The 122,155-nt window shown below is 32.5% G+C and overlaps 12 protein-coding genes, 1 long non-coding RNA gene, 2 other non-coding genes and 2 pseudogenes across 27 annotated transcripts in view; 7 read left to right on the top strand and 10 right to left on the bottom strand.

Annotated features, from left to right (window-relative positions):
- Positions 1 to 2,544: 2,544 nt before the first annotated feature.
- On the top strand, positions 2,545 to 3,194 carry LOC105796010 (probable CCR4-associated factor 1 homolog 11). The gene is made up of 2 exons (XM_012625658.1): positions 2,545 to 2,639; positions 2,720 to 3,194. Exons 1-2 carry the CDS (start codon positions 2,545 to 2,547, stop codon positions 3,192 to 3,194), a joined length of 570 nt encoding a protein of 189 aa, XP_012481112.1.
- A 4,727-nt stretch (positions 3,195 to 7,921) lies between these two features.
- On the top strand, positions 7,922 to 11,117 carry LOC105795075 (tobamovirus multiplication protein 1-like; annotated as a pseudogene).
- Positions 9,276 to 11,047, bottom strand: LOC128039867 (uncharacterized). Its single transcript, XR_008194605.1, has 3 exons — positions 10,917 to 11,047; positions 10,745 to 10,782; positions 9,276 to 9,777 (listed from the first exon to the last, which is right to left on the bottom strand). It is a non-coding gene; the product is annotated as an uncharacterized LOC128039867 (long non-coding RNA).
- Positions 11,118 to 12,022: 905 nt separating the features above from the next.
- Positions 12,023 to 20,167, bottom strand: LOC105795074 (calmodulin-binding transcription activator 2). 4 transcript variants are annotated; one of them, XM_012624540.2, is made up of 13 exons: positions 19,925 to 20,167; positions 18,956 to 19,075; positions 18,519 to 18,634; positions 18,291 to 18,379; positions 17,630 to 17,672; positions 16,822 to 16,981; positions 16,568 to 16,684; positions 16,134 to 16,450; positions 15,165 to 15,653; positions 13,979 to 14,667; positions 13,257 to 13,800; positions 12,644 to 12,964; positions 12,023 to 12,478 (listed from the first exon to the last, which is right to left on the bottom strand). In XM_012624540.2, exons 1-13 carry the CDS (start codon positions 19,962 to 19,964, stop codon positions 12,365 to 12,367), a joined length of 3,159 nt encoding a protein of 1,052 aa, XP_012479994.1. In that variant the 5' UTR covers positions 19,965 to 20,167; the 3' UTR covers positions 12,023 to 12,364. The 4 variants fall into 4 exon arrangements, with proteins under 4 accessions (XP_012479994.1, XP_052484601.1, XP_052484600.1 ...); XM_052628641.1 differs by having other exon boundaries at positions 16,134 to 16,441; XM_052628640.1 differs by having other exon boundaries at positions 16,568 to 16,681.
- An 8,227-nt stretch (positions 20,168 to 28,394) lies between these two features.
- On the top strand, positions 28,395 to 35,711 carry LOC105795072 (ubiquinol oxidase, mitochondrial). Of its 4 annotated transcripts, XM_052628639.1 has the most exons (5): positions 28,395 to 28,909; positions 33,570 to 33,698; positions 33,823 to 34,311; positions 34,442 to 34,537; positions 34,630 to 35,711. In XM_052628639.1, the coding sequence occupies exons 1-4, from the start codon at positions 28,556 to 28,558 to the stop codon at positions 34,499 to 34,501; spliced, it is 1,032 nt and encodes a 343-aa protein (XP_052484599.1). In that variant the 5' UTR covers positions 28,395 to 28,555; the 3' UTR covers positions 34,502 to 34,537; positions 34,630 to 35,711. The 4 variants fall into 4 exon arrangements, with proteins under 4 accessions (XP_052484599.1, XP_052484598.1, XP_012479989.1 ...); XM_052628638.1 differs by having other exon boundaries at positions 34,442 to 35,711; XM_012624535.2 differs by lacking the exons at positions 33,570 to 33,698; positions 33,823 to 34,311; positions 34,442 to 34,537; positions 34,630 to 35,711 and adding exons at positions 29,460 to 29,588; positions 29,778 to 30,266; positions 30,376 to 30,558 and having other exon boundaries at positions 28,437 to 28,909.
- Positions 30,690 to 30,763, bottom strand: TRNAV-CAC (transfer RNA valine (anticodon CAC)). The gene has a single exon. It is a non-coding gene; the product is annotated as a tRNA-Val (tRNA).
- On the bottom strand, positions 34,733 to 34,806 carry TRNAV-CAC (transfer RNA valine (anticodon CAC)). Its single transcript has one exon. It is a non-coding gene; the product is annotated as a tRNA-Val (tRNA).
- Positions 35,712 to 35,995: 284 nt separating the features above from the next.
- On the bottom strand, positions 35,996 to 48,070 carry LOC105795070 (copper-transporting ATPase PAA1, chloroplastic). Its single transcript, XM_012624529.2, has 17 exons — positions 47,539 to 48,070; positions 47,379 to 47,432; positions 47,141 to 47,294; positions 45,525 to 45,599; positions 45,098 to 45,375; positions 43,492 to 43,707; positions 43,068 to 43,166; positions 42,649 to 42,798; positions 41,728 to 41,874; positions 41,399 to 41,449; positions 41,130 to 41,302; positions 40,184 to 40,316; positions 39,752 to 39,849; positions 39,318 to 39,561; positions 37,217 to 37,420; positions 36,769 to 36,849; positions 35,996 to 36,461 (listed from the first exon to the last, which is right to left on the bottom strand). Exons 1-17 carry the CDS (start codon positions 47,968 to 47,970, stop codon positions 36,198 to 36,200), a joined length of 2,853 nt encoding a protein of 950 aa, XP_012479983.1. The 5' UTR covers positions 47,971 to 48,070; the 3' UTR covers positions 35,996 to 36,197.
- Positions 48,071 to 57,721: 9,651 nt separating this feature from the next.
- LOC105795068 (serine/arginine-rich splicing factor SC35) lies at positions 57,722 to 61,542 on the top strand. 7 transcript variants are annotated; one of them, XR_001134192.2, is made up of 11 exons: positions 57,722 to 57,906; positions 58,023 to 58,101; positions 58,180 to 58,259; positions 58,393 to 58,459; positions 58,879 to 58,938; positions 59,400 to 59,606; positions 59,694 to 59,880; positions 60,028 to 60,138; positions 60,435 to 60,603; positions 60,741 to 60,827; positions 60,957 to 61,542. XR_001134192.2 is itself a non-coding variant. In XM_012624527.2 (8 exons), the coding sequence occupies exons 1-7, from the start codon at positions 57,831 to 57,833 to the stop codon at positions 59,863 to 59,865; spliced, it is 741 nt and encodes a 246-aa protein (XP_012479981.1). In that variant the 5' UTR covers positions 57,722 to 57,830; the 3' UTR covers positions 59,866 to 59,880; positions 60,028 to 60,314. The 7 variants fall into 7 exon arrangements, 1 of the variants encoding a protein (XP_012479981.1); XR_001134191.2 differs by having other exon boundaries at positions 60,721 to 60,827; XR_001134190.2 differs by having other exon boundaries at positions 60,741 to 61,542.
- A 1,593-nt stretch (positions 61,543 to 63,135) lies between these two features.
- Positions 63,136 to 69,024, top strand: LOC105795066 (SUPPRESSOR OF ABI3-5). Its single transcript, XM_012624525.2, has 10 exons — positions 63,136 to 63,381; positions 63,715 to 63,931; positions 64,669 to 64,794; positions 64,872 to 65,033; positions 65,942 to 66,071; positions 66,516 to 66,557; positions 67,035 to 67,349; positions 67,461 to 67,503; positions 68,196 to 68,273; positions 68,805 to 69,024. The coding sequence occupies exons 1-10, from the start codon at positions 63,308 to 63,310 to the stop codon at positions 68,869 to 68,871; spliced, it is 1,254 nt and encodes a 417-aa protein (XP_012479979.1). The 5' UTR covers positions 63,136 to 63,307; the 3' UTR covers positions 68,872 to 69,024.
- A 4,300-nt stretch (positions 69,025 to 73,324) lies between these two features.
- Positions 73,325 to 76,305, top strand: LOC105795069 (uncharacterized). The gene is made up of 7 exons (XM_012624528.2): positions 73,325 to 73,486; positions 74,344 to 74,458; positions 74,556 to 74,618; positions 74,683 to 74,730; positions 74,871 to 74,924; positions 75,822 to 75,879; positions 76,010 to 76,305. Exons 2-7 carry the CDS (start codon positions 74,384 to 74,386, stop codon positions 76,051 to 76,053), a joined length of 342 nt encoding a protein of 113 aa, XP_012479982.1. The 5' UTR covers positions 73,325 to 73,486; positions 74,344 to 74,383; the 3' UTR covers positions 76,054 to 76,305.
- A 246-nt stretch (positions 76,306 to 76,551) lies between these two features.
- On the bottom strand, positions 76,552 to 78,004 carry LOC105795067 (annexin Gh1). Its single transcript, XM_012624526.2, has 4 exons — positions 77,872 to 78,004; positions 77,646 to 77,800; positions 77,342 to 77,560; positions 76,552 to 77,254 (listed from the first exon to the last, which is right to left on the bottom strand). The coding sequence occupies exons 1-4, from the start codon at positions 77,942 to 77,944 to the stop codon at positions 76,736 to 76,738; spliced, it is 966 nt and encodes a 321-aa protein (XP_012479980.2). The 5' UTR covers positions 77,945 to 78,004; the 3' UTR covers positions 76,552 to 76,735.
- A 17,134-nt stretch (positions 78,005 to 95,138) lies between these two features.
- LOC105796223 (probable inactive receptor kinase RLK902) lies at positions 95,139 to 97,439 on the bottom strand. Its single transcript, XM_012625797.2, has 2 exons — positions 96,111 to 97,439; positions 95,139 to 96,033 (listed from the first exon to the last, which is right to left on the bottom strand). Exons 1-2 carry the CDS (start codon positions 97,357 to 97,359, stop codon positions 95,387 to 95,389), a joined length of 1,896 nt encoding a protein of 631 aa, XP_012481251.1. The 5' UTR covers positions 97,360 to 97,439; the 3' UTR covers positions 95,139 to 95,386.
- A 3,330-nt stretch (positions 97,440 to 100,769) lies between these two features.
- On the bottom strand, positions 100,770 to 102,929 carry LOC105795064 (peroxidase N1). Its single transcript, XM_012624523.2, has 3 exons — positions 102,404 to 102,929; positions 102,170 to 102,332; positions 100,770 to 101,322 (listed from the first exon to the last, which is right to left on the bottom strand). Exons 1-3 carry the CDS (start codon positions 102,803 to 102,805, stop codon positions 100,895 to 100,897), a joined length of 993 nt encoding a protein of 330 aa, XP_012479977.1. The 5' UTR covers positions 102,806 to 102,929; the 3' UTR covers positions 100,770 to 100,894.
- Positions 102,930 to 103,565: 636 nt separating this feature from the next.
- On the top strand, positions 103,566 to 105,400 carry LOC105795063 (ATP synthase subunit d, mitochondrial). The gene is made up of 5 exons (XM_052628955.1): positions 103,566 to 103,755; positions 104,031 to 104,112; positions 105,044 to 105,108; positions 105,193 to 105,279; positions 105,368 to 105,400. Exons 1-5 carry the CDS (start codon positions 103,585 to 103,587, stop codon positions 105,398 to 105,400), a joined length of 438 nt encoding a protein of 145 aa, XP_052484915.1. The 5' UTR covers positions 103,566 to 103,584.
- A 9,046-nt stretch (positions 105,401 to 114,446) lies between these two features.
- On the bottom strand, positions 114,447 to 119,931 carry LOC105796008 (peroxidase N1-like; annotated as a pseudogene).
- A 921-nt stretch (positions 119,932 to 120,852) lies between these two features.
- Positions 120,853 to 122,155, bottom strand: part of LOC105795062 (peroxidase N1) — a 1,601-nt gene continuing 298 nt past the window's right edge. Inside the window, exons 1-3 of the mRNA XM_012624520.2 lie at positions 121,816 to 122,155; positions 121,562 to 121,724; positions 120,853 to 121,468 (exon numbers count right to left, since the gene is read on the bottom strand). The exon at positions 121,816 to 122,155 is cut by the window's right edge and continues 298 nt beyond it. Of these exons, the coding sequence (XP_012479974.2) occupies positions 121,053 to 121,468; positions 121,562 to 121,724; positions 121,816 to 122,155 (919 nt within the window). The 3' untranslated portion in view covers positions 120,853 to 121,052. The remainder of the gene's footprint in view (positions 121,469 to 121,561; positions 121,725 to 121,815) is intronic.

The following is a 122,155-nucleotide window of genomic DNA, read 5'->3' as shown; positions in this document are numbered from 1 at the left end:
AAAAAGGGTTTTACAAGAGATGATAAGTACAATTATAATAATTAATATATTTAAATAATAACAATCAAAATCAATATTACAAAATACGATCAGATCAAATAATTAAAAAAATAAAAAATTAAATCTAAATTGAAATCTTATCCAACTTACACAAAATGAGATGCTAATATAGAGAAATAAACTTTCTTTTATTATTTCATTTATTGTATAATGTTAAATTTGTTGTTGATTGAATCATTGTTCGATTGGTATAAGCATTATTGACAATGTAAGAGTACGTGTGTTCGAATGCGATAAAGCGCATTATCCTCGAATGCGATAAAGCGCATTATCCTCTTATTAATGAGTTAGGGAAGGGTTATGAGTAGTTATACACATTATGTCAAAAAGATTAGATATGATATTGATCAAAAATGTCATTTTAATTTTTTTTCTATATGCTATTACAACATCATTTCATTTAACTAAACAATTGAATTCTTGATTAATTACGATCTATTCCATTACAATGAACCAAACATAGAGTTAATTTTTTTACTATAAACAGGAATTTTCTTATCTACTTCTCATGTGTGTATATTATAATATTCAAGATTCCAATAAAAGTAGAATATGAAAATATATTAAAATGATTATATAATATATGCATGTTGAAATATGTTGGTTATGAATATTTGGAAAGGAAAAGAAGATAACTTAGGATAATATAGCATTTTGTGCCACTTTTCTAATTTAGAAAAGAAGAAGAAGAAGATTGTTTTTGGCCTTAGATTCCAGGTTGAATTTAATGGTCAAATTATGTATCCAACATGTTTAAATTATACAATTAAATTATTAATGATGTGTAATTCATACTTACATAATAACGGTAAGTGCACAATATTATCGTCAAGTAATAATTACAACAAAGTAAATTCATTAAGAAGTATTTTGAGAATTAAATCTATAGAAAAGTGAGCAGTTGACTTGAACTAATTAACTCAACTCACTAACTAATTTATTAATACAATGTAAAAAACAATAAAACACACTCTATGAATGTAGTAGTTAATTAAGGATCTATGTTGAATTAATCTTAATTTAGAATGCATCTCCGGATTTAAGCCAAGTGCTTAAAAATCACAAATATATCTACCGCGCACCTTCTTAATCACCCCCAAGTGGTAATCTACAATTATCAACTTTAAATTCAACTATCGTGATTGTCCAATCTTGGTTAACTTTTGATTTGAAAACTCACTTTTCCCTGAACTTCTATTAACCTATCTGTCATTTAAAATTAACAATATTTTCATAAATTAAGAAAACTAACCGTAATCATATTTTCTAAATCAGATTTTAATCGTATTTCAATTATTAAACTATTGATCTATGAACCTCTCAACCATATATATATATAAACAATTTAGCTTAGTGTAGAATTGCAAGCAACATAAAATATACGAGAATAAGCATAATGAGAGAGGAATAAATAAAACTAAATCAAGTTAATATTAACTAAAAATGACTCTGAAACATTAAAAAATAGCAAAGATTCATTTTACAACAATTTAAGAGATTCAAAACTAATTAAAAATTACTCATAACAATGCAAATACGAGTGATCAATAAGAGCCTAAAATATTTGTTTATCAAAGCAACATGTGAGCAAGTGCTAACGGATGCATTCTCCCCTAGTGGGAGATCCTTTGCCAGTCCCTTTTCCTCCCTTCACTAACATATCCATGAACTCTTCTTCCGCCCCCAACAGAATTCGATCGGGAAACTAACTATCATTTATGACATCCATATTTGAAAATATTTTCTCTTAAATTGTGAATATTTTTATTCTTTATATATTTAGAATTTAGTCCCCTTTATTTTTATTTTAAAAAATTTAGTCCTACATTTTAAGTCTAATCATCAACACAGTTAAATTTATATTAAATTCAAGTTAATTACAATATTATTTTTTATCTTAAAATGTTACACCGACATGTAATATTTTACGGAAAATATTTAAATTATAGAGTAATTCAGGGTTATAAATATGATGAGAGGTGTAATTTCTAACCCTCAATTGCAAGTATCTCTTTGAAGCTCATCACAAAAGAATGTTTGAAAGGAAGAAAAAAAAAAAGGAAAAGGAGAAAAGACATCACATTTGACATTCCTTGCAACTATGGCCACTAATGAATTAATAATTAGACACCTGGGAGCCCTTGCCTCCGGCTACCAACATCTGAGTTGCAACAAAAACTGTAAATGGCATTAATTATTGAGATACTAAATCTTGAGGTGGGAGATAAATCAACATAAATCCTAATTGAGGTGGGATTAAATGAAATATTAAAAAGAAAAACTTATATAAATACTAATTGAAGTCGGATTAACTCTCAGCTTATATACAATCTTAACTCAATTGAGTGAAATTATACATATTCAATAAACAAGCTTTAGAACAATTCTTAAAGTCAGCACAAAAAAGTTTTTAAAGTCTGCACTCAGCAGAGACAATAACGAAACACTACAAAACAGAGAAAGAAGAGATTATTGTGACCAACGATGTCGATTTCTGGCAATAAGTCAATCGTTGTGAGATGGGCTTTTGCTGAAGATTTGAACAGTGAACTTTCATTGATTAAGGCAGCAATTTTGAGGTATTCTTTTGTATCTATATATACTGAATTTCTGGGGATGATATTATTAAACTTAATAAACAAGTGATCCGTGAAGGCAGTCTGGTGACCAATTGTCACCATATGAAGTCAAATGTTGACGCGCTTCAAATTATTCAGCTTAGCTTGAGTCTTTCGGATGCTCAGGGTAATTTACTGGACTTTGATTCTCCCTTTTCTTACATTTGGGAATTTAATTTTCGAGATTTCGATATTAATCAAGACTGCTATGCTAGCGATACGGTTGAGCTGCTCAAACGTCAAGGGATAGATTTTGAGAAGAATAAAGAGAAGGGGATTGATTCTAAAGATTTTGCAAAGAAGCTTTGGGATTACGGCTTAGTTTTCAATTGCTATGATCTAAAAAGTATTACTTGGATTACTTTTCATCAGATTTATGCTAAAGATTCTTACTCAAAGTTGATTGCCTTTGCATCTTCACTCATTCGTGGATCAATTAGCTTATTTCTTCAGCTACAACATTTTCAGCCTCAAGCACACCTTCAAGTTCTTGGGGCTGTTAGGCGGTTTAGATAAAATAGCTCAAACATTAAACGTGGCTCATATTACCGGATCAAGTTATCAAGCCGGATTGAACAGTCTACTCACGCTTCAATATTTTATGAAGCTCAAGAGTGAGAATATTTTTGAATCTAAGTGGAACAAGATGAACTAAATGTTGCTGCCTCCCCTAACATTATACGACTAGTTCAAACCATAGGATGAAACATTTTGCTCTCATTAGTCTCTTTTGTTTAGAGACATAAAAGCAATGTCATCGAAAATATTATTATAATGAATGAATTATATATTAGTAGTTAATAAGAAAATGATACATTACATGCATAATCAAATGCACATATGGCTACTTCTCTATTAGGGGATTTGCTTAATAATATGTTATATAGAACCGAGACTTATTACTGTTTGAAATTATGAAATAACATAAAATGTAGTTTATACTTTCACCTGTTCCAACTGGAGTTTGTTCATTCAACCATCGTATATAGGGGTGTTCATTCGGTTAACCGACCGGTTAACCGACCCGAAATAGTATTAACCGAATTAACCGACCTTTTAAAATTTTTAACCGTTAACCGAACCGAATTTTTTTTAAAAAAATTAACCGAACCAAAATTTTTTCGGTTAATTCGGTCGGTTAACCGAATTAACCGAAAATTATATGTTTTTTATTTTTGGTTAAAAATTAACCGAATTAACCAAATTAACCGAATTACCCGAATTAACCAAATTACCCGAATTAATTGAATTAACCGAATTACCCGAATTACCCGAATTAACCTAATTAACCTAATTGAATCATACATAATTAAATTATTTTTAGACTTTTATACTTTAGTTTTAGTTTTAGTTTTAGTTTTAGTTTTAGAATTTTATTTTTATTTGTTAAATTATTTGTAATTTTTATGATTAGGTTGGGTTGGGTAATTAGATTGGGTAATTGGATTGAATTGAATACTTGGGTTTGGATTGGGTTTAGGTGAATAGTGGGCCTATTTATATATTATAATTTTATTTATTAATTTTTTCGGTTAAACCGAAAAAATTCGGTTAACCGATCGGTTTTGAACCGAATTAACCGTTAACCGAAAAATCAAAAAATAATTAACCGACCCCCAACCGTCGGTTAACCGACCGATTAACCGAATTCGGTCAGTTAACCAAATTTTTTCGGTTTTACCCGAATTTTGCACACCCCTAATCGTATAGCTGTAGGTTTTTTTTTTCATAATTCAAAGGTTCAACCATCGTATAGCTGTAGGGGTTTTTTTTCCATAATTCAAAGGTCAAATTTTACTATTAATCTTTAATGAGAAATGCGCTGATGTGTACTTGGAGACGTAATAGGATTATGAAGAAATTTCATGCAAATCCGAGTGTACAAATTGAGTCGAAAGATCTGCCAGATATTGAAGTTGGCGACTTGGACGCAAGGCAGGAAGTATTGGATCGTGAATTGTGACTTGACTAATAAGTCTTAACCTCAAAATATTGAGTGCACTATGAAAGAGAATAGCTGCACCAATTATATCTGTTGGGGTGGAATTGATATATGTATTCTGTATCTACGTATGCACGTTATATTCAGTTTTATGTTCCTAAGAGAGCAAGAGGGAATTCTACCTTTAAAAAATGAATTTATATGGCATCTTCTGCTTAGGCCAAGTAGTAACGAAAATTCCACAAGCCTTTCCGCTTCTCATCCGACTGTGTTTTCAGCGCAGACTTCACTGAAAGGTAGTTCTCCCAACATTCAACTGGCTGCAAGGAACTGCTTTATTTTGGAAGATCCACCGGATGACAAGAAGGAGCAAACTACTGGTTCTGAGAGGTATGTAAACCTTTTTTCAAGCTTATATCTCCTTGCCACTTTGTGGCTCTTATATCTGATGTGAGTTAAAGAGTTTGGCAGTGTTGTCAATGATGCCGGTCATCAGGATGCTAGAATGTCGAAAATTCAGAAAACAAAAGCCTCAAGGAGGACAAGTCCACCCCAGTTTTGGATCAGACAACTTCATCCAGCAACCATGCTGACCAAAATGCTGAAACTTCTCTTCCTGAAGAAAAGGTGACATCAGCTTCACCTAATTGCCTATCCACTGATAAACAGAGTACTATAAAAAGCGCATTTTGGAAAACGGGTACCTTTTATCTTCTCATTTTTCTTATTATTCTCGGCAGATGTGATTAAAGAAGGTAAAAGTGAGAGCCACATACCTCTACGGAAACAAAAGATGATAGTAGACTTTATAGGAGTGAAACATTGATGATTTATATTTTTATGCATCGTCCATGAATAAGTTGATGACACAACTTTAAAAATAAAATTAGAAAATTTAGTTTTAAAAATTTACGATAATGTATCTTCATTTGATTTATTGATAGTGTACATTGTCCATGCATCAAAATTTTTAGACTTTGTTTGTTTTTTGGGTTAATTTCACTATCCAAGTTTGAAATCGATCCCTGTACTTCGAAAAGTTCTAATCAAATTCCTCAAAGTATCGATATCCTATAATCAAATCCTTATATCAACATCTCCACTAGCTTTATCGTTGAATATGATCATTTCAAATTTGGTGTGAAATATATTTAAAATATATGGGTCAAATTATAAATACGTGTATATCTATTATTTGAATTGCTTAAAATTTGACGTGTTAAATAAATCCTCATAAATTTTAATGACATTGTGCTTTTTTAACATATCAAAGCCAAATTCTTCATACAATAGGTACAAAAGTGTTTACAGTTTGATCCTAATTTTTAAAAATACTCAAATAATTCATATTAACTTTTTAATCGAGCTATGATTCCATTATTGTGAATGAAGTTATGCCATGCATGAGCCTTAAACTCAACATATCAATTTCGACCCATTACCATGAGAGTAAATGTTTTCAAAATATCAAAATATCAAAATATGTAAGTTATACACATGATATTTACTTACTCATGATTTAGGTAAGTTACACCATAAACAATACAAGTATTGTCTTATAGTAATGTATTACTAGTTTAGACAATCACATCTATATATCTATTTTGGGAGTCAATCCAACTCGATAGTCAAGACAAGTTATCTCCTTAATCGACTTATAGATAACATAATAGTCTTAACATGAATCGTTTGCTCAATTTAATTCCATAGACTATGAATAGTTTAGATTGCAGATTAATATAAGTTGTCTTATAGCATTATAACTCAACCATATAATACAACTTATCATTAGTTAAACCTAAATCACGGAGTTAATATTTGTTTTTACAATTTGCCTTTCATGCAAAAATCATTGATGACGGTCATAAAAGGAATATTAAAGAAACACGTAGTAATTTTCTTTATCCAGTTACATATAGGCATATTTATGGGTTGAGCTACCAGTCCAAGCTTAAAGGTTGGCTTGAAATTTGGAATGATTTGAACAAAAATATTAAACTTGAAAAATGAGTTTAGGTTAAAAAATAAGCCCGATTAAAATATGGGTTGGGCTGAGGCTTAACTCAACCTAGCCCACTTTCTAAGTTTGTATTTTATATATATATTAAAAAATGTTAAATTATATTTATATAAAATATTAGTAAATGAAAATGCATATAAATTTAATAAACATTAAATTAAAAGTAATATAAATATATATTTTTTAAATAATATAGAAGGGTTGAAAATTATTTTAGATTAATTATTTACAAATATAAATAAATTTAAAAAACATTTTTAATTTATAATTCGGAATTACTAAATTTAAATAAATATAAAATATATTAATATTAGGGTTAAACACGAACTAAACAGACTTGACCCGACAATGAAAAGACATTTACTCATTCATTCCATATTCATATACTCTTTCCCCTACAGAAATCTCGGATCACACAAACATCACCTACAAACAAAAAAAAAAAAAGCACTGCTCATGAAGTGGCCTACGTATCAGTCCTAACCAATTAAATTAGCCTGCAACATACCAACGAAGTAATTAAACAAAATACAAGTACAACAAAACAAAAGGATATTATTATTACAAATGCTTGGGTTTGATCTCACATTCCCCTCTCCAATATTATTCCCTTCCTAAAACAACATCGATTTGATGTATAAAATCCTGAGGCACAACTTAAAAAGATTCCCATGTCGCCTTTTACTTCTTTGTTAGTACCATAAAACCTGTCTCATCCCTGCACGATCCACCATTTTTACATGTTTTTTTTTAATATTTTTATATTGTTTTATTGTTTTTCTAATCATAGTGTACTATTCCTTATCACTACCCCAACAACAAATTCAATTTAAACGAACTTAATCACAGACTTTCTTCATGTTTGCAGCTAAGAAAGAAAAACCCAAAGGTTTTCATGAAAGAAACTCCATTTTTATATGAAAAGAAAAAAACTCTATAAAGGGGTAAGGTTATGGCCATGGCTGCCATCTTAAGTTTGAAGTAAAAAGGGATTGTATAAAAAGTAAAGTCAAGCAGAAAAACAACGATATCTGGTTAGCTTTAGCTTTAGCATCGATTTAATCACAGTTTATAGGTTTTTGTAGCCATTACCAAAGCAAAAGCAAAGCATTGTCTGTTGCGAAATCAACGAATATGCCACCAACTATGTTTCGGCCGTTGTCCTTTTTTTTTCCACACGTTGCCCATCTTCCATTATTTCTCTGTGTTTTCTTTTCCTTCATTTCTCTCCACGTGTCCCCCCCAATTTTCTCATTGATCTTTCTCTCCCTTTCTATAAACTTTTTTCTCTTGGGTTCTTTTCTCTCTTTTTGATCCTTTTTTTTTCTTTTTGTTGTTTTTTGTGTCCATTGATCTGTCGTTGTTTTGCAGAGTTCAAATGGTGAGAGTAAAGGGTTTTGTTTTAACTGACAAACTCTTGTTTAAAGATGGAAGAATAATGTTTGATTGGTGGGATGAGATTGATGAATCTAAGGAATGGCAGAGATTCATTTTCTATTTATTATCTGCTTCCTATGCTGTGGTTTCCATTGTTGCCCTGGTAATATTCTGTTTTTACTTAGCTTCATTTTCATGTCTATTTTGCAGATAAAGAACTGGAATTGGAAGGAAAAATAATGTGATTTAAAATGGAACTTTAAAAAGCCATTATTGTGGGTGTATTTCTTTTATCATGCATGCATGCATGTAATGTTTTTTGTAATCTTGAATCTTCAATCAAATCAAATCAAATATATAATTGTTGAAATTATAATTATATTGATTGGTAATTCTGGGATCACATTAAGGTACCTATTTGTATGTTAGCTCATTGCATTACCCTGAAAATTTAACTTTTTTTGCCATCGTTTCCTATAGGCAACAAGTGCTTAGGTGCTCTTCTTTAGCCTTGTAGGGGGAAGTTATGTTACATGGATTTGAGATGAATGCTTGGTATGGATATGTGTTTGATTCGTCTTACTCGCAATTTTATTAAGGTTTTTTCATATATTTGGAGTGTCGTAAAGTGTCGGATACTTTAGTGAAAATGAAGAATTTGAGTAACATCGGAGAATTAATTCAAAAAATGAAGAGGGATTCAATAACTCCTAGGACTGTAGTGTTAGTCTTTATGTTGTTTGCAATTATAATCTTATGGATTGTTGTCGTGTTCGGATCTATAATATGCTAGTGAGATTCATGTGAATCCCGACACTGCTATTTTCGCTCCACTTTCATGTTTCTTGCCCTATGTAATGAGTGCGCAATACGGATTAATGCTTAATGCTTCAATTTATAGGTACAACTATGTCGCATTCAATTGAGAGTGCCAGAGTATGGGTGGACAACACAAAAGGTTTTCCACTTGATGAACTTTATTGTGAATGGATGTAAGGGTTGTGTTTTTTTTCTGCCATAGTTGTGCCAGCAGCTGTTTTATCACTTTGCTAATAACTTTCTGCTGCATTTTAACAGTGAGGGCTGTTCTATTCTGTTTCTACAAGAGCGTGTTTCTCGTTAAATCTAAGGTATACATCACTGTTTACAGTCAATGTACCTGTGCTCCGGTTTTTATTCCGGGACTCATTTCTGATTTCTGGTACATTGATATAAGAAAACACGCGAATAGCCTGTCATATTATACGTAAATAAAAAATGCATATATCCGTACATACATACATACATACATACACAGATACATGCATGCACGCATACGTACATATATGATGTCTAAGAGTTCATATTGTTTAAGTCCACTATCAATAATAGGAAACTAGACTAGTTGATCATTGAAGTATATTAGAGACAATAGATAACGCCGTACCTATTAGTTTGCGGTACGTTGGAACCGTATTATGATTTTGCTCCATCTTTTAAGCATGTGTTACCTCTTCGGAATTAGACCCCTGCTTATAATTTGCTCCATTGTACAGGCACTTGAAATGGTGCTTCTGGATCTTCCCGGTCTTTTATTTTTCTCAACATAACATTGCTTGTCCTTTTCTGGGCCGAGATATATCACCAGGTAGACAACCATATCCCTTTCTACAAAGTAATTCGACATAAGTAATCACTATCACTTTACGGATGGATGCTCAGGGATTCTTCTTTTCTTTTTATTGTTTAGGCAAGAAGTCTTCCCATTAATAAACTTCGGCCTGCATACCATAGCATCAACGGATTTATATACTTTGCTCAGGTAAAAGTAAAAATGTAATCACTTATTAGAGCTATTAACTAGAAAATCCATCTTAGGTTGCCTATTTTGTTTCCTATGCTACCAGGCATGCCTATGGATATCAGTAAGATTAAGTCAAAGCAATCTTGCAGTGGAACTTAGTAGACTCTTCATTTCAGGTAAGTTCTTTATATTTTATCAGCTATTGGACTCAATAAACCCATTAATTTGCATTAAACTGACAAGAACCGAACCGAACCGAAGTAATGGACATGTCTGGTCATTTCATTTTTGTTTTTGCAGTAATATCATTCTGTGCTGCATTGGGGTTCATGATATATGGTGGGAGGTAAGAATCGATATCAACCCTCTGACGGGTTTTAGTTTCTGTCCCTTACCTATTCACTTTTCATTCGTTGGTAGGTTGTTCTTCATGTTGAGACGGTTCCCTATCGAATCAAGAGGTCGTCAAAGAAAGCTGTTCGAGGTATGTTAATTTGTATCGTTAAAGAATTTATCATTTGTTTAAAGATGACTTGTGCATTGAAAGTTAGCAATAACAATGCCCTATTTCTATGACAGGTCGGCTTTGTAACAGGAATCTGCTGTACTTGTTTCTTGATAAGATGCATTGTGGTGAGCCCTATTCGATTTAGAAGTAAATACTACATTCAACTTACATATATGTAACAAAAATGGCTTCTCTTGGTTTTATTTTGCAGTCCACACTCTCGGCCGACATGAATGCTGGTCTTGATGTTCTAGATCATCCAATCCTAAATCTTATCTATTACATGGTACATTTTATTTCTATAGTGTGCTACTCATTTATTCATGCAACAATTAGAAGGATTTCTAATCATCTTAGACCAGTTTATTTGCTTAAAGACTCATTTATTCATTAACATCATCTTAAACAACCAAGAAGAAGAAATATAACATCTAACCTTTATTTTGGAGCTGAGATTTCGGTGTCTTTTCTCTTCTGTAACAAGCACGTTAGGTCCATAGAAGCACAGGTTAGGATCATAGTAAATCTAGATATGAACAAACTAGAAAGCTTATAGCATATTGTGAAGTTTTTATGAATATTTTCCAGTTTATTCAAGGAATACTTACCCTATTTTCCCATTCTTTTTCTTTTTCTAATTTTCCTTCTTGTGGGTGTGACAGTTCGTAGAAATTCTTCCATCAGCTTTGGTGCTGTTCATTCTTCGAAAATTGCCTCCGAAGCGGGTCTCTGAACAGTACCACCCAATAAGATGAAGAGCTGAAAGCATTTGTATTATACCTGCAACTCCAAAGATTATGTTCTCCGGGAAAATATTAGCATCCGGCTCAAATCTTACTCATGATCATTTATTTAGTTCGATGAATGAACAATAACAAACAAAAATCATTTATTTCGTCCGGTGAATGAACAAAAACAAAAGTAGAACCATTCATTAGCACTCTGTATGCTTAATCCATAGTCTAAAATTTCCTGTCACAGGGACTTGATTCATATGTATATTCATTCACTAATTTGTTTTTACTTCCTTTTCTCAATATAAATCCATTTCATGAACTTCTTTGCTACTAAAATTTCGGAAGTGGCAAAGAGAATTTAGCAATGCGGGGGAACTTTGTTTCTTTCTACAGTAAATGGGGCAAAAAGTGTTATTTTTCTCTTCCAAATTTATTCAATTAAGGCTGATGTTCAAAATTAGATCTATGAACCGATTAGATAATCATTTGATCAATCCAATTAATTTATACAATTTAAGTGAATAAATCATTTAAAAATTATAAAAATAAAAAAATATATATTAAAAATAGAGAATTGATTCAATTAATTTTTTAATCTGGTTCAATCGATTTGTACATGTTCATGAGTCCATCGATCTAATTTCTTACTCCGAACCAATACAGTTCCAACACATTTTTGAAAATGGTGAAAAAACTTGAAATCTATTTGAACAGGTAAGATTCAGTAGATTTAACAATGCAGATATGGTAACAGTATAATTCAGAATGGTAAATTTTAAAAACCAATGAACAAATCCAAGCCGGTAAAAATCAATTTAGTTAGGTAACTTATGATATCTGGTTTGCTTTTAAAAAAATCAAAATACTAATATTTTTCCAAAATTGATTAAAATTGAACCGTTACGAAATCTCTGACCGGAATTTTCTAAGCCTCCTCTTTATATAGGTTGAGTGTATGAAGTCACATCTGGACGAAGTAAAACACACAAGGAATCAGTATATGTCCGTATTACATGAAATACCAGAACTCCACGATAATTAGCCAACCCCATTAACAAAGCAAAGCCCATCATTCCTCTCAACAGATTTTACAAAATACTCGCAACCAATAAATACTACTCTACCCCTTGAACTGAGAATTTATGATATTAAAACTATATATTAACCTGAATAATAGAAATGGGCTGCTCTTTTACGCTACCTAGAAACAAGGAGATAGTGCTGAGTACATTAGAACCTAAAAGTGTTAGATATATTGTATTTACAGACAGAATGAAGTTAAACACCTGTCTATGTACAACGTTCGACATCCAGCCAGGTTATTCAAATGCAATAGACATGAAAGTGTCATCATCCAAAAGAGAGTCGACGTCGAGAAAGTCTTCATCAGCAACAGCCACTTCTTCTGTACTGTTTAAAACCATGTTGCAAGCCTGTAGAAGGATTATCTCGAAACAATTCAGTTCTTTATACATGTTTTCACAATCAAAACAAAGTATCCTCGATTGTTTGAATGATCATGGATATCTAAACATCATTGAAGCCTTCTGAATTGGAACTTTTACTAAAAGAGAAATTTATATCAAAACAACACATACCTTATTTTCTTGAATCCCTTGAACCAATGTCAGCAATCTACGATATTGACCTCGTCCTTCAGGATTCTGAGCCATGGACTTTACCCTAGTAAGTGCCTTCTGAAACCTTTCTTCAGTTTGTTTTCTTCCCTCCTTGAGAAAATCATATTCGTCCTCTTCTGGAAGTGTGCACTGTGGGTCAGGTTTGATAATTGCATCCCGACGAAATCCTCGCAAACCACTCCCTTTACGTCTCCACCGTAAAATAACTTTCTCCAGAATTCCCACCGACCAGACAAAAGTTTTATACTGTTTCCGCACCTGGTGTCCTCTGACATGGGCCTTCACACCATAAAATTAGAAATCAATAAATTCAAATTTTCTTGAGGTAAATAATAGATCAACAGATCCTGAAACTAAAAGTGTTAAATTTTACATTTAAGATAAAAACAATCAATGAGAAAAATTGCCTATGAAAACATCACTATATCAAAAAGCCACCACTCAAGGTTTCCATGACAGGATGAAGTATTCTTCGCCGTAAGGCAGGGACATAGAGACAACCGGATTATGACATAACCCCTTGCCAAGGAAAAGATGGAAAAGAAAGAAAAAGAAAAGAGCAGCAATGAACCTGAATTTTTACAATTCTTTTCCGGATCAATAAGAATTCTTTTCTTTTCTTCCAACCACGAAATTTTTTCTGGATTTGTGTTGCAGCAGCATGGGCTACCCCGTCACTTTGAAATGGCCTGCGTGTCTTAGTAGTTAGAAGTGAAATAACATGTTCGCCAGACACACCATCACTGGACTCTCTCAACTGTTTCCGCTGGAAGGATTGCATCCTGAACATTTGATGTATTCGATCAGCAGCTTGTGTAGCATTACATACAGCAGTAATTGAGTCCTTCAGTGACAGTATGTCTTGCGCATCACTATAATTGACAGAAGTTGCTATTCGATCAGAAACTGTTTGTACAGCTTCCTTCTGATCATCCATCGTGAGTGAAGAAAGGTAACTGGTCAAGGAAGATTCTGCAAGGAAACCAGAGATTCCTTTGTGTCCATTAGCAGAAGCCAAGTCAGCAGGAGTTCTGCCCAAAGGAAATTCTGGAGATGGGTCTGTAAGAGCTCCAGGAGCTGCTCCCACAGAGACTAGAATTGCAACGGTTCGCTCTCTGAATTTCAAGGGAAAAAAAAGAACACAAATCTGAGATGTCATCAATGATTCATAACCAAAGAGTACATAATGAGATTACTGCAAAAACAGTGTAATATCAGTCAGAATATAAACTGAAGGCCCAAGGTGCAAAGTGTGCACACAACACAAACAAGAGTAAGTTTGGAGGTCCTTGCCTGCCACAAAAAGCAGCCCAGTGAAGTGCAGTCCATCCATTCACATCACGAAAGTTTATGCTCACTCCAGCAGAAACAGTAGGATTTATTGCCCAATCATAACCAAGTGCAGCTGCTAAGTGTAGCACACCTTGCCCCTTCTCATCTACTATATTCGGCCCTTTACCATCTTCCACTATTTTGTGAAGAAGCCATGAGTATAGCTTCTCTTTCATCAATCTCTGAAGTAGGCGCTCCTTTTCTTCATATTCAGACAAATCCTGGTCAGATGAGGGGTCTACAAACTGGTGACATTCCTCTTCCTCTTTCATTGATATAATTTTAGCAATTAATTCTCGTTTCTCCACAACACCTTGACAATGATGATTACAAGGACTGAAAGATTTCAGAGAAAGTAGTGTTTTAAGTCGCAGCAGCATTTCTCTTGAAGTAAGACCATATATATCAAAAACATTTATGTCTTTAGTGACCCCAGCTCGATAGTCAAATTCTCGGACTTCACTACAAGCTACCCTGTTGGAACATGTGACATAAAATGGGACTTGCCCAACATTGTGAGGTGGAGCATAACAGGAAAGAATGCCATCAGCAATAACCTCAGCCGGAACCTCCACTTCACCAAACATGCATGACCAGTTATATTTTGCTACTTCCTCTTGACTCTTCAAAAATGTTCCAATTATCAACACCTGTTTCATGAAACAGAAAATGAGAAGGGGGAAACCCACTTTTACTAACTTGGCATCTATCAAATAAGAAGACATCACAAGAAAGTGAAAACCAGATAGACATCTAAAGGGGGGAGGAGTGGTTACATGAACTTGAGCAACACATACAGCAGGGGGGAGAGGAAAATGTGCAGTGACACATATAACATCAATAAGATAAAAGCAAAAAAGGAACAATAAAGCATGACAGTTATCTCTTTTCCACAAGAAAGCTGGAGATAGAAAAGGCTATGGCTTTGCTTGGCAAGGAGGATGGAAATGAGCAAAGATGAAGAATTGGTTAATCTAATGGTTAACATTCATATCCACGTTCCTACTTTCTAGCTTAACCATTGGATTAACAAATTTTCCATCCTTCATACCAAGCAGAGTTAAGTGAATAAGCAAGTATATAATTAAATCTTCATCCTTCTAGTTGCTGCAGAAACTTAACTTCAGAAGCACAAAAACTTTAATACCTCAGTTTCTAGGTCTATGTAAGCCCACTTTGGTGAAAAATCAACTATGCTGAAAAGTTGGTCTTGGGAGAGAGAGGGGCTCAAAGAGGCATCATCCGATACATTTCCACACTCAACAGTGCTCCAGGCAAGACCAGATGAGGACTGCATCTGCAGATCATCTACTTCTCCAAGTTCTTTAGTAATCCATCGTGAAAAACTGTCAACTTTCTTCAAGTTTTCTTCTCCATTAAGTAATGATTTTTTCAGAGAGAAAGCATAGTTGACGTTTCCGTCCAAATATATATCATTCTCAGGATATGTTTTCGTGACAGAATCAGAATCATCATCTTTTAGAACATCATGACTAGTAATTTCCTCAAGAGCATTCGGTAACTGAAAATCATGAGTCTTTTGCTCAAAAAACCTAGTATCATATGGCAATTCGAAATTTGATGATGAATCCATCAACCATTTGGGCAACTCCAATGCATTGTCAGCTGAAGGAATCTGAAATAAGCACTGGAGTTAGAAGATCTATATATGAGAATGGATTTGAGAAAAGATTCAGATAGATTTGAAGATAAAAAGTACAAATCCTTTGGGCATTACATAAGCCACTGAAAAAAACTGAAACCTGACAGTTCACCTTAACCGTCTTTTGATCAACTTATGACACCATTCCATACTGTATGCAAGGATGGACAGTATGGAAAGCAAAAATAATACTACCTTCTAGCATTAAAGCACTATATAAAATATTTTGCATTACTAATGAGGTCAAGAAACCACACTAAAACATTAAAAGATTCACAAAATTCTACATTATATGATACGTCATAAAAATTTAAATAAAAAAAACTCAATTACAGACAAGACAATTGTATAAGTGTAAATATCAGTTTTCATGTCTCAATCTCAGAAGCTTGACCATGAGATGCAAACTAAATGATTTATAACTAAGCCACAAAATGCAGTGACCATGAATACCTGCCAATTTGATTCTGTTGACAGAGGATTCCCAAACTCTGCGCTAGCACTCTTGACAGTTAATAACTTTCCTTTCATCATGTTTTGTTGTTGCAGGCTGATACTCATAGTATCAGGTTGAGTGGAAGTCGCTGAAGTATGAGAAGATGCAGCAGCACATACAGGCAAATATTGCCCCAAGTCTTGTTCCCAAGATGGCAAATCAGGTGTTTTTCGAGCTTCAGTCATGCAAGTTCCATAATCAATATCCCTAGGTCTATCTCCATGAAGATGTGAAACTTCATTTACTCCAGGAATTGACGACCAACCTTTATGATCTTATTGTAACAGTTTCAGGTTTCCATATGGTTCAAATGCAAAATCATGCAAAGCATAAAGCAAAAAGATATTAACAGAAGCTGTTGATGAAAACAAAATCGTAAGATAATGCTTACCTGGATACTGATGCGGAGAAAAATGGTTCAAGAAACCAGAATCTATCTTGTCCATCACAGAAGCATTTCCTTGTTGGGGCAATGTACAGAATCTAGAACTTGCTTGGTGACTATCTTCTGTATTGAATCTCATATAAGTTACATTCAAAAGTTGTATGCACAATGAAGGAGAAGAAAAAAGTAACTTGACCACAATTACACTATAATGGCATTTGTATATGAATTTGAACAAAAAACAAAGGGAAAAAAAATACCAGAATCAGCATCTTCACATAAGGATGTTAAAGTGCTGGTAGGGCTTGCCGAATCCGCATTTCCAGAAGGTGCTTTCGTATGACTATCAGGGTAGCTAGAAGTTGAAGGACTGCTTGTTTGTGAATTTGATACATGACTTATGCCTCCAATTGTCCTACCCTGAAAGGAAAAGAAAACAACATGGTCTGAAATAAGAAAAAATTTAACATGTGGAGTAATTAACAATTCAAAAAACCTAAATGGTGGCCTAGTCAAAGTCGAACTGTCAAATAATCAATAACCTAGGCAGGAAATAGAATAGTTTAAAAATTAAAATTAAATTTAAAATCATTAGTTTCTGAATATTCAATCGATTAACATGGATACTTATGACAGCAATAGTAAATTGAAAATTTTAGTCTTGAGCACAATAAAACAAGGAACAACGCAATATCTATCGAGTTCAACCGTAACTGCCCTCCCCTCACAAATATCCCCCACAATCCCTGCCCTCCCCTTAAACCAGTCAAGCAATAGTTCTTAATTTATTAATGAACTACCAGACATGGATTTAGGGTGCCAAAGAAACTAGTCCACCCGAGTCCTTATCCGTGCTGATTGCATCTCTTAAATTTCTTAAAGTTCCAACAAAAAAACAAAGGACGTACCAACCAATGTTCTTTGTTCATTTCTTATATAAAGTTGTTGGGTAAGAATACTGCATATTAGAGACCGTATGTTACAGTACAATAATTCTTCCAAACAATCAATCGTCAAGCCTTTCTTAAAATAAAATAAAAATTAGGGATTTAAAGAAGTGAGCAGTACCTTGACTTCCAAGTAGTGCACAAAAACTATATGCGTCAAATCCCTACAATATTAACAAAATCATTCAAACCAAAATTAACAAAGCTTATAAACAAGAAATTAAGTATATAATTACAAAATACTTCACAAAACCAGAAACATGAAATTTTCAACAAAGCAGATCTCAAATGATGTCATAGACCCATGAAGCTTACAGAACACATAGTATTGTTACATTATTTGCAAATTACTGGATATAAACTTTTCAGCCCTAAAAATGCTCAACGTGCAACCCTAAAAGTTCTCAACTTGCTTTACAAGTCTATGTAAGAGAAGATGATGTACTCTCGTAACTGAAACTCTAAAGAAAATGGATCATGCCATAACTATACTTCACAAGCTCCTACTGTTACCAACCAGTAGAGGCCTCTTAAGAAGCACACATGTATTATATGGTCCATGAGGCAAAACCATAAACAAATATTTGAACACTGTTATCTGAAACACTACTTTACACCCTCATTGCTGGAATGCATAAAGGTACCTTACTAAGCATTCCGGCATTAGCAAACAGTTTCAGAGTAAAATATAAAAGTAATTAATTTTAGGTAAGCATGACGTCCTGGAATGCCTATAACTAATTGCAAAAGCAAAAAAGATACGTATACATATCAATCCATACTGTTCAAGCATCCAATAGCTGCGCCTTTGAAAGTTTTCATTCTCTTCTCCATGGGCGTAGTAGCAGTGCAACACATCAATGCTTCCAACCTAAAAATTGCTTAAAGGAAGTTACTCTTAGGCAAATTTTCCAATCTAGGAGTATGAGTCACTAAATAAAGACTTCTGAATTGGTAAAATTATATTACAAGAAGATAAAAACTTCATCTTCTATAGATGCATTGCTTACCTTCAGCTTCTCATGAGCTTCCTTCACAGTCTTTCCATCCTTCTTCTTCCTCCAATTATGCCCATCCTTCCTAAAGTATCTTAAAACCTTCCGATCAAAAAGAAAAAGTGAACCACCTGGCAGGTTTAAAGTTCACATCAATCCACTTGGTTTTCTAACCATAAAATCAACAATAACTTAATAAAATAATCTTTCACAACCATAAGACCAATTTGCATGTTTTACTTAAAGCACTCGTTCAACTTAATGATTAAATTAAGCAATTTTTTAGGAATGTAATATATAACAACAGAACGAGATTAATCTACTTCCAAAAGAATTATATCTACATGCTTTTTATCAAGTGCTTGGTGATCATGATAACTATGTCTGTCCACATTAAAGAAAACACTGTCATAAATTTTATCCAACTCTGAAATGTTTTTCAACAATCATACTTGGGGGTCCGGTAGGAGGCTCTGATGAAATATGAAACTTTTGATAATTACGAAGAATTTCACAGATCTCAGCAGGTCGCAACCATCTATGCTGGGCTTCCAGTAATATATGGTCAATATCTGCAATCAGGAAAAAGATATAATTAATAGAATACATATTGCCACAAGCAAACATGTGAAAATGGAGTAATAAAACCCTGAATCTAGAAAACATAAAAAGCAAAATCAATTCATTAGTCCAGAGTTCACACGTGTCTGGAAGAGAGGGGGGGCTATTTTAGCAAAAAGCTTCATTGATGCCATCATTCATTTTGTGACCCATATTTCGCTTAAAAAACTTGAGGTCTGATAATGAATGAAAAGAATTATCCAACTCAAATCATGCACCTACGACGCAAACTTAATTTTCTGCTTTTATAGCAGATTATCAAGCATCAAATTGCACTTCCAATTGATATATATCAGAAATGATTACCGCTGCCACATTATCGTATTCATTATGCCTATTTGAAAGAACTGTTTAGTATTATTTATCTCTTCAATGTCTTTAAAGTTTATACAAAGTGATCTTACTTCAAAACAACTTTATAGCTACTTTCCAGTCCACTAAGCAGGCAAAAGAAAGCTAAAATCACTGTTCATTAAATCATTGGACAATCAAACCCTAATTAATGGAATTTTAGCAAACAATTTGAGTTCTTAAATTCTATCAATTCATCAATTCCTCCCACAGAGTCTCACTTATAGAATCAATCCATATACCTTGGACCTAACTCTATTTTCTCAAGAAAAATCCCCGTAAATTCCCACTAAAACAAACACAATTATCCCAGGTATCAATATAAAAATAATAATCAATAGTAGACACGCAAATTCAGATTAAAAACGCGTTAAAAGTGTAAGCAAATCTAAATAAGAATATATCAAATTAAAAAAAATTTTGATGAAAAAGACCGACAGAAAGCTGACCTAATCTGGGAGCCAAACTATACGAGGCTTGATCCGCCATGAGAAGACGAAAAGATTGATGGATTTGAATTATTTGAATTTATTGTTTGATTTTGGAGATAAGCAAAGGATACACGAAAGCTGAGATGAGATAATTTCTTCTATTTTGACTGTTAATATTTTTCTTTTCCCTTTTTATTCCTGGGAGCTGAGAAGACTTTTCTGAATAAGGAAAATGTGAAAAGGATTTTCCTGTGTGAAAGTCGAAAGACCAAGGAAGGTTCAGGTTGTTGAATAGTAGGAAGTTAATGTTTACCAATTAATGGGCGACATGTGGCGGTGTTCAAATTCTTAGCGGCGGATCTGAAACTACTCTTTTTAGTACCGCTTTTACTTCACTTCTTTTTCGGTTTTACTCCTTTTTTTTTCTAAAAGCATGTTATGATTGGTTCAAAAGGAAGGAAAGTTAGGCGAAGTAAAACAAATGGGTTAGTCCTTGAAACTTATTTTTCCCAATTATTCCTTCTTCTTCTTTTTTGACAAAAAAAACTTGGACAAAAATATTTCAAGCCTCAATACGGAATAATTGTTAAGTTTAAAAATTAACATGGATAGAAAAAAGTTCATGTCCAAGGGTGAAGCTAGAAATTTTTATTAGTTGAGGTCAAAATTAAATTGTATATGTTTATGATAGTAAAAATGTAATTTCACCATTTTAATATTTATATCTTTATAATTTTAAAGGATTAAATTGATTTTTTATCATTTTTAAGAGGGCCAAAATATAATTTTATCCTTACTAATTTAGATTTTTATAAATTTTAAAAGGACCTAAATGAAAAAAAATTCATTTTAGGGGAGACCAAGGCCCCTCTTCATGTCCTAATAATTGTCAAGTTCAATGACTAGCTTAATCTGGAAAAAGAGTTCAAACTCTATCGTGAGAACACTTGTCAAATTCAATGCCCAAATAGTGCAATAATCCAAAGGGAATAATTTTTCTTCGATAATGTATTTTTGTTAGAGAAAAGTTAATATATATAAAGGTACCTGAACTTGACAACTTATACTTACTTGACACCTAAACTTTTTTTTTTTTACCCAATTGGTATTTAAACTTGAAAATCGTAAGTATGATACTTTTTGTAGATACCTGACTAACACTATTAAAATACGCTGACATGGCACTAACGACTAATAACATGGTTTCATGTGACAACCTCATATTTTGACATATGTCAAATAAATAATAAATTATAATTTTTTATTTTTTACCATATGTCAAAATGTGAAGCTACCACGTACCTCATGCTATTGGTCATCATTGTCATGTTATCGTATTTTAATTTTGGTAGTCAACTACCTGAAAAAGTACCAATTTGGGTTAAAAATCCCTCTCTTAAATGTTTTAAAATATAGGAAAGCCATAAATAATGTGATTTTTAAAATAAAAAGACTTTTTTTTTTGTTATTCTCAATTTCGATGTTGAGTAAATTAGTCACTCTCAAATAAATTAGAGTAATTTAATCATTATCAATTTCAAAAGTGATCAACTATGACAATCAATCATAACATTAATATTTTTCGACAATTTATACATGTTTTTTATTGATACAATAACAAATTTAGTTTTCAAAGTTTACTCATTTTGTCAAATTGGTCTTGATTTATAAATTTAGCCCATAAAATTTCTGATTCTATTAATTTAATATTGATTTAACAAATTTAATTGAAATATTTACACATCCTGTCAACATGTACACAAAATATATAAACATCAATGGTTAAATTTGTTATTATACTAATAAAAATATGTTCAATTGATGAAAAATATTAACATTGTGATTAATTGTTCTTAGTTGCTAACTTTCAAATTTTATAAAGATTAAAAATATTATTTAAAATTAATAAAATTTGTTATTTCACATAGCGTTATATTATTCACGTAGACTTGATGATTTGGAAAAGAACATTCACAAACTATATAACACCATTACCATAATAAAATACATATTGATAGTTCGTATCACATTGAACATTTTATGAAAGTACAAACACCATAATAAAACTCATATTAACAATTCAATTTTCATATTAGACATTTGCAAAATACAAGTACCACATTAAACATTTAAAAAATACAAGTACAAAATGTGATATTATATTTTTTAATATTATTCAAATTTTGAAAAATTAATTACTATTTTTACTCTCCTATCTTTTATTGAATATAAATAAAAGACAGTGATTCTATTGTCATTCAAGCACCGATTTTAATTTTAATCACTTAAATTATATATATATAAAAGATAAAATGATGACTCGCATTTTCAAGTTTGTCTTTTATCCATTTTTGTTAAGTTGGTATAGGAAAAAATGTTTGGTAATCTTTTATTTGGTATAATAATATATTATGTTAATTTAGTCTTTAATTAATTTGTATTCTCACATGATACCTTAGTTGATTGTGTATATTAAATTTATAGTTTTTTTATAGTTTTTGTTTAAAATTTCAATGAATTTCTTAAAAGATCATCAACAAATTACAAAATTAATATAATTAAAAAATATTTTTGAAATATTTGGCTAAAAATAGGTTATATTAATGTTATTTAATTTTAAAATTATTACTATTTGATTTTTTTGTAATTTTATATTTTCTTTACCCTACTTTGATTAATAAATGTAATTAACTCTTATTATGTTTAAAAATATAATTTTAATTTAAAAATGTTATTAATATGCATCTTTTTTAAAATATATATTTTAAACTTGAAAATTTAATATTTATTAATTTTAATATCGTAAAGTTAATTCAATTATGTAAAATCTTAAAACAAAGAGATAATTTATTTAAAATCGACTTTATATTTAACACATAAAATTATAAAGAAAATTTTAAACACAAGGCATGAAAATTTAATTAAAGTAAATATGAAACTGAATTAAAAGTGAGTATATATATCAAATAATTAAAATTGTAAATTTGATTGATTTAATTAAAGTAAATATAAAAATTAAAAGTGAAGTATACTAAACATTTATTGATTAATTTTTGCCTTTGGCCCACCTCAATTTCAATTAAATAAATTTTAAGATATTTTTATTATATTAATTTTTAATATTATTAAAATGAAATAAAGGTATAATAAATTATTTTTGACCAGAAATTACACCATTATTTTATTCCTAGATAAAATATGGTAAATAATATATTTGGTTGTTAACAAAACAAATATAAATTAATAATATTTACTTTATTGTATTTATTAATTAAAATCATTTGTTGTTTAAACTTAATTTAAAAATGAAACCTACTTTAAATACAACTTAAAAAATATCATTTATTTGTAATAAATTGATTCAGAGACATGTGGGGTTGAAAAAGACGAAAGAGTACATAGTAGTAGTATTTCTGATGAATTTCATCTATTAAAATATTAAAATAAAAGGAGGAATTCACTTACACGATGTAAAAATTAAAGTAGTTTTATACATTTCTATAATTTTATATGATTAATATTTTAAGAATCCAATCATTACATTTTATGCTCTATTCATATAAATCATACACATCAAATTTAATAAATTTAAAACTTCTAACTAGTTGTTTTATGTAAAAGAAATTTCAATAATTGAATATATATTGATATATAGAGTATTTTAGATCAAAATGATAGAGATATCGGATCGATTTTAAATTTTATATGAATAACAAGTATAATTATATTAATAAATTTAAATATTTAATTATTAAAATATTGAAATCATGATTTTCAACCTCAATAATAAACATACCCTTATTCTTCGAAATGTAGTGATTTTTCATTCCCGATATCCACGACCAATGGAAAAAAATTGAAACTACACCTACATTTTTATAAAATGAATGCAATTTTGCCAAATTAACATAAAGCCTGAACAACTATACCAGGATGATTGTTTGAGGCTAATTTTATGTTACTCAAAATTAAGTGATTCATGTATTATATATTTTGATTATATTTATTTTTATAGATAATGCTTAGAACTATTCATAATACCTCCTCAACCCATAAATAGAAAGGTAATGCATTTCAATGCACTTAAACAGTCGTACTCTTGCATTGACAATAATACTCATACCGATAGAGCTAAGACTCAATCGACTGTTTTAGTTTAATTCATTCAATTGTAAATACGAATGTTTGTCTGGTTCAAAAAACTTAAAACAGAATTGAATGAGATGTAGTGTAATTTACCCTAAATACAATTGTGTTGAATTCTAATTTTATTTAGTTGGTGGATTGATAATAAATTTTAATAAAGTTTTAATTTTGACTAATGACATACAATTGTGTTGACTTTTAATTTTTATTTAGTTGGTCGGTTAATAATAATATTTAATAAATTTTTATTTTTGACTAATGACACCAAATGGTCCAAAATCCTTTAAAATGAAAAATGCCCTAAAAATTTTCAAATTAGAAAAAAAGTGCAATTTGAAACTGTCATTAGTCAATCATCGCAAAAGTTCTTTTCTCTAAAAAATCATTAATAAAGTTAATTTATAGAATACCCTAATGAGTAATTTATGAAAAATTTCATGATTTTAGTTTTAAATATTTATATTTTTCAACAATTTGGTCCTTAGTTTTTGGGTTAAATTTATTTATTAATCTTTTAGAAGGAGTCAATTTATTTTTAACGGGACTAAATTATTAATTTTTTAATGATATTGGGTTGACAACCTGTATGATAATCCATGTGTAATTCATGCTGACATGATATTATTTATCTTATATATCAACAAATAATTTAATAATTGTAAAAATATTCAAAAAATATAAAAATTCATAAAAACTAAAAAGATAGTATGAAATACTCATAGACTGCATTATAAGTTGTCATGTTTGAAAATTTAGCATTTTAATCAATATTTCTATTAAAACACAACAATTCAACTCTTTATGAAAAATTGATAGTGAAATTGACTCTTTTTAAGAGGTAGAGAGTATAATTTAACTTAAAAAGAATAAAGATCAAATTAATAAAAAATATAAATATTAAAGGTTATTATGCCCATAGTTAAGGCTAAATTAGGCCTAAAGATAGTTTTTTTAATTAATTAGGCCTTTAGGCCGATTTTAAAATTAATTAAAGAAATATGTCGATTTTAGGAGAGAGAAATGAAAAGCGCGTCCAGTTGAGCGAGTTTTCTACATAGGTGCCAAGAAAGCGTGCCTAACTGGATGTCTTTTCTAAAAAGCTCGTCCAATTAGACGCGCTTTTACTTTCTATCTTCTAATAATGACCTATTTCACTAATTAAATTTAAAACCAGCCTAAAAGTGTTGTTAATAATGAAAATGACTTTATTTATATATTTGCACGCGCTATCAACCAATTGTGTTTGAATTAAATGGATTTGGAAAAACTGAAAGCTTAGTTTGTGAAAAATTTGTAAAAAAAAAAACATTTCTAGAAGACCTTTTCATATTTTCTTCACAATAGATTAATAATAACATTTTACTTTTAAATTCCAACAACATTTCAAATAAATTATTAACAAATTCAAATTTTCAAAAAGAATTTCTAATTTTGGAAATAGTATGACTCCCATGTTTCGTGATGGGTTATATAGATTTTTTCTTAAAAGATTCATTCGAACTTGTCTTGATAAAATATATTTTAATGGAATATATTCCTAAGGAAAACTCACGTCAACATTTTGATTGAAATAGTTAACAATATTAAATATTCAAACTAACTAATGACATTATAAAATTAGAAAGATCAATTTATGTAAAAAAAGTATATAGAATAAATACCAAGTTTCAACATAGTATAAGGGCTAAAACTGAAGTTTGATCATTGTTTTATACAAAAAAAAAAGCAAGGAAAATCTAAAAGAAACAAAAGCCATGTATCCGTCACTAAAACCCTTGTGGTATTCAAATTATTAAAATCATGTCATTTTAATTAAAAATTAATGATATTAATTATTTGGAGTACTTAATAATAACATTATAAAATTATAAAGACTAAGTTACTTTATGAATTAAAATGAGGTGATTAAATACCAAATTTAAGCATAATCTATTTTCAATCATCTAAAGCCCTGGTAATCGGAAATCAGTAGCAGTAAACGTAAAATTCCAAAGATATTCTTAGTCGCTTGAAACTCTAGTAATTGAAAAAAAAATAGTAGTAAATCCCTAAAACAATTTCATATATGAATGACCCAAATCGAAATCCAATAGTAAGATTGTAACCCAAAACAGTTCTTTCCTTTTTTTTTCAAAGCCCCAAAGGCCCAAATCGATCCAAATATACTTATTTGCACCCAATTTGGATAATAATTTAACTAAAAAACTAGGGATTATAAACCCTAATTTAGGTTTTGGAACTCCAATTAGCATATTTTATTCCCAAATCAAATTATGTTTTTGGAACCTGAATTCCTAAATCACAATAGATTTTTGATGTTCAAATCCCAAATCAAACTTGTTTTTTCTAGCAATATGCCAAAACTTTAAAAAGCCATGTTTTCAATATGGAAAAATATGCTCTAGATCCCTTTTTTTGTAAATTTAAAATTTAATCCTCCTTATCACTAACATTCTTTTAGTAAATTTAGGTTCATTACAGTACTCATTTTTATTATATGACTACCAAATGAGTATTTTTTTTAAAATTTCAAAATATCACACTAGTGAATTTAACAAAAAAGTTAGTCGAAGTTAACAATTAAACTTGAGATTTGAAATTTGAAAGGCAATGACTAAATTCTTGTTAATAAAAGTAGAAAAATCTAAATTTCAAATGTACGAAGAGTATAGACACTTAAAAGCCTAATTTAAAATTTCAAAATCAAGACCGTGAATAGAGTACTTATATTTGGATGTACTTAAAAGAGAAGTGAGAATAAAGATTCATATGCGAGTAGACTAGCAACGAGATTAGCCAAGGTTCTACCCTACAAGTACTTTGATGTTATATTGGGGTGGTATGATATCTAGATTGATGAGTAAAATCCAACACTAACAATAAACAATTATAACCATAAGATGTGATGGGTTGGTTAGACTCATTCTTTAATCATGTGATTGAGGGTTCAATCATTATTCATAGGAATGAAACACATTTTATAACCGGTTGTTTACCTATTCAAAAAGTAGCTGTGATGAAAGAATCGTATTTTGCTCAGTGATAATCAGTAGCGGAATTAAATTGTATATTTTTACGACAGTAAAAATACAATTTCACTATTTTAATAGTCTATATCTTTATAATTTTTAAAGGATTAAATTAAATTTTGATCATTTTTGGGAGGCCAAAGTATAATTTTATCATCACTAATTTAAAATTTTATAAATTATAAAAAAATTTAAATGAAAAATTTTCTATTTTAAGTGACATGCCACTCTCGCTTCACAGTCGGTGATAATGATTGTACGTAGTTTAGTCACATTGAATATTCTTTCTTGTGTTTTACTTGGTTGGGGTGGAATAGGAATAATTTTTTAGTTGAATAATTTATGTCTATTAAAGATGAAATTATTTGTTGTAATATGTGAATTATAATTACATTATTCTTTGTTTATTTTGTTCTTACTTTTCCTCATTATTCGTGAATTATAAAAACGTTCATTTTGTCCTTACTTTCTATCATTATTTGTGCTTTAATGTCTGCGAATTAAAATAATATATTTTTAGAATATTATTACTTTTTAAAAAATCATTTAGCCTCATTATGCAATTATAAACATATATATATATATATAATTACAAAGTTTCTTTTTTATATGCAATGTATAGCCGCCACACTCCAGCGATATTGAACAAAATGCATCATGCGTGAAAATAACTTTGTCGTTATAGTGCAGGCACTAAATTGCAATTTGTAAGTATCATATTACACATTTCAATAAGATTCAGGGGTTAACCATGATATTAACCCATAAAAGTTATGAAGCTTTTTTTAACAATTATTTTTCTGGACAGCAAACGTCAGGTCGGGTTGACATAATTTTCAAATATCTGCTTATTAATCTGACACGTTTCACTAAAATGCTGAGCCGCGACGTCAACAGTACAAGCGGCTAGAGACTCGTGGCCGTAATAATTGTACTAAATTAAATTCCCATAAGATAGGAAAATCTAGTGGCAGGGACGTAAATTTTGAGAAAAATCAAGGGTATAATAAACGTGAGCTACTATGAAGCATTTAATAAATTAAATAAAGAATACAAATTTGATTAGATCTCATCCTTCGGATTTGTAGGATTCCAATTATAGCCGTTGATTATTAATAATAAAATATCTTCAATAAATAACTATGTTTTCACCCGTAGAGAATTAAGATCCTAATGTAGCCGCCACACTCCAGCGATATTCGCGGGGTAACAATTTGGTAGTGCAAAAGTCACATCATATTTGAACCTCTTCAAATCTGAGCTTATCATAAAATTTCTTGCTCCCCAAGGAACGGCAGATTAAGACGCCAGTAAATCAATAAAGATACACCGCGAAACAGCGAATCATAAACTGTTTTCCTCCTTCTCCAGCCCTTCTTGACCCTTCTCTAGCTTCTTTCCTGTATTATATATAACCGCTACCCCTCCATGCTTTTGTTGCATTTTAACAGTAAGAGCGCAAAAGAAGAAGAAAATGAATCGTTTTGTAGTAAGGTCGGTGATGCGGGGCCTGATCAATGGCCGAAGCTATTGCAGTTGCAGCAGCATCGGCAACGGGCAAGTCTACAGGTCCGCTATAGTTGGAAGAAGCTTGGAGTTGAGCGGACAACGTAACGGTGTGGCGTTTGGAGGATTTGAATGGAGGAGGATGATGAGCTCTTCTCCTGCTTCTGTGGAAAAAGCGACATCTGAGAAGGAAGACAAAACGGAGAACTCGGTGATGGAAGAGACGAAGGGAAAGGAGGTTATGGCGGCAAGTTATTGGGGAATTTCAAGGCCTAAGATCACCAGAGAGGATGGCACCGACTGGCCTTGGAATTGTTTCATGGTACCATATTATCATCCTCTTTAGTTTGAACTTTAAACTTCAAAATTCATTTTATTTTTACAAGATATGAGCGTTTAATTATGATCCGTTCCTTTTTTATGCCTTTTCCATTTCGTTAAATTTGACTTTTATTTGGTTGTTCTTAATAATTTTCTGAAAGGTTTAATGCTCTTATTTATTTAGCCTTTTTTTGCATTTTTTTTCTTCCTTCTTGGGTCTAATTGACTTGTAACTGTAGAACAAAATCTAAGGTCGTGTTTGGATGTTATAGAAAAACGAAGTACGATTCCTCTGTTCTTTGGTTTTTTTTTTAGCGGATAAAATTAAAGATTAAAGATGAATAAATTCGTTAAATCGAAGAGTCAACTTGAAAGAAACGTCTACATGTAGCGGAAATAAACTCATTATTTATTTTTTTTGAAGGATTTTGAACTTATTATTATTCTTTTCATATAAAACTGATCTGAAAGAGTTCTAAGGATTTGAGAAATTTCCATTACTCTGTAGCTTGACTGATGATAATTTGTTCTGTTTGTTTGTATTCGTGTAGCCATGGGAAACTTACAAAGCAGACCTGTCAATTGATTTGAACAAGCACCATAAGCCAAAGAATTTCACGGATAAATTCGCTTACCGGACGGTCAAACTCCTCCGCGTTCCTACAGATATCTTCTTCCAGGTTTTTCTTCTACCTTTTCTGTTTCATGATTACATTGTTCTGTAATTGGTTCAATTCAACTTTCATGTGTTCTTCTCGCATTTGACATTTACATGTGTATAAGCTGACACTTGCTTAGAGATCCGTAGTTGTCTTGACATGATTTTGAAAGCTTTCGTGTATTTGATGTATGATTTTCTTGAAATGCAGAGACGATATGGCTGTAGAGCTATGATGCTGGAAACAGTGGCGGCCGTCCCTGGTATGGTTGGGGGCATGCTTCTGCACCTGAAATCTCTCCGTAAATTCCAGCAAAGTGGTGGTTGGATCAAAGCCTTGCTTGAAGAAGCAGAGAACGAGAGGATGCATTTAATGACAATGGTGGAGCTTGTTAAACCCAAGTGGTACGAAAGGCTCCTTGTTCTAACCGTGCAGGGAGTCTTCTTTAATGCCTTCTTTGTTCTGTATATGCTTTCACCCAAATTGGCGCATAGAATTGTTGGGTATCTGGAGGAGGAAGCCATTCACTCATATACAGAGTATTTGAAGGACATTGATAGTGGTGCGATTGAGAATGTACCAGCCCCAGCCATTGCAATAGATTACTGGAGGTTACCTAAAGATGCCACGTTGAAGGATGTCATAACTGTGATTCGTGCTGATGAAGCACATCATAGGGATGTAAACCATTTTGCTTCTGTACGTATTATTTTCCCTCTTTCTCCTTATCTGTTATTTAATAATATTTTTTGGATTGGATTATGATGTTAATGCTTATTTACGTTGGGTTCAATGTTGTTGTGTGCAGGATATTCATTTTCAGGGAAAGGAATTGAGAGAGGCGCCTGCTCCTCTTGGTTATCATTGAGATTGATATTGGATCGTGTGGAATCTGTCTGAGATTCTTGCTTGATGCATACTTGGATTACGTTACATTTTGTATATTGATGTATGGACGATTGGACCACGATTAATATGATAATTTTTCCAATATTGAGTGACCATTATAATTGAAGAGTATTTGACATTATCTTAACATCGTATCTTCAATGAAAATAAAGCCCACCGTATCTTTCCTGCCCTTCTTTGATGTTCCTTATGAAAATTGAAAAAAAATGCCATTGTCTGAGCCCGGGTTCGAACCGGGGACCTCTAGTGTGTGAGACTAGCGTGATAACCAACTACACCACCCAGACGGATATTATTAAAAAGGTATATATTGTTTGACATTTGTAAAGCTAACCAAGGCAGAGATGTTATGGACGGTAAGAAAGAGATTCAGCGTTGATGAAGCAGAGCCTTTGCACCGGTACCAGTAGTGGTAACAGGCGATTCATTAGACGTGCAATGTACAATGAAGGCGTAAATGGAATTATGTTAAAAACAGACAATAGCGCCGTCGTGCAATTTGAACCCATTTTGGTTTAGCAGATTCAGACTGAAGATTTAAACGAAATTAGTCTTGATACTAAAACATCAGGGCCGACATATTATTACCCCACCAGTAACTCGCAACAGTTCCGATGATGACGAATGAAGCATTCAATTTGTTTCTTCAAATTTATATCCCAACTGTCCATTGGTAGGTCAATCAGAAAAGTGAGAGTGTTTAAGTAAAAATATAGGCTCGAAAAATAGATTTGGGCAAAAAAAATAAGTTCTGTTTAGAAAATAAATTGGGACTCATGTAAGGCTTTTTTGAGTCGACCTAACCCGAACTTGAAAGGAAAAAAAAGCTATTATTATTTTTTTGTTATTTTCTCACTATTTACTATCATTTAATTATTATGTTGCTATTATTTTGTTGTTATTGTTTGGATATTGTATAACTCTTGTTTTATTGTTAATTTTATCACTATTTTAGAGGTATTTCTTTGTTAAGTTGCACCTATCTTAGTGTTATTTAAGTATACATATTTTTTAATTTATTTTCAATTTGTTGGGAAACATTTATTTTAATATTTTAGTATTTTTTATGCATTATTTTTTTTAATATATATAATTTAATACGACTGGACCGGGTCAAGTTTTAATATTTTTATTTGAGTTGGATTTGGACAAAATTTTAGGTCTATTTTTCGGGCCAGGTCCAAGCCCAAACCTAAGATTTTAGTTGGACTCGACCTAAACCTGACCCAATCCATGAACACTTCTAATCCTGAGTAAATTAGTTGTAATTTTCTCTCCTTTTATTGCATAAATTAGGTTCTAAACATGGTATATTATTTATTTTTACTTTTAATAGTAAAAAAATATTAATTAGAATTAAGAAAAACCTAAGGTGTTAAAAGATCGAATAGAAGAATAATAAAAGAAAATATAAATCTAGATGAATTGGAATGGTTCATTTATAAAATATAAATAAGGGTAAATTATAAAAATAGTCACTTTTTTTTGTCTTATATTACATTTTAGTCACTTATGTTTGAAATGTTACGTTTTAGTCACTTATGTTATCGTTTTGTTACAAAGTGGTCACTCTATCGTTAAACTTCTTTACCTCCCTAACGGTAGTCTTACGTGGTACTCCAAATGGGTTTTAAATGCCAACTTGAATGTCCAGTTGCAGGGATGAAAATAGGTTTTTAATTAAATAAATTTAATTTGAATTGCCATGTAGTATATCTAAGTTGGCATTTAAAACCCATTTGGACTGTCACGTAGGATCGTCATTAGGGAGGTAACGGAGTTTAACGGTAGAGTGGCCACTTTGTAATAAAATGATAACGTAAGTGACTAAAACGTAACATTTCAAACATAAGTGACTAAAATGTAATATGAGACAAACAAAAGTGATTGTTTTTGTAATTTACCCTATAAATAATAATTTAAATCAAGTAATGTGAAAGTATGTATCACACTCAACTTTGCTGGAATTTGGCATGTGATGAATACTTTGTTTAATATTTCTTTTTTTTTGTCAAATTTTGTGCATATTTATTAATTAAATTATGCTTATTTTATGTAATTTCATATCGGTGCCTGGTAGTAGCAGCTCCGCTTAAAATTTAATTGAGGCTTATTTGGCGGCAATTATTGTTTCTCGACAACAATTTGGCAGCTCGCTAAAAATGTGGTGTACATGAACGTCATAATAGGTTGACGCTTTTTCAAATATCTGATCTGCGTATGAGGCTCACTAACATCAACTATTTCCCCTTCTTCGCTCCATATTATATAACCTCCACGCTTTTATTCGATTTCCACAAATTCATCATCATAATAAAACGAAACGAAAAAAGAGAGAAGAAAATGAATCGTTTTATAGTAAGGTCGGTGATGCAAAGCCACCTGAGCAATGGCCGAAGCATCAGCAACGGTCACGTTTGCAGCTCCGCCATAGTTGGGAGAAGCTTGGAGTTGAGCGGACAACATAACGTTGTGATGCTTGTAAGATTTGAATGGAGAAGGATGATGAGCTCTACTCCTGCTTCTGTGGAAAAGGCGTCGTCTGGAAGGGAAGAGAAAATGGAGAACTCGGTGACGGAAGAGACGAAGGGAAAGGATTCGTCGGCGTTAAGTTATTGGGGGATTTCTAGACCTAAGATCACCAGAGCGGACGGCACCGACTGGCCCTGGAATTGTTTCATGGTACCATTTTATCTTTTTTCCATAGTTTAAACTTCAAATCTCGTTTCATGATAATTAGCGGTTTATTATCTTCTTCTGTTCTATTTTACCGTCTTCTCCATTTACGTTAAACTTGATTTATTCTTGTTGTGTAACAATGTATAGTTACTCTGTTCTTTGCATTTTTTAAAAATTATTAGCGGATAATTTAAAGATTTAAAATGAATAACTTCGTGTTAGTCAAAGAGTAATTCAGCTTTACTTAAACATTTACTTGTTGCAGAATTGAGAAATGAACTCATTATGTTCTGTTAAAGCATTTTAAATTATTATTATTTCATATAATGCTGATCTGAAAGATTTAGAGATTCGTTTGAGTAATTTCCATTACTCCTTAACTTTAACGTCTGTTTGTTTGCACTCCTAATGTAGCCATGGGAAACTTACAGCGCAGAGCTGTCAATTGACTTGAAAAAGCGTCATGTCCCAAAGAACTTCGTTGATAAATTCGCTTTCAGGATTGTCAAACTCCTTCGCCTTCCTACAGATATCTTCTTCCAGGTTTTCCTTCTCTCTTTTTTTGACCTTTTTCTAATTATTTTGATATTTTCTTATATAAATCCTGAACTATTCGTAGTGGCATGCTCGAACTCACGACTTACATATTTGCTTTCTTGAAACGCAGAGACGATACGGCTCTCGAGCTATGATGCTGGAAACAGTAGCGGCCGTCCCTGGCATGGTTGGAGGGATGCTTCTGCATTTGAAATCTCTCCGTAAGTTCCAACAAAGTGGTGGTTGGATCAAAGCGTTGCTTGAAGAAGCAGAGAACGAGAGGATGCATTTAATGACAATGGTGGAGCTTGTGAAACCCAAGTGGTATGAAAGGCTCCTTGTTCTAACTGTGCAGGGAGTCTTCTTCAATGCTTTCTTTGTTCTGTATATGCTTTCGCCCAAATTGGCACATAGAATTGTTGGGTATTTGGAGGAGGAAGCCATTCACTCGTATACAGAGTACTTGAAGGACATTGAAAGTGGTGCAATAGAAAATGTTGCAGCCCCTGCCATTGCAATAGATTATTGGAGATTGCCTAAAGATGCTAGGTTGAAGGAGGTTATAACTGTAATTCGTGCTGATGAAGCTCACCATAGGGACGTAAACCATTTCGCTTCTGTACGTATTACTTTCCCTCACTATATATCAATGCTTCTTGCCATCATATTTGCCTCTAACAGTTTCATACATTGTTTTTGGGGACTTGATTGTGATATATGTGGGGTGGTTTCAATGTTGTTATAAGCAGGATATTCATTTTGCGGGAAAGGAATTGAAAGACGCGCCTGCTCCTCTTGGTTATCATTAAGACTTCATGTTGTGGATCGTGAAGATTCTTTAAAAGGTTCGTGCTTGATGCAAACTTGAATTATATTTATCTATGTTTTTGTATAATTTGAGGACCACGATGAATTGTATTAACGATAATAATTGCAGAGTATGGCTTACACTGTTGGCATTTTCTCAGCTACCATATATCTTTCGTCTCTTTGGTTTCATAAGTTGCAAAACCGAGAAAATGGTTGAAAAATGTAAGTTCTGACTGAGCCCGGGTTCGAACCGGGGACCTCTAGTGTGTGAGACTAGCGTGATAACCAACTACACCACCCAGACCCATTCAATTAGCTGATGTTACTGTCACCGGATACCTATGTATTATTTTAGCAATATCGTACCGCCATGTGCGTAATTGGCAGCATTGTCTTGATCTGGTATAATCCTCCAGCCAACTTTTGTACCCTTTGTGATTGTCTATCCGCAAAGATCGCCTTTGGCTTCGGTAGATTGTCTGCTTTATTTTGGGTAGGCACATATGATGGCCAGTTGCTCCTATGTGGGGAACCCTTACTAAAACGAAAACAAAGGAAAAGAAAGCAAACAATTGTGATTAGTTACACCTGTCAGCTGTAGATATTAACTTGTATTGGATTAGCACTAACAGGGATAAGAAGCAAGGAGAAATGGGTTCTTCTTCAGTGAAAGCATTAGGCCTTGCTGTAACTTGGTGTAGCAATCAAGTGACTTCCTCTTCTCTTTCCCTGCATGTTTTGTCTTTACCTTTTCTACTTTCCAGGCCATACATGGACTGCAAAAACCTCTTAACCTCAGTCTGGATATATGAAATATATTATGGCTAGAGAGTATTATGAGAATGAAGTGAAATACCCGATGAAACCTAGCATGTTCTATCTCCCCTTGTCATCATTGAACTCGAAGGGCTGTGGTGCGTACCTAAGTAGATGGATGCGAAATTTTTTTTGAGAGTAGAGTTTAGACCCTTACCTCTTGGTACAAGTAGAGCATGGAGCCTGCCAATACATACAATCAAAATACCACTCATATGCCTATTACGTACTAGTAGTAGCTTCCACGCACACCGGCTTACAACCCACCCAACCAATGTATTGATCACAGCAGAATTCACAATTTTCTATTATTTATTGTAGTGCCATTAACAGTTTACGGTACAGGAACATAGAATGAAAGGAAGGAGCATGATTCTAAGATTGATCCCATCATTTTTTTTTCTTTTTTTGTTAATTTTAGAATTCTCTACTGATTGAAAATATACTATTTAAACAAAATTTACAGTTATCGGTTCATTACAATAACGGTCTAATCTATCATTCATACTTTTTTCGAAAGATTAGTATCCCTACATATCCGGATTCAATATGTAAAAACTACTTTCTACTAGGTTTTTAACCAAATCTTTACTATTAAAATTTGAATAATTACCAAATTAGAATAATGTTACATTTGATTTTAAACAGTGATATTCAAATTATAAACAAAAATTAAATTAAAAAATTCAATCACCAGCAAGATGAAATACACTATAAGAAAAAAGAAATCAAGGGATCATTGAGTTGTTTACAGATTATCAGCCGAAAAGGTTTTAACTTATTTGAATGTAAGGAAGGAAAAAGGGTTGGGTCCCTTAATTTCTAACATTTCTACAGTTGTAGCTCATTCCATCTATAAGAGCCAGAATATATTCTTAGCTATGTTATAGAATCAGGCTTCTTCAATTTTGCTCTTGAATGATCCTTCGCAAGATCATTGTTGATATCCATGGCAGCATGGGGTGGCGGTTGCAGTGATGATCTGTAAGCTTGCTGCTGTTGTAAGGAAAATCTGAATCTTAAGAGCAGTGAATTTGTTACCACCCCAATTGAACTCAGACCCATAAGGGCTCCGGCAATTGATGGCGTTAGCATTGTCCCCGTAAGGGGCAGTAATGTTCCAGCGGCAATTGGAATTCCAACCTATATTAGTAAAAACCAAAGCACTATCAGATGTTCACATAAAGAAGTAAAATCAAAGTGAATTTTTAGAAGGAACAAACTGGATTTTGCCTTTCGGTCAGGCTCAGGCACACCCAATATTTACAGATAACTTCTACAGAAAAGAAGTCGCAAGATATAAAGGGTTGGTATGAAATTGTTTCTGGTAACAACAATGCTACAAGAAGCGGCAAACACTTGTTATCGAAGTTTATTACTTGCTTGCTTTGCAAGAAAGAGAGCCATAAGCAAATTGAAAAGAGAAAAAAAAAAACAGATGAAAACTTACAATGTTGTATGCAAAAGCCCACCAAAGATTTTGCTTCACAGTTTTCATTGTTAGCTGGCTTAGCGCCAAGGCATCAAGCAACTGCATGAAGATAAATCGAGTCAATTTACATTATACATTTGGCAATGTGGAATATGGAGTTGATAGGAGAAAAGGCAACTGAATTCAGAAAATATATTTCATCATATACTACTGCATTCATTCCCGATTTTTAAGGCCTGCCAGAATTGTGATAGACATAGCCAATATGCTTGAAATGCTTGCACCAAGTTGCATATAGAAAGAATATGTTTGACAGAATAAAACAGACCTTTTGTACGCTTATGTGTTCACCCTAAATAAAAATTTAATTCATTAACTGAAAAGGAATTCAACGGTTTTAACTATTAAAATAAGAAAAAAAATTATTTCGACCATTTGGTACACAAAATTTAGTTTAAGACGATACCTGTGACAGTCGATTGCCCATCAATACAATAGAAGATACTTCACTTGCAGCACCAACACCACCACCCATGGCAACTCCAATATGTGCTGAAGCCAAGGCAGCAGCATCATTGATTCCATCGCCAACCATAGCTACCACATTTTGATTCTCCTGAAGTTCACTTACAAACTTCCTCTTTTCATCTGGTTTAACTTGAGAGAGCACCTGGAAACCATATAGCACCATCTTTAATATCTAATCAAGCTCGATTTAGTGTCTGAATGCTCTAGATGGTCACTATAAATTTTGTAAAAAGGGAAAGTAAGGAAATGTTCATATAACATATTGCCTCTTTTTTCTTGTAGGCTAGGAACAAAATATTGCAGATTGAGAAAGTTTTCTAATCCTTCACCGAGCATGGATTCTTAAGTTGCATCTGCTTTTTATCTTGTTATTATTCTATAAATTTCTGTCAACTAATGCTACCAACATAAAACCCAACCACCTCCCATCTCTTTTCTTGATTCTTTCTCTTCCTGGACTAAACAAAGCAAATTTCTTCTGATAGTAAATATTGTCCATAAATCTAAAGCTTTAGCTCGTTTACAGAGTGTTGGACCTATGATAGATTGATTTAACATTCATAATGGCTAGTAGTTTACATATATGTTAACAGTAATTCTTAATACCAGTCAGGATACGTTTAACTTCAACAATGATTTGTTAAAGCTGATACAACCCAAGTAGCTCTAACCATCTCTTTCTCATGCAGAGCTCAAAAACTAACATCTACAACTATATATAAAAAGAAGAAACATTGGAGTACTGTAGAAGTGTAGGTTCCAAATGATGACACATTAGGACCTTTTTTTTGTTGGTTTTGGTTGGAGTTGGGAGGGAAAGAAAGAGAGAAAAAAGGTATAATTACCTGTCAATCCTTACACTTTTCAAACTTTTAAAATTTAGTCTCTTTACTTTTAATTTTAAGAATTTAGTTTTTTTACTTGCTTCTAATTTCAAGAATGTAATCCATCTACTTTTTTTACTTAAAAAATAAAGTTATTGACAACATTGTTAATTGATATCTATTAAATTTGAATATCTTTATGATCACTTAAGCTTTATTTTTAAAACAAACTTTTGAATATTAAAATGTCACATATTCAAAATTAATAGAAGTCGAATAAAACTGTTGTCAATTTGATTTTAATTTTAAATCAGTCAAGTAGAGGGCTAAATTCCTAAAATTAAAGTAGAAGACTAAATTTCAAAATTTTGAAAGAGTACTGAGATAGGGACATAATTAAACTAAATATTATATATTTATTATTATGAATTTATATGAAAACGACATCTTTATTTTATTGTGAAATAATGCATTAAAAACTATTAGTTTAGATGTTGAACCGCGGATTGATTTAATATTAGCATATGTCTCAAGTAAACAAATATTTAACTACTTATTTTTATTTTAATTTTGAATAAATTATAGAAATGTTTTTCTTCATGCATCTACTTCCAAGTTGATTTAAATCCATATTTGATTTGCTTGCAAATTGTTTTATTTATGTTTCTAGGATTATTATCCTATCAATTTCCACTTAAACTTTTTAATTCTACAGGCAAAATTAAAAAAAACTGAAATAAATCCTTACAAAATAGAATTTAAATAATGTATTTAAAGTTATTAGCATTTGACCATTACTCAATCCAAAAAAGTTTAAAATTAAAATAAATATTCAAAACAAATATCTTTATAAATTATCATAAATTTAATTTTAGCAATAATATATTTAATCTATACATAATTTGTTGGTAATTTTTCTAAAACTTTTAAAAAAATTAAAATAGTTATTTTGTAAGTTTATCTAGAGTTTCATTTAATATCCAAATTTAACCCATATTTGAAATGATTATCCCAAACATGATTCAGAAATAAGTTTAAAAAAAATTAATCAACCTTAAATTATTATCATAAATTTAATTTTCATAATTAAAAAAATTAGAATATATTAAAAATTATAAATCCCCATGCGTAAGCAGGGACGTAAAGGCAAGTAATATTTCACACCAAATGCTAACCTATATGGATAGTGTGTTCAATCATCGGGAAAAAACTTACCTTATCCTTTGGGATTCCAACAATTGATGCAACATACTCAGCAGTGCTCCTTTTGTCCCCAGAAAGCATGTACACACTGATTCCTTGCCTATGCAAAGAATCAACAACGTGCCTGGCATCTTCTCTGATCTGATCCTCAAAATAAATAAGACCAGCGAGCTTATTATTCACTCCAACATAAACCACAGATTTATTCCTAAGCTCCTCATCTGTTTCCAAAAGCAAACTATCGCCAACACCATGCCTGCAGAAAATAAACCCCTATGTCAGACAGAAATTACCTGATGATCCCTATGTTAGAAATTACCTAATCATTCCCTCAATTTTTTTAAAAATAAAAAGATGAATTTCTGCTAAATGAAATTGCTCTTAAAGATCACGTTTACTAGTATACTATATAATAACTGAAAACACACACACGGAGAATACACTACCTCTGAACCCACTCTAATGTCCCAACTGACACTGTTTTATCATCAATGACAGCTACAGCGCCGGATCCAGGTTCCTCAACAAATGTTCCATCCACCACCTACAAGAAAGCCCTTTGCATGAAAATCACAGCCAATAGATAAATGGAAAGGACATCATCACTGTCCAAACAGATGTAATGAACATGGATGTTTCCGGAAAACTGAAGAACTGTCACTGTAAGTTGAGCTTGAAAGCTCAAAAAGAGGAAAAGGAAATTTCATTGCTGATTGAAAATGACAGGAAAGAGCAGTAAAATTGAAAGCTAAGTCACAGTTATTTGTTCTTTAGTATAAACTTTTGTGTTTCTTATTGCATATTTGTGTATTAAAGGATTAAATTTATACCTAAACAGAAGCCTATATCAAAGATAGGGGAAAAAAAAAGTTAAGCACCTTTATGTTTGGACTTTTCACAGCCTGTGCAGCTTCCACGATTGCTTTACCAACTGGGTGAATGGTATTTGATTCTACAGCGGCAGCTAACTTAAGAACATCATCTTCAGACCAACTACCATCGAAATGTTGTCTGCACCAAAGCACACATTTATTCATCATAAAAAATGTATAACCTGGCAAAAGCTGCACACATTTTTGTTAGCATAATACTTGGCAACTTTAAACTGGGACTTGCACCAAGGATATCTTCTATCCAGCCATAGTGTAGATGAACCATCAAAATTATCCATTCTCAATTAATTTCATATCATGGATTCATAAACTGGTCTTTTAGCAAATATTACACTTCCAGACTGAATAACTTATAAACAGTATAGAGCCAGGACGGCACATATGCATAAATTTTATGAGCTAGGACTGTAACATCATATTTAGGCTACATATCCTTCACACGTTTTTTTTTATTGTTTCTCATATTTTGCTATAAGGCAAGAGCAAATAGAAAAATCATAATATAAAGAATAGTTAAAAAGCGAAAAATAAACCAATATAAATAAAATAGTTCCACATAGAAGTAAAACCAAGCCTTTTCTCATCATAAAAGTCAGTTTTAAATTTTAAACTCCCTAAAATTTATCTTTTGCTTTAATATGTTTTGTTTTTCCTTTTGCAAAAAAACAGCAAAACTGACGGTTGAATGAAGACTCAAGTTTTATTGATCTCCTAAATTGTTCATCATCAAAAATGAAAAACATGGACAGAATAAGAAACAGTCCACAAGAAAATATATCTTTGGACAGCAACATAGGCAGTTCATGAAGAAAAAAGAGACAAAAATTTACGTAAAGATAATTTTAGATTAAATACACTAGATCACTGATAATTCCATTCCAGAAAGTTCAATATGAGCCATTTAATGTTAAAGTTTCAGAAGCCACTCAACCTGGAATCACTATGATCCATGCGACTTGGAGTTACAACCTTTGTCACAACAGGTCTGCCAATAGTAAGGGTTCCCGTTTTGTCAAATATAATTACATTCACCATAGAAAATTTCTCTAAAATATTTCCACCACGCAAAAGCAATCCTCTTGTTGCCCCTAATGAAGTTCCCACCTGAAAATACCAAATATAGGCCATAAAACAATATTAACTTTAACTTCAACTATGTCACTAGTCTAACATGGTGTAAAATGGTGAAACAAGAATTACCAGCATAGCTGTAGGGGTGGCTAAACCCAGGGCACATGGACATGCAACAACCTATGTCAACAGATAAAGGTTCAATGAAACTGACTAAAAAGTTAAGAAAGAAAACAAAATGGATGCCAAAACATCCACATTTACATCAGATTATGAAGTAAAGCAACAACTAGAAGGCACTTTGAAGAAGCAATATCAACAAATTCATCATATTTTTTTCTCAATCAGATAATATGTGAACTGTTCTTTATTTCTTTTTCTTTTTCTTTTCACTTTCTAGTTATATAATGCACACACAAAGATCGTTCAAGATGGATGTAGATTTCCATGTATCATACCAGAACACTACAGGAAAGCTGCAGGGCAAGTGAAACTGCACTTCCTTGATAAATAGAAGCTGGAATAATTCGTGCACCAAACAGATTCCAGAACATAAAAGTAGCAGCAGAGAGAGCCATAACTCCATAAGTGAAATGTCCAGCCACCTGGAATTCCAATTTTTTTTTTGAAGAAAGTTAAATTGCCTTTCCACCGAAAGTAAACAACAAATGCCATGGTTCTTTTTCTTTCTCGTTACAGCCATTAATTAAGAACATGATACAAGGATACAACTCTATTATGTTGATTGATTATTTCATTTCTTTGTATTGAGCTAGGAAAAGGAAAAAAGAAAAGGGGGGGGGGGGAGGAATTAAGCCACCTTTCACATCAACAGCTCCTCACTTCAACAGAGTTTTTTAACTTTTAAACCATGGAGATCAGAATCAACCAGAATTTTTCAACCATGTATAAAGCTTCATGCATGCAAGAATAAAGGTCATGTGAAACTGATGCAGGAAAATAAATATTTTACTGTTCCATTATAAACTTCAAATATGCATCATTCAAAATTTTATCCAGACATGATATGCTTTCTGGAATTACTTCTTTAGTTTGGAGCTGAAAGGCTGAAGAAAATCATGTTGAATAGAAGAAAGATTGCCATGTGTGTAAGTAAAAAGTAGCCTAACAGAGTTATTCAACCTGGGGGGAGGTGGTGTTCTAAAACCATTTAGTATCTGAGGAGGCACTGGAGAGCAGATAAGACTAGTGCCCTATTTTCCACCACTAAGCAATCCGTGTTAACCATGTGAACAGTGATTCCAAACAAGTTCTCTGATAATATTCCTTGTATTTTTAATGTATCTACCAAAAGATCCCTTTATCCCACTGAAGATGAAATAAGTTCTGCAAAAAATATAGGGAACAAATTGAAGAACCTTGTCGGCCAACCTCTGCACTGGAGCTTCCCTGCTCTGTGCTTCTTCCACCAAACGAACAATGTCTCCCATTGCAGTCTCACCACCAGGTCTCCGTACTTCAATTGTAAGAGTTCCATTAAGGTTGATGCTTCCAGCTGCAACTTGACTCTAGCACAAACATAAGTTTCAATTTGGTATAATATGATGAAAGGAGGCCAGTATTAATACTAGGGACTGAGTGGTTGACATTAGATGACGCAATTCAAAGATGAAAAGTGAATCAGGTAGAAAGAGGAGGAAGAGATAGAGAAGGAAATTTTTTTGCCGTGAGGAGGGAATGAAGATGGCAAATTTAAAACCATACACGTACTGAACATGGTTATAGATATCATCTGGATCTACAAAAAATAAGAATAGTTACAACTGAAGAGCAATACCCCTGGTTCTTTGGTTACTGGCATTGGCTCCCCAGTAAAACTTGACTCGTCAATGGTGCTTCTACCGGCTCTGACTATTCCATCTGCAGGAACACGGTCCTAGAAGAAAACAAGAATATTTGTCAAGAAATAACAAAGTCTTCTACAACAAAGGAAAATTCATGAAACTGTTTAGCACTTCAATATATTAAATGGATCACAGTGAAAATCAGTAATAGTAATATAGCATCCTAAGTTTAGAAAGTAAAGAAAGCAGCAACATAACTCATATGTCCTAAGAAGGAACAACACTCTTTGCTAATAGAAGTAATAAACAGTGAACATGAATAACAAAATTATAAACAGTAAACATCAGACACACCAAACAGGAAAGCATTAAGATACGAGATGATAACAGATTAAAGCACGAGTCTAATTTACTTACTCCTGGCAGTACAACAATTTGGTCTCCAACAGAGAGACTGCTACAAGGAACTTCAACAATTGAATCATCAACCATAAGACGAGCTTGTGAGGGCAAACTACTAAGAAGTCCAGTCATATCACTGGTTGCTTTGATTTTTGCTCTCTGTTCAAGATTCCTTCCTAACAAGACAAAGGCTATTAACATGACTGGTTCCTCAAAGAATGCCCTCCAACCCTGCAAACACGATATCAATTAAAAAGGACTGATGTCTAACCTGAATGTCCCCTTCACATGCTCTCTACAGTCTACACCCCCACTTTAATCATGCAACAGAATCTGAAAACCAGACCAATCATTGCAAATACACTTGCAAATCAAATTGCAACTCAAACCATATGATAGAAACTTCTACTTTCGAATTATTTGAAGAATTTTACAAGTTAGTAAGAACAACCTGAGATGGAACTCCAAGCAAGAACCAATAAAATATTATAAAACTGGAATAAACCAGAATCTAACTAAAGAAAAAGCTGTCTTACCCAAATAAAGAAACAAAATATTTGTGAGGACTCCCAACTATTCAATCCTAAATAGTCAAATTCTGTACCATGCAATCCTAAATAGTCAAATTTACCATGTTTCTTTCTTATTTACTTAACAGATAACGAACAGTCACATCTCTCAGATAAATAGCATATATATATGGAAGACCTAAGCATACAAACCTCAGCAGCCATGTTGGTCTTATAAAACTCTTCATCGTTTCTGATAAGATATCCAGGTTTTTTACACCCCCTAGGTTCCATTTTTATCCTCTTACTATGCCTGCTTCAGAAGTATCCCCGTATATACTATACAAGATTGAAATAGATGATAAAGGCCTTCAATTTATTTGCTTAAAACATCTTTATGTTCTTTTGACCATACAATCACTCAACAGCTATGATAGTGAGAAGTCAGAATGACCACAAAAGTTGAGATTGGCAACAATTCCATAATAAAATTTAGTAGTTAACAAGTGGCGGTAAACTGAGAATATTTGTGATTGGCTTTTCTTCTACCTATTCTAAATTCCAATATGTGGATGCTATTTGGTTTTTCATGCTAACCGGCCTTAATACATCGTGGCATGCAACTTTTGGTATTTGTCAACTCATACAAGGTGTATTTCAGTTCAAATACAATAACTGAAAGAAGGAAGGCAAAAAGAATAACAAGAGAGTCAACAAGTCAAGGAAACCCTGAACTGAAACTACTCTAGAATGTATAAATAATAATCTGACTATCATATACGCTGACTCTAAACACAAAATTACTCTCAATGGTGAAACTAATTGAAATGAAATATGAGAAGCTGACATTAAGTACTGAAAAAGGAAGCAATAACCTAGAAGTTTATTTACAATGAGAAGTCAAAGTATGCTTACAACAAGACATGGCTTTGTTAATAGGAAAAACAGAAGTCATAACATGACATTCAAAATTTTGAAGTCATAAACATGCTATAAACAACATAGATTTCAAAACGTAAGTTATTTTACTGCATTTCATATGTACGTATGTCTACATACACAAAGGTGGATATCCATAGACTACACAAGTAGGAATAAGTATCAAGACTTACCAATTTTGGTATTAACACAGCTAGAGAACTAACAGCAAAAGAGGATAAAGCCCCAAGACCAACCAAAGTGTTCATGTTTGGAGCTCCCTTAAAAAGATTTTTCACACCCTCAAAGATAAGTTGACGCCCAGGACCAAGCAATGTAAACAAAGACAATGACAAATGGAACCCTGTTGAGTGAAATGCATGCATCCATGAAGCCTTAGCTCCTAAAAAATGGGCGACATGGCCAATGAGGCACACAGCACATAAAGCCCAGGAGACAGCAAGCTCGCGACCTATAACAGTGTAAGCAATTAAACCAGAATTACTTAGGAAGACAACCATTAGCATACTATTAACAATCTACTGAAAAGCAAAAGAAATATGAAAAGGTATCTACCACTTTATCTACTGAAAAGTAAAAGGAATGTGAAAAGGTACCTACCACTTTCTTTTAAGCGGCTACGCTTTTCATCCATCTTCCGTTCAAAAACTTTGAAGAAATTATCTCGACCTGAATCTATATAGAAGAAATAAGCCAAGCAATCAATCCATAATGTAGATTAGTAGAAGGAACTTATGGAATAATTTACAACTCTGCAGAACACAAGTCATATCAGGAAGCAAACCAAGCGAAGTCTGTCAAGCAAATAGATCAGAAAGGCTAAACTTGGCCACGAACAATAAGAATAAATAGAAAAGTTTCCTAGTTAAATTATATTTGACTGACTGGCAGCACAATCTTTTCTAGAAATTTATCTCAAAGCAAAACAACAAGAAAGCCTTTTTTTTACACTGGAGATGACTACATAGATAAGATCCCACCATGACAATCTATTTATGACCATATCAATCCATGCTCTCAGACAATGGCAAATACCATATGGTAGGGTTAAAATATGGGGAAACAAATTAATAATTAATAAGTTTAAAACAATTGGGAGGAAAATTATAGGAAATTAAGAGATACACGGCCATAATATGAAGCTGAAGCAATCATGTCTTATTTAACAAACTGTTATTAGATAGCCCCTTTTAATGCATACAGGTCACTCGCAAGAGATTCACCGAAAAGAACCTCCAAAACAAAATTAAGGTTGTTAGTATTCCTTCAGTCTTCAACTGCAATGCAACAACTTTGCTGTAAATTAACATAGAACGAGGACTCTTGTTATAGTTACTATAGAATGGACACAACTAATTCTTCAAAAGATTAGCGTTATGCACGACCAGAAAATCCTCCAATCATTTTATCCAAGTGGCCGCCGCAGCTGACCTATTGAAAGGAGAAATGGTAAATTAATTATATCTATGACTTCAATGCTTGTATTGTTGCATCTATATATAGATGAGAGTCTTGAGTTTCAGAGACGTACCCACCAAACATACATGAATCATATGAAAAAAAAAATGCAACGTGTGTTATGACTCTCTCATCTAAAGTTAGAGGAGCTTAATGGATCGTCATTCACAAGAGATGCTATAATATTTATTATTCAAGACCATAAACATTTTGGCCCGTCCAACATTTCATAATTGGTAATCTTACATGAGAGATGGTAGATTATACTTCAAGCTACTAGTACAGAGGAAGTTCAAATCTATGACTAACACTTCAATGAACAATACAACTCATGATCTCTGAGAGCCATGTGCATGACACTAAAATTTTAGAAAGGGGCCCGTAAGTACATAGCTCTACATGCCATCCAAATGCATACTAACTCAAATCTTGATTAATCCTTAAATAAGCACATTACTACCATGATGAAATTTTAGCAACACTTTTTATGGTCTTATCTACTATCAAGGCTCACTTTGGTAAACACTTCCACTTTTTTAGCAAAAAAAGAAGAAGAATAGAAGTGGGAAAAAGCAACAAAAATTCAAATTAAATACAAAAAAAGCACTTATCAAATGAAGCACAAACAGTTTGCTTTACACAGAATGGATGAAGTTTTCTAATCGAGCACATTTTCTAGAAATAGGTGAAAAGAAACATGCAAAGCATATTCAAACAACAAAAAGTTGGACGACCAAGACGATGAAAATACTTAGTACCTCGAAGGTTAGAATTAAAGCCACAGCTAGTCAACTGTCTAGCTAACGCCTCCCCTAACTCCTTTTGCCAATTTGGCACAACCTTGGCTTCGGAAACCGGCCACACTATTGCTGTTTCTGTTGTGAGATTGACACTAGCAGAGGACACTTGGGGCTGCATTTCAAATCAGTGATACAATGAGATAGGAATAACTAATTCGATTTACAAAAGAAGAAAGAAAAAATTGAGACAACTTACTTGATTTTCTAGTATCCTCTTCACACTCGCAGCACACCCGCCGCAAGTCATTCCCTAAGCCCGGAGAAATTAAGGGAAAGAATCAGTAACCTGACGCTATTTCTTTTCTTTCTAAATTTATGAATAAAATACGGAGTAAAAAAAAAAAGGGAAACCATACCCCAACATCAAGAATAATAATATCGGGAGATAAAGCAGATGGCTCGTCAACGGCTCCCGCTCCCAATTTCGCCTTCAAGTCCCCGTCGCCCGTTCCTTCCCCACCATCTCCACCTCCGCCACCGCTACCACTTCCATCGCCGCCACCATAAACGCCGCCGCCGCCAGCAGCCCCAAAATAAGCTGCGGAACTCGCGACGCACTCCAAACGGTGGTGTAAACGTTGGGGAACTGAAGCGGAGCACAAGCTCCTAAGTGGAGACGAATAAGAGCGGGAAGCAAGAAGAGTACATCCTCGGCCCTGAGGAAAGAGACGAGAACGGATGCATCGAGCGATGAGAGAGGAATTGTTGTAGAAGAAATGACGGTTTAAGGCTCTGGGGATGGAGAAGACAGCCAATGTGGGCACTGTAACTGAAAGTGCTGACTCCATGTCAAGATTGGAGTTGCAGCATGGAGAAGAAACTATCCCATGAAAGTCCAAGGCATTTGAGGCCCCTATCTTTTTTTCTTTTCGGTACAATATCCCGCGGCTGCACGTCAAACTCAATATAAACGTTTTAAATTTTTATTTCAGCTTCTCTACGGTATAAAATATATTTTATAATATTTACAAATACAATATATTATTAAACTAACTTAAAATCCGCAGTGCTATTTTTGTTCATAGTGGGTATATGGAATGCGCCGCATTTGTGCATAATGAGGAGGGGAAATTTTGTGTAGTGTATCTCCAGTTTTATGGAAATTTTGACGTTCATAAACTTTTATCTTAGTTTCGATCATGTTATATGGAAGATGTTATTTTTGAAATTGATAGTCAAATATTGTGGGAAGTTGTTTTTGACGTTTCTGATTATGAGATATTATATTAGGTTTTCACTTATATGTTTAATGGATTGGTAGGAATGATAATAAAGCTGCTTATACATTAGCAATGGCGACTTTATTGAAAGCGAACTATTTTAATTGTATTAGTTGTCCTTCTTTTGTTGTTGGTATTGTTCATGCTCATAGATTGGAGCATTTGGGTGAAAACTAGAGGGTTTAGGCAAAAGTGTATGAGGTAAGCTTGTTGGTTTAGGTATAATTGTACCCAGAGTTATTTTCACTTTGTTTTGTTTTTTCAATCTTTTTGTTTTTTTAATGAATATGATTTTATTTCAAAATATATATATTTCATAAATGCTGATTGAATTTTAACTTGGTGGATATTAACATTATTAATATATAATTATGATTTATAAATTTATTTCAATAAAATAGATACTTATTAATATATAAATTGTAATAAAAAGTAAGACTTGTAATAATTTATCATACTTTTGTAGAATTTGAGTCTAAAATATATTAAAGGAACTAAACTTGTTAAAAAAACAAATTCCATAACTAGGGCAATTGAGTAAAACGTGCTTCGAAATAATCTTACATTTCGTCAACCAAACACATCAATATTACATTCCGGTCAAATCAACCAAGCAATGTAATCTCATATTCCACCCATAATATTACATTTCCATAATCCTATTATAGAACATAATCTAAGACTCGGAAAACCAAACGACCCCTACCAGTTTGAATCTAAACTCTTAAATTTTAATAATATTTTTTATTTTTCAAACCATCAAATTCAAACTATTCATATAATAAGTACATGTATCTAAAATTTCATCTATGTATTTCAAGTGTGCTTTATATCATATCCCATACACATCAAACTTAAGTTATTTACGTAATAATTACACATAATTAATATTTAATTATATGTATTTTAAATATATTTTATGTGATATCTAAGTCAACTTCCAATACTTAAGCTGATAATTGTATTGGCAGAATGGATTAATTGAAATGATATTAATATTTTTAAGAATTACTTAATTTGTTTTAAAATTTAAAGATTAATTTATAATATACTATATAGTTTGGGGATGTATGGTGCAATTTACCTAAAGTACATACTGAAGTGCTAAACAGCTAAAAGTCATTTACATAATAATACAAAATGTAGATTAATTTAAAATAAAATCACGATATTTGATAAAAGGAGAAAAAAAACTATCACGTTCAAGTTCAACCTAACACTTTGAAATTAGGTGTAAAAATAAATACAATTGGGTACGAAAATGAATGTGCGATCTACATGTACTAACATTTTAAAATTTTGAAAAATATGGTTAAATTATGAAATAAATTTTCATTTTTCATAAATTTAAAATTTAGTTTTATATTTTATTTTAAAATTTAAGTTATCTGTTTTTTAGATTTTAAAGTTTAGTCCAATCGTTAACATTATTAAAATTATCTTGTTAAATTCATATTTATCATGAAGTCAATTTTTCAATTACTTTGCTATTAAGTGTTTTTTTTTAATTTTAAAATATGAAAGGTAAATAGATTAAATTCTTAGAAATAAAAGTATATGGACTAGATTTCAAATTTACAAATAATATAGGGACCTATGGTGCATTTTAACCAATAATTTGAAGTGGAATTGGCTTGCTTATCTAAATTTTCAATTACATGACTCCAGGCACTTTTAGTCCTTTTACCATTCCCAAGTCTTCTTTTAGGGCCCCTACGACTATACCACCTTTCCCTCTACATCAGCTCAATAACAGCGAATTTTCCACTCCCGATACCAGACCAGAATACGATTCCTATTCAACACATTGGCCTCACAACAACAAACCATAAACAAAAAACAATAATAAATCGACCAACTCCCTGACAACAAAGATAAAACCAGGCACTTCCTCGACCACTAGCATGATTAACAGTTCCCATGTGTTGGTCCTGTTTTAGTCAAACAAGTAGCAATCCTAAAGCAAAAGTTTAAGGAATTGAAACAATCATTTAAGGATGATTACGAGTGGTTAGATGTATAAAACAACCCATTGTCCATGATTGTTTGATAGGTCCCAATACCACCAAGATAAAAGCTTATTCAGAAACTTGTAATAGTCTTGCAGATCACTTGAATCATTTTAGGTATTTCCATGGTATATGCGGCATCAAAGATCCCTTACAATGCCATATTCCATTACTATTTTGAAGGGAGTGGTACGATCTTGGTGGTATTCCTTACCCCCAAAGGTTCATTAAGAACTTAGCTGTTGTTTGTTAGCATATTTTGGGAACTGTGATACCACCTTACACGATTTGTTGAGCCTAATACTATAATAAATCTGTGATCCTGAGAAAAATTATTTTAATCCTTATTATAAAGATGTAGGTTATTAAAATGGTGAAATTTTATTTTTGTTATCATAAAAATATATAATTTTATTCCGCCTTCCCAAATTTTTTTTAGCTCCACCCTTGAAAGAGAGATTAGGAGATTTCATTAATCATGCATTTTTTAAGTTAGTGATTGCAACTATGTTAAGTAGTAAAATTTTAAAAATTGAAAATTGATCCGAATTGATATATTTAGATGATTTATTAAATGTAAACTTTAAAATTACGGTTGCAAATTTATTTTTTATTTAATATATATTAAATTTAGTTTTTTATCTAAAAGCTATAAAACAAAATTTATTTTGTCAAAATAAGAGTAAAGATTCAAAATAAAAAATTAATATGAAAAATCGAGAACTTAATCAAGCCAAACCGAATTAGGATGGTTGCCTCAAAAAATCTCTGAAGCTCGACTGAACCAAACCAATATCACCCCCAATCTTTAGGGTTTTTTACCAAAATATTATAAAAAATAAAATTTTACCAAAATATTATCCTTTTTTTATTTACCAAAATATTATATATTTTTTTAATTACGAAAATATATCAAAAAAACAAAAAAAAAGCTGAAAAAGCCTACACCAACAGGGTTAGGCCACTGCCATTAGCGGCACCAATGGTGCCAATACCATTGGCGGCACCAAGGCCTTATTTAGGCTAGCCAACCGGTGCTGGGGGGAGAAGGAGAGGGAAAGAAAGAAAGAAAGAAAGAAAGAAAGAAAAGGAAGGAGAGGAAAGAAAGAAAAAGGAAAGAAAAGGAAGGAGAGGAAAGAAAGAAAAAGGAAAGGAGAAAAAAAAGAAAGAAGAAGAAGAGGAAAGGAGAAGAAAAAAGAAAGAAAAAAAGAAAGAAAGAAAGGAGAAGAGAAAAAAAAGAAGAAGAAGAAGAGGGAGGAAAGATTTCAAAAAGGAAAAAAAGGTAATTTTATTATAAATTTATTTTTGTAATATTTGTATGTTAAAATTTATGTTATTTATATTATACGTATTTTAATATTTTATTTAGCATATATATTTTAATGTTATGTACATTATACGTATTTATGTTATGGTATGTACATTGTATGTTGATTAGGATTTTTTTATGAATTTTTCTTAGGAAGTTGAAATTAGTTATTTTAGGAAAATAGCATTAAAAGTAAAATGATAAAGAAATATGTTTAAGAAAACATTAAATACGAAAAGAAAAAACGGAAATTCTATATTCACGAAAATAATAAAATGCAAAAAAATTGTATATGTAATAAATCTCAAACATAATGCATTGAAATAATGTAAAATGATAAAATTAAAATGACGATATTTTTAAAATAATAAAATGCGGATACAAAATACGAACAAATGGCAAGTAAGAGTGTTTTAGTAAAATTTTAAAAAATTCAGAAATAATCAATACAAAAATTGAAACAAAATGGACTGAAATAATGTAAAATAATAAAATACTGAAAATAATATATTTTTATTGAAAGTAATAAAAATCGGAAAATAATAATACGAGCAAAGGGCGGGAAAAGGGTTTATTTTGGGTTTTACCAAAATATTACAAAAAATAAAAAATACGAAATATTATAAACTTTTTTTGATTTACCAAAAATTATATTTTGATAAATAAAAATTTATATTTTGATAACTAAAAAAGTTATCATATTTTGGTAAAATTTTATTTTCTTATAATATTTTGTAGAAAACCCAAAAATACTGAACAAATTATGGAAGTAAGAGTGTCGTAATACTAAATTTTTTAAAATTCAGAAATAATTAATACAAAATATTTCAAAGAAAATGTCTTTGAAATAATATAAAATAATAAAGAACGAAATTAATATATTTTTATTGAAAGTAATAAAATCGAGAAAATAATACGAGCAAATGGCAGGGGTAAGGGTTATTTTCTTACACAAAATTAATTTAAATAACACACACATTTAATAAGTTTATAAAATTAGAAATTATGATATTTTTTAAAATATCATAAAATTAGAAATTATGATATTTTTTTAAAAGAATAAAAAGTGGAGAAAAAAATATGAACAAATGGCTCGATTTTTTTACTAACTTTTTTTTCAACTTGCAGGCATCGCAATGGCTCGAGTGATTGGAAACGATGAACACATATCTGATGCGGCTAATAACTAGGTATGATTTATTATTTGTTAATCACGATTTCTATTTATTTAAAAATAAAATACGCAGTATATACAAATAAATTATGTTATCGTAATAATTTTGCTGTAATTTAACACTATCAGGACTCGTTTCGAGTATTAAGGGGCCGTGTGAGTGTTTTAAGGATAGCTTCGGATGCACGATTGATGTCATATTTGGAGCTAGCCGGATTTGGGTCAGTAGCATTGATTCGGTCCTCTGACTTGCACTTTGATATATTATCTGCGCTAGTGGAGCGGTGGCGCCCGGAGACCCACACTTTTCATCTTCCGTGCGGGGAGTGCACGGTGACATTGGAGGATGTTGCATTGCAGCTTGGGCTTCCAATTGACGGGAGTCCCGTAACGGGAGTATCTTCATTCACGGATCCGGCTGCGCTTTGTTATCAGCTCCTTGATGACTCGCCAGAGGATGGTGAGTCGTATTTTTCCGGCTTAAAATTTACATGGCTGAAAGCCAAAATTGGACAATTATCAGCGAATGCCAGTGAAGGTGAGTTGATGTGCGCTGCTCGAGCGTACATCATGCATATGATAGGGGCAGTACTCATGCCTGATGCAAACGGCGATAGTGTGCATTTGATGTACTTGCCCCTATTAGCTAATTTGTCCACTGCTAGATCGTACAGCTGGGGTTCCGCCGTTCTGGCAATGTTGTACCGGGAGCTTTGTCGGGCGACAAAGCCGAAAGTCCATGACATCGGCGGATGCCTCATACTGCTGCAGTCCTGGGCACTTTATCGGATGCCGTTTTTGGCATCCGTTAGTCACCAACTATATCTGTATCCACTGCCACTCAGGTGATAAAGTATAAATTGTCATTATTTTGTAGTCATAATATATTGAATAATGTTACCAACCCTAAACCCTATATTATTTTTTGTAGGTGGACTGCTCGTCCAGGCATCGGGAAGTCGTATGATGTCCCGATATATCGCCTAATGATTGAACAGCATGCCCGGGATGGGGTAAGATGCTATTCTAATATTCATGACATATATTCTATTTCTATATCTTACTCAGACGTTGTGGCACTAACTCGTTACAATGTTATTAATCATGCAATTTATATGGATGCCATACCGTCGACCGGAAATCACAAATGTTGTACCCTCGTCCGTGTACGTTGATTCCCACATATGGTGCACTAACGCACCAATTATCAATTTCAACGTAGTCGAGTGGTATAACGGAGATCGGGTGCTACGGCAGTTTGGCTGCATCCAACCTATCCCGAATCCGCCATGCCAACTGGGGGAAGTTCACGACATGAATAAAAGAGGAAAATTTCAAATGGATTGGGGAATTAAACACCGGAAATTTGTTGCACTATGGAACGACCGATTGTGCCGAAAGCCTCAGATGGATCCGGCTACCGACCTGCAACCATCATTAGAGTATATACGATGGTACTCTAGTTGCAGGAAGTCATATCTACTTGGAGGGCAGTTGACTATAATCCTCCCGCACGTGCAGCAACTTGAAGGCCCGATGGATCCGGATCCGGTGGCGATGTACGCTGCGCAATCGACAGAATATGCCTACGAATTTGAACTATTCGGAAACCACCCGCCGCAGTACGGCATGCCTGACCCGTTCGATCCGTATCCACAGCATCATGGAACTCATTCCGGATCAAGTTTGTCGGTGGCGAATGATGATTTTTCCTCTACGTTTGCCACACCCCCACTTGCGCCGAACTATGAAGTTGGTCGTCGCTCAGAACGTGATCGTCGACCTCCAAATAGGTATACCCCTAGGACAACACCATCGAACCATCAATTTTAGGGGTTTTAGGGCACTTTTTGTATAAATTTAATATTTCTAATTTAATATTTGCTTACTTCTGAAATTTGTTGTATAGATTTAATTATTCTATTTTTTCATTATATTAAAGCTGAATCCAATTATAAATGCCTCTATTGTCGATATAATTTTAATAATTTCAAATGCGCACATGGTATTTTATAACTTAATTTGGATACAATTTGGATATAATTTAAGCATAAGCATAAGCGGAATAATAAAATTATTTCAAATGAATTATACTTTTATAACAATATACAAAAAATTTGTCAACATTAGGTCAAAAAATTTTATACTCAAAATAATATACACTAAAATTAATAATTAAGGTTTTACTAGAAATATTAACTAATTAACTAGAATAATAATACTAGTGTTTTACTAACTAGTTTATTTTGGTAAATAAAATAATAACTAACCATAATAATAATACTAGTTTTTTACTTACAATAATGCTACTAAGTTACATCTTAATACTAACAAAAACAATAAATAATAATAGTAATACTAACTAAAACTATCAATTTGAGTTTTATCTTAATAACTAAACTAAAACAAAAAATATTACAAAATATACAAAACAATAACAACAATATAATCAATTATTTTTTAAAAAATACCTTCTTTTTCTCTTCTTTTCCGCGGCTCTCCTTTTTTTTTTCTGCTTCTGATTTTTCTCCCTTTAGCTGGATAGAGCTGGTACTTATAATACGAGAGTGCCGCCAATTAAAATTGCACCATTGGTGCCGCCAATGGCATTGGCGCCATTGGTGCCGCCAATGGCATTGGCCTGACCCGCTTTTCCAGCTTTTTACAGGCTTTTTGCAGTTTTTTTTTATATATTTTCGTAAATAAAAAAAGTTTTATTTTGATAAATAAAAAAAAGTTATTATATTTTGGTAATATTTCATTTTTCTTATAATATTTTGCTAAAAAACCCCAATCTTCACCTTCATCTTTATAACACCATAAGCCCTTACACCTTGTTTGGTACAGCGAATGTAAAAGAGGATTGATGTATTAAATTACTTAAGTATTAAAAGATGGATGAAAGATAGATTTTATCGTATCAAGGTGTTTAGTTGTAAAAATTGTGATATTTATTGCTTTTCTTATTTTGTGTTTGATACGGGTTAAAAGATGAGTGTTGTTTATGAATGTACTATATTATCTTTAAAATCTTTTTAGTTTTAACGCTGAAAAATAATTAGCCTACAAATATGATAACTTATTTTTGCTTAATATTCGTTGTAACGACAATTAGAACAAAAACATATAATGTAAAAAATAAGAACAAAAAATAATTGATACAACCTGTATTTGTTAACGCAATTCAAACACAAGGGTTTTACATCTGCGGAGTCTTGGCTTAAGCTCAATCCACCCTAACATAAACAACTAATTGCAACCCCAATATCGATCTCAGTTATCACAAATCACCCACCCAAGTTTAAAAATTGAAATTACCCCATTAATGATCATGAGTATTTATCAACTAAGGGTGAGTTTGGATGGGCGATGCATTTACCTGCGGTTAGTGTAAAAACAGCAGTGGCGGTGAGATTAGATACTGTAATGATACTGTAGCGTGAGACACAAAGTAAGCTAAACGCACCGCACCGCACCCAATCACCCATCCAAACCCACCCTAAATATCATCATAAATCAATTTTTTAACAACACCAAAACTCTCTCAAAAGATAAACATTGTCTTCACTTAAAACTTGTTAATTGGAGCAGTTAAAGAGATAAAAAGACCTAAAAAAAGTCCCTTGAATAAACCTGATATTTATCATTAAAAAATAATATTTTAATCATGAGAGCTAATAAGACTTTCATGTTTGTCCAATCACCTCAAGCAATTTGATTAGGAGTATTTAAAATCTTAGTCGAACCATGCTTCGTGTTTTGTCAAATATATCACACTCAAGTGGATTTAACTCAGCACAAACAAAACCTATTCACAACCCAAATTGATAACTTAAGTAGAGAAACAGTTTTGTTATAAGAAGTCATGGAATGAGCAGTAACAGTTTTCCCAAGTAGGATAATAAACATGATAATTTTATGTATATTTTTATGAATTTCTTGAGGCTAATATTATTTTATGCATATATTTATGTATTTTTTATACATTTATGCACAACCCAATGTATATTATTATGTATTATTTACTAATATTATTTGTATATTGTTATATGTATTTTATGTACACTTTTATGGATATTTTTAATTATGTATATGATTACGTATGTTTTTTTCTAATGAATTTGTATATATTTTTATGTATAATTTTATTTGTAATTTATATATAATTTTTATCAAACATTATTTTAATTGTAAATATTTTCCGTATCTATCATGAATTATTATTAAAATTGTTGCATGTTGCTTTCCTAGTTTACTTTCTTATATATTTCTAAAATTGTATAGTATTAAAACTAAAATAAACTATCATTATCATAGGTAACCCTAATTAATAATTCGTTATTTAAAACTAATTAAGAATTAATTGCTTAAAATCACATGGAACGAATATGCATTAGAAATTAGTCTACCTAAAGCCTCACAAGCTCAAGAGAGAAAATGGACTAAATTGAAATACTTGGAGTAATGATAATTTCAAGTTTATTTTGATATAATTTAATATTTAATATATACACCTAAATTTGGTATAATTTGATTTTTCTTATAATCTTATGAATTATTCAAAATATATAAGGTGGTTTGACTAGTTAAAATGAAGATTCAATGAGATAAAATTTCATGTTTACATGATTAGTTAAAGTGGGGAAAATAATGGGACAATTAAAATATATGGACTAAAATCTAATTTCGAGCATCATAAAGGGACCAAAATCAGAATTTAACCTCCAAATCAAATTATAAATTAGAAAATAGGTCGTATAATTGTAATTATTTACAGCAAGAGCGTTGTTCACAGCGCAAAAGTCTATAATACCCACAACGTTACATCGTTACATCGTTATCCTTTTTCTCTTCGCCTCTTGATTTTAGCTTCCGCAAGCAAACCCTAACCCTAAACTTTCTTTTCTTCATCTTTTTTTTCCTCTCAATCGCGATAATGTCTCACTTCGGAAGGTCAGGCCCGCCCGACATCACCGACACCTACTCCCTTCTCGTCCTCAACATTACCTTCCGTAAGCTTCTTTCTCTCCTCGTCTCTCGTCCGTTCGTTTCAAATTATTTAGGCACGACTGCTGGCGGTTTATTTATACTGTGGCTAAAACCTTTAATTTGGTTTGAATTTGTTTAGGCACGACTGCTGATGATTTGTTTCCGCTCTTCGACAAGTACGGGAAGGTCGTCGACATCTTCATTCCCAAAGATCGAAGGTTCTTTTTCTCTTTCTTTTTCGTTCCTTTTGGTTGTTGTGAATTTATAGAATAATATTTTTGTTCGCTTGATGGTAGGACTGGTGATTCTCGAGGCTTTGCATTTGTGCGCTACAAGTATGCCGATGAGGCTCAGAAAGCTGTAGATAGGCTCGATGGTACATTTCTTCTACTCGTTTACGCTCTGTCTGTCTGTCTTTTATGTTAGCTCTTTATATGTATTAAATGCGGTGTTGTATTAATTACGTAGGTAACTCACATGATATATTATGACATTTACTCTTCTTTTAGGGAGAGTTGTTGATGGTCGGGAGATAACTGTTCAGTTTGCAAAATATGGGCCTAATGCAGAGAGAATGTAAGTTGTTTGCTAGTTGTGATTCATATATATTTCTTCTTTCACTGGAACATATTTTAAGTATATTGTAGAGAGGATGTATGCAGTGTAAGAAATTATTTGATAAAAATGTCAATTTGGCTCGTCTAAGAAAGTATTTTACAAAGGAAAACGCCTTATTGTTTTGCTTTAACAGGGAAAATGTCCGCTTGCTTTAGTAATTTGTATTGGTGATCAACAAATTAGCATCTACAATGGAAGTTTGAAAGGCTTGTTTGGCATGCTGATTTATAATTTGCGGCTATATCTGGCATTTTTTATTTAATTTCTTTTGTGTGGATATCTCATTATCCTTGCAGTATTTTCATATCCCTAGTATTTTATCTTTGGGTCTTTAATTGTGTAGTGAGATTCATGTATTTCACTGATTTCCCTTGCAGTCAGAAAGGAAGGATTATTGAATCATTTCCAAAGTCAAGAAGCCGCAGTCCTCGCAGAAGGTAAGTTGTTATGTGCATTCTTTTTCTTCTTTGACAACTTTTGTTTGTACTCGTTTTGCTTGATAGGTAGCGTTTTCTTCTTGTGCCTACTTTTCTGAATAAATTGTGAGAGATATAAATGAAGGGATAACCATGTGGATTTTTCACGTATGCTTTTTCTTTTCCTTACCAACGGAAGCACTTGAGATTAATAGTGGCGTGAAGATGATGGTGCTATGCGGTAGTACTTTTAAGATAAGTCGATGGTTATCTGCCTGTTCCCACATGAATATCTGAATGCAGTAACTGTGGTTTATTGGTTATTTATTTCTTGACAATTCGATATTAGATTTCTTTATCCTAATTGATTTGTCAGAGTAACTCCAGTATTGCCTTGGTTGGATATGTGATGCCAAATGGGTTGATTTTATCTTTTTATGGTTTTGTGGACATGTGATGTTTGCTGCATTTGATATGTTCAGGCACCGGGATGACCATTATAAAGATAAGGATTATAGAAGAAGAAGTCGAAGTAGAAGTTATGACAGATATGAACGTGATCGATATCGTGGGAAAGACAGAGATTCTCGGCGTCGAAGCAGGAGCCGTAGTGCTAGTCCTGTCCATTCTAAAGGCCGAGGAAGAGGTCGTTACGATGATGATAGGCGAAGTAGAAGTCGATCAATGAGGTTTATGCTTTGCAATTCATGATGTTCGGTTTCGTCTATTTTCCTCCCATTCTTTAGTTACCTCATTCTGATACTTCTGTATTTCAGTGCTTCTCCTGCTCGGCGTAGCCCTAGTCCTCAGAAGAGTCCTTCCCCACGTAAGACATCTCCCCCTAGGGGTGAAAGTCCTAGTAGACGGAGCCGTGATGGACGGTCTCCAAGTCCTCGGAGTGTTTCACCGCAAGGCCGCCCTGCTGATTCACGGAGCCCATCTTCTTGAAACTCATAGATCAATGTGAGTTTTCCCCCCATCTCATTTACTCTCATTTGTCTTTTTTTTTTGTTTGCTTTTCAATCTTTCTTTTTTGGGTAAATTTCTTCATACAACCTGTGATTTTGACTTTTGACTCTTTGATTTTGTGTTTGTTTTTGTATTTTGTAGGAATGATCTTGCTGATGGCATTGGAATTCCTGGAGACTTGGCTTAGCATGACTCCTGTCGCTATTTTGTTAATGTTGAGGACATTCAAATATCATTTGTTTTCTAGTGTTGGTAGGACTGGGTTTTTTGTTGTTTTATTGACTGCCTGAACCTTTTGTCTCAATTAGTTAAGTTGTGTAGTTTGTAGCTTGATGTTTCAGTACTCATCAAAGATTCTGTGACGCAAGTCTGTCATCTTACTTTGCTCTATCTTTAGATGTTATATTTTGCTCTGGTTTTGTGTGGTATTTGTTTCTCTGATTAACTGATGGGGCCCCATTATGCAATGGTTTTTAAAATTCTTTTATTTTTTATTTTTATTTTCTAAAAATGCTGATTCATCTCCAATCGCCTGTTTGCTTTTATAGCAATGTTCGGGGAAAGAGTGAGTTGGGCAAATGGACATGATGTTGATGTTGCTGTTCGTGCTGTTTTTATCTATAGATGAATGGTCGTGATTGTGATGCTGGGTTATTGCAGTATGCTGATTGCAGGGACTGTTTGTTAACTATTTTTAACTGAAAGATATGGTGATTGGTAAGAGCTATAGTCATGTCTTGGTTTCCAGAAAGCTTTGGCCCTCTCTGGTTCCTGATTTTTGCATCTGATTATCCTTGGGTCTTCTGATTTCTAAATATTGGCTCTGAGGTTTAGTTGCTGTGATGATATTAAAGGACCCAAGATGATTTTTTGACCTGTGGAATGCTGTGTTTGATGAGCTCTCTGGCATTAGACCTGATGTGGTTGCTAAAAATAAAAATGTAATGTCTGGTCTAAACCTTGTAGTTGCATTAATTGAACAAAATAACTTGTTCTTATTTAATTGTTTGATTGTTGTATTCCATTAATCATGTTAACCGCTCCCTCTTCCTTAATGTTTTGAGTTGTAGCAACTTTGACCGTGATTGTAGCTGGGAAGTGGTTGCTGTGCCAATTCTGTTGTATGATACATATGGCTTGTGGATAACCACTGAGTACAAATTAATAACCTGTACCAGACTGTTGCTGCCTTGTTGGATCATGTTGAAAATGGTTTTAGCAGTTGCCTAGCTTTCTACCTTGTTTGCTTGTGGCTGGCTGTTGCTGCAATTCCTGCAGGATCGTGTCAGTTTTAATACCTCGGTGTTGAAATGGATATGATATGCTGCCCCCTTATCACATGTTTGGTCAAGTTTTATTATCTTTCCCTGTTTGAAGTTCCTTTGCTATTATAGTGATTTCCTTATTCTAATTTTACTCATAGGACTACAAGCTCGCCCTTGTGCTCTGAGTTTGCTTTAGATGCTTAAAGAATGAAAGAACTGAAAATTTTAGGCATGCATACCTTGGTGGCTAAGCATGTTGAAAGATGAATAGACTGGATGCCATTGCAGTTTTGTGCTGATACATCACGCTATGTTATTTCCTTTGATCACTGCTGGTATCTGTTGCATGTATCATCTACTTATATTCCAATGAAAATTTTGATTGCTCTGATCTGTGTTTTGCTTTCTTGGATCTCCCTGTTCATTTCTGATAATTTTTTCGATGGCCTAGCAATATTGTTACTACTGACTACTTAATTTGCTCTTGACATGACATTGATTTGACTTCCACAGTATTAAGTGCTTAAGTAGTTTTGAATTTTAACTTGTGGTTGCCCTGTTTTAGCTGAGGGTTCTGGCATGAACTTATACTTTGTGTTATGTTGGTGTGCATGAATTTTTGTTTGTCATTGAATGAAATAGCAGACATTTTCAATGTGAGGTGACGTAATTGAAGATAAATTAGATTTCAGTGGATGAGTAAATTTTCGCCCATCAGATGTTTCTTCCTGGTGATTGTGAGATGGTACATGGCTCTGCTGCATTGCTGGATGCTTTCGGATCTGACACTACCCTGATTTCCATCCAGCATTTGCTTGTGCATATTAAAAATCATATACCCTCTTATTTTGGCACTTGGCCAAATGATAATGATACATGTCTGATGGTAGACCTTGACTAAGTCCGGAAATGGACAATTAACCACTTTCTTTGTTCTAATGGAAGAGAAGGGATGAAAACATTGCAAAGCAAATGCAATTCATAATGCTGGAGTTCAGAAAACAATGAAACAAAAAAACCGAGATAGGCACCACAACTCAATAATCTCATCTCATCATTGTCAATATGCTCGCCTCAAACCGGGGAGTCCATACCATTGCAAGGGCCCTAATGGTAAGCACCGATAACTACCTTGGGATACGGATATATTCAAGAAGCAAGAAATCTGCTATAAATCATCAAGCACAAACCTTGGGCAAGGGAAGAACAGCAAATATTTATAAAAAATTAGAGAATTCAGATTATTATTCGTTTGATTGGAATATGAGTTTTTGTTGTCTTTTTCATTGAATGTAAAGTTATTTAGGAGTTTCTCTTGTTAAATTGACTTTATTCACATGTTTGTTGTCTTGTGCATTGAATGTAAAATTAATTATAAATAAAGTCTGTGAAAATTATTGAAGAGAATATTTCACTAAATCGAATATATTGAGAGTGAAAGTTAATTATAAACATACCTTTTTGTTGCCAAGAATTGTTTGTCAGAATCATTATTGTATCAAAAATATAATGAAAAATCTTATAATAATTATATAATTGACAAACTGCAATACAATCAACAAATGTTATTTTTCCTAAATTAATAATAAATAAAATTGTTGTTTCATATGAGATTTGGTTAGGGTTTGACCCTACTACACATTGTTACCTTTAAATTTTAATATAACCATGTGGACCAAAATTTCATTTAATTTTAGTATAAAATCTTTTATAAATATATTTTCACTTTTGTTTTTTTATTAAGTCATAATCTAGTATTAATTAAAGAAATAAACTTTAAAAGAATTACATTGCATATATTAATTAAGGAGATAAATGTACAATTTAAGGATAAAATGGTAAAAATTGGAAATTAAATTTGATATAAGAGTAATATTCCCCCCCAAAAAAGAAAAAGTGATAATAAAATCTTGATATACTATTTTTAATAATGTCATTTTGAAACCTCCCACTAGGAGATTTCTTGAACCAAGCAGCCTTGAGCCATTAATTGGGCTAAACCACAAAGGCTTGATCCGCTCCACTCCCCATTTCATTATTCTCTTCAACGTCTCTTCCTCTTGTGTCTAGTTTTCCATTGCTATTGTTGACAGTTTTCTCATTAGAAATCAAAATTTTCATTTTCAGTTGAAGGTAGGACCTGAGAATTTGCAAAGATGGAAGAAAAACCACCGCGCTCTCATCTCAAGCGCCATCTCTTCGATGATGACGATTCCAACAAACCTCCCGCGTACTTCTCTGCTTCGCCCTCTCTCTTTTACCTTGAAAACGAATATTTTACATCTCAAAGTATTGATGCAATTGTTTCAGCTCCTTAATTCTATAAATTTTTTTTCTCTTTTATGTCTGCTATTTATCTCTCTCTCTCTCTCTCTCTCTCTCTCTCTATATATATATATATATATATATATATATATATATTTACTTTGGAAAATTTAAGTCTTGATGGTTTCATAAATTCATCTCCTTTTGAGAAAGTTAGGATCAAATACAATTCTGTTCTTTTTCAAGAATTATGTCTATTGTTTTAATTTTAGAGTTCAATCATTTTTTTTATTTACAGGCTGAAGAGGATTAGGTTTCCCAAGGGAAAGAAGGTAAAGCCTGGAGAAGAAGCAGTGAACCGAGTTGATGTTGAAGACGGTTCTGGTAACTTGCAAGATCCCCGTCTCGCTGCTAAGGAGCGTTCCAAGCGCCGCAATCAAATTACTACTGAATTATTCACCGAAGATGGACGTGGAATGCTTAATGATATCACCTTAGCTGAAGTTGCCTATGAGGTTAGTTTCCCATGCTGTTAGTCTGTCCTAGCTTCAATGTATGACTTGACAGTATGATGTTAATTCTGCAGTCAGTCTTTTGTGAATTAATGCTAATTTACGCTAAATGTCTAAACTCTAGAAGCAGATGATGTGCACATATCTTATACGATTTAGCTTCCAGATAGATGCTTCTTTGCATTCTCATCCAGTTTTATGATTGGTCCTTCTGCCAATTAGGTACTATAGTTTCTTTTCTACCTAATGTGTCCGCACTAATAAATTCTAAAAGGGTGTTTCATTTTTTTTCTTTTTGGATAATTGAAAATTTATTCCAAAATTTTGAAGATTCAAAACTAATCTGCCACTTGGAATGACAATAAGGGATTGCAGCCAAATATAATTAAACTCAAAATGGCTTGGCTTATACGCTGGTCCATGCAAAGTATGCTTAGCCTATCCAAAATAGCCAACTATGTAATGGAAGAGAACATGGGTAGTTTTATTTCATTTCTAATGCAAAAATGCAGTTTATCATTTCATTTTGCTGGAGTTTTGGTGTGTTGTTGGCTTGTACAATCTTCAGTGCCACTCTGAGCTTTGATACAGCAGTTGTGATTCTGTTATTGAGTGAGTTTATAACTTTAGGATGCTTCTTTCCTGAACTGGCAGCCTTTCTGCAGTCAAGATGACTGCCAGATTCCTCATTTATTGGTTCAGGGGAAAAGATAGGCAATGATGGGAATTTCTTTTGGTAGGATAATGAGAACTTCATCGACGATGGAATTCAAATAGAACCTTTCAATCTAGACAAAGAAAGAGAAGAAGGATACTTTGATGCAGATGGAAACTTTGTTGAATATGTCAATAACAATGGAATCAAGGTAAAGCATTGCATTGACCTGGAGCTTCTCTATAGAATATCAGCACTGCTATTGACAGCCCCATGGATTTATTGTAGGATGCGTGGTTTGATAGTGTTGAAGCTGATGTACAATATACGGGAAAAGCATTTACTACAACAAATGGTGAAGATAATGAAGTTGTTGCACAGGATCTTTCTGCCCAAGACATTGGGATAATAAAGAGACGTATTGCCAATGTGCTTGAGCCTGGAGAAACGGTAATATTTTTTTTTTCTTTGATTCTGAGAGAAACTGTAATCTTACATGATAATTGTCACTGTAATCTTACATGATAATTGTCTTACATATTTGTTTAAAATTTGCATGTTGCTTTCATTTTCATTTTATGAATACATTATATATGAAATGAATATTGAATACCTGGTGTTGTAGTAGATTATCATATTGTTACAGGCATATGGATCTTATCTGTTATGTGTATATATATATTTTTACCATAATGATTATTTCAACATCCATGTTTACTCTATTGAGGGGAGTCAGATCGAGGTTAGTTTTTCTTTTTGTAAAAATGATCATTGCCACCCAGGCATGGATTCCACGAAGCTGTCAACAGTATAGATTATTTCTTCTAGATAGTTTTTCTTTTTTAGGTCAAAGTCACAAGTGATGTTGTCAGGGCAAGAGCCTAATTGCTAAGGCACAGCTCATGTACCAGTTCGTGCCTCAAAGAGCCTCCAAATGAGGCGAGGGATTTTTTCTTTCTGAAATTTAATGCCCCAGAAAGGCACACCTAAATAAAATGCAACTTGGGTTTCTACCTTTTAAAAAAGGAATTATTAGCTTTTATTTAAGAGGTAAAAAGAAAAAAATACCCATTATCTAGTCTTCATAAATAATAAAAAAGGTAATATAGTCTAACCTAAGAATTTTTGCGGCTTATGCCTCAAGCGATGTAGGGGTCTTAGCGTGTTGCATATGCCTTGGCCCTTTGACAACATTGTTCTCGGTTGCATTAGAATGTTAGATACAATGTTTTTTGCACTTGTTATTTTCAGTTCTAAGCTCTATCCTTATGTGCTGATGTTAAATCCATTTCTTTATTAGGTAAATAAACAGTTACAAGGGGAAAGTTTGAAGCTACTTTTAATTTACCTTTTGACAGGTTTTGCAAGCTTTGAGAGGGTTGAAAGGACCTTCAAGTAACAGAAAGGAGAAAATGTCAGCTGAGACAAAGCGTGTATTTGACCAGCTAACTGAGGATGCCATGAAGTTGATGGAGAATGGTGACTACAGTTAAGTTTGTTACTTTCTCGTTCTTCTAGTTCACTAGGGTTGAGAAGTTACCTTGAATATTCTATCTTTATGCCACTACCTTCTATAACCCAAAAAAATGACTACTAATGTATTTAAAGCTGTTGCACACTTTGAGGCAAAGTGTCATTGAAATGTTTCTAGCCTTAAATGTCACCTTGACCTTTAAGATTATTGGTGCTTGCTAATGGTTATGGTCACTTCAATTGGGAAGGATTTTGTGAGCATATCTATACTTGTTAATATGAGTCTTAACTTAGTTGAGATTTATGGTTTTGTTGGCCACCAATTGCCGTTTACTCCAATGAAGAAAATCTGCTTTTGCTGATATTTTCCTGCTTGTGATAATTATAAAAGTAGGTGAAGGATTAGGTATATATCTTTGGCCCTAGTATATGCTTATTGGTTTAAATTTTGTTCTGCAGATGTGTACCATGAGAAGCAGGAGGTTTTCCAGCGTGAGGCAGGTAGGTGCAATGTTTTAGTGTGTGTGTGTGTGTGTATTGTTTTATTCATATTGATGGTTTCCGAAGAGAATTCTATTTCTTAGTTCAAGGCCCCCCTTTACTAACTGGAATCAAAGAATTAGTAAATCTGTTCAGCTCAAAATGGGAATGGGCTGGGGCTATTAACTTATAATCTATGATCGGATGATCAAGTCAATTCCATGATTTTAAGTTCATTCCATACCTGACCAGGTTTGAATAGGGCTATATACATTCTCATTATGAGAAGGGGTCATTCGAGCTTATCCAAATAGATACCATGTTTATGTATGGACCCCTACATCGTTACATTCCATTTAGGATTAGGAATGGGCATAATTGGGTCAGCTTTTTGCAGATCTCTCCATTATGCTAATATTCACATGTGATTTTGTAAGGGCAGGTGTATATATTGAATAACCTTTATTAACCATGCTCTCGATATATATATTTTTTCAGAGGGATATGAGAAGTTAGCTCTAGCCAGGGGAAAGAGCATATCTGCAAATGTTGTGCTGGAAAATTCTGATCCTAACTTGGGAAGTGACATGCTTACTGATATTAATAATCCTGGAACTGCTTCCGTACTCCCTGACCCAGCTGTGGGTACTTCAAATTCAAGTCTAACTGCTGCAGAAGTTTCAAGCGATGCTGCCGATGGTTATGATATGTTTGCAGATGATGAGGATGATGAAAATCTTAAGCAGTCATCTGAGGCTAATTCTAATGCATTCATTCAATCATCATCAAATGCTGTGAACACATTTTCTGAGAGTATGTATTGTCACTCTTATTTTGGTTGTGAATGTTAGTGTTTTGGATGAAATTAGAGTACATTTGCTACTTGACCTACAGATCTAATTTTCCCGTTTTCTTGATTTTCAGCTGGAGATGTGCTAAATGATTATGTCTATGATGAATCTTCAGGGTACCCTCTTTTATCCTTACCTACCTCCACACACACACACACACACTTCTGTTTAGGATTTTCAGTTCTTGGAGTTAATTGTGACTAATGAGGCAGTGGATTTTGAAGAGAGAATTGTTTCCAAGTATATATGCATGTATGTATATTGGTGTTTGGCAACCCTCTATAATAACATTTCATTATAACAGCCAAATTTGTTGTAGAACCTATTTTTATGTTTTATTTCTATCATTTATAACAACTTTTCATCAATAACAACAACCATAAACTATGAAGTACACTCTTTACTAAATTAATTTTCTATAATTGCTTCTTGTCTCTAATTTTAGTAAAATTAGTTTTATTCCTAAGTGAAATAAAAATCATAAATTTTAGTTAAGATGTTATTTCAATAAAATGTTCAAATTTTACATAAAAAATCTATTTATCATATTATATTAAATGATCTTTAATAAATGGAATTACATTTGTGAATTTTATTAAAGATTTGATTTAAATTTCACTAATTAATGTTATAATTAATATATTATAATTTTTAAATTTGAAAATTAAATAGACTTGAATATGATTTAAATCTCAAATGTTGTTATAAGAGGATAACAATCACTTTTCTGTAACAGCCAAATTTTTAGCAGACAAATAAGACTATTATAGAGAGGGTTGAATGATCTTACAATAATCTTTTCATTCAGGTACTACTACAGTAGCACTCTGGGGTGTTATTATGATCCATCTACAGGACTATACGGCTCAGCAGCATCAGGGCAATGGTAATGTTTTATGCATCCCTTTTTGGGCTTTGATTATTAGCACTTGAATGCATCTATGCTGGTTCATTCATAGTCCTAACTCCTTAGATCAGTTTATATTGTGGATGCTTATAAGTTTATGATTTTGTTTAGAGGACCTTGTGAGTCCTTGCTCATGTCAATAGCCTGGACACTGAAAGTAAATTTAAAGACCTGAATCAAAGATCCATGAACCCGCCATTTTCATCTTTCTAGATGTAATGCTTGGGGGAATGTCTCATGCTTTATTGTTTCAGCTTTTAAGATTTTGACTATTCATATTTATTTGTGTGGATTCTTGATTTTTGTTGTCTAGCCACAGAGTTGATAGAACCTGCTGTTTTGGGATTTTATCTGTTGCTTATACAGCTTGATTTTTAAAGGCTGTACTTAAGATATGTCCGTGTGACGGAGTGTTTCAAGCATTAAGGCTTGAGCTTTTCCAAATTATCTGGATAAATGTTGCAAGACTTTGCTGCTTAGAATCTTATCCGTCTATATCTCCCTATATAGGTATTCCTTTAATGAGTCAACTGGCACATATGATGAAGTTACGGAGGTTGCATCTGCTACAAATTGAGAACTTGAGAGTTACTGCTGTTGGTGAGGATGTTGTACAGGCTGTAAATGTGTGAAATTGGCATCCTAAGTCGGTTTCATTCAGTAAGCTCCATATTGTTTACTTCCTTTGAAATCTAACCATTATAAAGTTAGTATACTGTCCTTGTTTGCATTTCTTATTTTGTTTGGTAAAAGGGAGGGAGGGAGGGAGGGAGGGAGGTAACTGCTAGAATATAAGTAGTGTAAAAAGAAAACTGCTAGAATATGACTAAAATCACCATGTATGACCGAGGATGTGTTATCTGAAATGACTTGAATCACAGATGAGCGAGCTAATGAACAAACATAATATACAAATCCTTGATGAGTTTCAGCCAAAACACCAGATCTGGTCAAAACAAAGTTCGTCGACAAATTTATGGTTACCAGGTAGTATGGTGCAATTGAAGGTAACCCTTTTCTTTGAGAATAAGTAGTCTTACATTGAAGTTGATCTAGGAAAAAGGAACCCTTTTCTTTGAAGTCCTTTACCAATAAATTCTGGCATAAGATGCCCATCGGAAAATTGGCCGATAGAGATCTTAAATAGTTTTCACCATATGGCCAAAAGTTTGCCTGATAATTAACAGTGGTAATGATATAATTGTCATTTCCAGCATAAAAAAAAGTTGAGTCACCAAAGATGAAGAAAGCATCATGGTTTTCTAGCAAAGTGTAGTTGCATAGCAAAAGCAAGAAACATATACGGGTCCTTAAACTTCTCATTTGAAAACTGAAAACTGAAAACAGGTTTGCTTTATCTTATGTTCTTCCCATGGCTCAAAATTTCTTACTTGTAGGGGGTTTGTTACATTGACTTTACTGCATAAATATAAGCAAAATACAATCATTTTGGTTGCCTTAGATGTTGCTCTATGATTCCATGAAAGATCTCAATATGGAATAGATATTCAAAAGTTGAATATACAAGACCACGAATGGCAAGCACAATTTGAGCTTAAGATGACTTTGATTTCTTCATATAAAAATGTTTGGGGGTATAGACAATGATACAAACGGGGGTCAATCTCAAGCAATTTAATTTTTCGTTTTCAAAGACTAACCTTCTTATTATCATAGAAACAGAATTTTCATAAATCTCCATTTCCAAAAAACCCGGAGAAATATGCATTGAGAATTAACCAATAGGGCAGATGCTGGTGAGATATGCAATTTTGATAAATTAAATAATTCCCGAGATTTTGACATTTTCGGATATCCATCTTATATCATATTTTTTGTAAGGGATAATGGCCTAAATTGCTAGCAAATCTTTCAATGTGGTACATGTGCTTTAAAAATGTTAATATCTAAAGGTTTTTTCATTTATTCAAATCACCATTAAATAAGAAGTGATTATCATTCGTTTTAATCACAACTTGATGCGTAACACCCTGTAATGGTAAAATTGTTTAATTAATATAATAAAAAGACTTGACATGTACGTAGTGTTTGGAAAGTCACCTAATAATTGAATTTGAGTATAATTATATATAATTACACAACGGTAACATATTTGGGTAACCAATTTTGTCCAAAGCTCGCCAACTCAAGGATTGCCTGAATGAAATTCCAACTATTTTTCAATGCCACCAAACAATCTGTACCTGTTTTCTTTGCTTTAATGGTGTTCAGGAGTTCCCCAACCAACAAGATGTCGTTAGTTATTAACCTTCTCTGTATGAAAGCATTTTGAAAAGGGAAGTCAAGATCATTTAAGACTTCTTTTAAGTCTACACTTTTGAAGTGACCTTGTAAGCTACGTTGCAAAGGTTAATGGTACAAAAGTCCAAATGCTTATTGTGAGTATTGGCTTTTGGTATGAGTGCAATAGTCATCTTGTTAAGTTCCTTTAGCAAATGTCCCGATGCGCAGAAATGTGGCCTTAGTGGTAAGAGGGCCGATAATATCTTAGAAAGCTTGATAGAAAATTGTTGGATTTCCATCAATTCCTAAGAACTTAAGAGGACCAGTTTGAAAAATAGCTTGTCTTACCTCACTTTCAGAGAAAGATTCATCAAGGGTATCCACATGATCTTGAGAGAGTCTTGGGAGATTGAGTGTGAGGAGTTTATCCTTAATACGATCTGTTGCATAACATGCCATTGAGTTTTGAGGGGTCTATTTAAAATTTTTAAAAATTTTAAGAGTTTAATTATTATTTTTTAAATTAGGGGCTTAATATGAACTCTCAAAAATTTTGAGGGGATTAATGAGAATTTTCAAAACATCTGGAAGGTTCAAATAAAATTTTTAGAACTTCTAGAAAGCTTAACTATAATTTCTAAAAGTTTTGTGGGCTAATTACAATTTTTTAAAATTTCAAGGGACATAATCAACAGTTTCCAAACTTTTTGGGGCCAAGGTCCCCTCTGGTTCTAGCGTAGTTTTGCCATGGGATATGACCAGTGTTGTTAGAACTGTCCGGTCTAGAAAGTGATTGAGGAAGATCTGTTGGGGTATCAACCCCATTGTTCTTGGAATCACATAATCTCCAAACCGTGTTCATTTCCCTTCTCCTTTTAGTTGTGGTATGGAAAACTTTGTATTCAATCGCCTTCAATGTTCCATAATATTTTGGAGTTTTGCATTCAGTGTATCTATTTCTATTCTTTTAAGAATTCCAAGTTCTTCCCTTATTACTACAATCATATTTCAACATAACGTTTGATTCAAGATGATGTCCTAGAACTTTTTTCCTTTCTCACAACCTCTTTTTTCCATTTTTGTAGTTTCTTAAAAAAAAAAAATCCAGAATCTTTAGATCTAAGCACTCTAAGCTTCAATTATTATTTTTTTACATTGTAGATGTGTTAGACACTCCGTTTCAAATCTATATGGTCCTTTTTAGAAATGTGGCTTAAGATTTATATAGGCAACTATGAGCCCATTAGACTTGTTCATGGGCTGAGCCACTCAGCCTAGTTTGAAGACTTGCCCGAAAAGTGAGAGAGTTTGAGTAAAAAAATAGACCAAAAAATAGACTTGGACAAAAAAATAAAATCCATTTTCTAAACGAGCCAGGCCTCAGGCAAGCTTTTTTTCCCTGAGTCTACCCCGACCTGGCTCGAATTTATAGAAAAAATTACTACTGCTGTTTCTTTGCTATTTTTTTTACTTTTTTTCATTGATTTGTTATCATTTTGTTATTATATTACCACTATTTTGTTATTATTGTGTGGATATTGTATAACTCTTGTTTTGTTATTAATTATTTGCTTGCTAAGTTGCACTCATCTTAATATTATTTAAATATATATTTAAATTTTTTCCATTTGTTGAGATACATTTATTTAAATATTTTTAGTGTATTTGATGTATTATATTTTTAAAATTTATTTTTATATAAAAAATTTAATACAGACAAGCTAAAACAAGTTTAGATTTTAACATTTTTATTCAGATCATACCAGACTTAAACTTAAAAAACAAACCTAAATTTTTTATTTAACCTGACCCGGCTTGACTCATTCACAACTCTAGAGCCCGTGATCCGAACAAAATAAAGGCAAATTATGAGCTGCTTAAGTATTCATGATTTTGGAAGCCTTTATCAATTAGAAAAAAGCTCTATCCAACCTTTCCCAAACAAGTTCCTTCTTCTACCTTTTAGTTGGTCCTTCAACCAGACTACACTTGTTGATACAATTAAAGAGGTTATCCACACCGTGTGTCCCCTTGTTGGAAAAGGATAATTTATCTTTGTGCAAGAGAACTTGGTTAAAGTCTCCAACTACAATCCATTCCTCCTTTCCTATAAATGTATTTGCTAACTCACAAAGTCACTAAGTATTGGGTGACTATAAATTTGGGTAATCCAAAAAGGTATCCTTCACATACACAAATAAAATATTATTTAAGTAAATAATCTTAAAAAATAATTGATTATTTCACATTAAAACTGCCGTTCCATCTTTCCTAGCACACACATTGATCTTAAATTTTTGGGTGAAGTCCTCAAAATGATAGGATGTTAAAGGTTGACTTAGACTGTTAACATTTCAACTTAATAAGATCGTAATGAAGTGAGAAAATATTAAGGACAACTTGTCTTAACCCATCTTTTATATTAATTACAACAATACGAAGACCATCATTAACAGCAGTCTCAATCCTAATACTTCTTTTTTTCAAAGTTAAATTTTCTCTCCTAACATGTAACGTTTTTATGTGGTGTGACAAGTTATAATTGAAAAGATATATCACATCTCTTCTCAGTTAACGTTTTCGTATTAGATTGAAATATTTGCTAGAATCCAAACCCCATTCATGTCATTATCTCATTATTGATTTTGTTTTTAAAATTTGATGTAACCATGTAATAATATTGAGTCCACTATTACCAAATCTAAGTAGACAGCCAAAAACAAAGGATATTATGTTATCATGTAATTTGAAAAAGTAAGGATGCCAAAAATAGAAGAATCTAAAAAATGCATGCCTTTACCATAATTTCCTATAAACAAACCAACTCCACCGAAAGAACTCAACAACGCAACAAGTTTTATTATTATTAATATATATATATTTATCCAACGCCATTGGAGATACCTTCCCTCTGAATTTCCGATCTCCGCAGAGTGCTTAGCATTCAGGTACCCCCTTCTTTCTCATTTCCCCTTTTCTTTCCCTTCTCCTTTACATTTAACCAGCACCTAGGGTTTTCTTTTTAAAATTTATGTAGGCTATTTTATTATGGTTTGATAGCCACTTAGGTGGGGATCTGCATATCTTTTTAATTCAAATTTATAGCTTAAGAATCTCGTTTCTTTTCTGTCAAATGAATTATATTTAATGCTCAGTTTTTATTGTATATTCATGGATTTTAATTTAATGCTTTTTACTTTGGAATTTTTGGTATGTATTATAAATTGTTTAAGTTAGGTGCATATGTTCTTAATTCAATTTTCTAGCTCAAGGATCTCATTTCTTTTCTGCCAAATTCATTTAATTTAATGGTTAGTTTTATTATCATTATTTATATATTTTAAAATATATGATGTTTGGGATTTCCTTTGTTATTGCAATTGTGTTATTGGTTTTCATGTGAAGGACATGCATCAATAATAAGTATGCAGGGATACTGAACTTTTAAGCCTGGAAAATTGCAATTTATTGAATGAATACGGTTGTCTCTCGAAGTCTTTTTCTTTTTCTTTTTTTTTTAAAATTCTTTTAATATGAATGTTTAGTGAACTAGTTAATTTGTCATCAAGTGCTTTTTGATTATGTAGAGAGTATGGTATGCATTCTTTGAAAGCTGTAAACAACTGTGTCATAGCCTTTTGGCTGATGTTTTTCCTCTTAATATACTAAGATTTTATATTTTTATTCTACATTGCCAACCTTATTATTAGTTGAGAATAAGTGAAACTTCTTTTGTGGTCTCTATGATCTATAAAAGTTTTAGCATTTCTGAAGATTTATGCTAATCATTTGGGTGCTATCATAGCTGCTATTAGTTGGGTGGTTGCAAGGAACTGATCTCAGGCATGGAGAATGTCAAGGAGCAAGAACAAATAGATGCACAGGAGTCTGAAAAATCCATGCCGTCATCTGAAGAGGAGGTGTGTTCTTATCTTAGCTGTGTGCCCCATTAAATGATTTTTCTAAGGAGTTTTACAAATTGTAGTGATTTATTTATTATTTCTTATCTATATTTAGGATGCAGCTATAAGGAAAAAATATGGTGGGATTAAGCCTAAGAAACCACCACTCATTTCTAAGGTAATTTCTGTGGTGAAATTGTAAGTTTTTGGTCTGGGCTGTTTCTCATCTAAGTTTATGTCAGGACCACGAACGTGCATACTTTGACTCAGCTGATTGGGCACTTGGAAAGGTACTTTAAAGATTCTCCATACTCCAACTAATCCTTTTTTTCTTTCCCTTTAGTTTTATTATTGTAGTTTGGTAATGCTAATGAATCCGGATTAAGCTGAAGTTTCCAATATTTTTTTTTATGTTCTTGGATACCAACAGCAAGGTGTTGAGAAGCCCAAAGGACCACTTGAAGCCCTCCGGCCCAAATTGCAGGTATTAATCTAATGCTTATAAAAATATTTAATTTAATATTCCCTTCTTGTGTGTCTTTTAAGAATTGTCCTAAATTGCCATGATTGGAGAAAGAAACAGAGTAGGTAGTCCTTTGCTAATGTTGCAGGATGTGACTGTTTAAAGAAAGCTTAAATCGATCTGGTCCACTTTACTGGGATTCTCTAATTGGTCCAAAGTTCAGATCACTTTGTCTACTTAATTAAGATTCTTTAATTTGCTCACAAATAGGCCTGTTAATTGGTTCAAAACAGTGAACCGGCTTTGCTAGAACTTTTTCATGTCTGGAGGAGCAAAAGGGATTAGAATATGTAGATTCCCTAAGGCCTTCAACTACTGGAGTGAATATTAGTTGTGAACTTTTTATTAAAATGAGTTGGAAGACAGCCCATGCAGAATTTTGGTTGGGGTTTCCTGATATACTTGCTTGATATCATGCATACAGTGGCTACTCTGATTAGGTGGATAATTTTGGTATTGTTTTAACATGGTGTCATTGGTTGTTTCTTTTGCATAATTAATTTGACTTGCATCTCATGCTGAATATCTGTGTGATGGTTTTATGAAGAGCAAAATTGATGGTTCTGTTACATGATGTCTCATGAATCATGATGTAATGAGGATTTTATGCAGTTCGTGTTTGTGATTTCAACCCTTTACCTTATCAATAGAAAAATTCGGGTTAGAGGATGATCTGTTCATCTGCAGTTTACCTTGTTCTTCCGTACAATATTTTTCTTAAATGTGTTTTTGAAGTCTGCTAAGCTTTTTCTGATTTTGGTAAAGCTAATAATTAGCATCTCATCATATGGTCTAGAAATGGTTCTTTAGTAATCTTATTATGCATATGATTACATTGTTTCTGCTTTTTGTCTTCAGCCCACACAACAACAAACAAGATACAGGAAGTCTCCTTGTGCCCCATCTGATGGTGAAGGTATGCTGAGTTACTGACAATTTGACATGGCAAACTTTTGTCGATGAATGTTTTTTTTTGTGCATTGGCATTTTCTTTTTGGTGACAAAATGGTGCTTTAATCAATTCAATTCATCATGCTATTATATAGTTGGAGGGAGTGCTCAACCGGAGGATGAAACCACCAACGAATGAGAAACTGCTGCCAATCTTCTAAACTTGTGAGGACTATTGATAGTTATTCTAATACCTCGACAGGTAATGAGTAATTTTTAATTGTTCCCATGAATAAAGCTTGTTAAAGATGTTTCGATCTTAGTCAAGATTTACAAGTTACAACATTAATGCAATCGACTATATTATGGGAACTGAACTGTATGTTGTTCCAATGTTTTTCCTGATGTGGAACATACAAGTAAATCACTTATAAAATGATTTTTCGCTCTACTATATTCCCATTTTGCTCCTAGTTAGTGAAAGTGAAACCAGTCATTTTCGCTTTCACATGTTTTTAAAGGGTATTCTTGTTCCTAGTAATAATTTTCTGAAGTATTAGCATGCAAATTAGTTAGGATTAGGGATGGCAAAATCTGATCTGCTTCACGGATTTCATGCCGATCTGTTATGAATGATGAGATTTTTTTTTTAATGGAGACAGATGGCGGAGTGAGCCGTTTTTGTAAATGCACCAAATATTGCAGTTCTTACATATCTTTTCTTATCTTATTCTTACATATGTACCCAAAAAGATATGTTCGGACAGGGATCTTTGTTGATAATTACAATGAATTGTTAATTTAGAAACATATAAACAAGACAATTCATTTATGCACCAAATCTGCCTTGATCCTGAACCATATTCCACTAAATTGTGTCTTTAGCCACCTTTGATTAGCCCGACCAAGATACCGACCACAATGTCGTTATTCTTGTTCTTACTGCTGCCGAATTCTCGTACCACAAGGTTTTCTAAAGAGCTGCCTGTTTTTGTTGCAAAAGCTTTGTTTATCCCTTTGATGTCGATTCTCGATCTGGTAACCACCGTTCGAATCAAAATCTCTCGTCCATCTGCATTTTTCATCCTCAGTTGTTTTGCGAAAAATTTCTCTGGATGTTGTATGCATCGGATCACGACTTGAAGCTCCTTCCCGAATTGACCATACTTGCTTCTCTTGACGGACTTGCTCAATTCATGGCCATAAAGTTGCTTGTATGAGCTTAGTATGGCTCTTACTTGGCCATTGTTCCTTCGGCTCAAAACCGAAATTATCGTCCTCTGATCTATGTTTTTCCCACTTTCCAGTGCTTCATACAGAGTCTTTGCATCGCACATTGCTAAGCTCATGTCTACTTTACTACTGTAATTCCGACACGATCTCAGAACAGTCACCAGAATCTTTTGCAAAAAGATTAAAATAAATAAAACGAGTCAAGAGTCAAGACTTTAAGTTGAGATAGCTAACATTAGGAAATAGCAGATTACCTCTTTGAATCCGCCACTGATTTTCATAGTTAAATCCTTTTCGAGGTCGGATTTATATTGAGTTTGATAGCAATGTTTGATCTGTAACAGCTCCGAAGATGGTCTGGTACAAGCTACTTCGATTAGAGTATTGAGGTTTAGACTTCCCCCAAACAATGAATGCCTCAGTAGCTGAGCATCACGTTCGTAAGGTTCAACCATGCGGAGATAAGCTATCCTCTAATTAATGGCATGTAATGTGCTCATATCAGCATATCTAAACCAAGAAAATTCCATGTAATTAACTCTAGATTTGTTTACTTACCGCAAACGAGTTATTCCTCTGAACATTCGACACAAACTGAAGAAGATCTTGGCCGTACCAATGACTGTAAGTTTGGCAAACGAGCTTGAGCGCATTCGAGTCTCGATTGACAAATATTCTGACGACTTCTTCATTGCTGATTACCCCAAAATTGCCTGTTAAATTAAGTTACTGATTATTTCGAAAACTCGATAGAAAAGAAGCAGAAAACGAAAAGTTGAAATACCAGAGAAGTAAGAGTGAAGGATATGGCAATCTTGCTCATGTTGTCTAGGGGTTCGAATGAAACTAGTGGCCATCTCAAAGTTTCCTGGAAAAAGAGATCCTTTTATTTTAAGTTTCCAAGTGTATATATGCAATGCAATAGAACAAGACCCAATTGGAACCATTTATATATAGGGGGGGGGGTTGGTTTGGTTTTGCCAAGGAATAAATTTAAGTTTGGGGGGTACATAAAGAAAGAAAGCGATGGGGCAACGGGGAGAAACAATAAGAACGTCCAAAGTGGAGGAATAAGAAAGAAAGAACATATCCTCAATTCCAATATCAACCATGCTCAGCTCTTTTTACAGCAGTTCACTTTCTCTTGCCTGCTGACTTGCACTTTGCAATGATTAATGCAAGCAAAAGTCTTTTCGAGTATCTTTCTTTCATTGCATACATTTTGAAATGACTTTAACGTCAACGGATTTTCCTTATTTTATTTTAATTTGATAGTAGTTTTTTTGGGTAGTTGATTCCATGATTGTTTCGAGTTCAAATCGAATCGAATTTCGTTTTAGGGGATAAACTTTTTTAGTACTATTTTTTAGTTCATAAAACTTGAATTTATAAGTTATGAGCTCCTTATCATTTGACTCAATAAACATAGAATTTTGGTAAAAAGACCTCTCTTGTCTCTCTAAAAAATTGGAGGAACTTAGTCACTGTCAATTTCGAAAGTGAGCAACGAAGAACAATTAATCACGATGTTAATGTTTTCCATCAAGTGTACATGATTTTGATTGGTATAATAACAAATTTAGCCTTAAATATTTATACATATTGTCATCTTGACCTTAATTCTAAAAATTCAATAATTCAGCCTCAACACTTACACAAATGTTACGGGATAAATTTGTTAAATTAGGACCAAATTGATAGGATGTATAAACTTTGAAGGCTAAATTTGTTATTATACCGATTAGAATCATGTACAATTGATGGAAAACATTAACATCGTGATTAATTGTCCTTAGTTGCTCACTTTCGAAATTGACAGATATTAAATTGCTCTGATTTCTTTGAGAGGGACCAATTTACTCAATTACGAAATTAAGAAGAACTGACTTGATTTTTGTATTTTTCTAAAGTATCAAAGACATTATAATATAAGGAAAATGATGGAACGAATTATAATTGAGATTGCCATCAATACCTGTTAAAAACAAGCTTCAACATCCACATAGTTCTTTCTTTATTTTGTAAACCCCAAACTCTTGCTTAGAATCAACCTTCAACCCATCCTCCTCCCAAGATAAGTTTCTTGAGACGGAATAGTTATATAGTAGATTATCCAAAGACAAATATAAGTTGCAATTTTCTTTTATCACCATCCTTTGTGCATCATGCTCTTTCAACCAACAAGCTTAAGAAAGTATCCCAAAAAGTACACTTTGACAATGTTCTTTGGCTACAAAAGATAAAAAGGAACAATTCATAGTGTTGCCAACTACATTACATTGTTGATTTCATTTATATATATATAATGAGTTAACACGACAATAGAATGAACAGTTAGATATGCTTTAAAAAATAATTGAAGACGAGATGGAGTGAGACCATGCGCATTTCAAATCTAGACTTGAAGTGTTATAATTTAAGTACAACTTACTCATAATACAAAGAGTAATAGAAAAATGTGATCATGATTATATGATTCAAAGTTGAGTTGGGTTGCATTTGGTACCAAATAGACAAGCCTTATCAAACAACTTACCCATAGTATAAAGAGTAATAGCTGAATTTCACCATAAGTTGACTTGGGTTGCATTTGTTATCAAATAGACAAACCTTGACAAAGAAGAAAATGACATTGAATTCATTAACAGATTTATTTTATTTATTGGCATAAGCTTTTCGCATCCTGTAACGTCTTGATAAATTTATTTCTGTATCTATAAATTTTGATACAATTGTGTATCTGCTTTAGTGGCTAAGTGTTCTGGGTGTGTGTGTGAGGTCTTGGATTCAAGTCTCACATTTGTTTTGTTATTTTTCTAATCTTAGCCTTACCCTTGTTGAGTGGGCTTATATAAGACTGTATGCTATTTTATATTAGAATGAACTTGTTGGTTTAGTGGTAAGGTGTTAGCTTACCCTTTACTCCTGTGTTCAAATTTCAGCACAAGTGTGGTTGTTAATTTTTGCTCAGTTGTCTGATAGAGTTTCGGTTGAGTTAAAATTCTGAGAGGGTTATGAGTAGTGGGTTAGTGGGAGATAATTAAGGGATTATGTTGGCACATCCTTTTTTTTCTTTTCAAATTTTAATTAGTTTCTCCCTTCTTCCAAAATTAACATCAGTTTTTGCTCCTTCTCTACCTTTTTGTCTTTTTTTTTTGTTTGTTTGTTATTCCTCTTTCTGGCGTAATCCCTGTTCCGCCATTTCTTTCAATTTTCTTTGTTCGCTATTATTGTTCTTCGCGCAGTTTCAGTAAGCTTCTCAATTCTTTTTGTTGTAGTAGCGTACGATTGTTGTAGGAAATCTGAACTCTGCGGTCGGTTGTGTAGGTGAAGGCGATGAATCTGTAGTTTTCGCTTCGACGATTTAACTTTCGTGTGTAGTCGTTTTGCGGTGGTAAGTGTGGAACGTTGCTCCATGTTTTTGTAAATCGGATGCTAATAGGACTTTGGGATTCTGTTTTTAGGTGCTGGTGGTCTCGGGGCTAGTTTCGCATCAAAATCGTAATATGTGTGTTCTCAAATCGTGAAAAACGAGGTTTGACTGTGTCGATGCCACATGGGCGTGTGGCCGGCTGTGTGGGTGGCCGTGTGCGAGACACGATCGTGTATTTGATGAGGGCATGACTGTGCGCAAGACACGATCGTGTGACGATATGGGTGTGGTCGTGTGGGCCACACAAGCTAGGCCAAGTTGGGCGTGTGGGTATTGGGCCAGGCGTGTGGGCCACACGGGCAAGGCCAATCTGGGTGTGTGGGCTATACGGGCGTGTGGGCCCACACGTGTCTAAACCATTTTTAAAATTGAAAAATGGGGATCGACTTTTAAAATGAAAACGGGAGTCGCCACCTTTTTTTTTAAGGTGTGATCGGATCACCTTGAAAATAATTCCTGGTTTGCAAATTTTAAGAAAACAGGTTCGGGAGTCGGTTACGCACGAGGAAGAGTTAGCACCCTCGAGACGCCCAAAATTGGTACCGAATTAATTGTTTAATGTCTTAATGTCGAAATTTTGAAAAGATTTTAAATACGATCCCTTTTATCTTGAATAAAATGAATTGGATGATGAGGCTCACTTATTTCAAAGAAATAAATTGTCACATTCAGTAAGTTAGAGTGCGACATTTTAAATCCTCAAAATTAAATTTATCCCTTGATCTTTAAAACTTATGCATTTTGAGAAGGGTATTTGATTATCTGGGCCAAATGAGGAAATCAAAACCCAGTAAGTTAGGGCTCGATTTCACAAAACTCCTAAATATCAAATATTGCCTTTATTTTCATTTATTAGAAAAATCCTCGCCTCGAGAAAACAACATGTCATATCCAATGCGTTAGGACACGACGTATTGAATTCCCGAGAACAGATTTTATTTATTTATTTATGTGTTTTGATTAAAGAATAATCTTGATTATTTAGATTTTACGAGGAAAATCGGAATCCAATACTTTAGGCCTCAATTCTTTCGAAGATTCCAAATATCGAACTTTGTGTTGTTTTGAAAGACTTTTGTATAAAATGATCTTGATATTTAAATAATATTAAACATAGTCTTAAAAACAATGAAATAATAACATACAACGTGGAATAGTGATTAAGAAATTAAAATGTACGCTAATGAACGAAAAAGAATCAATAGATACGAGCAAGCAATACAAAGCACATGAATACTATGATTTCATATCACATGTTATACATACGAAATAAAATAAAAATATCTTTTACAAATATATAAACTCATTTAAAATGAACTCAAAGTTGATATAATGATGTAAAACAATACCATACGTATAAAAATAAAATAATTTATTATATGTTAATGAGAAAGTATAAAATAATACTATATGAGGGTTTTATTTTATAAAGAACAATTTAAAAACATAGTAAAATGTAAAGAAAAATCTTATAAATAAAATGAAAACATTAAAATATGTACAAATTATACTTAAAACAATAAAATAAATGTAAGATAACTCTAAATAATAATACATAGTAACTTTGGAATAATAATACACCATGATTTTAAAGCAATAATACATAATAGGATAAAACAAATGTATAATAACTCTAAAATGGTTATTTATAGTACCAATAAAATATAATGAAATGGGATACTAATATATGATAATATAAAAACTTCAAATATTAATACATAATAAGAAAAAAGTATATATATATAAAGAGGTAAATAAATGTACGTAAATTAGTACAAATAATATTATTGACAATTATAACGATAATAATAATAAAAATAATAATTTAAATAATAAGAGCATTTAATTTGTAGTAAAAAAAATAGTATATATAAAAGAGCTAATTTGAAATTAAAACAGAAAGTCAAAGTGCAGATATGCAATAAAATAAAATGAGAGGGACCGAATTGAAACTCATTTAAAATTAGAGGGACTAGAACAGAAATTAAACGCACAAATCCTATCTGGCAATCAAGTCAGATCATCAGAAACGGCGTCGTTTCGAACGTTCGTCTCCTCAACTGACAAAAGGACGAAATTAAAAACAAGATCGAATTATGTGGCAAAATTAAAAAACAAAAAATATTAAATTGAAGTAAATCCAAAAAATAGAAGGACCAAACACGTAAATAGGCCATTGAAATAAAACACGCGGATCCTCCCCGGGTCGGGTCACCCGCTCGGGTCAAGAAACCAAACGGTGCCGTTTTGGCGCTGGTGCCCTTGTCTCAAAAACGGCGTCGTATTGCTTATTATTTAAACAAAATTTTCATTAAAAAAATAAGTAACATACGCCCAAAAAAGAAAAAGACTGCTTCTATTTCTCTGCTAGGGTTTTGCCCTAGCTTCTGCCGCCGCTCGAACTTGCCACCGTTCGGAAACTCACGATCCCCGCCAAACTCCGATCGCGACGAAGCGGACAAGGATGCGACGGCCGTCCTAAAGGTAAATCTTCGCTTCTCTTTCCCTTTCTATTATTTTGTGTAAAAATGAAACGAAGAAGGAAAATAAAAACTGAGAATCATATCTGAAAAAGGATCAGTCGATCTTTTTATTTCTGTGTTTTTTTATTTCAATATGTCTCCCTCTTTTTTTTTTTTTACATTCGATTCTTCCCCCTCTTTTCGTTTATATCTATGTATACGAAAAATGAAAGAACAGAAAAAAAACGCAAAGAAAGAAAAAAAAATAGAAAAAGAACCACCTTTGAGAAAAACTCAATCGATCTTTGATTTCTCTTTTTTTGATATATTTCCCTCTGTCTCCAAAAACTTACAAATTCTGAAAGTGGCCTTATATCGCCAAAAAAAAAAAATGATAGAATCAAAATAAAAAGAAAATTACAGAAAAATATTGCCTATTTTCTGCCCTTTGCTCTCCTTTGTTGTTGTTTTGTGTTTGTTTTGTCTTGTCTGCTTGTGCAAGTACGGCCGTACGGGGCAGTGGACGTGGCGTGGAGCGCGTGGGAGGAGCGGATGTGTGTTGGCTTCGGTGGTTGAAGGGGGAGTTAGAAACCCTAGGGTTTCTGTTTTCTGAAATGTAATGGGCTACTGGGTGTTGGGCTTGTGCAACCGAGTTGGGTTTAGGTTGGTATTTCAGGTTAGGGTAGAGTTGGGCCATTTGGGTTTTAAATGGATTAATAGTTTTGTAAATGGACTGTGCTATTTTTGGACTTTTAATTTTTTTATTTAGCTTAATTTTGTTTGTGATTTTGGGCCGGGCAGAATTAGGGTATTACAGGTAAGCCACACGGGCATGTGGGTGAGTGGGTCCATAACTCTGAAATTTTCCCTATGATCGTACGGGTCGTTCTGATCGACTGTGGGCCTATCGTAGGGTCAGTAAGGGTTAACCAAACCCTAAAATTATGTGATCTGATAGTCTAATATTCTGCTCTAAGTATGACACTGTTATGCATGTCTGATTAGTCTGATATATATATTTGATATCTGTATATGAGCATGTAAGCATGATAATTTTGATTATATATATTTGATTGGGGTGGGATTTGTATATGTGGAGGAACTATTTTGAAGGGCGATCATCGCCTTTATTTTGGCAGCTTGGCTGCATATTACATGATATGTGTCATAACGGCAGAATGTGGTGTATAGAGTTGGGTGAGTGTTTTTAACCCCACATGGTGTGATGGGATGATCAGAGTTGGTGTGTAGAGGATGGGGGTAGGATTCTATATATCTGTTCTGCATATCTGTTTCTGTTATCAAAATCTGTAAAGGGCTTAAGCTCGAATCTGAATCTGAATCTGAATCTGACTGTGTATGTGAATTCTGTATGTATAACATGTCCATTTCTGATGGGTTACACACTGAGTTTACGAAAGCTCACCTTTGTTTGTTTGTTCTGTTCAGGTAATCCACAGATTTAGGCGGATCGGCGCAGCGGAGTCTTGCGGTAACCACTATTCTACGAACTAACTTAAAATAAATGTTTTATTTATTTAAAGACTATTTCTGGGAGTTTTGTATTAATTGGACTTTCTAGACTGTTGGTTTAATTTTTGGGATTTAGATTTTTTGTTTAATACTTTATCTGTAAATAACGCTTACTGTAATTTTTCCTGTAAACTTACAAATGGGATTTTAAGAAAATAACGCTTACTATAATTTCCGCTGTAAATTACGTTTTGGCAAATAAACCAATTAATTAACGTTTTTGACAATGGATATAAACGAATATGGGTTATTAAGCTGAAATGATTTTAACGTAACGACTCCTTTTTCAAAACCCATTCTTTGTGGTATCTCCGAATTCGACCATAATGTCTAGGCCGGGTTTGAGGTGTTACACATCCGATATATTAGTTATAGTGGTAGAAGTACTATAAAGGCTTTTGTATTAGGAATTAAATTATATTTTATTCTTTATATTTAAAAAATAGATAAATTAGTTTTTATACATTAGATCAAATAATAAATTGATCATTTCTGTTAAAAATTTCATCTTTTGTATTGTTTAAAACTAGTGTGACTGACAGAAAAACTAGAGAGTGACCTTATACTAATGTACATGGATCAATCTTTAACAATAATAATGAATAAAATTTTTAACAAAAGATCAATTTACTTTTTAATCTAACGTGTAAAAATTAATTTGTTAAAATTTGTAAACAAATGAATCAAAAAGCAATCAAACTTTTAATAAAAAAACCTTTATAATATTTAAACAGTTACACTTAAATCAATTTAAGAGGTATAAACCAGACAGGTTAAAGAAAAACAGTCGTAATCTAGAACCCTTATGGTCAAAGCAAAGAGAAAAAGAAAAGTTAGAACCAACAACCGTAGATGTATAATGTGTTGGTTCTTTAGTCAAATATAAACAGTGGCTCCATGTAAATAGCACAAGGCAGTGGTCACTCATAAATTGGTAAAAGATTATTAATAACCATTGTCTCCCAAACAGTACCTTTTTTTGCTCACCACGTCATTGCATACGCTTCAATAAACAACGACCAAAGTCTATTCCATCAATTTTATTGGTTTTCTTTTTTTAACATTTTCAATATATACATAATGCTTTTAACAGTTGTAAATGAAGATTGCAAGAAGTTAGTTATGTCTCTTGAATATCAAAAGTTATATTACTTAGTCATATGAACAAAGAGTTTTCACTATTCATAGTGATAAGCTATGTCTCTTATAAATATCTATTGAATAATTATGTTTATTGCTAAAAGATATGCCTATCAATTATGATAGTTAGCTCTCCGTGAAGGGATATGAATACCCCTCAAAATTCATTTATTTGGTACACTAGAAACAAGAAGGTTTTTTTTATAGAAATTGATATTCTTTCTATGCTCCGCTCAATACTCAGTGGACTATTCTTGTTAGTGTAAAACGTAGACAATCATTGGGTTTCATTGTATCCCTGAGATTCATTTGCCAGTAACTCATTTGCACACCAAAATATAAATAGCGGCGAATAGAATCTTAAAAAAAGTGACATTGACTTGCCTTAAAACCTTCATTATTTATCATAAATTCATTTTATCTCCACGTTCCGTCATTTTTCTTTAAGAAACTTTAGCTTCACAATACATTATTACAAACTTTCACCAACAACACACAAATGGAGAAGGTGTCATTTGTTCCCCCATACAACAAATGCACGTATATTTTCTTTCGAGAAAACATAAAGAAAGAATATTTGTCACCATTGTCCTTAAATACTTGGATATAATTTCAAATTTCTTTTCGACTTTTAATTGAAAGAATGTTTTGATGCTACATTCGTGATAAAGGTTTTCTTCATAAACTCTTATATGTAACCCTCTCGCCAAGCTGATCACCCTTGATCATGGAATAAAAGGAGAAGCTCGCCCCACTCATGGCAAAGAAGCTATCTTATAACATATAGGAAGATCTTCTTGATATTGCACAACAAGCTCTAATCACATCCAAATACAAATGTAAGAAATTCACCATAAAACTATAAAAGAGAACCTTATATTACTTTCGTGGATCATTGAAATATCTAAAATAACTCTTTGCACTTGTATGAATTATATTAAACTTCTATCTCCAAATTTTATATCAACATAAACATAATCAAGATTTATGGTTGAAGGAAAATGGTAAAATCAAGAAGTTCATTTTAAAATTGCAATTGTACTTATATGAAATTACAACTGATATTTTAACAATATGCTATAACAGTTGAATAGAATCTTCAAAAATAGTAAACCGTATAAAACAAAAAAGAAGACACTATATTGTTTACATAGTTTAGTTTAATAATTTACCATGCAAATAACCACGTCACAATCTTTAATACAATAATTATAGCTTTTAAAATTACATAACTCCTATGAACTCACTCTCCACTCAATCAACTCTACCTAAGGATAAAAATTTATCCCACAAAATAAACTCTTAATATGTTCCAAATGTCTTAAAGGAAGATGTCATCTTCTTTATATAGGCTAATCAGTAAAATCTTGATATATTCAAACTCTTCAAAATAATTTCCCAAATTAATTACTTTTCAAAATAATCAAATGTTTCCCCACAAGTCATTGATAGAAGGAGGAAATTGCAGGGTAATTTCTCGAATTGAAACAAACAGCTGCCATTATTATCCCACAAAATGAAATTCTTACATGAGAATTTTAAACAAAGCTCTCAGAACGGAGAACGGAACCACCCCATGGTTTTGGATTTGGGCCTACCGTTGTATTGTTTAAGCCCCAACATTATCCACATCTCACTATTCTCAGCTAGGATTTTTTTTTGTTCAATGCACTATTCTCAGATAGGATTAGTGGTTATAGTCTTAGTTCGATTGGTATGGATATTGTTGTCAATGTAGGAGGACGTAAGTTTGAGTGCGTTGAAACACATTATCTTCCTATGTGTAGTTCTAGGAGCTATGGGTAGTTTTAGGTATAGTGTAAAAAAAACAGATATAATCAGAACTTATAATAAAATTGATAAAAAAACAAAAAAAAAATTTAAATGTTTAGTAATTTTTTTTAAATTTATGAAAAATTTTAATATGCCAAAATTTTTATCAAATATAAAATATATTGAAGATAACTATGATTATGAAAAAAAAAAAACTAAAAGATGCATGATACGAAAAATGAGATATTGTAATAATGTAGATTTTGCTATGTTGTATTTATGTTATCTTTATGTTATTTTTCATACCATATTTATATTCAGATTAATTTTATGACTTAGAATATTATAAATATATTTTACATGTTAATAATTTATTTTATATAAATTTTAATTTTTTAATGCATGTCATCTTCATGTTATTTTTGTGTCATATGGTGTTTTGCATAAACTTTTGTATAGCTACTCCTTTTGGAGAATATTTTGTACTTTTTTTATATTGTCTAAATTTATAAGCATATTTTGTATAACTTTTAGAATGATTAAATTAATATATATATATATATATATATAATTGTGATTGTGCGTTTTTCATGTTAATAGTTGTTAAAAGTAAAATTTAATACGTTTATGTATTTGAACCGTTTTTATGTTATGTTGTGTTTTAATTTATTCCACATTGTTTTCATATAATTTATTAATCTTGTATTTCCATAATTTGTTATATTCATTTTATTTTAATTCCAAATTCATTTGTTTTGAGAATTTAATAAACTTAGATGTTAAAATTATACATAAACTTTGATACATATTCTTTGATTTGATACAATTATACGCATTAAATTTTGATTGTGATTCAAATATATACATGAAACTTTTATTTTATTTAAGTACATGCATTTAAAGAAATAAATATATCAAATTATTATTATATTGGATAAATATAATTATTTATATATACAATATAAATATAAAATGATGCTATATCAATAATAGTGTTAATAATTTGTAAGAATCGGATAAAATCAAAATTTTCTATATAAAATTGAATGTAATCAAAATTCATGTAAAAATTACACATTAAACTAAAGTTCATATATAGTTTTAAAATTTATGTCTAAAAATAACCCTAAACTATAATAGCTTATTTGAATAAGTTCTCGTAGTTTTCTTTTGCCCAAATAAGCTGCACTCTTTATTACATAATCATAAAAGACCTTAGTTTTAATTACACAAAATTTAAATTGACAAAATTATATGAAAATTATTTGTTCACTTGAACAAATACGCAAGTGAAAGAATTTTAATATGATACATTTGATGGTAGATATTCATGTTGAATTTCTTACAACCAATAAATTTGTGATAAAATAAAAGATAATTTTTTACTTATATCCGAATTGATCCCACAAGCCTAGACGTTTCATATTGGGTTCGGGTTTTAAGCTTAATTTTTATTATATATGAGCCTAATATTGTATTTACCAGCTCTTATTATTTTAATATTTTAAGTTATTTAAGAGTTTTATGTTAACAAGAAAATTTAGTTTAAAACTACTTATTGTTCAGATTAAATTAGAGTTCTAGTATACTTAAGAGTTTTATTTAGATTTATTTAGCTAACCTATATATGAGCATTTGCATTTTACACAATTCATTCAATTCATTATTATTCAACTTCACTTTTGAGTTTATAAATTCTCTTTGAGAATTTCTCTTGAGTTTCTTTTAGAAGAGTTTTAACAATCTTTTTAGATTGTGGGATCGTTTTCAAATTTGTTCTTGCCAAGTTTTCTTTCTTGGAGGGGAAATTAGAGCCGCTTGAAGGGGGTTGTGAATTTTTTGTGTTTCCAGGGTTTCTTAAAACTTTTACATACCACGTTTTATCTTTCCATCAATCTTATTTATTTTCTTCCTTATTGTTCTAATTGTAGATTTATTATTATATTTTAATTATCTTAGTTATTATTTTAATTGTTTCATCTAACTTAGATTTGGTTGTGTTTCGGGTTGTGTCAAATATCCAAGTTTCTTTCCAAACGTTTAAAACCTTAAGTTAAATTCACGACTTTAACAAACTTTACGATCAGCTTCTGTATTCATTTGTCTCATTCTTTATCAGAAGCTTAGTGGGAGAGTGATCTAGTCTTTGTACAATGGTGAGATCGCTAAATTGGTGAAAGTTAAACCTATGTTAGGACTTAAATTATTGGTTGTATTATAAGAAAGCTAGTGGATTATTGCTTTGGGCAAGGCTTCGCAGATGTAGACTAAGGTCAAACTGCATAAATTATCTTGGTGTTCATGTTTACATTTTCGCACTTTTAATTTCGTGGTAGAAACTATGACCATAATTCCAAGCGCTATTTAGCCACAATTTTTGTTTGCAAAACAAGTAACCCTTTGTTTCTACATTTTATTTTTCAAAATTAAAATTTTAGTCTTGACCAAAATAGTAGCAGTTAAATCCGTTGGTTAAGTTCTTACTAGTCATGTACTGTGCGTATAATTGCAAATTTTGTGCATATTCTATTGGATCATTCCAAATCCCTCTACTTTTCAAAATTTGAAATTTTAGTCTCGATGCAAATGGCAACCATTAATCTAGTAAATAGATTATTTTTTGTTAAGTATGATTTCTATTTCTGTCAAATTTGAGAAATAATCTTCTAGTTAAACTCTGTTTATTTGTTTCAATCAAATTCGATTAGTCTAGATTATTTTATTATTATTTAACCTATGAATTTAGCTTATAAATAGGCTCTTTTACATCCTTAGAAAATACACCATTAGAGATTAGAACTCATAACACATTTAGAGAATTTCGTGTTTACATTTTAAGGTTTCTTTGTTTTCAGGGTTTAGTTTTTATCTCCATCTTTTGTACTATTCATTTTTTTGCCATTATAGTAAAATTATCTTTACCCGTGGTTTTTTTTATCCTCTTTGGAGGGGTTTTTTCACGTTAAATTTGTGTGTTTAATTTCTCAATTTATTTCGCTATTTTTTAGTTGTTGCTTAATCGGGTCAATTCCTAATAAGTGGTATCAGAGCTAGTTCAATTTTTATAGAACAACCCGTTTAGAGATGATGGAAATAAGGTTTGAAATTGAGGAGTTCGATGGCGAGACAAATTTCAATCTGTGGCAAGTTCGGAAGATGGCAATTCTAGTTCAAACCGGCTAGAAAAATGTTGTTGCCGGGAAAAAGCCTGAGAATCTAAATCAAACAGAATGAGAAGAGCTTGATGAAAAGGCCTTGTTTGCAATCCAGTTGTGCCTCGCGAATACGGTATTGTAAGAGGTATTGATGGAGAAGACCTCATTCGCCTTGTGGAAAAGGTTAGAAACTCTTTATGCGACTAAGTCTCTAGCTAACTGTTTAGTGTTGAAACAACATCTACTTACGTTTCGTATGAACGAATGTGAGCTTTTTAGAGATCACATCAGTCAATTCATTACTCTTTTAAATAATTTAAAGAACGTTGAGGTTCAAATTGACGATGAAGATCAGGCTATGCTATTATTTTGCTATTTACCCCCTTCATACAAGTCTTTCAGGGAGACCCTGATTTATGGTAGAAATAAACTCTCGTTCGAAGATGTGAAGGGTCATTTGTTGAGTAGAAATAAACTTAACAATAAGTTTGGTTTGGGTAGGAAGGCAGATAGGCAAGCTTCTGTTTTGGTAGCATCAAATAAACGAGACAAAATATGCCGCTATTGTAAAAAATTTAGGTCACGTCAAATCAGATTATTATAAACTGTGAAATAAAAGAGTTATTGAGAGTAACGAGGAAGATGTAGCTAGTGCTAATTTAGCCGATGAAAGCAATGATGATTTCTTGTTAGTGTCAACAAGCGATAACTTCAAGCTTACGTCCGAGTGGATCTTAGATTCGGGATGTTCTTTCCACATGTATCCCAATAGATAATGGTTCTCCACATATAGTTCAGTTGAAGGTGGAGTTGTGCGCCTGAGAAACGATTCATCTAGTAAGGTAATTAGTATTGGTACTGTTAAAATTAGGATACATGATGGGACGATTAGGACACTCTCAGATGTCTGGTATGTACCTGATTTACAAAAAAATCTCATATCATTGAGTATTTTAGACTTGAAAGGATGCAGAATCAACATCGAGTCGAGCGGCATTAAAGTATCTCGTGGAGATCTCGTTTTGTTAAAAGGTAAAAGAACTAGTAGTCTTTATATTTTGGAAGGTTCTACAGTGACTAGTGAAATCGGACGTCCCTCGTCAGTTATGGAGTCGAAGTCAATTCGTTTGGAGCGGAACTTGGTCATAGGAGGGGAAAAAATATGACTGTTTCTTGAAGAGAGGTTCTCTTTTGGATGTAGGTTTTGAAAAGTTAGGGCACTGTATTCGTGAAAATCAGACCCGAGTTAGTTTTGATTTGGCAATGTACAAGTTGAAGGCTAGAAGTCTTCCAATTTCTAAGCACATATTCGACTTAGTTAATTCCCTGCATAGTTCAAGATAGGCCCGTGGCGGGTTTTGTAATACCCTGAAAATTACTACAGTAAGAAAGTAAGGTAGTATCCTCGATATAGTAAAAATAAGGAAATACAATGACGAAGAGGGGAAATTTTGAGTTATGTTAACATTGGGAAGTATATTATGGTATATTATATATTAATTCAAGAAAGGACTAAATTGTAAAAGTGAGAAAAGTTTTGTTGTCCAAGAGTAAATACTCAAAATTTGAAGGGTTAAAGTGTAAATATGAAAATTTGAAGGACCAATAGTGAAAATATTTTAAGGGTAGAATAATCTATGAATTAGGACCAAATTGAAAAGGTGAAGAATTTTGAGGACTAAATCACAATTTTACCAAATTAAGTGATGACTCAATGATGGAATTTTAAAATTATAAAGGGCAAAATGATCAATTAGAAGAGAGAAATCTAGAAGATAATGATGATGTTGGAGATATTTTATATTAAATAAATAAATTTTAATTTATTAATATTTTAATTTAATTTTTAAATGATATTTCATTATTTTATTAGTATTTTATTTAGTATATATAAGAAAAGGAAGATGAAGAATCATCCATTACACCATTTTTCCATGCATTTCACGTTAGAAGAGAAGAGAAGAAAGAAAGTTTTGCTTTCTTTACAATTTGGTCCTCCCACCCAAAATTCACCATTTTCACTTAGAAATCAAAAAAATTTCCATAGCCACCAAGAGAGAAAATTGATAAGGAGACTATGGGGAGCTAGAATATCAAGTTAGATTCAAGAAGTAGAAGCTGGAGGAGAGAGAAAATCAAGTTAAAGATTGAAATCAATAGCACAAGGTAAGAATATCAAGATTTCAATATATTTTTAAGTTTGATATTATTGAAATAGCATGGAAAAGATGTTATAGTAGAGTTTTCTTATATAAATTCTTATGTTCTTGATATATTAGTGAAGAGAAATAAGTGAAAGTGATGGGAAATATTATAGAGAAAGGGAGTAAGGAAGTGATAAACTTAGTAATTAACATTTTGCACTAAAACAGTTTTGGACAGCAGCAGTAGGTTAGCTTTGAAAAATCACCATAAATTGTGGAAATGAAATTAGAGGATGAAAAAATATGGAATTAAATCTTACTGAGTCTAGTTTCTTATAAAAGAAACGGTGTAAGTAATGAAATTGTAAATCATGAGATATAATAGATTTTGTGAGATAAGATCAGAATGAATTCAGGTTCCCCTCTTCTGAATTTGGAAAATCATTAAAAATTGTAAAAAAATTATTATGAGTTATAATTTATATTATTAGAATCCTTGATGAGTCTATTTTCAGAAGAAACAAACAAGAACATCATCTAAATTATGTAAAATGAGATAATTAATTTTTAGTGAAGAGGGGTTGGAACTGTTGAACAGTGAAACAGGGGAAGCTTTAAAGAATAAACTGTACTTATTGGCTGAAATTTTTTTAAAATTTTATGGTAAGAAGATATGTGAGTCTAGTTTCAGGGAAAATTAGTGGATCTTAATTTGGAGTTCCTTAGCTCAAGATATAAATAATTTAGTGACTATGACTCAGTGAGACAACTTTGAATGCACTATAAATAATAATGAAATTATAAAGAATGTTACATATGAACATGAAATGTATTAGATTAATGATTAAATTTATTTTTTTAGATTTAGAAAATTCAAATACGAAGCTAGATCGAGGAAAAGAAAAAGTTCGGGATTAGTAGAATTTTATTTACGAACAAGTATCGAGGTAAGTTTGTGTAACTTGAATTATATTCTTAAATGCCTGAAATGTTTGTTATTGATGTTAATATGATTTGAATGTTTATTGTATGAAAATTGATGAAACATTGATATATTTGATAAAAAGGGGAAGAAATCCCGGTTGAATGGAAGGAAAATTTGATGGATCTTTGAAAAGGAATTGACGGTAAAAAGGATCTAGCCCGGATGGGTGATCCTATCCTGATATAGCCCTCCCGAAGAATATGTGGAAAATGGATTTAGCCCGGACGGGTAATCCGAATTAGGGTCTGAATTTAGCCTGGACTGGTAATTCAGATCCAAGCTCATTAGAGTAATTGTCATTGCAGGGGATTTAGCCTGGACTGGTAATCCTGGCAATACTCTATGAGTTTATATTACAGGGGATTTAGCCTGGACTGGTAATCCCGTTGTAAAGATGAGGTTTGCGGGAGTGTGCTCTCTGAAATGAAAATGTGCGCACATGAATATGAATTGACGGACCCGGATTTGTACACTAAAGTGTACCCTTGAAAATCCATCGAAATTCTGGGAAATTCAACGGGATAAATATGGAAAAAAAAACAAGGGAATGGAAATCATGGTATTGATGAGCTCATCAATCATGATATATATATTGTTGATACATGAAAATTATTGAAATAACTTGAATGTTGAATTTGTGCATGTTACGGGAATAATGCATTGAATGACATGTATAAGTTAAATTGGCCAACGTTAGCTCATTAATGTTTTAATTTTGATTGGTTTCAAATATGAATGCTACATAAAATGAAATGTCTCCGTAACCCTGTTCCGGCGACGAATTCGGGTTAGGGGTGTTACAGGTTTTGGCAAAGATGACGTTGTGAAAATATGAGTCAATGTGGAGATTTGTTAAATATGACTCTTATTTCAGTCATATTTGAGAAATAATCTTCTAGTTAAATTCTGTTTATTTGTTTCAATCAAACTCTGATTAGTGTGGATTATTTTATTATTATTTGACCTATGAATTTAGCTTATAAATAGGCTCTTTTACATCCTTAGAAAATACATCCATTAGAGATTAGAACTCACAACACATTTAGAAAATTTTGTGTTTACGTTTTGAGGATTCTTTGTTTTCGGGGTTTAGTTTTTATCTCCATCTTTTGTACTTTTCGTTCTTTGGCCATTATAGTAAAATTATCTTTGCTTGTGATTTTTTATCCTATTTGGAGGAGTTTTTTTATGTTAAATTTGTGTGTTCAATTTCTCAATTTATTTCGCTATTTTTTACTTGTTGCTTAATTAGGTCGATCCCCAAAATTTTTAGTGAGCAAAATATGCGGAAATAGCAAGCTAATATGGAGTTTGGCACATAATATTTTAGAAATAATAGAATTTGACTTAATGAATTTAAGAGTTATAGTTTGGTGATGACTAAAATTTTAAAAATTTAAAAGCACAGGAATTAAAATTGACTAAATTAAAGTAGAGGAATAAAATCCATATATCTTGCAAAGTACAGTACCAATAATAGAATTTAACCTAAATATTACAGGATACAACAACTCATGCAAACATAGAAAATTGCCAAAAAGGAGACTTTGAAAGCTCGATTTTCCGATTCCATGATTGGATTCTCTGATTCATAACGACAGATTCTTGCAAACTTTGAAGCCCCCACAGTTTCAAAATCTTACCAGCTTCTCCCATCTCCAACCACAAGTACTGTCAAGCATTAGCCGAGAAAGATTCATCTGTTAACGATTGATCCGCAGATAATTCATCCGAATCGTCTGAATCAACGGCTTTGATGCTATCTATTTCCCTCACAATTTCCGTCATTTCCGGCCGTTTCTCCGGTATCTTATCGCAACAACGTATCGCAATCTGCAGCAGCTTCAGCATTCCGGGAGCCGCACTTCGTTGCACCGATATCTCAATATCGAATATTTCAGCTGTCCATTCTTCTCTAACAGCTCGATGAACCCAACTGCAAAGATCCACCCCATTGATCCCTGGTGGTGCTGAGTGAGCTGATAGTCTTCCTGTTAGTAGTTCCAGAAGAAAGCAACCGTAACTCCACACGTCGGATTTCATTGAAATGCGTTTCGAGTGCTGGTATTCCGGTGACTTGAATGCCACCAGTCGTTGTGCTACGATGGGAACGGCTACGAGTGAAGCCAGACCGTAATCGGAGATGAGAACGTTGTCGTTTCCGTCGAGGAGAATGTTGGACGGTTTCAGGTTCCCGTGAGGAACAATACATTTGGAGTTGGGATTGAGGTGAAGATATTCCATTGCTCGAGCCACCCCTCGAGCAATGGCTAATCTCGAGTTCCATCTCAATGGAATCCGGTCTCTTGTTCCTCTCCCTCCTGCAATTTTTCATAAAAAAAACTATAAAAAACAACAAAAATAAGTTGCAACTTACAACAGTATTTAATTATCTCACCATGAAGGCGGTTGAAGAGGTTTCCATTCATGGCATATCTGTAAAGGAACAGCTTCTCATCATTGGAATAAAAGTAAGCGAGCAAAGGAAGCAAATTGGGATGCTTTTGGTTTGTAATTATCCGTACCACCTCCGTGAACTCATCGTAGCTCAATGGTTTTAAATCCCTCAAGCGTTTCACCACAACAGACGGTCTGCCATCCAATGTAGCTTTATAACTATTGCCGAAAAGCCCTTTACCCAATCCTTCAGCAGAAGCTCTCAACAGGTCGTTCAAATCAAAACCTGCTTGGTCTTCGTCCCCCATGAATATAAGTTTCCCCTTCTCTTCATTTGTAACAGATCTATTATTCACTTCTGCAGAAATAATAACGCTTTCATCTTTGCTTTCATTGTAATGAAAATTACTCATCCTTTCCATCTCTAAATCGTCTTCATCTTTTTCTTCAAGCTGGTATTTTTGAATCAGCTTCTTTAGCTGCCTGGACTTTTTACAGTAAAGAAATAGAAGCAAAATCCCAGCGAGTAAGCCAAGCACATCGAAAACTATAAATACAGTGGAAACAGGTTCCTTTTTGGAGCCTCCTCCTCCCGCTGTTTCGTTTTCACTAAAATAACAACCGCTACTGGAATTCGATGAATCATCACACATATAGGGGCCGTTGCTGGAGTACGAAGCAGAGCTGAACGATCTCAGTGTGTCAGTTCCCGGAATCGGACCGGTTATACTGTTGTTGGAAACATTGAATGATGTTAAACTGGTTTGGTCGAATCCTAGGATTGGACCTGTTAAATGATTATCTTGAAGCTGCAACGATTCCAACAAGTTAAGACTAAGAAGTGAACGTGAAATTGGCCCATCAAACATGTTTTTCGACAGGTCGATATCCTTCAACTTGGGATTGGATGAGAAATCCATTATGTTCCCTGACAAAGAATTGTTCTTGAAGCTAAGGGTAACCAATTCAGAAAGCAAAACAAATGCATCGGCATTTATTTTGCCCGATAATCCCTTACTTTCCAATAATATTGCAGTGACACGGCCATTTGTGCACTGAATACCATACCAAAAAGAGGTGTTTTCATAGCATTGAAGGCCATTCCAGTTATCATTTAAGAATGGATCATTGAAAGTGTGCTTGACAGCATATAGAGCATCCCTTTCCTCTTCATATTGAGCGATGGAAGTACTGTAGAGTGAAAAAAGGATGACGAAAAGAAGATATTTGGGAAACTGCGGCGACTCCATGACTCAGTAACTGAGTGAAAATTGAGTTTGCTTCTCCTCTGTTGAGGTGGAAAAATTAATGTATGCGGTTGCATCATAAACATCAAAATATTCTAGGGAAAATTCCATTACAGCTATCTGTAATCTTTGTTGAAGAAGGCAAAAACGAGGACAATAATGTCTCAACTTGTCTCCTTTTTGGAATTTATTGCTGAGAACCCTACAAGGAGACGACGTTATCTCATATGATTATATAGGGTTAATTGCACTAGAAGTTTTTAAATTATAACCCAAAATTTAAATTAATCTCTCAACCTCAAATTTTTTTTATTGAATTTTCAAAATCTTAATTATACATATTACTTAAATTGAGTGCAACATCCTTCTGCTCCCAAATGGGGTCCAATTGCCTTATTTCCAACACCAGCTTTCGGATTTTCCAAGACACTTAAGCACATTTTCTTGTGGATATTCTATTTATAATTTCTTACAAGCCTTTCTCAAGCTAAGTACAATGCTATATGTCCTTGTTCTTCCAGCTCATTACCAGATATATTTAAAAAAACATCCGATCCCTTGTAGATATCTAAAGATCGGACTATCCGTTCTTTTTTGGGAAAACTAAAAGAAATCATTTTATTATTGAATCAAAAGCATAATAAAAATATAAAATATTAATATAGAAAATTATAAAAATATATTTTATAATGGTTAAATAGATTGTTGTATTGGTTTGGTCGGGACTTAAATAAGATATATAAAACTCATAAACAGTTCTAATCACTTTTATAATGATGTATTATTATATTAAAAAAGATCACTGTTTTTTTTTTTTTTTAAAAACAAGGCTGAAAGCATTATGAAAAGCCTATAAACATTGCTAATATAATTGTAAGAAAACAAATATGAAGGTTACACTTGGCTTCAACAATGGTGACGGACAAAATACAAAGAGAAACCCCAGCTTCCTAACAGGAAAACCAATCTTGCTTGTTGATGTTGGCTGTGGATGGAGGTGAGTCAATGAGAAAGGGTGTGAATGAAGGAGGAAGTGAAGAGGTAAATTGAAGGAAGAAGATGAAGCTTGCCGAGTGGTAAAGAGTTATTAGAGTTTTTTCTGATGTGTGGGAACTCATATATACATACTCCTGCTAAGGTATTTTTCTAGCATCTATCAATTATGTATCGCTATCAACTAGAGGTGTTCATGGGCCGGGCTGGGCTAAAAAGTTTTGGCCTGCATCCTAAGCCCGGGCTCGGCCCGGCTCGACCCATTTTTTAATAAACACCAAAAATTTATTTTAAAAATAAAAAATAAAAAAAGTATTTTAAAAATATTTTAAAATAAAAATTATATTTATTATATTTAGGCCGGGCCAGGCCCGGGCCAAAAAGTGGTGCCCGATAGGGGTGTTCATTCGGTTAACCGACCCGAAATAACATTAACCGAATTAACCGACCTTTCAAAATTTTTAACCGTTAACCGAACCAAAATTTTTTCAAAAAAAATTAACCGAACCGAAATCTTTTCGGTTAATTCGGTCAGTTAACCGAATTAACCGAAAATTATATATTTTTTATTTTTGGTTAAAAATTAACCGAATTAACCGGATTACCCGAATTAACCGGATTACCCGAATTAACCGAATTACCCGAATTAACCGAATTGAATCACTACATAATTAAATTATTTTTAGACTTTTAGACTTTAGTTTTAGTTTTAGAATTTTATTTTTATTTATTAAATTATTTGTAATTTTTATGATTGGGTTGGGTTGGGTAATTGGGTTGGGTTGAATACTTGAGTTTGGATTGGTTTAGGTGAATAGTAGGCCTATTTATATTATAATTTTATTTATTAATTTTTTCGGTTAAACCGAAAAAATTCGGTTAACCGACAAGTTTCGAACCAAATTAACCGTTAATCGAAAAATCAAAAAATAATTAACCGACCCCCGACCGAAAAAATTCGGTTAACCTATCGATTAACCGAATTCGGTCGGTTAACCAAATTTTTTAAGTTTTACCCGAAATTTGCACACCCCTAATGCCCGAGGCCCAGCCCATTTTCTAAACGGGCCTCGTTTTTTCCCAAACCCATATTTTGGGCCTATATTTTTAGCCGAACCCTCCCATATTTTGAGCGAGCCATCGGGCCGGGCCGGGCCGACCGGCCCATGAACACCTCTACTATCAACACATTTACTGATGCTTGTCATGCTTACAAGTGGCAAATGAGATATAATTATCTTTACCATTAATAAATTAATGAATTTTTATAAGATGGACACTTAACGGGATTCCAACAAAATAAGGTGTAGGGGATACGGCGAATAGATTTCCTCTACCCCTTTTTCCCACTATATGTGCTCCTTAAATTTCATTACTCCACCTTTAACTTAATTTTATTTTATTTTGAAATATATTTTGTTTATTTAATAGAACTTTTATTTATTTTACACCGTTTTTTCTCAAATAGATAAATAAAAAATGTTTTATTGAATCAAAACAATCAACACAATTTTTAAGGGTGAGTAAAACTCTATTCAAATAAAAAATTTAAATTTCGGGTTAATCGAATCGAATTATTTAATTTTTCTAGTCAACTTGAATAAGTAATTCAAGTTTCGAGTTCAAGTTGAGTGCAATTCAAATAACTCGAATAATTGAATAATGAATAGTATAAATACCCATTTGGTCCTTGTCAATTTTAAAATGAGCAAATTGGTCTCTCTCAACAAAAATTATAAAATAATTTTTAAAATTCAAAATATTTATAAAATTTTCAAAATTATATATATATTTTTAAAAATTCTAAAGAATATATAAAGAAGTTTAATTTTTTTAAAATAAGTTAATTCAAGGACCTAAAAATTATTAATTTAGAAAATTTTTAAAATTTTAACTTTCTCTTATATTATTTAGATTTTTTAAAATATAAATTTTGGAATTTTTATAAATATTTTGAATTTTTTTTGTGATTTTTGTTGAGAGAGGTCAATTTCCTCATTTTCAAAATTTATAGTGACCAAAGAGATATTTACACCAATATGTTATTCAAAGTATTAAAATTTATGGATATTTACACCAAAGAGATATTTTCAAAATTCAATTCGACTCGAACCCGAAATTCAAATTACTTATTCGAGTTAACTAGAATAACTCGATTTGATTAACTTAAAATTCGATTTTTTCAAATCAAATAAAATTTTGATCACCCTAATCATAATAAGAAAGTAGAGGAAATCTGTTCGGGAGTAAGGCATATATATCATTACAATATTACAAGGTAATTATCTTAAATAATTTGTTTTGGTAATAAAATATTTATTTTATTTTTCTTTATTCGTATTTAATATTAATCTAATTTAGATAAAGAGATGAAACCTTAGAATTAATCATATTCTATATGTAAAATATAACATGTAAAATAAAGCAAGGAAATTCGAGTTTGTCAATTTTATTGTTTCCCTTTGCATGCAAGATAGACAGCTTAGGCTAAAAGATCATAATATAAGAAATGATACAGTTGTATTCTCAACTCCAGTGAGAAAGGTTATACTTCATTTATTGCAGAACAAATTTTGCGTATTTCACCATTGGTCCCTGTTTTCACTTCAATGTTGCTCATCTTCACCATTGACTTACCAAATTGCACGTTGAATTTCAATGATGGCAAGCCTCTAACACCCAAGTAGCTTTCAACTATGGATCTCGTACAACCATCCGTCCATAACATTTGATCAGACGCTAGTATGCCTCGGCCTTTCCTCAAATTATGAAAGAAAGATGCATCGAATGAATCCACACTATCCGTGTCTAAAGCAACTCGTCTCGTGCCGTCCCCATTCGACGGACAAAGTGTTCGGAGTTGAGAGACAAAGTCAGGGTTGATCGATGGGTCTGCGCCGTTGCTGGTTGCACTGAAGTTGAATAATCTATAGCTGAAAAATTCGCAAGCCGTGGTTCCAATGGTGTGCGCCCCTGTTAACAAAAAAAGCAATTCAACACATTTCAAATAGGTACAAAGACTTCTTTGGTTCTTCACAATTTGATATTGAGCAAATTGGTTCCTTTAAAAAAATCAGAGCAATTTAATCCATGTCAATTTTGAAAGTAACTAAGGACAATTAATCACTTTGTTAATGTTTTTCGTCAATTGTACATATGTTTTATTGGTATAATAACAAATTTAGCCATTAAAGTTTACACATTCTATTCATTTGATCTTGATTTAACAAATTTATCCCAATATTTATATATTCTGTCAACATTTACCCAAAATGTATAAACATCAAGGGCTAAATTTGTTATTATAAATCACACTTATGTACAATTAATGGAAAACATTAATGCCATAATTATTTGTCCTTAGTTGCTAACTTTCAAATTTGACAAAGATTAAATTGTTTCATTTTTTAAGAGGTACTAATTTGTTCAATATCAAAATTAAGAAGAACTAGAGAAGTGTTTTCACCTTTATAGATTAGCTGCACCTTAATTAATATATATATGCATATATGCGTATATACCTAGGACGGAGCCAAAAAAATTATTTTAGGAGGGTGAAAATTAAATTATATATATTTAAGGGAATTAAATTATAATTTTATTATTGTATCAAAGAATTTTTAATGGGATTAAACTGAATATTTACCATCTGGAGAGGGCTAAAGTGCAATTTTATTATTGCATTAACATGATTTTAAATTTAAAGGGACTATAAAGAAAATTTTCCATTTGAAGGGTAAAGTCCCTGCGGAGTGCGGACCCTTAGCGCAGCCCCTGGTCCCTGGTATATACGGAAATCGAAATAATGGTTACCACTTACCAACAAGGGTGACAAGATCACGAGCGTTTAGACCAAATGCAGCGAACTTTCGCTTGAGTTCTTCGATGGAATCCGTGAAGGCAGGCAAATTGTCAGCATCAGAAGCCAGGGAAACCTTTCCATCTTTTCGTCCCGTGGGCACATCCCACTTCTGTCCTTTTGCCTGCATGAATATATATATGTGTGTCTGCAAAAATATTTAGAGGCTTATTGAATGATGGGTTAATTGGTTACCAGAAAAACAGCATCACGGGCAGCAAGGGCGAGGATATCAGCACACGAGACAACTCCTGGACAAGTGGCTTCAACTTGTGCTTTGGCATCATCAATAACTTCATATCCTCTCACTCCAAGGTTCGGGGGAGCAGTTTTCTCTGTGTCGGGGCCATTGATGAGGATCGAAGCATCGCAGCCATGGACGAAGCAGTCATGGAAGTGCATCCTTAGTATGGCTGGACCAAGTGAAGGATCAGACTGTAAATGGGACTGAACCGTGGAACTAACAATGGATTCAACTAAAGGACATGAGGTTGAATAGAACCCAACACGGGTACCTTGACCTTTTACCAATGTGGCAGCCATGTTCAACAAAGCAAGCACTAGAAAGAACTTGTTTTTGGAGTAATTACAGTCCATCACTGTGAAGAAACAAAAGCAGAAAAGAGAAAGCACTTATCTGTATAGATTTGTTTATAGCTTTCTAAAATTTTGTGTTCATGGCAAGTTAATATGGTAAAAGTGTAATGGAGTTTTTATATTAAAATCCAGACTATATTTTGGTCTCTTTATTAAAAATGAATAAATTAAACTTTATACGTTAGATTAAAAAGTAAATTAATCTTTTATTAAGATTCATCCAATTATTCTATTAAAGACTAGTTCATATATCAAGATAAAATACACGTAGCATACCATATATCACTATCGATTATTTTATCAACTACATCAATTTTAATAATATAAAGATATGAAACTTAACAGAAAGGATTAATTTATTTTTATTTAGTATACTTAAATTAATATATATATCTATTATTTTAATAAAAAATAAAATACAATTTAACCCTTATTATATAAAATCTACAATACTTTTACACTAAGAGCGTGTTTGGTTGGGTGTATTGGATTAGCCAATACACCCCTAATCCGTGGGCCCCACTAATCCCCACTTAATCCCGTGTTTGGTTTGATGTATTGCCTATTACAGGCCTATTACAACACGGATGTATTCCTCATTTTCTCTGCTTCAACAACGATTAGCCATTCCGTTTCAAAAGTAAGGATTAGCTAATCGTTCGCTTTTACCTCCCCACCAAAATCTGCTCCACCCCACCCTCTCCTCCCAACATCAACAGTAGTTTCTTGAACCAAATCTCCACCGTCTCGTGTTTGGGAAGCGAGAAAGTGCGAGAAAAATGAGCGGACCGGGGAAGAAAGTCGTCGATGTCGCGTTCAAAGCATCAAAGAACATTGATTGGGAAGGGATGGCTAAGCTTTTGGTCTCCGATGAGGCTCGCAAAGAGTTCGCTACTCTTCGTCGCACTTTTGATGAAGTTAACTCTACTTTACAAACCAAATTCAGCCAGGTCTTTTTCTTATATTCTCTCTAATCCCTAGCTCCTTTTTAGCATTTTTATTGATTTTTTTCATAGATTTGTTGGGTTAATCTGTTGATTAGATCTTAGGGTTTTAGTTTTTTAATGATGATTTTAATATTTTATATTGAAATAAATTTTCAATAAGGTTGAATTTTTTTGTTCAAGGTTTGATTTTGGAACCTTTTTTTTTTCATTTTTAAGGAAATTTTAGTTTTGTTCAAGGTTTCAGTCCTATCTTGTTAATAATCCGATTTCTTAAGCAGGAACCTGAATCCATTGACTGGGAGTACTATAGAAAAGGAATTGGCTCTCGCCTGGTAGATATGTACAAAGAGGCATATGAGAGTAAGTTAATTTGATAGTTATCATATTTGGCCTACTCTCTATCCAATTTTCCAGTCATCCTATATATGGTTATGCTTAGATCAGTTGCAGGTCTATAAAATCATAAATTGTTTGGCTTCCACATGTTTGTGTTCCTCATGCGGTGCCACTTCCTGAATTTGTTACTTTGAAGATCATCTCTATGGTACAAGGGAACTATTACTTAGTTGGATGCTGATATGGTCACCTTAAGTAGCTAGCTCTTTCCTTTCTTCACTCTCAGTTTTTGGGGTTTTGGAAGGGGTATTAGTAAAGTATGGATTTTATTGCTATTGCTTTATATTTCTATGGTTTTTTTACGAAAATATCAATGCACGACCTATATCTGGACCATAGATATGGGATATGACCTTCAAGGACCCTACAAATTCTTGGAAAAAGTTGACCATACTCATTTTGGACATTTAGCCCGATCGACACTTGCACTCGAGTTTATGTAATACGCTTATCAATCATTTTCCACTCCGGATCTCCTTGATCTTTCCTAGATCAGTTCCATGCCCCATACTTCACTAAAAGTTAAATGGAAATCAATTGCCAATGAGGACATTGTTTAAATTGGTTGCTATTTTGTTTGCAAATACAATTCTTATTTGTGTGCAATTCACTTGTTGAATGCTATTAGCATTTAACAATTTCAGATTAATACCGTAGATGTTTCATTTCAATAATGCTATTATGTGATCAGATTCTTCTGGACACCAAAACTTGAGATACTCTTATACTTATGTTCAAAGTAGAATGAAGAAAATATAGACATCTAGCTACTCAATTCTCACTTGTCTGCAATTTCTAGCAGTCGAAGTAATCATATTTATCATGCTTGTTATAAGGTTTGGATGGAGTTTTGAGGGATTCACCGTTACAAATGTTATATACTCTTCCATTGCAGGTGTAGAGATCCCCAAGTTTGTTGACACCGTCACTCCTCAATACAAACCAAAATTTGATGCATTGGTGAGAATCAACAGGATAATTGACTCTCTTTTACCCCTCTCCAAGTTTTTCCTCGAATGATGTGCTATTTATTTGTGGTTATAGCTTGTAGAATTGAAAGAGGCAGAGGAGAAATCCTTGAAAGAGTCTCGGCGATTGGAGAAAGAAATTGCCGAGGTTCAAGAACTTAAGGTAATAAATAAAACAATGCCGAAATGTGTGTTGTTGTGTTCCAAATCACAATTGCTGAATTTTTATCTTTTTTATGAACAAAGAAAAGATCGGCACCATGACCGCAGACGCAGTACTTTGAGAAACATCCGAGCTTAAAAGAAATTCGATGATGAGATCCGGAATGACTCTGGGGCTATTGACATCTTTGTGAATTTAATGGCCAAGCTTTTGGTCTCGACTAGAATTTCGAACCGTTTCTATTGTTTTAACCCTTTTCTCTTGTGCGGTGATCCGGGTTGGAAAGATTAGGTCAGAATGATAAGAAAATAATTGTGTGAGAAAAATTATCCAATCATTTGAGAAACAAGGTGGATCTTGTAAGACATGCATTCTATTTAGCAGCATCCATGATCATACTTTCATGGCAAAATTTTTATGTCCGCCTCTTCATTCCATTCTCTTTTATGTTTATTATTTGAATATTATCTAGATACAATTGAATTTGGACACCTATTTATCTAGATCCATTCTATATGTATTTTTAATAAGTGGTTATTTATATTATTAGTATTTTGAAATTTTAAATTATATAAATTAATATAAAAAGGTTTTTACATCAAGAATGAATTTATTCATTCAAGTGCATCTAGACAATCATTTATCCAAATTCATCGGGATGTGCTTTTAGTTCTTTTAATATTAATTATTTTAAATTATATAAATTCATATAAGAAAATTTATTATCAAGAATTTTATGAAATTATATATTATTATTAAATTATATGTAATAATAATTATTTTAAATTATACAAATTCATATAAGATAATTTATTAGTTATAATTATTTTAAATTTTATTAAATCATATATTTTAATTAAAATATATTTAATATTAATTATTTCAAATTATCTTTTATAGTATCATATATTATGATTTGAGTAAATTCATATAAGAATATTAATTATTAAGAATTTTATTAAATTATATATTTTAATTATAATAATTATGTTAATTTATATTTTATAGTATCATATATTATTATTTGAGTAAATTCATATAAGAATATTGATTATTAAGAATTTTATTAAATTATATATTTTAATTATAATATATTTAATAATAATTATGTTTAAATATGATTAAATTATTTATTATTGATATTAATAATCTTATTAAAATTTAAATAACAATAACAATAACAATAATTATTTACCAAAACAAATTTATGGTAAGGGTATTCTAGTCATTTTAATTTTTTCCATTATGCTATTACACCTTTATTCCATTCAACCAAACACAAGATTACTATTACGCCTCTATTCCATTACATTCAACCAAATAATTGATTTGCTATTACGCCTCTATTTTAATACAGCGAACCAAACGTGCTGTAACTTGTGATATTAAGGTTGTATAATAAATAAGCACACGTCATCTCTGCATCTTTTATTGTTCTGACAGAGGTTGATTGAGATAAAAGAAGTGGGATGGTTCATGATTGCAAATTTTAAATTGAATTAAATCGACACTTTTCCAAGTTTCCGTGCGAAGCTAATTTCTTCGGTGTTTTGCATATTAGCTAAATCTGAGCAAAAATTTGCTTTTAATTTTCACCTGGAATTTTATATATAAAGTATAGCTCAAGATTTATCATCACAAATCACAAACGCCACGAAGAGAATTTGCATCTTGTTATACAATCATAATAAAAAATATAATAATTCTATCCGAAATTTAATTTGGTTGTCGGATCCAAAATATTTATGATTTAGATAATTTCAAATACTTCATTTATCATTTCTCTCTTCATCTTGATTTTGGTTGATGCTAGGTATCAACGAAGTAGGGGACAAATTTAAGTACAATTATAATAAAATATATACTAATCTAGCTTGAAATTCGACCCGATTATCCAACCCGAAATACTCATGATTTAAGTAATCCCAAACACTCCATTTGGAGGTTTTCGACTCTATTTTCTAAACCAAAACACTATTTTCCTTTTCATCTTAACCTCCGTTAATATTAAGTATCAACACATCTCAATATGAATATTTGATGGACAAAATTTTCTCTCTTTAAAGTTTCACTCTTCCTTCAAAAATTTACGCATCTTTTAAAACTAATCCTAAAATTCATGTACAACAATAGAAATGTAGTAATTTAGGTAGTTATTCTGAAAATATATATACACATATATGAATACAACACATCAAAAGATAGGTAAACATATAGTGGTCAATAACCATTTTATATGTAAATATGTTACCTTTCCTTTATAATAATAATAATAAGTTTACAAGTAAAACTAATTAAATGATAAAAAATAATCTTTAGCCCTCCTTTTCTTCGTATGAAAAAAATTAACCTGCCTGCTTAACTTTTTCAAATCGAATATTTATTTTGTTGGTCGAGAGGCAATTTTCGGGTTAATTGACGGTAGTAGTTTCTTCAATCATATTATTTGATTTTTGTTTTATTTTTAATTTTAGTCTATATTATTATAGCTTTGTCTACACTTTCGTGAATTTTATTTGATCCACATTGTTTTTTTTGAAAGCAATGGTTGTTTTAGTTTTCAAGTTTTAGTCAACTTTTGATATATATATATATATATATATATATATATATATATATATATATATATGAGATTTATCAATGTAAGAATGTTGTCAGATCTATTGTGGACCATTCTCGAAAAATTTTCTCATGATAGAGCAGTGATGATGTTTGTAAAATTAGAATCCGAGATAAGGAAGATGATAGGCCATTTGAGACTTGACCTTTTGTGTGTCATTAATACAATGGGTCTCTTTAAGCTCTTAGCAATACTTTCTTGGTTGACTGGAGTTCATTGTCTAGTTGATCTAATGATGGCAGGGCTAAGATGTAATTTTCAGCGGTTTAATCAATGTGATGCATCTCTAGTTTATTTCTAAATTATCCTAGTGTTGTGATTACTGTTGATTTATCTTTCTCTTTTGAGATTATCCTATAGATATGATATTTGTGCGTCAATTTGTAATATCTTATTTATCGGTTCTATTATGTATAATGTATTTTAATTTTTATTATTCATAATTGCTATTAAATATAGTATTTAAAAAATTAAATGATTAATCAATTTTCATTGGTGAGATCTTGGTAGGAAGCGTTAGTGGCCTAAGGAATTATTGAGTCAACATTTGACGAATGGGTTACTGGGGTCACAAGGGAAGGCCATTAGTGATCATTAGAATTATACGTACACTTCACCCATGTATAGATTAGAGTAGAATAGTCAACATTTGACGAGTCTGATCTATTAAACTGTAACACCCCTAACCCGTATCCTTCCCCAGAATAGGGTTATAGAGCATTACCGGAGTTTACAAATGAATTTTCCGACATTTCATTTCATCAAACATTCATATTTATAACCAATCAAAATCAAAACATTTATGAGCTAATCATTAACCAATTTAACTTATACAATAACCAGAATCAAATCATCCAAAATTTCCGATAGAACCAATAGATAATGTGATATATCTCCAACAAGCTTCCAACCCAATCGAGCTTCCGATAATCATTTCAAAACATCCAATAATAATTCAATTCCAAACACACATATATATAATATTCATTACCAAATAGCATTCAATTTAATTAAAATTATACAAAATATAGTTCATACGAACTTACCAGGATAAATTGCAGAAATACCAAAATTCAGGGAAATTTTGAAAATTTTCTTTTTTTTTCTTGAATTTCCACCCAATCTTGATCTCAATTAATATTTCATTCAATTTAGTAATTCAAATAATAAAACAATTCATTTCATGCAATTTGGTCATTTTTGACATTTTTCCAAAATTACCCTTAAAGTTTTACTTTTACTCAATTTAGTCCTCGAGCCCAAATCATGCAAATTAACCATTTGAAATGCAAATCCATGCTAGCATAATATTCATAAATTTATTTTCCTCCTCCTCCTCTCCATTCCACATCCTTAATTTACATAACTTGCTTATAAGTAACATTGTCTATAATTTCACTATTTTCTTGTAAATTTATTCAAAGTTGTCCATTTGAGTCATAGTCACTAAATCATTTATATCTTGAGATACAAAAATCCAAATTAAGATCCGTTAACTTTCCCTGAAACTAGACTTACATATCTTCTTGCTATAAAATTTTCAGAATTTTTGGTTTAGCCAAATAGTACAGTTTATTCTTTAAATTTTCCCCTATTTTGCTGTCTGACAGTTCCGACCACTCTTCAACTAAAAATGCTGAAAATTTTATGGTGGAGAGGTATATGAGTCTAGTTTTTAGGAAAATTTACGTAATTCAATTTGGAGCCCTACAACTCCAGATAAAAATAAATTAGTGACCGTGACGCAGAAAATCAAATTGCTGGAAATTGAATTGGAAGATTAAATTGTGTAGAACGCAGGAATGAGTACTTTCGTTCAGTGATATGTGATGAATTGACGGAAAAGACCATGGTTTGACCATGGCAACATGTGAACATGTGATTATGTGATTCCGTATAAGACCATAGTTGGGCTATGGCATCGGTAAGTGATATGTGATTCCGTGTAAGACCATAGCTGGGCTATGGCATCGGTATGTGATTTGTGATTACGTGTAAGACCATAGCTGGGCTATGGCATCGGTATGTGATTTGTGATTACGTGTAAGACCATAGTTGGACTATGGCATCAAGAAAACGAAGTACTCAATTCCGTAAGACGTTCTCTAATTTGACAAATGTCGATAAGTAAAATAGAAGCCAAGTATTGGAATTTAATTAGATATTAATATTAAGCTCGAGTAAGTAAATTTGTTGTGTGAAATTGTGAGTGACATAAAACATTTGTAATAAATAGATGTGTTAATTTGCTTGGAATGAACTATGTGGTTATGATGGTATTACATTGATGATGAAAGCTAAGTCATATATATATGAATTTATGAGAGTAAGTTAGAGGTTTTACGACCTCACCATCACCCCCTTATCAGTATTGCTTTATGACGAAATTTTTACGAGAATCATGTTGAATAAGTTCATAAATGTGAACTAAAGAAGAAGTTAAATTTGATGAGACAAAATATTAAGGTGTGATACCTAAAGAATGTATGTATTAACTGGAAGTTCTTTTGAATTGATTTTTGTTAGTGAATGGAATAATGTGAGGTTCGTGATAACAAAATTTGTTAGAGAAATGATAATTAAGTGGTAAAGACGCCTGTGTGTGACGGTTACAATTAAAATGAACATGATAGTCTTTTCTGGATATTTTATATATATATTTTTTTTATCCTCAGAGATATGTGTATAATTTTTCAGTTTCTAATGGAGTTCTTATGTTATGAGAATGTTAGCTAATTATGATGTCAGACGAAAGCCCTATTGGATTGGCCGGTTTGTGATCGGTTATTTTTCTATTTTGTATGCATATTTAAAAAGTGAATTGTTTTGCTACGATGAAATTCCAGAGCTAAAATGTGGTGATTCTGGTGATTTGCATGCTAAAAGAATTTTGAAATATTGTGTGTGTGAGCTGTATTTTCAGCATGAAGAAAACAGAGTACTTTGATATGTTAATATTTGATAGTTAAAATCAACTCAATTGTTTTCTTGGAGTGAACTGATTTATCGAGATATGATTTGAGTTGTATGTATTTAAGCATGCGTATTCACGAGTATGAAGACGGATAGTCGAAATGAAAAATATATATTTCAGAAAGTATGATATAGTGATATATTTATTGGAAAGAGATATATGAGATTAAATCGATTAGTGATTCTGAAATGTTAGTGAAAGTGTTTCATGAGAGCTGGAAGTAACTACTCTTGGAAAGATTTTCGGGGACGAAAATCCCTAAAGGGGGGGAGAGTTGTAATAGCCCGAATTTGGGCCTAGTCGAAATAGTGGTTTCGGGACCACAAATGTAATATTTTGAAAATTCCTACAGTAAGATATTATCCTTGGTATAGTAAAATAAGGAAATAAAGTAACAAAAAGGGAAATTTTGAGTTATGCCAACATTGAGAAGTATATTATGACATATTAATGCAAGGAATGATTAAATCGCAAAAGTGAGAAAATTATTGTTGCCCAAGAGTAAATACTCAAAATTTGAGGGGTGTTACATAAACTTCATAGCTATATTCATTTTATCTATTTTTTGATATTTGCCTTAAAGCCTTCAATTTATATTTATGAACACTTTTTGTAAGATTTTTCATTTAAAACAAACAATATTTATGAATTTCAAGTCTACAAGCTACACAAAAGTTCAACTTTTTATTGCTAGAAAAAGACTCATTACAATCTCTTAAAATATATAACAAAGCTTCAAGAGAAGAATGACCCATTTTTCGGTGCCATGTTATAAGGGAATCTTGTTAAGATGATAGGTAACAAAGATTTTCATTGTCTTGAGTCTTAATGAGTATACTAGTAGATATAGTTGATGAACCACACGAACTTAGATATTGACAACAAGTTGTTTGCAATGTTAGGGAAATGAAATGAATGTTTTAGAGATAAAAGTCTAGTTCTTATAAGTAAAGATGATTGACCAACATTAGCAATAGGCAAACTACATCCATTCCCTAACAAAATTTTACTTGAACTATGATATAGAGAGGAGTTGGTCAAATAAACATTATTGGTGAAATGATTCGTGGCTCTAGAATCGGGATACTAGGCGCTATCATGGATCATTTTTGGAGTTGCAACAATAGAGTGGATTTGAGGAGTAGGCTCGAGTTGTGAGTATGAGACCATTGGAACTAGAGAACCCAAAGTTACAAAAGGAAATTCAGTTGTATGAAAGGGATCTGATGCAAGTCTATTGTAGCTATAGTTGTGTGAGAACCCAAACTCAAAGGTACAATGATTGGCGGTCCTTGGAACTAAAGGAGTACTTGAAATTCCAACATTTGATTGGTCAAATCGATGATAACAATGTGATCGCACATTTGACCTTTTTGTCTCCAACCCCCGGAAGGTGCTGGACCTCTGCCCTAGAAAATTTGATAAGGAGGCCTAAATGGTGGTTTTGAAGCATAGCCTAATTGTTGGTATGAAGAAGTTGCATTAGTTTGTTGTACAACAATGTTAGTAGTCATAGATAATTGAGAAAATAAGTCCTTTTGGCGTGCCTAAGGGTTAAGTAAAACACAGTGTTTACATAATCCATAAGGATGTTGACTTGAAATTATCATCGTATAACAAACTCATATTATGACACCCTTAACTCAAGTTGACGACAGTCTGATAGATGTCGTCACATTCGATGCCTAAAGGAACCTCTAGTGATACAGTTGATTATCGGTGTCTTTCTAGTGGTGACTCTATTCTAGTGTCTCCATATGGATAATCTATGTTATTAAATGGTGACTCTGACCTATTATACGATCTAGCTATGCTTTAAGAAAGGTCTATGAAATATTGATACCTCTAAGTGAGGTACCGAGACTTGGCTGCTATAAGGTATCGATACTTGGCTGTTGGGTACCGATACCCATATCCCCCTTACATTAAGCGTAATATAATTCTCTATCCTCTATGATTTAGTCCATAAGTCACTTCTATTATTCCTTTTACAGTTCAATTCTGATGCTTTCTTTAGTGTCACATTTAATTAAAAATTAAAAGATAATAAATACAATACTCATTCTTGGAAGTTCAACTAGTTGAGTTTTAGTACGACATGATTTACGACATCAAAAATTTTGGGTGTTATACATATTCATTTGAAGGCCAAACAATATAGTAGAAATAGGTATGATCTTTGATACGGTATGCCTGTAACTCACCAAATTATCACAAAATCAACTGCACCTTAACTAAGTATCCTCGCATTGATTGATCTCTCTTTTTCACAGCTTTCATTATACAATTGAGTTGTATGACTTGTGCAGGTTATTGGGACCTAAAGTTGTTAATGGCTTGAACTGCCTAAGTTGAATAAAAATGCTTGACAGTAATGGCTAGTATAACTTGGCACTGTGAAAATTGTATAAACAAAATAACAAAAAAACACCAAAATTTGTTACGTAGTTCGATTTTCCTACGTCTGTTGAGTCTAGCTCAATGAGTAATTCCACTATTTTTAGTTCAAAATACAACAAGTGAATCATACTCTATCACTCTCTAAGTATAGGGATCTCAACTTTGTACTTAAAAACTAGAACACTCATCTTTAAATCCTCTCCTGAGAATTTAGACTATAAACACTAAAGCTTTACACTTCAATTACACTCACACAATCAGTTCCTTAATGAACAAATAAAATGCTCTCAATATATTCTCATCCAAAGTCTTGTAATATATAGAAGTTTATATACTTAAAAAAATGAGATAACATAAATTTATTATAAGAAATAATATTTAATGCACCCTCATCGCATGAGGTTCATGTACCATAAATAAATAATAATTGACACATATAATTGGGTGAAACAAGTGTCACCTATATTTATATTTTAAAATTTTAATTTTTTTTACTAAACTCTATAAGACACTTGCCACACCCTAAACCTACTTGTAGAATAAAAATGTGTGTTTGGTTGTAGAGGCGAAGCTAGGGGGTTGGCAGGGGACCTAGCCCCTCTAAAATGTAAAATTACTATTAGGACCTTAAAATTTCTTAAAATTTAAATTAGTAAAGATAAAATTGCACTTTGGCCCTCCCTAAAATTATAAAAATTTGATTTAATCATTTACAAATTATAAAGATATACACTATAAAAAATTAAAATTTCATCCGGCCCCTTTAAAAAATTATTCTGGCTTCGCCCTTGTTTTGGTTGGGTGGAAAAGTGGAAGGATGGGTATTAATGCTTATATAATTGAGACAAAGACACAAAATATATAATAAATTTAGTGGTATAATTTTGTGTTAATTTTTCCTAATAAACCAATGTTTATAGAAGTATGTTAAGAGGACCCTATTATAGTAAAGGAAGATTATAAGACAAAATCCAAATATTAATTCCTTTGAAAAATATAATATACAATTATACAAAATATTAACATCACATAAATAGATATAAAAAATTATCATGTGTAATATTTTCTAATTTTTTTTTTTTGCATAAGGCAATTTTTAGATTTTTTCCATCAGCTTATGCTAATTAAGAAAAGAACTATCACCCTGATTAACTTCATAAAGTTGCGGTTAAATTAGTTAATGGCAGAGCAAATTCTTTTAATATCACTATTTGTGCTTGTCTTCACACCAATGTTACTCATCTTAACCATGTACTGATAAGTCATAAAAGTAACATATTTTTAATCTTATTATTGATACATTTTTAGATGATTTATTATCTAAATTAGTGAATTAGATGCTCGTAATCCGTTAAATTCACATTTCTATACTTAGGTGAGCATTGGGGAGTGAAAGGAGCGAAAAATAAGCCAAAATCGAACAAAAAGAGCTATTTTTAGGATCTACATGGTCTGAGATTTTCACATGGGCTAGGCAAACGCCAGTGTGAGCCACACGAGCTGGCCACACGCCCATGTGCCAGCCTGTGTCTATTTTACAACCTGCTTCCTAGATACGTGGAAAAACTCAATTTTTAGACTTTTTGAACATTCTAAAGTCTATAAATACCAATTAGAAGAAGACCTAAGGGAACTATCAGAGAAGATTGAAGAAAACACTCAATGAACGCCATCGGAATCAACTCGGAAGCGGATCTCCATCAAGATCGAAGATCTCTTTTTAATTTCTTTTAAAGTTTTATTGAGTTTCTTTATGTCTTGTGGTTATCCTAACTTTGAGATGTTTCTATTCAGAATTATGAACTAAATTCCTTAGATACCTAGGGAAGATGAAACCTATGATGAATCTTATTATTTGATTTCTGATTTACGCGATAAATACTTGATTCTTATTCTCAATTATTTATTTTAATATTTCTGGAATACTAATTCAAGTTTAATGTGCTTATTTCAATGGAGCAAAAGTCCCTGTTTAAGAGTAGATCTAGCATAATTGACTGGAGTTGCATGCAATCCTAGAAATAGGATGATATAAATCTATCGGATTAGAGTCAAATCGAATAGAGGAATCCATAGATCGAGTTAATGCGACGATAGGGGTTTTAACTAGAAAGAGATTTCAATTAATCAACCTAGAGTCAACTGTTCTTACTCTCGAAAGAGATATTAGCATAATTTAGGGCTTTCTATGGATCAAGACACAAGTGGATAAATCGTTTAATTCAGATTCAGAATAATTGGTGAAGTCTAGGTGGATTCTTTCCTAGGTATTGTCTTTCTCATTGGTTATCTTCGATTATTATCCTATTTCATTCTCTGTTGTGTTCTTAGTTAAATTAGATTAGTAAATTTAGATTAAAAACAATAACTCCAATTTATCGGCTAAATAATAGAAAAACGATAATTACTAGTACTTTTAGTTCTCGTGGATACGATATTCCCTACTCACCATAACTATACTATTGTTCGATAGGTGCGCTTGCTTTTATCTTAATTATAGTTAGTTTAGTGACCATCATGGACCTTGTGAATTTCACGTTACAATTCAACGACAGTGAGCCTCTCTCACCCAAGAAACGCTGCACAAAGGTCCTGGTGGAGGAATTGGTCCATTGTAACAGCTCGATTTTGGGTCTAGTCAAAACAGTGGTTTCGGGACCACAAATCCGACGAGGAAAAAAATTTATTTTAAAATTATGACATGTGTTACATTATGATAGGAAGGTTGCATGAAAATATTGATATGAAAATTTTATCGATTTAGTGATTAATTAAGGAAAGAACCTATTTGTATCAAATGTAGAAATTGAATTCTAGAAGCTAGAAAGGTTAAATAGCTATGAAATTCAAAACTAGAGGTCTTTATATGGTAAATAGACTATCAATCAAAAGATGGTAGATTTTTATGGATGAATCATCCATGGAATTTGAGAAAATGAAAAGGACTAAATTGGAATTTGGGGAAATTAAAAGATGATAATTAATTACATGAACATATCATCTTTTTCTATCATTTTCTTCCCCAAAATTTACATGGAAACCCTAGGAGAGAGAAAAGAGAGTTTCTTGGCATAAATTGGTAAGTAATCATGTCCCGTTTTTAATAATTTTTAAATTTTTGAGATCGAGATAACATGTTCTCTTTAATTTGAGGATTTATTTGAAAAGTTATCAATGTATGGAAATTGTGCCATGGATGAACATGCTGAAAATTGAAAATTTTTGGTACAAAATGAAAGGTTGTTAGTAAATAAACAACATTTACAAAGTGATTTTGGGTGAAATTGGATTTAGGGACTAAATGGTAAACTTGTGAAATTCAAAGGAAAAATTTTGATTTTTGTGAAATCTATGAACTGTTATAGATACATATGAATTTCGTTTAGGCTTGAAAATGGGATTGAATTGCATGAATTTCATTTTTCGAGCCTAGGGATGAAATAGGAATAAATGAAAAGTTTAGGGGCGAAAATGTATTTTTTCCAAAGAGTGATTTTTGAATTAAATTGAATAATGTGAGTGTTAAATAAGTTAAATGTGTTGTTATAAATCAAGAAAGACGAGAAATTGACCTTGATCGATAAAAAGAAAAGTGAGAAAAAGTGAAAAATTATGAAAGAGTACATTCAGCAATAAAACGGTTTAGACAACAACAGTTGTGTGACTTTAAAAAATCACCCAAAATGGTGGAAATTGAATTAAAGGCTGAATGATATATGAAATTAAAGCTGAATGAGTCTATTTTCACATAAAAGAAATGGTGTACACAAAAGAATTTTATATTATGAGATATTTGATCTTGGGTGAGACAGGGTTAGAATGATTTTGGAATCCCCTATTCTGAATTGAAAAAATCATTAAAAATTGTACAAAAATAATTATAGGTTATAATTTATATATTTAAAATCCTCAATGAGTCTATTTTCAATAGAAATAAACGAAGACATCATTAGAATTCTGTACAATGAGATAATTAATTTTTAGTGAAGAGGGGTCAGAACTGTCGAACAGTGAAACAGGGAAACTTTAAAGAATAAACTATACTTATTGGCTAGACCAAAAATTCTGAAAATTTTATTGTAAGAAGATATGTGAGTCTAGTTTCAGAGAAAATAAATTAGTGACTTTGACTCAGACAGACAGCTTGAATTTACATACACGAAAATAGTGATAGTATGGATAATGTTGTTTAAATGTGTTATACACATTAAGGATGTGGAATGGAGAGGAGGAGGAAGAAAAATTGGGAAATATATGAATGATTTGTGTATAATTGGTCATATGCTTGATTATAATTGATAAACGATGAAATATAAATGATGCTTATATTTGTGCATTATTGGTCATGGTTTAAGCTCATGTGTGAAAAATAATGTTCATAGTATGTGTGTATGGTATATTCGGTATATGATTTGGCATGAAGTAATGTCATGAATGGTTTATGAATTAACACATGTTGGTAAGCATGATACATGAATAAATGTTGTGCTCATCCATGCTTATAATGCTTATGCTATATGTGTATTTGGCTAACATATTTGGTGTACATGCTTAGGCTTTGGCCAAGTAGTGGCTGGATTATGCCACGTTAAATTTATAAGTTATGCATTGAAATGGTAAGTGCCTAATTGGAAATATGCTTGTGATCATAAAAAGGGTGGTAAGGTTTAAATTATGTAATCTCTAGTGAAATGGTTTATCATATGGTTAGTTCCAAAAAGAGTTATGTTTAAATACACTAGCTTGCGACTATGGTTGAATGATATGTTTATATCTTGTGTGATGTGCATAGGAAACGAGTGTGGAAAGGTAATGAAATAGTAAGTTTATATGGCTGAAATTTAATGATTACATGTTAATTTCATGAATTATATAATGTATGATGAGATATATTTGTTGATGAATTGAGAATAAAATAACAATGCGAAAATCGAATAAATGATCAAATTGAGCGGAACATCGGATTTGAGTACTTCTTATCAGTGACAAGTGATAAGTGGTAGCTTAGCTACACTTATCTGATCGGCGACAAGTGACAAGTGATAAGTGGTAGCTTTAGCTACACTTATCTGATCGGTGACAAGTGACAAGTGATAAGTGGTAGTTTTAGCTACACTTATCTGATCAGTGACAAGTGACAAGTGACAAGTGATAAATGTGATCTGTGTAAGACCATGGCAAGGCTATGGCTTCGGAAAGTGCTAAGTGATCATACACAATATCATAGTTATACTATGGCAAAGTGGAAGTGAAGTACTCAATTTTCCGTAACCGTTCCCTAATTTGATTAAGGATGGTAAGTGACAAATGAGACCAAAAGAATTATAGTAAATGGATAAGTGGTAGTGAATTTATACCATGATGATGAGTTGAATTGATGTTGTTATTTAAGCTAAAGTGATATTTTCATTGCAAAATTGAGAATTTCATAAATGTGTTAATGAATGGTATAATCGATAAGCGTTGAGTTAAATGGTAAATATATATTAGTATTGAACTTAATGATTTGAATTGTGAACATGAGAAATTTGTGTATTGAATGAAATGGAAATAAAGCATTGAATTATTAAGACTTGTGAATTGCATGAATATGTATCGGTCTCGTAGGTCCTATTTATTATGAATATAATATTTTGAGAATATATTATAAAAATTTATAAAAGCATGTTAATAATTTGAAAGTTTTAATTTAAATGAAGTTTTATAATTCGGTTAAATACGTTTACAATTGTATGTGTTCTAGTAATGCCTCGTACCCTATTCCGATGTTGAATACGGGTAACGGGTGTTACATCTATAATTTTTTATTGTACTCTATTTCCCTACCATTCCTCAAGTTAACGAAGAAGGAGGTGTCAAACCTGTTTCCACTACCGGTGTCCAAATCAATGCGCCTTGTGTCGTCACCGTTTTGTGGGCAAAGTGCTTGCAGTTGAGGCACGAATGCTGGGTTGATTGCGGGATCTGGACCACCGTTGGTGAAGTTGTATAATCTGTAGTTAGAGAGCAGGCGAGCTGAAGTCCTTATGGTGTGTCCCCCTGCAACAACAGCAAACATATGTTAAGCCAACCACAACCAGAAGCAATATTAATCAGATAAAAGCTTTGGAACATTGTTGAAGTAAAATTACTTACCAACGAGGGCAACAAGGTCTTGAGTGTTGAGACCAAAGGCGGCGAACTTTTGCTTTTGAGAATCAATTGACTCTTTAAATCCAGGCAAATTGGCCCAGTTTATTCCTCTCTTCTGCATTTCATATACGTATGAAAGACATAATCAGCCGTTGCATTAATTGACAGGGCTTTTAGTAGTATATGATTAAGAAAATACAGTAATATGTTTACCAGAAAGACGGAGTCTCGAGCTGCAAGCGTTAGAATATCAGCGCATGAGACGACACCAGGACCTGCAGCTTCGAGCTGAGTTTTGGCATCGCAATAACTTCATACCCTCTCAACATGATGTTGGGAGGGGGGTTTTCTCCGTATTAGGGCCGCCAATGAGGATGGAGGCGTCACATCCCTGAACAAAGCAGTCATGGAAGTGCATCCTCAGCAAGCCGGGTGCAATAATAGGATTAGAACGGAAATGAGACTAAATTGTTAACCTAACAATGGATTCAGCTCGAGGGCATGTTTTTGCATAGAACCCAACTCGAGTTAAAAAGAACAAAAAAAAAAAAAAAGGAGAAGAATGAGAATGATGTATTTTATTAATTAATTAAGAATATTTATAATGTTTTTCAAAGTATATATTTATATAACATCATCATATATGAAAATGATAATTCTCCATCCTTATGTATGAAAAAGACAGGGAGATGAATATTTTACAACATTTATATCATGATTCTTCGAAATATCCACTTGTTGTATAAACGGTCAATATTTCCTTTAGAAATGTAAGAGATTTAATCTCAACTTTTATTAGTAAGGACTTGACAAGTTGTCTTCTTTACTAACCAATCCAATTATGTTCTAAAACACTAATCATATCATCAAATCTTGAAAAATCTAAGTTTAGAGAACAAAATAAATCTAATTGTCAAGTTCAAGTACCAAAGTGAATATAAAAAGTACAAATACTAAAATGGACCTCATTCCCAAGTTCAAGAACCACAATTTATATTATCCCAATTTTTAATAATGATGTATCATATTATTATTTATTAATGGTACATAAAACTTACACTAACTATACATTAAATATTCTCGATGTAATATCCCTTTTATCTGTCGTCTTGGATTTTGTTTAATTTGATTGGATCATAGTACTCGTATAGTTGAGCTTTTCATCCTCTAAAACAGAAGTTTGGTGGCGCATCAGGAGACAAATAGACAATAAAATAAAATTAGTGAAATGATTTTATTACTTTGAAATGTTTTCTTCAACAACGTTTATGTTAAATATTTGTGTTAATTTCTCCTAATAATCAACGTTTGTAGAAATATGTTAACAGGACCCTATCAATAAATAATGGAGAGAAACAATTATTGAGCAATTGTTGTGAAATAAGTCAAACTACAAAATGGATATAATGGAGCAACTATTATAACTAAAAGCTGAAATCTTAAAGTGTAAGGAAGATATAAAACAAAATTCAAATATAATTCCATTGAAAAATATAAGGATACAATTAAACAAAATTATTAACATAGGGAAAAAATCATGTGTAATATTTAAAAAAAAAACATTTTTTAGATTTTTTTCATCAGCTTACGCTAATTTATAAAAGAACCATCACCCCCCCTGATTAACTGCATAAAACTGCAGTTAAATTAGTTAATGGCAGAGCAAATTCTTCGAATTTCGCCATTAGTGCCCGTCTTCACACCAATGTTGCTCATCTTCACCATGGACCTTGCAAATTCCACGTTAAAGTTCAAAGGCCGCGAGCCTCTCTCACCCAAGAAGCGCTGCACAAAAGTCCTGGTGGAGGGATCAGTCCACAATTTTTGATCGGACTCTAGTATTCCCCGACCATTCCTCAAGTTGGCGAAGAAGGAGGTGTCGAACCTGTTTCCACTACCGGTGTCCAAATCAATGCGACTTGAACCGTCACCGTTTTGTGGGCAAAGTGCTTGCAGTTGAGGCACGAATGCTGGGTTCATTGTGGGGTCTGGACCACCGTTGGTGAAGTTGTATAATCTGTAGCTAAAAAGCTGGCAAGCTGAAGTCCCTATGGTGTGTCCTCCTGCAACAACAAGCAGGAACAAATGTTAAGTCAACCAGACTCGATGTTAATCAGATAGAAACTTTAGAACGTTATAGAAGTAAAATTACTTACCAACGAGAGCAACAAGGTCTTGAGTGTTGAGACCAAAGGCGGCGAACTTTTGCTTTTGAGAATCAATGGACTCTCTAAATCCAGGCAAAATGGTGGTATCCGATGCCAATGAAACCCTCCCATCTCTGCGTCCAGTAGGGACCGCCCAGTTTATTCCTCTCGTCTGCATTTCATATATGCAAGATAAACATAATCAGCCATTCATTGACAGAGCTTTTAGTAGTATATGATTAAGAAAACGTAGTAATGTTTACCAGAAAGACGGAGTCACGAGCTGCAAGAGTTAGAATATCAGCGCATGAGACGACACCAGGACATGCAGCTTCGAGCTGAGTTTTTGCATCGTCAATAACTTCATACCCTCTCAACAATCGGTTTGGAGGGGCGGTTTTCTCCGTATTAGGGCCATCAATGAGGATGGAGGCGTCACATCCCTGAACAAAGCAGTCATGGAAGTGCATCCTCAGCAAGCCAGGTGCAATGTTAGGATTAGAACGGAAATGGGACTGAACTGCTGACCTAACAATGTATTCAGCTCGAGGGCATGTTCTTGCATAGAACCCAACTCGAGTTCCCTGAGCTTGCACCAATGCA

The sequence above is a fragment of the Gossypium raimondii genome, chromosome 3, assembly GCF_025698545.1.
Source record: "Gossypium raimondii isolate GPD5lz chromosome 3, ASM2569854v1, whole genome shotgun sequence".
Taxonomy (NCBI): domain Eukaryota; kingdom Viridiplantae; phylum Streptophyta; class Magnoliopsida; order Malvales; family Malvaceae; genus Gossypium; species Gossypium raimondii.
Note: the sequence above shows the minus strand (reverse complement) of the source record. Positions and strands in the feature narration are given on the sequence as shown.

Bases quoted from the DNA above. Each gene is read 5' to 3' on its own strand.
- LOC105796010 (XM_012625658.1), top strand. From the start codon at position 2,545: ATGTCGATTTCTGGCAATAAGTCAATCGTTGTGAGATGGGCTTTTGCT. The intron at 2,640-2,719 runs GTATTCTTTTGT...CCGTGAAGGCAG, and splicing joins ATTAAGGCAGCAATTTTGAG to TCTGGTGACCAATTGTCACC.
- LOC105795074 (XM_012624540.2), bottom strand. From the start codon at position 19,964: ATGGCGGATCAAGCCTCGTATAGTTTGGCTCCCAGATTAG. The intron at 18,635-18,955 runs GTATGATTGTTG...TAAACCTGCCAG, and splicing joins GCCTCCTACCGGACCCCCAA to GTGGTTCACTTTTTCTTTTT. The intron at 18,380-18,518 runs GTAAGCAATGCA...AGCAATTTTTAG, and splicing joins AAGCTCATGAGAAGCTGAAG to GTTGGAAGCATTGATGTGTT.
- LOC105795072 (XM_052628639.1), top strand. From the start codon at position 28,556: ATGAATCGTTTTGTAGTAAGGTCGGTGATGCGGGGCCTGATCAATGGC. The intron at 28,910-33,569 runs GTACCATATTAT...CTCCTAATGTAG, and splicing joins GGCCTTGGAATTGTTTCATG to CCATGGGAAACTTACAGCGC. The intron at 34,312-34,441 runs GTACGTATTACT...TGTTATAAGCAG, and splicing joins ACGTAAACCATTTCGCTTCT to GATATTCATTTTGCGGGAAA.
- LOC105795070 (XM_012624529.2), bottom strand. From the start codon at position 47,970: ATGGAGTCAGCACTTTCAGTTACAGTGCCCACATTGGCTGTCTTCTCC. The intron at 42,799-43,067 runs GTATTGCTCTTC...TGTTTGTGCTAG, and splicing joins CAGTAACCAAAGAACCAGGG to AGTCAAGTTGCAGCTGGAAG. The intron at 36,850-37,216 runs GTATCGTCTTAA...ATCTTCATGCAG, and splicing joins TGGGCAATCGACTGTCACAG to TTGCTTGATGCCTTGGCGCT.
- LOC105795068 (XM_012624527.2), top strand. From the start codon at position 57,831: ATGTCTCACTTCGGAAGGTCAGGCCCGCCCGACATCACCGACACCTAC. The intron at 57,907-58,022 runs GTAAGCTTCTTT...GAATTTGTTTAG, and splicing joins CGTCCTCAACATTACCTTCC to GCACGACTGCTGATGATTTG. The intron at 58,260-58,392 runs GTACATTTCTTC...CTCTTCTTTTAG, and splicing joins AGCTGTAGATAGGCTCGATG to GGAGAGTTGTTGATGGTCGG.
- LOC105795066 (XM_012624525.2), top strand. From the start codon at position 63,308: ATGGAAGAAAAACCACCGCGCTCTCATCTCAAGCGCCATCTCTTCGAT. The intron at 67,350-67,460 runs GTATGTATTGTC...CTTGATTTTCAG, and splicing joins TGTGAACACATTTTCTGAGA to CTGGAGATGTGCTAAATGAT. The intron at 67,504-68,195 runs GTACCCTCTTTT...CTTTTCATTCAG, and splicing joins GTCTATGATGAATCTTCAGG to GTACTACTACAGTAGCACTC.
- LOC105795069 (XM_012624528.2), top strand. From the start codon at position 74,384: ATGGAGAATGTCAAGGAGCAAGAACAAATAGATGCACAGGAGTCTGAA. The intron at 74,459-74,555 runs GTGTGTTCTTAT...ATCTATATTTAG, and splicing joins TGCCGTCATCTGAAGAGGAG to GATGCAGCTATAAGGAAAAA. The intron at 75,880-76,009 runs GTATGCTGAGTT...GCTATTATATAG, and splicing joins TGCCCCATCTGATGGTGAAG to TTGGAGGGAGTGCTCAACCG.
- LOC105795067 (XM_012624526.2), bottom strand. From the start codon at position 77,944: ATGGCCACTAGTTTCATTCGAACCCCTAGACAACATGAGCAAGATTGC. The intron at 77,801-77,871 runs GTATTTCAACTT...TTAATTTAACAG, and splicing joins CCTTCACTCTTACTTCTCTG to GCAATTTTGGGGTAATCAGC. The intron at 77,255-77,341 runs GTAATCTGCTAT...TTTTTGCAAAAG, and splicing joins TCAGTGGCGGATTCAAAGAG to ATTCTGGTGACTGTTCTGAG.
- LOC105796223 (XM_012625797.2), bottom strand. From the start codon at position 97,359: ATGGAGTCGCCGCAGTTTCCCAAATATCTTCTTTTCGTCATCCTTTTT. The intron at 96,034-96,110 runs GTGAGATAATTA...GAAAAATTGCAG, and splicing joins CCTCTTCAACCGCCTTCATG to GAGGGAGAGGAACAAGAGAC.
- LOC105795064 (XM_012624523.2), bottom strand. From the start codon at position 102,805: ATGGACTGTAATTACTCCAAAAACAAGTTCTTTCTAGTGCTTGCTTTG. The intron at 102,333-102,403 runs GTAACCAATTAA...ATATTCATGCAG, and splicing joins CCCGTGATGCTGTTTTTCTG to GCAAAAGGACAGAAGTGGGA. The intron at 101,323-102,169 runs GTAAGTGGTAAC...TTTTGTTAACAG, and splicing joins TGATCTTGTCACCCTTGTTG to GGGCGCACACCATTGGAACC.
- LOC105795063 (XM_052628955.1), top strand. From the start codon at position 103,585: ATGAGCGGACCGGGGAAGAAAGTCGTCGATGTCGCGTTCAAAGCATCA. The intron at 103,756-104,030 runs GTCTTTTTCTTA...TTTCTTAAGCAG, and splicing joins TACAAACCAAATTCAGCCAG to GAACCTGAATCCATTGACTG. The intron at 104,113-105,043 runs GTAAGTTAATTT...CTTCCATTGCAG, and splicing joins GTACAAAGAGGCATATGAGA to GTGTAGAGATCCCCAAGTTT.